Source organism: Pinus tabuliformis, chromosome 4_2 (genome assembly GCF_031772625.1).
Source record: "Pinus tabuliformis cultivar Carrire ecotype Pingquan chromosome 4_2, CPIR1, whole genome shotgun sequence".
In the NCBI taxonomy this organism is placed as follows: Eukaryota; Viridiplantae; Streptophyta; class Pinopsida; order Pinales; family Pinaceae; genus Pinus; species Pinus tabuliformis.
Window position 1 is genome coordinate 836,710,839 of NC_142304.1, and position 144,179 is coordinate 836,855,017.

Genomic DNA, 144,179 nt, shown 5'->3' on the forward strand with positions numbered 1-144,179 from the left:
AAAAAGTAAGATACTTGTTTACTACTAAGTGCATCATTTCATCGTAGGAACCATGAATTCAAATCACTTTCATATGCATGCATGACACATTTGAGAAGGATACATTCTCATCATACCTTAGTACTTACCTTGCCATCAATATTGCAGCTGACACATAACTTTGGAACAATATACCATCCAAATACCTGTGCACCTTCTTATTTTACATAGGCAACTTGTAGCGCTTTGTCACATTTTCATCAAATGCCTCTTCCTGCACTAGCCATGATCCTCAAGAATGATCCACTTATCATATCTCATCAAGAGGTTAGAATCATCCAAATACTCAAATATATATGCAGAAAGCATAAGTAATAATCAAAACAATACTCATATCCATAAGTATAAACAAAACTGAAGACATGAATAAGCATCATAAATCGAAAAGTAGTTATCCTTAATGAGAGGTGATCATCTCCCTATTGAACCAGCCTTCAAGAGCCATCACTATCTATTGTCCATATGACAATATTTCCTTCACTATTTCAACCAATTTTATCAGCAACCAAGACTAATAGAAGCTATCCCTTCTAGGGCTTCATCAATTCTGACAAAAGTGCTTGAGCATCTTCACATTGACCTTTATAGGGCTTCTAGATTTCATATCTCAAATATTTTCCATAAACCATGGTTTCTCCCAAACCCTAGCCTCATAGTATCCATCAAACCCTAATACACAAATTACTTAGGGTTTCCTTCAAACATTATGTTAAATTTGGCAACTAGGGCCAAACATCACTTTAGACAGCTCTTATTAGGCAGCTGATATTTTTCTTGGATTCCTCTTTCAGAGAGGTGTAGGATTGATATAAATATCATCCCATTATGACATGTACAAATGAAGTTATAAATTTATTTTGATTATGGACAAATTGTCAAGGTCGGTCAGCCATCAAATTAGCAACCTCCAGCCTTCAATGTTGCATATAAATAAAAGGTGCCTCCTCCTCATTTTGGCATCTCATATCATCTTGCTTGGGTATATATTTTTGGGCCTCTCTCTCTCCACACATGTGAAAGGAAGATTGTCTTTTCTAGCTGCTGCATTGACCAGATTTTACCGAAATTTCAGGAGGTCGAAATTTCGGAAGACCAAAATTTTAGGAGGCTAACTTTAACCATCGTTGACCCTGTTTGACTTTGGTTTTGTGAGGGATACTTCTACTTGGTCAGACTGCTATTCTAGGCATAAAAACCGAGGCAGTTTTTCCCATGCGTTAACTAGCGTTGACTGCCCTAATTTAGGTTATTGCGTTGACTTTTGTTTACTAGATTTGACTGGTTATTTTTGGACTGCTTTGGGCTGCATTATCTTGTTGTTGGAGGCTGAGTTGACCAAGGTTGACCGAGCTATTTTGGAGGTCAATTTCAGTCGTGTTGACCAGCGTTGACTTTCTAGTTAAGGCTTTCTATTTCTAATATTTTGACTGATCAGTTTGGGCAAGTGAATATTGTAAATTGTACTCTCTCTAGCTAGAATTTTGAAGAATTATAAGAAGAATTGATCAAGGGTTTCCCCACATTGGGGTTTGTCCTTGGTTAGTGTCATATCTTGTGTCCTCTTGTGTTGGCTTGCCTTCTACTGTTATTGTTTATGTTCTATCTGCATTTTACTGTCATGTTGATGTGATTTCTATACTGGATATGATATTGGGCTAATAAAGAAAATTCAAGTAAAATTTCTCTAAGCATAGAACATACCATTATTATCCTAAAATTAACATGGGATCAAAGCTGAGGTGAAGACAAAGTCCAAGCAAGATTGAAGAGCAATCACTGATCAAGAACAAGTCGCAATGGCCTCCACATCCTACTTCAAGTTTGATGATAAGTCTAATTATCATGCATGGAAGATGTCTCTTGATTTGACTTTAAAAGAACAAGATGTCATGGATTATCTATAAGGAAAGATTCTAGAACCTCCTTCAAATGCACCAGCTGCTGCTACGACAAAGTACAAGAAGGATGAAGTCAAAGACAAGAATATCATCACGGATTCTATTCATAAGTACTTAGTTTCTTACATCTCTGATTTGAATACATCAAAGGAGATATATGATAGGTTGGTTGGCATGTTCAAATCTAGCAATGCATATCAAATTATTTTCCTAAAGAACAAGTTGAAGGATATAAAGAAGGGAAAAGGTGAGGATATTCAATCCTACTTCATGAGGATTACCAAGATAAAAAATTAAAAAATTAAAAATTAAAAAAAAAAAAAATATATTAAAAAATTAAATATATATATATATATATATATATATATATATATATATATATATATATATATATATATATATATATATATATATATATATATATAATAATAAAAAAAAAAAATGATCTTCTTTGGATTGGTGAAGCTATTGCTAACAGGGAGCTCATTTTCATTGCCCTCAGAGGTCTTCCTCCTGAATGGCATGTCCTCAACACTACTATTATCAATAACGACAGAATTCCAGGTTTTGAATAATTGTTGACTAGATGTTCTCAAGAAGAAACAAGGATTGTGGAATTGGAGATGCCTTCGAATAGGAATAATCCTACCACATTCTCTACTCATACCAAGAGGAAGAACAATGAAATTTAAAAGAAGAAAAGTCAAGGAAGTCCAGGATTCAAAAATGGAAGGAAGGGAAGATGCTTCATTTGCAACAAGTTTGGTCACTATGCTAGGGAGTGTCCAAATAAAAGGGACACATCTCATGATGATGATCACAATCATTCCAATGGAAATAACAACAATCAAAGGAATGGTAGGTTCAACAACAAAGGGAAAAGGAATGCTTCCGCTACTCAACTTGGAAATGATCGAGCTTCTAAAAGAACAAGAGACTCCAGGCATGATGAGTCTAATGTTGTAAATTCTAAGCAAAAGGAATTTTATATTATATATGCCCTCTCTACTGCCTCTCCTCTGGATACTTTGGGAAATTGGTTGATTGATAGTGGTGCCTCAAGGCACTTCACCGGGTGTTAGCGCTTGAAATTTCACCTCAGGCTGAGAAAGGTAAACCTCAAGGCTACATCAAACCATTTAGCCTCGTAGCTAGCCCTACGGGGCAGGAGAAGGCTCTCTCCGGTCAATCTCGGCAGACCTTCAATGGGATGAGATGACCAACAAGGTAACACTAATATTAGGCTAGTAAACTTATTTAAAAGGTTGATTTGGGGTTTTTTTTTGGGTTTCTGGTGGCAATTTGAGGAATTGCAATTTTGGGTGCAGGGATTTGACACAGTTTCTGCAGGGGGTTCCTTGGGGCGAGGTAGGAGACCGTATTGATTCCTTTGATTGAGATGGATGATCAGGAATGAAAGATGAGGAGCTAAAGAGAGCAAACAATGACTTTCAATTCCCTTTAGACAGTAGAAAACATTGAAATTAAACAAATTTAAAAGCAGAGCATGGCTAGCATGAATTCATACTTTAACACTTCATTTGTTTAATGTGCAGCAGTAAAGAAAGGAAATGAATCACATAACAAAGCTTACAAGAACATTGAGAAAACACACCATCAACACATGAGTCCACAAGAATCCCAAATATGATTGCAAAACCCTGGTCTTCCTTAGCCAAAAATTGCAGAGATACAGTGAAAATATACAATGATAGCTTCTCCCTCAAGAGTCCAACCTTCCAACCCCTGAAAATGATTAAGAAAATACATAATATAGGCAAGCCAACCTCTTCCCTTGCCTCTAGGGGTCGAGCTCATCCTTCTAGGAGCTGTTTCAACTAATTCTAAACTGAGCACTAAAATCTAGGCAGTCAAAACAACTTGCCTCTATAAGCTAGGAAACCAATCCATTCATTAAATATTTACCCTTGACATGAATGAATCTTCTAGAAGTGTTAAACAAGAGTAAAAGTGTCTTAGAGTTACAAAAATCACATCAAATATAATCATCTTCAACCCCAAAAAGTCAAACCAAGTGAAATTGTGCTTTTTCGAGCTGTACAGTGAAATCTGGCAAAGTCTGCTCAACGGGTCGCGCCCCCTTGCTCAACGGGTCGCGCCCCCTTGCTCAACGGGTCGCGCACCTTTGGAGCTTTGTTTGAGGCACTTGCAGGTGTCAGAATTGGGTGCAGGATAGCTTGTTGGAAAGACCTGTGAGTCTACTTTCCAACCCAGCTGGAAGTTTTGGATTTGGAGGTCATTTTCCCTATAAAAACGTAATTCTCCCAAGACTGGTTTCTGCAACTCAAAAAAGGGGCAGAAAGTCAAATTTTGCATGTATTTTGACCTTTTGGAGGCCCAAAACTCCATAAAAACTCAAGTCCATCCATAGGCATATGTAAATTTGCATGAAAAATCTAGAAATGCTGAGTTTTTGCAAAAAGGAGCTGCCCGTTGAGGAGCCAAAACCTGTAAATTTCCAAAAATTGCCAAAATTACCCAAAATTCTCAAAATTTTTTGGGATTTGAGCTGTGGCTAGGCTATTGAGTTCCATGATCCTTGAATGAAGCCTCAGCCAAGATACGGAGGGGATTTGGCTTCTTTCTCCGTTTTTGTGCCTTGGCCAACCGCCTTGGATCCGGCGATTGTAATTTTGACATTTCTCAAAAACCATGACACCTGTGCAAAAAGTGAAGGCGGTTTTTCTTCTTTGGCATGTTGTGGACAAAAACCTCTCTTAGTTTTCCAAAATTCATCTTTTATTTCTCTGGAACATCATTTGAGTGCGACTTGTCCCGATGTGTGAAATAAGGAATTTTGTCGAAATGGAGCGAAATGAAGGGGATAGGGGGATTCTAAATTCTTGGGGAAATTTTTGGGAGTGGGGAGGGATGTTAGGAAGCAGGGGAAAGTGGAATCTCAGAGATTGAGTAAGGGGAAGGGGTCAAAAAGGGAAAAACACAGGCCAAACCTAGAAAATTGCCAGATTGTAGCTAGAAACTAGGGTTTGTGCAAAAATGAGGAATTTGGTGGATCTAAGGGATGGGAAGCATTTGATAAGGTACTTTAAGGATATGGGAAGGTGTATGAACATCTGGAAACAAGTTTTGCTGATGATTTGACCGTCCAAGAGAAATTGCCTTCAAAACCCTAGGAGAGGGAAATGACCTTGCCAAGGCACAACTGAAGCATGAACAAGATGTAAAATGACTCATTAGACACTGACATGACAATGAAAACCCTATGAATGATGATAGACTCAGCTGAATGATGACATGGACTGATATTTGGGCAAACCCTAGACCTAATGCCTAGTGACCAAATTTTGCTTGAAGACTCACTGAAATGACAAAATTTGACCTTGACACTTCAAAATCACTTTGTAAGAGCATATTTGATCACTGGAGGAAGGTTGGAAAGACTGAAACTAACATCGGGTACAAGGAAGCTCTTTCAAAACTGATAGAAAAGGATACAAATTTGGAAATTACCCTTGGAGACAATGCCACCTATCCTCTGAAGGGAGTTGGGAATGTTACCCTTCAATTGAATTAAGGTAACACCGTTCATCTTCAAGAAGTATTATAGGTAATTGATCTAAAGAAGAATCTAGTGTCTATCTCGGTGATGGAAGACAAAAGATTCAAGGTGGCATTCATCAATGGAAAGGTATGTGTGTGGAAACGAAATTTCAAAGAAGCATTTACTCTTGGATTCAGGGTTGACATTTTATATCAAGTTGGAGGAATTCCACTGGGAGCCATGTCTTGCGACACATCTCTTAAATCCAATCTATGGCACCAGAGGTTTTCTCATCTTCACTATAAGTCTCTACCTAATTCAAGGAACATGGTTACAAGTATTCCCGAATTCAAAATAGAGCATGAAGATGTATGTCAGGGATGTGCCGTGGGAAAACATACAAGGGGACCATTACCCTCAACTAATAGCAAGACCATAGCCATTTTGAAATTGGTTCATTCTGATCTATCTGGTATGTTGCATGTGACATCATTAGGAGGATATTTATATTATGTTGTCTTTTTGGATGACTTCTCTCACAAAACTTGGATATATTTCTTGAAGAAGAAGGATGAAATATTATCATGGTTCTATGCCTTCAAAGCCTTGGTGGAAAATCAAACAGGGAAGAAGATCAATATATCGAGGACCAATAATGGAACTGAGTATTAGTCAAATGAATTCAATGACTATTGCAGGGAAGCTGGCATTAAGAGGGAGACTACTATTGCATATACTCCTAAGCAAAATTGTGTTTTTGAAAGGAAGAATCGTTCCATTATAGAAGTCACTCATGCCATGCTTCATGATCAAGGACTTCCAAAGTTCCTATGGGGAGAAGCTGCACTGATGTGTACGTTCAAAATCGATGCCCTCGTCAAACATTGGACTCCAAAACTCCCGAAGAAGTTTTCACTAGTAAGAAACCTGGTGTTTCTCATTTTAGAATTTTGGTAGTCCTATGTACTTTCATGTGCCGAAAGAAAAGAGAAGTAAATTGGAGGCATCTAGGAAGAAAGGAACTTTTGTGGGCTACAATGAAACTTCTAAGGTATATAGAATCTATGTGCCTGGTCAAAGAGAAGTAGAGTTGAGTCATGATGTCACCTTCGACGAGGATGTTTCCCTAAGGAAGATAAGTAACCTTCCTATTCCATGGAAGGACAAAGAATAAAATGAAAGAAATCATGGAGATTCGTAGGATGAGCCGATGCCCGATGTTGAAGATGTTGGAAATATTAAGAGGGGGTTGAATCAGTGTTCCTTTTCAATTTTTATTTTTATCAGTGAAATAATTTATATTTAGAGCACAAAAATAAATAACAGGAATAAATGCTTTTATTAATATAATCTTTGCAACAAATCTAGTACAATGTATATAGGGCTTCAACTAGTTGCCAAGCTCCAACTTGGACATTTTGTGAGGCTCCAACCTCCAGAGCACCAACCATTTCTTGTCTAGGCACCAACCTTGAATTTAGGAGCACCAACTCTCAGGACACCAGTCCTTCAAGTTCTGAGGCACCAACCCCAAGGGCTCCAACCCTCTGCTGTAAATTGTCTAGATATATTTGGTAGTAATTCTCTGCTCCCAACCCTGCTGGACCTATGACTTACTTCTGTCCTCCTGCTTCTTCCACGTCTGCCAGACCTTCGGCTTCCTCTATTTCTTACAGTACACACCTGTAAACTTTCCTTGTTCTCTGTTATAGATGCCCGATATGCCCTGACCTTTGGCTTCCTTTTAGCTTGTTTGATCTTGGGCTTCTTTCTCTTCGAATTCCTATGTCTCTTTGAGTTGACCAATACTCAACAAACACGTTCAATCAGAAGAGAGGCCGAATTACAAAAGTGTTGCATATATCAGAGAGCCATTTTTAATATTTATACAATAGAATCAATATCTACAGAGGATTTCATAGGAGAGGCTATACCAATAGGGAGGTCCCACATGCCACGTCACTACCTCAATTCGCAATTGCAGCTTTCAGAAACTCCCACAATCGCAACCCTTTGGCTTCACGATATAACATTGCCGATGCCCCTATTTCTGATGGATGCGATATTCCAATAAGCTTCTTTTGATAACTCAATCGGGTCCACAACTTATATCGCAATCGACGGTCGGGTTCACAAGACTTATCGCAATCGACAGTCTGGCAGTGTCAACTCTTTTGAACTTTGCGATTCAACAGATGCGATATTTAGTTAAGCCATGCTATAATGGTGTAGCAGGTCCGCAATGTTATCGCAAACGCAGTTTTCAAGTGGCATTCCTTTGTGTTACATGCATATGTGATATACTATTAAATCATGTTATAATGGTCTAGCGGGTCCACAATAATATCACAATCATAGTTATTAATGTGACATCCATTTATGAATTGCGATATGAAAGTTCCAATGGGCAGATGCGATATTGTATTAGGGTTGTTACAATAAAATGTTCAGGTTTGTGTATTATATTGCAATTGAGTATTTTAGTGTAACAACAAATTCAATACTTGCGATGCGATATTAATTTAAGATGTATTATAATGGCGTGGCGGGTCCATAGTGTTATCTCAATCAACGGTTTGCGGGACTTCGACTGGCACAAGGATTAAGAACCAACCTTAACCCCCATAGTTGACCGTGATCTAAGGGTTGACTTATGAGATCGATGGCTAGGATTGAGTGTGGGACTTCAATCGTACTTTCCTACCCCCGCTCTTCTGATAGATGTTGCTCCTGTTGGCTCTTTATTCCTATGAATTCCGATACTGCTTAGATAGCTCTCCTCTGCTCTGATAGCTTTGCTCTGCTCTGATATTCTCTGCTCTGATATTCTTTGCTCTGATAGCTATGCTTTGCTTTGATATTCTCTACTCTGATATTCTTTGATATTTCATGTTAGCTCCTCCATTAACATTGTTTATGCACCTCCGCCGATGTGTTCCTCTTTGCTTCTCATGGCTTCCAATGGCTTCCCTGATGGCTTTGCTCCTTAGCTTCTTGCTCCTGTTTCTTCACAGATCTACTCTGCTTCTTCTTGGCTTCATATCATCATTTAATATCCTAGAATATTTCCATATTGACATTAATGACAATCTAGATCAACGATCTCCCCCTTTGTCATTGATGGCAATATTCTTCTTCTCTCCCCCTTTGACATCAGTGGCAAAGGAGTGCAAAAGAAATCCCCCTGTCGAACTGCTCCCCCTGTCATGCAACATCTTTATGAATCAACTTAAAGTGATGCTAAAGAAATAACCCCCATCTTTTGACGAAGATGTTCAAATGCTTCTCGCGGAAGAGGTTTTATGAAAATATCAGCTATCTGCTCCTTAGTATTGATATATTTCAAGATGATGTTTTGTTCAACTACTTGTTCATGAAGGAAATGATACTTGATTGGTATATGTTTGGTCTTTGAGTGCATCACTGGATTTTTGCTAACGCTGATAGCACTTGTGTTATCACAATAGATGGTGATTGGTTTATTTGTACCTATGTTGACATCTTTCATAACTTCCTTCATCTAGAATATTTGAGTACAACAATTTGCGGCAGCTATATACTCAGTTTCAGATGTAGATAGTGGTATGGATGTCTATTTTTTGTTGAGCCAAGATACTAGACAGTCTCCTTGGAAGAATACATTTCCACTAGTACTTTTTCGATCATCGACACTTCTGGCCCAATCAACATCAGTGTATGCAGTCACAGTAAGAGTTGAGCTCTTAGGGTACCAAAGACCGAAATCAGGAGTTCCTTCAAGTATCTGAGAATTCTTTTTACAACCTGTTAGCGCTCGAATTTGCCTCAGGCCGAGGAAGGCGAAACTCAAGGCAACATCAAACCAAGCTCACCCTCGTAGCTAGCCCTACGAGGACAGGAGAGGGCTCTCTCCGGGTCTATCTCGGCAAGAGGTCTTCAAAGGGGCTGAAATGACCGATATGAATACTGATTTTAGGCTAGTAAATTGATAAGATAGTTTGATTTAAGATTTTTAGGGTTTTGTTGGAAAACAGGGAAAGGCAATTTTGGGTGCGGGGATGTGACACAGTTTTTGCAGAGGTCTTTTTGGGGCAAGGTAGGCAATCATCCTAATGTCTTTAAAGGAATTGAATGGATAGAAATGACTGGTGAGGAGATAAGGAGAGCGAGAAAATTTCAGGAGTTCTCCTTAAACAGATGAAAACATAGATATTAAACAAACTTAAAGGCAAAGCATACAAGATTATGAATTCTACGTTAACACTTCATTTGTTTAATTTGCAGAAGAGAATAGTAGGAAAATGATACACATAACAAACTTACAAGTACATGAGAGAAACACACCATCAACACAAATAACCACAGGAATCCCAAATAGTGCTGCAAAACCCTGGTCTTTCCTTTGCCAAAATTGCTGAGATACAATGTGTAATACAGTCTAAGCTTATCCCCCAAGAGTTCCAACCATGAAAATGACTAAGAAAGTACATAATATAGGCAAGCTAACACATTTCCTTGCCTCTAGGGGTCGAGATCATCATCCTAGGAGCTGTTTCAACCAATTCTAAACTGAGCACTACAATCTAGGCAGTCAAAACAACTTGCCTCTATAAGTTAGGAAACCAATTCATTCATTAATTTTTTTCTTTTTTATGAATGAATCTTCTAGAATAGGTAAAAAAAGTGTCATTTCATCATTAAAACACATTAGTTACATCAAAGAGGGTGAAAAATCCCATGGAAAGTCAAAACTAGTCAAAAGTTGCATTGTCCTGAGCTATAGATGAAAAACTGGCAAATTTCCCTGATGCGTAGCGCGCCATTTCTCTACGTGTAGCGCACCTTTGAGCCCACTTTTTGGAAACTTTCCAGCATCCAAATGAGGCTCAAGTGGGCTTGTTGGAAAGTTCTGGATGTCTACTCTCCAGACCAAGTGGAATTTCTCAATTTGGTGCCCATTTGCCCCTCCAAAAATGCAATCTCCCAAGACTGCTTCATGTGTGTCCAAAAAGTGGCAGAAGGTCATTTTTTGCTTTTTTTTGACCTTTTGGGGGCCCAAACCTCAATGAAATGTCTTGGTAGTGGCTGAGAAAGTGTAATTTGTCATGAAAAATCCAAAAATGCAGAGTTTTTGTGAAATGGACCTCCCCATCTTCAGGCATTGAGGGTAAAAACCTGTTTTTAGCAAAAAAAAATTCAAAATTGACCAAAATTGCTCCAAATTTTCTGAATTTTGAGCTGGGGTTGTATCATTGAGCACCATGCTCCTTCAAGGAGGCTTCGGCCAAAATCTGAAGTGGATCAGGCCTTTTCCTCCGTTTTAGTGCCTTGGCCAATCGTCCTTTGAGTACCTTCATTTTCACTTTGCACACATGCATGCGGGCCCAATAATGATTCTTCATGTGGCGGAGCATATCTTTGTCCCTGTTTGCCTTGGCTAGAAACTTCTCTAAATGAGTGTTCACCTGGATGAGCATAGACCCTTGCTCAATAGGTGTCAAATCACTGGGTCTCTTGCGGGCCAAGTTTCGGTCTTCTCAGATTCGTCGCAACTCATCAAAAGTGTGTTCATCTTCTAGCTGCTTGTTACGCTTCTCCAAGTAGTTGATTGTCCAATTGGCCATTTCCAATTTCTGTTGCAACAAGTGATTTTCAGCCTTCTGTTGCTGAATGATCTCCTTTAGCTCCGAGCTAGGAGAACTGATGTCAAGGTCAATAATTTCTATGTCCAGATCACCTGATGGTCCCTCATCAATCATGGGCTACTTGCCTCTCTCCTGTACCTGTGCTGCTGTCGAAAGCGAGGCCCCTTCCACCTGATGTGGAGATAACACTCGCTGTGCTGATGAAGAAGGCGAGACCCCTTCCACCCTAGGTGGAGATAATACTCGCCGTGCAGATGCAAATAAGGCCCTGTGGCCTCTCTGATATGTAACATATGAAGGAGTGCTGACATGCTCAGGCTCTGGAATGTGAAACTGATGTGAAGGCCCTCCCTCATCATGGACAATCTCAGGGGGTGGTTGTGGCACCGTGAAGAAGTCATGAGAGATGAAATCCTCCCAAGCAATACCCTGCTGTGCCAACTGATGCATCACTATGATCTCGATCAGTGCATAATGATATATACTCTTGTGTTGCTGTGCGGGGTTCTCCCTTTGCACTAAGGGCACCATCCTCTCTATATTTCGGCACATGAAAAATGGAATGTTCATCATTCGTACCCGGGTGAAATGCATCAACAGACAGATATGGTACGAATATAAACGTGAAAATCTGCCCTCACAAGTGAAATAGCGCATAATGAGCCTCATCAAGGGTGAATACTCATCCCTTAGGAATCTGAAGGGAAAAACAGCAGTTAGGTGTCTCATACACCTAGGTTTGATATATGGTTCATAATGAAATATGTCTAGTTGCTGGCGCTTGTTCCACTCCTCCCCAACATTTGGTATACCGGTGGCTTGAGCAACAATTTCAGGTGATAGGGTGAAGTCCACTCCTGCAAGGTTCACCTGACCATTGTGCAAATGTAGGAAAAACAAGCGGACTAGTTCTCCGATGTTGAATTTGCGAGATCCGCTCACAATATCCAAAGCATGATTGATACTGAAAACATGTCATTGCAAGTGGACAAGCTTGCAACTGAGCCAAAGAAGTGGGCTCCTCCCTGACATGCCGACCACCTTTACCTCCCTTATGATGCCTCCTTGGCACTTCTATCTCCGATGTCGAATCAATGTCATAACTCTGCTCATAATCTGATTCGGTTTCTGACATGGCTTTGAAGGCAAGATGGCTTAAATGTATTGCTGACTTTGCACCCAATTAACTGTTGTTTGACTTTTTCAAATTCTGTCACCAAGGGGACATAAATACAAGGGGATTGTTAGGGAAAGGGGAACATGAGGGAATTAGGGACAATAAACATAAATAAGGAATTTAGGGAAGGCAACATGGGAAATCATAATATTGTGGGATTTTAAGGTGAAGTAGGGTTTGGGAATTTAGTAGGTTTTAGGGATTTTAGAGAGGAAGATTATAAAATTTTATGGGAAAATTTGAAGGAGAATGTTGGTGAAGATGAGGGAAAAGAGGGATCAAAAATGGGCAACCTTGGATAGCAAAATACTTTGAAACCCTAGCACAACTAAGTCTTTAAATTTTCCACAGTAATGTAGGGTTTTAACTTCTCATTTTCATGGCATTTTTAACATATTAATTTCTCATTCATCTTGCAAAACCAAAACTAGCCATGGAGGAGAGGCCTACCTGAAATTTGCTTGAGAGAAAAGAGGATTTGGTAGCTTGCTGGTAGTTTATTGGGCGAAAAACCCAACGCGTAGCGCACCTTGCCCAACGCGTAGTGCCCCTCTGGTGCGTAGCGCCTGAGTAAAAATGCACTGGAAAAGTCACGCTGATGCGTAGCGCGCCCTGGGTGCGTAGCGCGCCTCAGCTGATGCGTAGCGCGCCCCTGAAACTGCCCAATTTGCTCAATGACTCTTGAAATCGCCTTTGCAAGGATTCACTTGGCTTGTGAGAGGCAAATGAGTTGCTAGTGAAGAGTGATGTGCTTTTATAGGCTCCTTTTTTATTTTTATTTGCCCAAAACCCACTTTATAATGTTTGAGTGTTGACACTTTTTGAATTAATTGGCTCTGACTTCTGGTTTCCTTTTTTTGAAAAAAAATTGGTTGAAATGATGATTTCTTCTGAAAATTTTTGCAGGGATGGCTTCTGAGATGCTTTGGCAAAGGAGACCAAGGCTGCGCTTCAACATTTTGAGAATTTGAAATTTTGACAATTTTTTACAAAAACGAGATAATGACCTTTGTTTTTCAAAAACAGAGTTTTGAAAACAAGGTGAAAATTTAGTTGTACAATAATGAGAATTATTGAAATGATGTTTTATGAAGGACATCCCTCTGGCCTGATGGTCCTTTATGACCTCTCAAGACAAAAATTGACTCAACCCTAGACCTAAGACCTCGAAATTTAAAACAAGATGAATGACCCTTTGAAGATTTTATTTACTTAAACAAACCTGAACCAGCAGTGCCAAACAGGAGGGGAATAAAAGACACAAACTCCTCCACCAGAGTTATGGCATGCCTAACAGAATGCAACTGATCACACTGATGGGACACCTAACCATGAAAGGCAAAGAGCTTTGATCTCTGGTGAAGGGCTAGTAGACCGACTCTAACACAACCAACAAATGGGATTGTTTAGGAGCTGATTGAAATCTTCCCACCATTCCTACTGCTTGCATAATGTCGGGTGTCGTAGCAGTTAAGTATAGAAGGGCTCCAATTGTTGACCTATAATGAGTTGCATCTACCAGAGGAGAGTCATCATCTTTTCTTAATTTTCCATCTGTGGTCATAAGTGTGCTCATGGGTGTACAATCTTCCATTCCATATCTTTTAAGCATGTCTTTAAGATATTTGGCTTGAGATATCAACATGACTGTCGTGGTTTGAAATACTTGTAGTCCAAGGAAGAAATATAACTCTCCTATCATCGACATCTCGAACTCTTTTGACATATTTTGAGCAAACTCATGGCTCATCTCATCATTATTACTAGCAAAAATCAAATCATCAACATATACTAGTGTGACTAGTAACTTATCCTCATTCGTCTTTATGTAGAGATTATTTCCTGCCACCCCCTTCTTGAAGCCTTGTCGCTGTAGATAGTGATCCAATCTTGCATACCAAGCTCTAGGAGCTTGTTTCAACCCATATAATGCCTTTTTCAACTTACAAACAAAGTCTTTTCCTTCTGCTAGATTAAACCCTTCTGGTTGCTCCATGTAGACTTCTTCCTTGAGTTCCCCATTCAGAAATGTTTATTTTACGTCCATTTGATAGATTTTAAATCCTTTTGAGCAAGAAAATACCAAGAACATCCTGATAGCTTCCACACGAGCTACTGGTGCAAAGGTTTCTTCAAAGTCAATTGCTTAAATTTGTGAATAGCCTTTACAAACAAGCCTTGCCTTATTTCTAATGATTTTTCCATCGTCATTCATTTTGTTTTTGAACACCCACTTGGTTGCAATTATATTTTTATCCTTTGGATGAGGTACCAACTCCCATGTCTTATTCTTCTCGATTTGAGACAATTATTCTTCCATGACCTTTACCCAATGAGGATCCTTACTTGCTTGAGTAAATGTTTCTAGTTCTATCATGGATAGAAGAGCAACATCATTTTTCTTTGGTGTAGTTTTCATCCTTCTTCAGGTTTGCATCCCTTCATCTATATTGCCAATAATATGCTCTTATGGGTGATATTTTTGGAGAAACTTCATCTTTGAAGGGGTTTGAGATGGTTCTTTTTCCTTGTGTTTTTCTTGATCTTTTTCTTCTTTTTCAGGTTCTTCTTCAATGAGAGGGTCAACTTCATGTTCTTCAATTTCTTTTTCTGGAAGGTTTTCATCAATATTCACATCAATGCTTTCCATTATTTTCTGTAGTCAATTATTGTAGCATTTGTAGGCTTTCCTCCTTGTAGAATATCCAAGGAATATCCCTTCATCAACCCGAGAATCAAATTTTCCTGGTGAGCCATCATTGATTTTTATGAAGCACTTGCTTCCAAAAATCTTGAAGTATTTTACTAAAGCAGGTCTTCCTTTCCATAATTCATAAGGAGTCTTCTCATTATTTGGTCTTAGTTGAGTTCGATTCAAGGTATAGACAGTTATCCCGACTACTTCTCTCCAGAATTTTGGCTACAAGTCAGTTGCTTTTAACATTGTTCTTGCCATTTCTTGAACTATTCAATTTCTTCTTTCAACTACCCCATTTTGCTTGAGTGTTCTGGCAGCAAAGAGTTCTCTTTCGATTCCATGTACTTTACAAAATTCATCAAATTCTTTTGATGTGAATTCTCCCCCTCTATCTGTTCTGAGACATTTAATCTTAGAGTTCTTTTCATTTTCTACAAGAGCTTTAAGATTCTTAAAACACTCAAATGCTTCAGATTTATATTTTATGAAATATACCTACATCATTCTAGTATAGTCATCAACAAATAAAGCAAAGTACCTTTCTCCTTGTAGTGCCGAAGTTCTAGTTGGTCCACATAAATCAGCATGGATGATCTCCAAAGGCTTTGATGTAGAAAACACCTTGGTCTTGTGGCTGGTTCTAGTTTTCTTTCCATGTTGACATGGACCACATACTCCTTGATTTGGCTTGAATAACTTTGGGATGTCACGTACTGCATTAATCTTGCTGATATTGATCAAGTTATCAAATCTTGTATCTCCAAGTCGCTTGTGCCACATCCAACTTTCATATGTTTGACTTAAGTAACATTTATCTTCTTGAATTTTGTTCAGAATGTAGATGTTGTCTAGTGTTCTAACCCCTTTCGCCACAAGTTCCCTTGAGGAAGAGTTCCTTATTTCACAATCTTTAGTGTTAAAGACAACATTATTTCCTTGATCACAGATTTGGCTAACACTCAATAGATTATGTTTGAGCCCATCTACTAGCAAAGAATTTTGATCCTTTCCTTTTCCATTAATAAGGGTAACAGTTCCTTTTCCAACAATTTTGGCAGATCCACTTCCAAAGGATACATTTCCTTCCTTTTTGTTCAATGAGACAAACTTCCTTTTGTCCCCCGTCATGTGTCTAGAGCACCCATTATCCACAAACCAATGATTTTCATCACTGTGAGCTCATAGAGCTAGGCCACATTTATTCGTATTGGGATTCTCAATTTTTCTTTTCTTCTTTTGAGGGGGAAATTTTGTTCATTGTGTCTATTATCATTACATAATGAGCAAATCAAATCAAATTTGGCCAAGGGATCAAAAGAGTTGTAGGTCTTGATTTGTCTTTGCCCTTTGGGACCGTATGGTTTATTTGTTTGATCCTTCAATTTTTGTGTTTCATTCTTACGGGCCATCCAATGTCTAGCTTGGTGACCAAAATTTTTACAATAAAAACAATGCCCAAAAAAATTAGTTTTGTACCTGTTGTAATAGCCATGATTTGAATTAACATTATTCCTTGGAGTTACTCTCTCTTCATTATTTGGATTTGAGATGGGCCTTTGATGAAATAATCTTTCTTCTTTTGGGTTGTTGGAAAGTACATCGGCATAACTTTTCGCATTATTCTTAGTACTTGATGATTCTCCTTTAAAACCTATTCCAGATTTGTCATGTTGAGGTTTTTGATTATTTAGGATAGTGTCAAGTATTTGAGATCTTTCCCAACCCCTTTTGACTTGCTCCAATTCCTTCCTCAGAGATACTATTTCAGCTTCACATTCTTGACAAGCTTCTTCTTTTTCTTTTAGCTTATCTTTCAAGTGGTCTTCCCTTATTTTTGTTTCCTTGTTTTCTACCTTGAGAGAGATGATTTTATTTCGTAGTTTCTCATTTTCTTCAATGGCACTCATTAACAATTCATCTAAATTTCCTTCTAGCCATGAATCATCATCATTTGTGAAAGCTATGAATAATACTTCGTAGCTTCCAGCATCGTTATTTTCTTCATCTGATCCTTCATTACCTCCTTTGCGGTGAGGGAACTGATTAGTTGATTTCTTTTTTATGACTGCAAATTCATCTTCATCAGACTCATCTTGCTTAGAGAATAAATTCTTCTTATTGAACCCTTTCTTTTTGTATACCATCCTTTTAGAATTTTCCTCACCATGACTATCATGCTTATGAGGACATTTTGCAGCATAATGACCTATTTTTCCACATTTGAAACAAATAAGAGGGTACTTACTTTTTAGCTTAGATCCTTTCTTTAGTCTTTGTACAAATTGTGCCAATTCGGATTCAAAATCGGAGTTATCACTACTAGTATTCCATTCTTTCCCCTTTTTTGATTTTGAGGCCTTGAATGTTGCATCTTTGGAACTTGGGAATCCTTTTCTCATCTCATAGGCAATGAGGATTCCATGAAGTTCATCCATCTTGAGAGTATCTAGATCCTTCATTTCTTCTATAGCACTTACTTTGGAGTCAAATTTTTCTGGGAGAGATCTTACGACCTTTTGAACAATAGTGCTTTCTTCAATGTTTTAGTCCAATCCTTTAGAGAGTTGACCACTTTAGCTACTCGGAGAAAGTATGATGCAATATCTTCTTCATCATCCATTTTCAGACTTTCAAATTGCCTTCTATGAGTTTGAAGCTTTGCCTTCTTAACTTTGGAGTCCCCATCATATAAGATAATTATCTTATCCCATACTTCTTTGGCCAAGTTACAATTCATGACTTTTGTAAATTCAGAATCAGTGATTCCACTAGTGATGGAGTTTAAAGCTTTTGCATTTGCAATGTAAGCTTTCCTTTAATCTTGATCCAAGTGTATATTGTTGGCCACTTGCCAATTCCACTTGGACCCCCACCATTGCTTCTTTCAGTTTTTCAGTTTCCTTAATTGCAGCACAGTTTACTATTTTTAGCAGTTTTTCAGGTCCTAAACTTCCGGAGCCATTTTGAGGCCCTAAACAACGTTTTTTTGGAAATTTACCACCAGCAAATTTTGGTCTAAAATCGTCTTTTTCGTCGTAGTCCTCAGAGAGATCTTTCCAACAAGTTATCATGCGCGTCAAACGGAGATAATATGACCAAGTCGCGACCCCAGGAAGTTGGTTGTCCAACTCACCCCAATGGGGCCCATAAACTCTTGGTGTTACATCTCCTCGGGTTAGGGTTTTGGTTGTTTAGGGTTTTCTCTTATTTTTCAATAATAGAAATTCCCTTGAGCCTCATTTTAAGGAAGTTCAAAGGCATGTAACCGCCACATCTCTTCTCAGAGATAAGCTACCATGGCCCTAGCTGGTTTATTTCCATTTCTGTTTGTAAGCATATTTCACTATTTTACATTAATGAAATGAAGTATTATTTCCACTGCATCTTTGTGTTTATGGTTATCTCTATAATTTGTTGCGTTCCTATTTAAATTGGGATCACATCTTGATCTGTTGGAAGAGTGGAAGGAATTGTGTACTAATTTAAAACCGAATGCCAAACTTCAGGTCCAAGGGACATTAAGTAGTAGGACATTCCTTTTTTCCAAAAACCAAAATTTGTGCCATCGAATAGAGGAGGTCTTCCTGACACTTCTTGATTTCTCATCATGACTAAGAATCCTTCTTCTAGCTGTTAGGCTCATATGAAGAAGTTGGCTCTGATACCAATTGTTGGAAATACTAAGAGGGAGGGTGAATCAGTGTTTCTTTTCAATTGTTATTTTTATCAGTTAAATCATTTATATTTAGAGCACAAAAATAAATAACAAGAATAAATTCTTTTATTAATATAATCTTTGCAACATATCAAGTACAATGTATATAGGGCTTCAACCAGTTTCCAAGCTCCAACTTGGACTTTTTGTGAGGCTCCAACCTCCAGAGCACCAACCTTGTCTTGTCCAGGCACCAACTCTCAAGACACCAATCCTTACAGTTCTAAGGCACCAACCCCAAGGGCTTCAACCCTTTGTCGTAAATTGTCTAGATATATTTGGTAGTAATTCTCTGCTCCCAACCCTGCTGGACCTACAACTTACTTATGTCCTCCTGCTTCTTCCATGTCTGCCAAACCTTCAGCTTCCTCTGTTTCTTACAGTACGAACCTGTAAACTTTCCTTCTTCTCTGTTATAGATGCCCGATATGCCCTAACCTTTGTCTTCCTTTTCGCTCGCTTGATCTTTTGCTTCCCGCTCTTTGGCTTCCTCTGTCTCTTCGAGTTCACCAATGCTCAACAGACACGTTCATTCAGAAGAGAGGTCGAATTACAAAAATTTTGCATATATCAGAGAGGCCATTTTTAATATTTATACAATAGACTCAATATTTATGGAGGATTTCATATGAGAGGCTATACCAATAGGGAGGTCCCACATGCCACATCACTACCTCAATTCACAATCACAACATTTGGAAACTCTCGTAATCGCAACCTTTTGGCTTCACAATATAACATTGTCGATGCCCCTATTTCCAACGGATGTGATATTCAAATAAGATTCTTTTGATAACTCATTCGGGTCCACAGCTTGTATTGCAATCGGCAGTCAAGTTCACAAGACTTATTGCAATCGGCAGTCTGGCGGTGTCAACTCTTTTGAACTTTGTGACTCAACGGATGCGATATTTAGTTAAGTCATGCTATAATGGTGTAGCGGGTCCGCAATTCTATTACAATCATAGTTTTCAAGTGGAATTCCTTTGTGATACATGTGGATGCGATATACTATTAAATCGTGTTATAATGGTGTAGCGGGTCCACAATAATATTGCAATCGCAGTTATTAATGTGACATCCATTTATGAATTGCAATATGAAAGTTCCAATGGGCGGATGCGATATTGTATTAGGGTTGTTACCATAAACTGTTTGAGTCCGTGTATTATATCGCAATTGGGGATTTCAGTGTAACAACAGCTTCAATACTTGCAATGTGATATTAATTTAAGATGTATTATAATGGGACAATGGTTCCACAGTGTTACCTCAATCAACGGTTTGCGGGATTGTCTAGTCAATTTAATGTCTTAAATTGCTCTACATAAATTATCAATCCGGGTATCGTAAACTGATGAAGTGTGGTGCACTATATGTGCTTAGTTAACCTTTCTCTTACTTCGTTGTTTTATAGTTTATGTTTTTTTGGGGGTTTTGTTCTTACATGCAATAATCAAATAATGAAAGAATGACTATGAGACCCAGTATCCTTGTTGCTGCAGCAAAAGGACAAGATGATTCTATCACGTCATTAGTTCATTAGAAGGCTATGTGCATCATTAATCTACAATCAACTTGAAGGCATGCAATAATTCAAACTGTACATTAAACTTGCAAAGAAAGAGCTTGAAAGAAATAACTTGAAATGAAACTGAAAGCAAAGCATAAAAACCACTTTCTAATGGCACTAGTCACTACTCATGCTGCTGCAAAAAAAAATAATAAAAACTACTTTAAAGACCAGTTATAATGTTCAACTCTTCTTAACTCTCTGCTTCCAACATATGGGATTATGTGAAACACGATTAAGAAGTAGTTAGAAATAAGTCTAAAAAGTAATCAAAATAAGAAAAATCCACTTTAAAGACCAGTTATAATGTTCAACTCTTCCTAACTCTTTGCTTCCAACATATGGGATTATGTGAAACACGATTAAGAAGTAGTTAGAGATTAGTCTAAAAAGTACTCAAAGCAAGCTGTAATTTATTAATATTCTGATCTCTTAAAGATGAACAACTTATGATAAAGAGACCATCAATATGTTAGCATACAACTTGAGAAACTAAACTAGAAATCAAGCTAGAAAAATAAAATAAAGGCAGCAACTTATGAATATGACAACTAAAAATACCATTAGAGATAAAGCAAATACAACAAAGACACACAATCCCGGGAGAAAATAACTTGCATAAATTAAAATTGCATGAATGAAAATCTAATCTACCTTACATTCTACAAAGCAATATTTACAAAATGAAATCTAATCTACTTACATCCTAATATGCTCCATGACATCTACTTCACATCTCCTTCCATGTTGAGAACATCAAAGCTTTATTCAATTTCTTCAAAAGTGCAAAGTACAACAAAGCTCTCCAAAGCTTTCAAAAGCCATGGGACTAACAAACTAAAGGACTAAGAAAAGACTAAAGGAAAGACTAGCAAATGAAGGAGAGAGATCTCCTATTTATACAAAAAGATGAGAGCCATCTCATTAATGATAGTCCATGAATCTCTCCCTCTACCTATAGAGTCCTAATCAAAATAGGAACTGATAAGACACATGTCTTTTTAGAGTTACAATACAATTAGGAGATGTGACACATATCCTCATGATCCCATGATTCTTTCCAACCAAATTCGAATTTGGCCTTAGAGTGCCACATAAGGGTCTTCTAGAAGCCTCCTTTCAACCTACACATGTCAACAATCTCAACCCATTTGTTAGGTATAAGCATATGCACATTATTTTCTAATGTTTAACCACAAATTCACTTAAAAGGCTTAGAAATAATAAAGATTGGAAAAACATAAAGGTGGCCCAATGATAATGAAAGTGGGATGAATGTGGTGACATAGTAGTGAAATGGAGGTGAAATGGAGGTGATATAATGGACATAATAGTGAAAGTGTAATGCAAATGAATGACATTTTCAAGACTCAACAGGGACTTCGACTTACACAAGGATTAATAACCGACCTTAACCCCCGCAGTTGACCGTGATCTAAGGATTGACTTATGAGATTGATGGCTAGGATTGAGTGCGTGACTTCAGCCATACTTTCCTACCCCCGCTCTTCCAATAGTTGTTGGCTTGTTGGGGCCTGATCCAGTTTCAGAAGTGATTTAGCCAAACAAATCCTGAAACTACCAGCCCTTTCAGCAAAAACCCCCGGTGTACAGACTGAGGTCTCACCCGAGGTAGTATGGGAGGGTGCTAAAAATAGGTTTCCACACCCTAGGGACGTCTTGATGAGGTCTGGGAAGTTTGCAAACCGATCCTGCGCACTTGTGCTACTTCGCGCAGTCATTTGTCCTTCGCAACTTATGCAACTGCTTCCGTGTGGCTATGTTACTAGCGTGAAGAGGTGTTGTCTAGATCCTTTATCCTTACTATGTTTTTATTATAGATCTTAACTTAATCGCATATACCTAATATTCTTATTAATCATTCAACATTCATAAAAAGTGTGCACAATCATAAATAGTAAAGAGATGCATAAAGGTACCAGAAGCATAGACACAGAATATTCCACAAGTAACTTATCTTTTATTAATCCTCTGTTCCGATACAATTCCAACTCTGCCCTGCGCACTTAGCTACAAGGGTCCGTGCACACAACTGCGGACTCTACCAGGCCTCTATGCACATAGCTAAAAAGCCTCTTCCTACTACTACAACCCAAGACTCGGACTTACAGACTCAAAGCGAATTCTTTATCCCAAAACCATATTAATTTTCAAATATAAGACTAAAAACTGACTTCTACACTTAGAACCTCGCTCTATTTATACATTCCCATGGTCCGCAGACCATGGGTAGGCCGACACATTCTATATTAAATTACATTATTTTAGGGCGAATAGCCCTAGACTCTCGTGCTTTGCACCCGCATTTTGCGGGGTCTTTACATTACATTGACCAAAACTCAGGCTTTAAGCCCAAAAAACTCGCTATGGGGGGATCCGCTACCCAACAGGCCCCCAACACAATCATCGTGACTCGTCGCGAGTTACTCTATTGGTGTGGTGATCTTCGTGCAGATTCCATCCAGCAACTTCTACGCTTCGCTTACGTCCGCAGTACATTCTTCTATTGTCCGCTGTATCAGTTGTGCGCAACTCTCCGATGCATCGTTGTCAGAGGCACCTTCTTGCCTTAGTGCATATGTATCCTGCATCTATGCCAGCTTTCCCTCGATCGTGGCGGTGACCATGAATGCTTCCTTGAGCTAAGGTTGGATGCGCGCTTTAAGCACTGCTTCTTTCTAGTGCACGACGTCCACCTGTTCCTTTAGAGCCTAGGCCTCCTTCATCTTGTCAAGTCGCTGAGTAAGGGTGATCGTTTGTGCGGTCCCCCTGATATTGTCATATGCCTGCTGTAATTGCCATGCTTCTGTCTCCAGGCATTATATGCTTGGATCTTCCTGCAGTGAGGTGAGCGTGAGGAGGGACTGATCCAACAATCCCGTGTAGTCTTGTACAGCATGATCTATTGCTTCCAACCCCAATTGAATGGTGTGGTGGTGCTGCTCCCTAAATTCCGGGGGTGTAGAGGGCTGTGCCTTCAGTCACAGCTCCGCGATCTGCAAGTTCAGCTGCAACTAAACCTTTGCAACCTCCTCCTGGGCCTTGCGGACTCTAGTCGCTAGTTGGTGAATCTTTTCTATTGTTGGGAGTACCACCGGCATGACCAACTCTGATATGCTGCTACAGGCCTCCTCCATGGCTTGTTCCAATCCCTGGGTTTGTGCGACCAGGTTGTCGCGCTGCAGGCTAAGCTGTTCTAAATTTAACTTCTGCTCGCTCAAGACTTGGAGGGCGCGGCCCTCCTTAGCGCGAAGCTTAGCAGTTACCCCATCCTGCAACTGGTATAGGGTTTCCCTGGGGAGGGTGGCCAAATTCAACCCCCAGCCCCTCACGTCACCCTCGGCTACTGCTAAGACCACGCCTTCCGGTAACACAAAAGTGTTTGTTGTGTGGGCGCGCAACATCTGCTCGGCTTCGAATGTACCTTCCGCAAGGTGTGGGGTCATCATTCCTGGGTGTCACACCTGTAATGCCTGCAACTGCGCTCTGAGTGCCCCCAACACAATTGTTTGCTCCGTCATCAATTCTTCAAATGCATCCTTGGTGGTATTGCAAACTGGTTCACCAATGTTAACAAGGTCCCCCTTGGAAGTCTTTGTTGCCTTTGTATTTTTCTGCGCAGTTGGCTTCTCATGGACGCGCAGCCTCTTGAGTTGGGTCGATTTTAGTGCAAGGTTCATGTGTTCCTCTGTCTCAGCCTCCCCCAATATGTGTTGCTCCGTGGACATTTCCTAGCCTTCCTCGGTCTCTTTGGTGGGTGCAGTTGTGGTCCCTACCGTCTGTGTTGTCGCTGCTTCCTTATCCACCTTCTGTCATGTGGCTGCTTCTTGTTCTTGGCACGTCCTCTCAGCCAGCTATGCAAGGCACAGCTTGGTATCCTTCTTTCGTTGATGCACTGCGATCTTCTCTAGTTCAACCAAATCCGGAGCGTGCCACCTCAAAGACCATGACGCCATCACATCAAATATTGCATCATCTGTTGCAATGAACGGAAGCTTCACCCACATTCGAGCTGGATCCTTGCACGCCCGGATATACAGGTTATGCATATCCTCCTTCAACTCTGTCGTGCTTTGCAAGCTGTTATATACTGTAGGGGACAAGTGCGGCCTACGGTTGATCCATGTTCGTATGCTTGCCTCTACGAACACCCAAAACACCTTTATCTCGTGAATCCTTGTCGCGTCTTTCATTGCCTAGAGTGAGGTGTACCTCGTGGCTTCAGGTAGGTCACCCTCAACAGTGGGAAACTGGTTGTCCTCCGGCAGCTCTCCTGCAACCAACAGGATGGATAAAAGCAACCACGCATAGTGGAAGGTCTTACCTTACTCCTGGGCCTCCCTACAATTTTTCAAAAACTCGTCGCAAAGAAACTGCACCCAGTTGAACTCGAACCTCTCTGCGCATTGCTCTGCCAACGCAATTACAGACGCTGGAACTTCATTTGCATGGCATTTCTTCATTAGCTTGCCTGCCAACAGCTGGGTGGCTACGCACACCCCTTTGTCCTTGATGCTCGCTATTACATACCCTTGCTTCCTCTTCTCTAGCTTATATTTGGCCCTCATAGCTTCTACAAGGGCCAAGTCACTGCTCTTTCCTGTTATAGTTGTGGGGTTGTTTCCTTTGATGGGAAACTGGGAAATCCAGTGAATTAAATTGGCCGTGATGGGAATCAGATCCTCTAGCCAGAGATACCCATCATGTACTAGGCACAACAGCTGTCGGATGACAAAAATTATGATGGGCGTGCGGTCGTAGTGGGGTATCCATCGCAGATGGAGTAACCCAGCCCCCTCCACACTGCGTAACCATTTTTGCTTCAGTAACTTCTCCGCGGCCAACTGTGGGAACTTCTCGCTGTCCACGAGGTCCCAATCTTCGAACTTCATATTAGGTACCCGTCCCAACAGCGGACCTTCAAACCTTATTTCGTCAGGAAGGAGTGGGGTCTGGAGCGCACTCTTCGTGACCTCCAGGTCATTCGATATCTTGGTTTTCCCCTTCCACGGGGGGTTGTTTCGAGGTAAATTTATCGCCGAAGGCACTTTGGAGACATTTTCCACCTCATCATCTTGTGCTTCAATCTGGGCAATCAGGGTTTGCAAATCTTCCTCCTCCTCTATTTCCAAGGTGACAGCTTTGCCCTTCTCTGCCATTGACAATTTACTAAACCGTGGGTTCTGTGGTGATACATGAACTAGTCCCATTGTTTTCTTGTCTTTCTATGGTCATGGTGTGCGTGGTGACTTTGGAACTTCTGGTGTAGCTGCTACCTCTCCAAGCTCCTCCTGGACCATACGGGGCTTCGGGGTAACTTCTACGAATCGCACTCTTGTTCTCGTAGCCGTCATCATGTTTTCAGTTGAGGATGGTAAGAGTACATGACACTCAGTGCTCTGTACCTACTCAATTCTCAAACAACCAAAAGTTTCCCTGTAGCTAGCCCTGATGGTTTTATAGCATCTTTCGAATTTGAATTTGACCCTTCCCCCCACTTCTGAGTCATTAATGCCTTTTTGGCGGCAGATCGTCCCAAATCTTGCTCTTAATTCGTATCTTAATTGCCCTTCGCCTGCACCTTTTTTCCTTAAATTGGACCTCTTATCATGAATAGTGACACCTGTTAGTGTCAATCTTTCTAGCCTTCCTACAGTGATCAAATGTGCTCTTACAAAGTGATTTTGAAGTGTCAAGGTCAAATTTTGTCATTTCAGTGAGTCTTCAAGCAAAATTTGGTCATTAGGCATTAGGTCTAGGGTTTGCCCAAATTTCAGTCCATGTCATCATTCAGCTGAGCCTATCATCATTCATAGGGTTTTCATTATCATGTCAGTGTCGAATGAGTCATTTTACACCGTGTTCATGCTTCAGTTGTGCCTTGGCAAGGTCATTTCCCTCTCCTAGGGTTTTGAAGCTAATTTCTCTTGGATGGTCAAATCACCGGAAAAACTTGTTTCCTGATGTTCATACACCTTCCCCTATCCTTAAAATACCTTATCAAACACTTCCCATCCCTTAGATCCGCCAAATTCCTCATTTTTCCACAAACCCTAGTTTCTAGCTACAACCTGGCAATTTTCTAGGTTGGGCCTGTGTTTTGCCCTTTTCGACCCCTTCCCCTCACTCAATCACTGAGATTCCACTTTCCCCTGTTTCCTAACATCCCTCCCTACTTCCAAAAATTTCCCCAAGAATTTAGAAGCCCCCTATCCCTTTCATTTCGCTCCATTTCGACAAAATTCCTTGTTTCACACATCGGGACAAGTAGAGCAATAAAATATGAATTTTGGAAAACTGAGAGAGGTTTTTGTCCATAACATGCCAAAGAAGAAAAACCTCCTTCACTTTTTTCACAGGTGTCATGGTTTGAGAAAAATGTCAAAAATACCGGCGAGAACGAAGGTGCTCCAAGGACGGTTGGCCAAAGCACAAAAACGAAAAAAAACGCCCGATCCACTCTAAATTTTGGCCAAATCCTCTTTGACTGAGCATGGTACTTGATTGGGGACTCCCAGCCCAAATTTCAAGAAATTTGGAGAAAATTTTGTCATTTGTGAATTTTTTGGGAAATTGACAGGTTTTGGCCTTTTAACGGGTAGCGCCCCGTGCGCTACCCTACATGGGGGCAACTCAGAACGGGGAAAACTCAGCATTTTTGGAATTTTCATGCAAATTTACACCTACCTATGGATGGACTTCAGTTTTTATGGAGATTTGGGCCTCCAAAAGGTCAAAACACACGCAAATTTTGACTTTCTGCCCCTATTTTGAGTTGCAGAAAGATGTCTTGGGAGAATTGAGTTTTGAGGGGTCAAATGAACTCAAAATTCAAAAATTCCAGTGGGATTGGAAAATAGACTCATATACCTTTCCAATGAGCTATCTTGCACCTGATTTGGACACCGGGAAGGCCCTCAAACAGGCCTCTCAATGTGCGCTACCCGTCAGGCACATGTGCGCTACATGTCAGGGAATTTTGCCTATTTTGACCAGTTCGGCCAGAAAAACACTGTTTCCACTTGGTTTAATGTTTTGGACATGTAAATGATGGATTTTTGTGTAATTTCATGGCTCTAAGATACTTTTACTCTCCTTTATCACTTCTAGAAGTTTCTTGAATGTAAATGGTAAATATTTAATGCATGGATAGGTTTCCTAAGTTTTAGAGGCAAGTTGTTTTGACTGCCTAGGTTTTAGGGCTCAGTTTAGAATTGGTTGAAACAGCTCCTAGAAGGATGAGCTCGACCCCTAGAGGCAAGGGAAGAGGTTGGCTTGCCTATATTATGTATTTTCTCAATCATTTTCAGGGTTGGAGAGGTTGGACTCTTGAGGGAGAAGCTCCTATTGTATATTTTACTTGTATCTCTGCAATTTGAGGAAAAGGAAGACCAGGGTTTTGCAGACATCATTGGGATTCTTGTGGACTACTGTGTTGATGGTATGTTCTCTTATTGTAATTGTAAGTGTGTTTATGTGTTCCATCTCTTTCTTTACTGCAGCTTATTAAACAAATGAAGTGATAAAGTTTGAATTCATGCTTGCCATGCTCAGCTTTCAAATTTGCTTAATGTTTATGTTTTCCACTGTCTAGAGAGGATTCAAAGTCATTGTTTGCCCTCTTTAGCTTCTCCTTTTTCTTCCTTGATCATCCATCTCAGCTAAAGGCATCAGCACAAACTCCTACCTTGCCCCAAAGACCCACCTGCAGAAACTGTGTCAAGTCCCCGACCCTAAAATTGCAGATCCTCAATTAGCCACCAAAAAACCCCAAAAACCCCCAAATCAACCTTTTAATTAGTTTACTAGCCTAATATCAGTGTTACCTTTTATTTGGTCATCTCATCCCATTGAAAATTTGCCGAGATAGACCGGAGAGAGCCTTCTCATACCTCGTAGGGCTAGCTACGAGGTGAAATGGTTTGATGTTGCCTTGAAGGTTTACCTTCCTCAGCCTAGGGTGAAATCTCAAGCGCTAACATACTGGCGACCATACTGGGGAGAACAAAGTGATTGTTTGCTTATTGGTATGTTTAATTCATAAGCTTAGACGGAGTCTGAAGGTACGCCAGGTAGCCTTCAAAAACGCTCTTGTTTTACATCAGCGTAAGTAGATAAATGCTCCTTCGGTCGACCTCCGTGAGCTAGTGAATGTAACATGGCAATTTGCATTTTTACCCCAGTACATGTATCAAGTTCAGATCTGATTGTTGATGGTGAACAACGATCAGACACTTGAAAGGCTGAAATCATTCACTGGCGACTCCTTTCACTGAAGAATCCAGCAATCAGTGCTTCATGGTGACTTCACTGCAGAGAGATCAGTAGCTGTGAGATTTTCAAGATGGATCAGATTGCAAGAAGGTATGCTCCCTTGAGCCGAGATCACATTCCAGGTTTTCCGAATAAAATTTCGAAGGTAGATTGGTCAAGGAATTTGCCTACATTTAATGATGATGGTAAGAAGGATGCTGCTTTACATCTAGTCAGATTTCATATGCATATTCGCAAATTCAAGATCGATTTTCCTGAGGATTGCTTGATGAAGATATTCTTGGCCACTCTGGAAGGTAAAGCCCAATCATGGTATGAAAGTTTGCCGCCTGCTTGTATTTACTGTTTAAAGGATTTTCATGCTATGTACATTAAAAGATATAAGGACTCTTATCCATCATTGAATTTAGTTCAAGACTGTTGCCAGCATGCATATAGTTTTATTGAAAGCCTCGAGAAATATTATGAAGATGATAATTTCATGGATGTTGAGATCATGGAAGCCCTATATGAAAATCCGTTTCAGCAGCACACAGAAATTCTAGAGGATACTTGCCAAGATCAGCAGGCTGAAGACTTCAATGTGGTTGAAAATGAGGAAAGAGCAAATGTTGTTTCAGATCTGCCCACAGAAGACAGCAGCATGCAACCCATCAAAGAGAGCTCTACTGTTAAGATCATAGACAGAGTTTTGGATTCAGATGTTCATGAACAGCAAGGTGAGATCTTTGTGCAAGTAAGTGATGAATCTCCTTTCAATAACTCGGTAATAAATGATAGTTTGAATGCCTTGTCATATGAGGATAATTATTGTTTAAGCAGAAGAAAACAAAAGGCATTCTCTCCTTTGTCTGAAGAGGAGATAGATCAGCTTTTGAAAGGTCTTGTTACAGCCCAAGCTACAGCAGATTTGCAGTGCACACATAGTCAGGAAAGTGTTGGAGAAACTTCTTCCTCTCTTGAAAAAGATGACTGTCTTATAATCAGTTTTGTAGACCAGCAAAAAGATAATGTTTTCCTTCACAAAGATGATAATTCGGCTGTCATATCATATGAAGATCACTTACCATATTGTCTGACTACCGAAGATCAGAGCATACAGGATTCCCTTTCAGATTCTTCATATGTTTCATGTGCTGAAGTGTTTTTCCAAGAAGAGATCTGCTCATCCATTTGTTCGGAATTTTTTGAAGCCCATGAGCATACTTTTACCGAAGCACATGATGAAGGCAGATCAGAATTTGAAACAAAGGACACCTTGATCTTTCAGCAGGAGGTGGCAGTGGCAAATCTTTATGTTTTTCATGATCCTCTAGCAAGTTTGTTGCAGCCAGCAGTGATAGTGTTTATTGCAGTGTTCAGTGATGAAGGAGATCATGGTCAGCTATGTTTTTGGATGCCCAGTTACCACTATCTATTGTTGATCATGAGATCTGATCAGGAGAATCAATCAAGAAGGCATCTGCTTGATTGGTTGCATTGGCATTTTGATATAGTTTGATGTATATAGTCTTGTAAGAAACACCGGTGATTGTCATCATGATTTCACATCTTGATGGACTGCTGCCCTTCTCTTGTTTTAGTTAAGTCAATCATGAGTCATTTGTGTTTGGTCTATTGAGTGAGTTTTTTCAAGTTATTTCAGTTTGCCATCGAGTCGGTTTGAGTCAAGCTTCAGTTAAGTTTCAGTCAGTTTTCAGTCAAGTTTTCATTCAATAAATGTGTCAAAGTTTTGTGTCAAAGGTGTAAATAATGACTCCATCGCCTAATGGTTGCAAGCACTGGTCTGCTCTCCCAGAGGTCTAAGGTTCTTGGCACCTCCAAGGAGCTACCATCCCCATTGGAGCCAATGTTAGTGTCAGTCTTTCCAACCTTCCTACAGTGATCAAATGTGCTCTTACAAAGTGATTTTGAAGTGTCAAGGTCAAATTTTGTCATTTCAGTGAGTCTTCAAGCAAAATTTGGTCATTAGGCATTAGGTCTAGGGTTTTCCCAAATGTCAGTCCATGTCATCATTCAGCTGAGCCTATCATCATTCAGAGGGTTTTCATTATCATGTCAGTGTCGAATGAGTCATTTTACACCGTGTTCATGCTTCAGTTGTGCCTTGGCAAGGTCATTTCCCTCTCCTAGGGTTTTGAAGCTAATTTCTCTTGGATGGTCAAATCACCGGAAAAACTTGTTTCCTGATGTTCATACACCTTCCCCTATCCTTAAAATACCTTATCAAACACTTCCCATCCCTTAGATCCACCAAATTCCTCATTTTTCCACAAACCCTAGTTTCTAGCTACAACCTGGCAATTTTCTAGGTTGGGCCTGTGTTTTTCCCTTTTCGACCCCTTCCCCTCACTCAATCACTGAGATTCCACTTTCCCCTGCTTCCTAACATCCCTCCCTACTTCCAAAAAATTTCCCCAAGAATTTAGAAGCCCCCTATCCCTTTCACTTCGCTCCATTTCGACAAAATTCCTTGTTTCACACATCGGGACAAGTGGCACTCAAATGATGTTCTAGAGCAATAAAAGATGAATTTTGGAAAAATGAGAGAGGTTTTTGTCCATAACATTCCAAAGAAGAAAAACCTCCTTCACTTTTTTCACAGATGTCATGGTTTGAGAAAAATGTCAAAAATACCAGCGAGAACGAAGGTGCTCCAAGGACGGTTGGCCAAAGCACAAAAACGAAAAAAAAACGCCCGATCCACTCTAAATTTTGGCCAAAGCCTTTTTGACTGAGCATGGTACTTTATTGGGGACTCCCAGCCCAAATTTCAAGAAATTTGGAGAAAATTTTGTCATTTGTGAATTTTTTGGGAAATTGACAGGTTTTGGCCTTTTAACGGGTAGCGCCCCGTGCGCTACCCTACATGGGGGCAACTCAGAACGGGGAAAACTCAGCATTTTTGGAAGTTTCATGCAAATTTACACCTACCTATGGATGGACTTCATTTTTTATGGAGATTTGGGCCTCCAAAAGGTCAAAACACACGCAAATTTTGACTTTCTGCCCCTATTTTGAGTTGCAGAAAGATGTCTTGGGAGAATTGAGTTTTGAGGGGTCAAATGAACTCCAAATTCAAAAATTCCAGTGGTATTGGAAAATAGACTCATATACCTTTCCAATGAGCTATCTTGCACCTGATTTGGACACCGGGAAGGCCCTCAAACAGGCCTCTCAATGTGCGCTACCCGTCAGGCACATGTGCGCTACATGTCAGGGAATTTTGCCTATTTTGACCAGTTCGGCCAGAAAAACACTGTTTTCACTTGGTTTAATGTTTTGGACATGTAAATGATGGATTTTTGTGTAACTTTCATGGCTCTAAGATACTTTTACTCTCCTTTATCACTTCTAGAAGTTTCTTGAATGTAAATGGTAAATATTTAATGCATGGATAGGTTTCCTAAGTTTTAGAGGCAAGTTGTTTTGACTGCCTAAGTTTTAGGGCTCAGTTTAGAATTGGTTGAAACAGCTCCTAGAAGGATGAGCTCGACCCCTAGAGGCAAGGGAAGAGGTTGGCTTGCCTATATTATGTATTTTCTCAATCATTTTTCAGGGTTGGAGAGGTTGGACTCTTGAGGGAGAAGCTCCTATTGTATATTTTACTTGTATCTCTGCAATTTGAGGAAAAGGAAGACCAGGGTTTTGCAGACATCATTGGGATTCTTGTGGACTATTGTGTTGATGGTGTGTTCTCTTATTTTAATTGTAAGTGTGTTTATGTGTTCCATCTCTTTCTTTACTGCAGCTTATTAAACAAATGAAGTGATAAAGTTTGAATTCATGCTTGCCATGCTCAGCTTTCAAATTTGTTTAATGTTTATGTTTTCCACTCTCTAGAGAGGATTCAAAGTCATTGTTTGCCCTCTTTAGCTTCTCCTTTTTCTTCCTTGATCATCCATCTCAGCTAAAGGCATCAGCACAAACTCCTACCTTGCCCCAAAGACCCACCTGCAGAAACTGTGTCAAGTCCCCGAACCCTAAAATTGCAGATCCTCAATTAGCCACCAAAAAACCCCAAAAACCCCCAAATCAACCTTTTAATCAGTTTACTAGCCTAATATCAGTGTTACCTTTTATTTGGTCATCTCATCCCATTGAAAATTTTCCGAGATAGACCGGAGAGAGCCTTCTCATACCCCGTAGGGCTAGCTACGAGGTGAAATGGTTTGATGTTGCCTTGAAGGTTTACCTTCCTCATCCTAGGGTGAAATCTCAAGCGCTAACAACACCAACAGTCACTTCCTAGCCTATTCGTGCAGCAACATGGCTCCCTTTGCACGGCCACGACCCCTGTGACATACCGATCCTTCGCGCGACCTCTTTGTCGCGCAGCTCCAATACAAACTCTTTTATAGTCCCGTGCTCTCTTTCAACTACTTGGAATGTTGAGACTATGCTTCCTACACATAGTCAGGTGGTCGCACTACTGGTGCGAGGCTTCAAGTCACCTTCCAACCCAGTCTGCGGGCCTTCCTTAGTTACCCTTGCGCCAGTCAATGCCTCGCGTTCTTCCTTATGCGGTGTGCTTCCTTGGTTGCTTTGCTTGATAAGGTGCGGTCGTAGCCATGGTAGTATAGCCAAAAACTTCTGGCGACAATCTTCTAGTGCGGTGGTAGGGTTGCCCATATGTGGCCCCGTCCTTCTGTCGACACGTAATGCTTGCGAGATTTTGGTTTCTAGTTTTCTGATATCCTCGTCCATTAATATGCTTTTCTGCTTCAGTGGTACCTGATCTTCTTCGAGTTCGCGAAGCTCAAGGTTCCCTCACTGAATGGCTTCTTGAATCTGCATATGTTCATCCTCGCGTGCTACATAATCTTTTCACTCTGGTCCTCGCGTGCTGTCACAATTATGGGAGAGATTGCGTGAGGATTCTTTCCAAAAACTACGTACTCGACTCTGCTCGTCATATTTGGAATCATTTCCATGCTCAGATTCTTGCACATGGCTGTTATCCGGAAATCTAGTGTCCACTCGGAGCTGCTAGTCCCACTAAGACTGGTAGCTATCTTAGAAACAAACAAACTAAAACTACTTTCGTTTTCCTTTATGAGAAGTAGATAAGAGTGGAATGAAGGACACCAACCTCAGTCTTGCACTTGGTTCCTTGCTTGATTCCTCTCCTTTCTGACAGATCCTTGCCGCTTCTCCTTCGTCTACCCAGCTTCAGAGAGCACCTGTGGAATCAAAGCAGCATAATACTATCGAAGAACAGAGATCTACAATCATAAACAATATAGGAGCAGATGTATATTGACCACACAAATGCATATATCATCAAACATACAAGAATGTGGAGGAAAAATTGAATAGCTTTATTAATATCAAGAGTAAGAAAAGAGGATTACAACCAATTGTTCTGACCCAACGTGACCCTCCAGCATGAAAGCCCTTCTTTCACCTCATGAAAAGCTTAGATCACCCAACACTATGATATTCCAACAAGAAACCAACAGCACTTCCTTACAAGATACAAAATTCCAGCCTTTGGATCTCTGGGATGAGGGATCCATATATAAATGATTGCAGGGGGGTGAGTCAGCTTCTGGGATTCTGATTAGTGTCCTCTCTCTGATAGTTCTTGATTCCACTTGGAGATTGATGATCTCTTACTCATCCCTGGGTGAATTCAGAGAGGCAAGTGTCACAGGAGAAGTTTCTGGAATATTCCATGATCATCCACCTTGCAAATTGTCTCTGCCATTTGTCCACTCTCGCAAATCGCACCCCATAGAAGGGATTTTCATTATGCATCACACCTCCCGTGTGCATTAGGTGGGATGCATCACACTTTGACCATGGAGCAAGTGAGATGGTCCAGTTTTGACCAGTTCTGAGCAGTTTTTCATGGAGAACTTCTGGGAGATGATGTAATTAGTTGACCTTGTTCTTTTAGGGTATGGAACAACACTTTTAGGGACTTAGGAGCCCTCGGTTCATGGACATGTTTGATTGGGGTTATAGCGCCCAAAAATGTCTATAATAGTTGCCCCCTAAAGCATGAGGTCGTTAATCTTTTGATGTCGGGTGAAATGCTTTATCATGAGGATCTGAAGTTTTTTCGAGCTGGAAGGCGACCTGTAATAAGATACCATACAATACATTATCTTCATAATATTTTTCATGATCTAGATGAGGCGGGCATTCCCATGCTCAGCTTTATAAATTCATTTCCATGTACATAAGACAGACAACCGTCTGTGCAGGAGACTGATGATTCTAATAGAGTCATCATCCTTTGATTCGAATGATCATATGTGCAGCAACAATGTACATTTGATGTCTTTATTTTCCTGAATATATCGCGGCCTAGATGGATGAAACTAGATCTGGGGTCTTCAAACTCGTTCAATCTTCACTCGGAGTACAAGTTGATACATGTGAAAGATGTTCTGGAGTCGAACATGGAAAGACATCGCCTGATTACCAACCAATGATGTAAGCTGTTAACAGGCGCGAGAGGAATCGCCAATAATGATGATGACCCTCAAGGTACTACAGTACAATTCGCGTGGTGTGAATAAGGGACTTGGAGTCAAACACAGCACAAAATCTTTCGGTCGAAGGCCATTGATGTAAACCTATCCCAGGAAGTGAGAAACTTGCCATTGAGGCATGCAAGCTTCAAAGTACTGAAAGGATTGTTCCTAAGTCGACTTCTTGGATAATAAGCTGATGTCGACAAGAAGCAACCCACCGTAGGAGGGCCTTAATGAATCCCACATCTATGACATAGAACAGAGTAAATGATTTTTGAGGTGAAAATGATCTGATGATACAGGGTTCAGGGTGGCGGTCATGAAAGAATGGAGCGTGAATGTATTGCAATGGATGAGACATAGGTGAATTCTCTGAGTGACTTCTCTTGAACATACTGGCGACACTGACATGATGGATTGGTAGCATTAATCCCAGATGTGGATGGTGTGATGGACCAATGGTGATATGACCAATGAACGGGACAACCCAACCCGACTCAGACGCGGAGTGAAAGTGTCATGTTCAAGAGCAACTTGCTGCCAATAAAGTTTCTTCAAGTTTTCTTCCCAATTTTTCCCCGGTCATTGCTGACCAGTACCTCCTTATTTTTGTCAAGCTTGAGGAGGATAACATATGCTTGTTCTATAATTTTCCTTTCGGGCAAACCCGTCGCTATATTTTAACGAGCCTAGCGACAGTGAAACTCGTTCTTGTTTGTATGGACAAGTTTGTCACTATTTGATTTTAACGAGTTTAACGACAAAGATAACTCGGTCCTTTTCAATTTTAGAGAGTCTAAAAGGGACATAAAGGAAACTCCAATAATCCTTTGTCGTCATATAATCCCTTAATTCCGAAAAAGTATAAAATAATACGAAAGGGATGAATTTTCGGTAATTTTAACGAGCCGAACAAGACAAGCGCTCGATCTTTTTGTGTAATAATCCCTCAAGTCCAAAAAGATTAAAATCTAGAGGAGGGATAGCACTTCCAGTTACTTTAACGAGCTGGAGAGGCCAATCCCTCGGAATTCTTTTCATATTTTACGAGTCAGGTGAAAAGAGCTTAAAGGAGACTCGTTTTTTTAGGAACGAGTGATAATATCGGGTAGCAACTGATTCCAAGTAAGGTTTTTAATTTTCCAATCATGACAGTGTCACAGGGATGGCTAACAGGATCACTCTGCGCAGTTGTTCCTCAAAAGTGGTAAACAATCAAATGGAGGTGAATGATCGGCTAAAACAGAGTGGAGGTGATGATGAGAACACGACCAGGGCTCAAAAGTTGATGATAATGCATTCACAATGGTTATTTACCGGAAATTGGTTCATTTTTTAATGAGCTTAAACTCTGGGGGAACGTTTTCTCATTGATTATGTTTAATTTTTAACGAGCTTGAACTCCACATAAAAACTACTCGTACCAGTCGTATAATAAGGATATCTCATCTAAGATGCCATTTTTTATGGAGCTTGCACCTTACAAAGCTTTGCCCCGGATCCTTTCTTTATGCAAGTTAGGAACGACCAATCCTACGAGTTTAAAGGGTTTGAGAATCTACAAACTAAGAAAATAAATGGTCGCTCTTCACTTGCATGCAAAAAGGTTTGCATGCCCCCAGGTATAGTGAAAAATTTCCAGGTTACCATATAGAAGTTCCTGCTTTCACAAGATAGTTTCCATCCACACCGCAGATAGAAACACTTCCTGGCTTAGTCCATCTGGACTAGGGTGGTTCTAAATCCCAACCTCCTAACCTTGACGAAGGAATCTTATTCCAGTCTAATCCCATTTTCCTAAATGGACGGGTGTGTCAGACTAGTCATATATCCTCCGCGGAAACCTACCCTATACCCAAGGTTTTCCTGTCGAAACAGACCAGGGTGCATGCCCCCTGGGATTCAGTCATGTCCTCCCGAATCACTCGCGCTCATCAGGTGGACGGACTGGAGATTGATGAGACATTCCTTGCGTGAAAAGACCATTTAGGGATGGTATTTGACTATTAGCTACATGTGAGCTGGAAGATGATAGCTGGTCTACGAGCTTGACCACTGTGCCTTCATGCAGAAAACACATTACTCTAAAGAGTCAGGAGACAATGGCTCCCATGATATAAATATAGTCACGTCCAAGGAGTAGATTATAATCTAGAGGTCCTCAGACTACCATTACGTTCATGTAAACGATTTTCCTTCTCAACGTTATGGGCACATTGGGAAGGATCCCTAACGGTCGACTGGTTCCTTTGTCGAAGCCTGTCAGATTTCTCATCTCAGGCAGAAGCGATGGCGAACCAAGCGCTTCCCAAGAAATTGAGGAAAGGATACTCACAGAAGCCCCTTCATCTATGATGGTACCGACCATGATCATTTTGTAAGCTTGTACAATGATTCAGAATGGTACATTGGCCGGTACCCGGGGTCTGCCTAGTAGATTCCAATCGAAAGAAACGACTAGGTTGCTTGGAGGTGGGACCGAATAGATGGTCGGATATGACTCTGACGAACTTCCTTCCTGCGGTAAAGGAACGGGTAGACTGCCCCCATGTTCATCGGAGTCTGTGTTTACGAAAAGAATTTGGACGGTGTTGTTCTCATTCTCTTCGGTGATTGTGTCATCTGAAGATGGACCTTCCGAAGACAAGACCAGGTCAACTGCCGCCTCAACCTTTTGACTTTCGTCTGGTATGGGTTCAGCGGGTTTATCTTCAATGATAGATGCTTTGACTGACCACAATGGCGTGTCAGTCGGATTTTCAACTAGTGACGGACTCGGCGAGAGTTTATTATATACAGGAGGAAGCCGTAACAGTGAAGCTGGACGGTCATCCAAAACTCTTTTAGCTTCGTCTGGGAAGGGACAACGGTGGACGGCGTGATCGCCTTCACACAGTTTACAAGGAAATTTGCATTTCCTTTTTTGTCCAAATTCTTTACTTTCACTAGTTGATGGTGTACTTTCAACATGGTCTTCAGAGGTTGATGACACTGGGTTGAGAAAACGAGGAGACCAGTCCCTTAAGATCTGAGGGATGCAAGGAAAATCTCGATGATAGTGGTCTCCTTTGCAAATGACACATGGAGATTTAGGCCTGGACGGTGCAGTGTGTGGATTTTCGCTAGACGATGCATGGTTTCCCTTTTTCACCTTTGGCTCCTTCTTCTTCTTCTCTTTCTTCTTCTTCTCCTTCTTCTTCTTAGTTACTTGGTTTTTATCTTTACCAGCGTCATCAAGCAAAGAGGAAGGAGGAGAGGGAGAAATGGACGAAGTGGAAGGCTGGGGGGTAACTCTAGTATCATCTAGTTGCTGACTTGATTGTTCAGGAATCGCAGTATTCTGAACGACGGAGGTCGAGAAGAGCCATATGGGCAAGCCGATTGTCAATCCTGGAAGCGACAATGTGGCCATATGGGGTGCACCAACATCTCCCCAAGAGGAGAAAGGACTAGGATTTCCTCTAAGGGGAAATCCTTGGTTGGTGGACTCCATTTTCTCAACCTAAGACCAACGCGGGAATGGATTAAAATAAATTTTAGATGCTTTGACACAACTTGTTTTTTCAATTTTTAAGAGTAGAGAGAAAACCAAAGATGACTCTAGTCACCTTCAATTTTTAATGAGCCTGAAGTGACAAGTGCTCAGATGGACCTTTTCCTTTAAGGAGTCTAAAAAGGAATGAAAGAGACTACTCTGGAAATCTAAACAGAGGGATTACCAAACCAATTGCAAAACTGCAGAATTCTTTTTACGGTACGGCAGTCAATCTTCCTGAATGTTGTGTTCAGTGCATTGCGATCGATAGGGCGGCAGACACAACTTCCTATGGATAAAGGATATAGCCTATTGTGGTCTCCCAATATATACTCGATGGTACGTGGGAGCACAAGTCTGTACTGGCACTTGTCATCTCAAAGAGGAGGAATCAGCCAACCAACAGTGAAAGCGATAGTTACCAGGCTTTACGACGCCGGAATATGTCTCTAGCCTAGACTTCTAAATGTTGTGCGTTAGGTTCCAAAGCGTTTTTAGGTTCATTAAATTTATTTTACAGTTGATCTTTCTTAATAAGTTTGCCTTTTAGGTTCACTGCATGATGTAGATGTACAATTCCTAAAATGCAATCTAAGATGATAAACAATCGTTTAATCTTCTTTTTGCAATGAAAATCCTAGCTACTAAAGAAAGAGAGACGGTATTCTTTCAACATAGAGCAGAGAGCACACACTAGATGCACTGTCCTAAATCAAACCAACAAGCAGTCTAAATGCAAATGCACATGCATGTATTTTTTTCAGCTTTCTTAATGTTTGAATGACAAGAAGAATGCTAAGTACAAATCTGAATTATCTTTTCAAAGCGACAGTACTAACAGATTTCCCTTCAAGAACGAAAGGAAGATAATGACGACACTTTAATATTTTGAATTGAAAACTGCTTTCGACACTTGAAAAACTACTAATTCAAATCAAATACAAGAGTAACTGTATAATCGACCATCAAGAACAATAGAATTCTTTTCTTTGACTGAAAACGACACTTGCGACACTTTCAAATCAAAAGAAAACAGTATGACTATGCTACTACTTTGCAAAAGAGAACTGAAAATGGCGGAAAATACATAAAAACATTCACAGTTCTTTGCACAATGGAGGCAGAATGATGGAAAGGAAGGGGGTTTCCACAGTGGTATACTGATCACAGACAGCAAAACTCTAGAATCGAGCTGAAAAGAGTGAAGAAAAACCAAGACCTAGAGGAAAAATTAGCCTTTTCTAATCATCGCACCTATAACACAGGGAAACAGGGATGCATCCCACCTACTGCACACGGGAGGTGTGATGCATACTGGTTTCCTTGAAGAGAGGGTGCGATAGTACCAGGACGAAACTTTACTTAGCTCTTGGTCACAGTTTGCAGCTCAGTTCAGGGATTTAAGCCAAGCAAATGATGTACAGTAAATAGAAATCATGGGGGCTGATCTAATGAGGTTACTAGAGCCACCACTAGGACAATTAGAATGTTTGTAAATTGATTGTTCAGTTTATAAACAAAACCCAGAGATAGAGTGAAGCAACATTGATCTACTTTGCACTTGCATAGCAAATGCAGTTCGAAGGCTAGCTGGCTTGACTTCAGGCTTCGTCTGTAAGTTTATAAAAAAAACAAATATAGACAAACAAACAATCTATTCGCTCCCCAGTGGAGTCGCCATTTTGTTATCAGGAAATCTAGTTTCCACTCGAAGCTGCTAGTCCCACTAAGACTGGTAGCTATCTTAGAAACAAACAAACTAAAACTACTTTTGTTTTCCTTTATGAGAAGTAGATAAGAGTGGAACGAAGGACACCAACCTCAGTCTTGTGCTTGGTTCCTTCCTTGATTCCTCTCCTTTCTGACAGATCCTTGCCGCATCTCCTTCGTCTACCCAGCTTCAGAGAGCACCTGTGGAATCAAAGCGGCATAATACTATCGAAGAACAGAGATCTACAATCATAAAAAATATAGGACCAGATGTATATTGACCACACAAATGCATATATCATCAAACATACAAGAATGTGGAGGAAAACTTGAATAGCTTTATTAATATCAAGAGTAAGCAAAGAGGATTACAACCAATTGTTCTGATCTAGCGTCACCCTCTAGCATGAAAGCCCTTCTTTCACCTCATGAAAAGCTTAGATCATCCAACACTATGATATTCCAACAAGAAACCAACAACACTTCCTTACAAGATACAAAATTCCAACCTTTGGATCTCTGGGATGAGGGATCCATATATAAATGATTTCAGGGGGGTGAGTCAGCTTCTGGGATTCTGATTAGTGTCCTCTCTCTGATAGTTTTTTATTCCACTTGGAGATTGATGATCTCTTACTCATCCCTGGGCAAATTCAGAGAGGCAAGTGTCACAGGAGGTTCTAGAAGATTCCATGATCATCCACCTTGCAAACTGTCTTTGCCATTTGTCTACTCTCACACATCACACCCCATAGAAGGGATTTTCAGTATGCATCGCACCTCCCATGTGCATTAGGTGGGATGCATCGCACTTTGACCATGGAGCAGGTGAGATGGTCCAGTTTTGACCAGTTCTGAGCAGTTTTTCATGGAGAACTTCTGGGAGATGATGTAATCAGTTGACCTTGTTCTTTTAGGGTATGGAACAACACTTTTAGGGACTTAGGAGCCCTTGATTCATGGACATGTTTGATTGGGGTTGCAGTGCCCAAAAATGTCTATAACAATGGCCATATAGTCCCATCATACTGCTGGCACATGCAGGTCCCAATCAATTCATCCCGCCTGTTAAACTCTGTTCATGATTCTGCATAGCTTTGTGAATGCTCCGATGTGGAGTATTTGTGGTGTGCATCACTTTCCCTGCTTCCGCGTCGGGTTCTGATTTTCAATCCTTAGTCTGGGATGTGCTTGCACAGCACACGTCTGCACCCATCAACATAGGTGGGCGTGCAAACTACTTCATCTTGGTTGCCCGACTCGCATTTGATGCTGGGGACTTCCAAACCGTAAGCACATCCATCTTCTACATTCACACCAGTTCCCCATAGTCTTCTAATGTGTACTCCACCATCGTGCATATGTCATGCGCAATGCCCATTCCAGCGCATCGTACCGTTGTTGTTCTAATACTGCACTTTCAAATTTGTCTAAGAATTCATCCACCGTTATTACCCCATCATATGTTGGCGATTCCCTTGCTTCTGTCGTTATGAACCGCAGTGATCTAATCATCATGTTGCAATTTAGCGTTGTTACTTCGTGAAACCGGTTCTGCCATCGTTCTACTTCTTCATCTGAATCCAAAGTACAGGAACTATCACGCTCCTACAAGATTCTCCCATCTACAGTTGGGTTCACCCGATCCTGGTCCTGCACCATTATCTTGTAAATGCAATCTAGCTCATTGTCGCTGTCATCGTCACGCACAAGTTCAGTGTAGCACACTCCTTCAGCTGGATTTAGCGTAATTACTATGCATAGAGACTTTTCTCGAATATCATCTTCCACTTCTTCAGATTAATGACGCCATTCATATCAGTGGCCCAGTCTATTCCTAGCAACGCAGGATAAGGGTTGTTGTCATCCATAATATCTATCACTTCAAAGTCCGTCTGTGTGCTCGTGCCTTCGATATCAACTGCTACCCCTTGCAATCTCCCCATGGGAAAAATCTTCTGTTGGTTCGCCATTCCCAATTGAATAGGGGACCACTACAACGTGGGCCTGGCCATGCATTCCCATGTCTGCTTTGGTAACACATTCGCATTTGAACTCAGGTCTAGGATCACCTTATCCATTTCATATTTGCCAATCTGTGTCGTTAATCTCATTTCCCTCCCAGTGCGCAATGTATGCTTTCCCAGTTTCCAAACTATGCACGGTTCGCCCGACCCTGCGCACTTGGTGATCAGCTCTTGTAGTCCATTAACTGCCCTATTATTGCGCAGCAACTTCATGCATGTCTCTAAGAAGGTAGTAAGCATAGAAGGATTTATTCCTGGCTCTGGTTGATCCTTACTACCTAAAGTAGAGGCATCCACAAAGCTCTTCTTAGCTTCCATAACCATCTCCTTTGCGCGTTCCAAGTCAAACTCGAGTTCCTTTGTAGGAGCCTTGTGAACCCATGATACTTCCTCGTGCTGCTTCCCCTTATCTTCCCCTATGGTCATGCCACTTCTGAGCATCATGTTCACGTTTGGGTCTTCTTCATGCAGTTCAGACCTCATCATTTTGATATTCTGAGTCGAAGTAGGCTATAGTACTCCTTTCTCGCGCATCTGTGTGATCAACGTAGGAAAATCTACCATTTCATAAAATCAAACTGAGAACAATACGAACAAGATATTCTCATTGGGTTGGTACAATCATGAGCATAGTGCCCTGGTCCTCTGCAATTGTAACAAATTAACTGTTCACGGCCCCTTCCTAGTCCCATTCCTCCTCATCCTCGACCTCGTCCCTGAAATCCAGTGTGCACCATCCCCGTGGCTGGGTCGAGGCCTCATGTTTCCATCTGAATTCTATATGCTGGGGTCCACTCCATCATTAACTCATAGTTGTGACAAGTACGCTCGTCATGGCCTACCGACCTACAGAAATTACAAAACAGCTGCTGCGAGGTCTGTGTATACTTCTGCAACAGATGAAAATTGTTCTTCGTGTGTTTTCCTCCTATCTGACAGATCTCGCACCATAACGTGGGTGTCATACTCATCCCTGCCTGTGCTTCTGGTCTCAATGGCATCGGCCCCCCTCCTGCCAAGTAGTTCACAAATACTGGGCAGTGGTCTTTATCATGGCCCTGGCCTTTGCATTTTATGCACCATACTTCTTCGCGTGCCTCTAGTCGTGGCGCCCTATCCTGCTTCAAACTCTGCATCTCCAAGCATAGATTTTGTAGTTGTGCGTGGATTTATTGGACTCCCAATCCCGGATCCTGTATCGGTGTTTCATGCAACCTCATTGCCATTTCCAATGCTTCGACCTAGGTTGAAAGCTTCTGCTGTGACAACGCCATCCTCAGGTGGGGTGTCAAAGACGCCACAAACCATGTGTGGTGTTGTGTGTCTATTAGCGTCATATTAGCCTCGTGGATCGTACTCTTCAACCTCTGATCCAGATCGCAAAGGGTCTCGCCTAGAAGCATCGAGATTTCTTTAAATCTGATGATTGACTGTGTCTCTGATTTCGGCCGGCTAAATTCTCTATTCAGTGCATTTTGGATCTCCGTTATTCCTACATTTGGGTGATCATTAGAGTGCTTGATATACCATGTTAGCATGCGATCCTATGGCGCGCTCACCAATTTGGCCTTCTTAATGTTGTCGTTTGTGACTCCTTGTGCTTCCCACACTGCTCTTACCACGAACCAAAACTGGTTTGGATGCTCATTCCCTACTCCTCTGAATATGGGTAGCTTGATTGCGCTCGCCATGCTGAACTGCGGGTTTGGTGGAGGTGGGGTGGGTGAAGATGGAGGTGAAGTAGGTGAAGTGGGTGAAGGTGTAAGTGGAGGTGATAATTGCAGAATGCACTGCCTTATCAAACTGACTGCACTTCTCGGAGAAACCCGAGCACGCTCTTCCTCATTCTCTCATGGAGGTGAAATTAAGGGACTATTCCCTAATCCCTCGGTACCTTTGTAGATCTTTCTGCTCCGCGTTGTTCCAAGAATTAATGTATTCGCATCACCCGTTTTTCACATAACAGCATCTTAATCCAGGTATTTAGGGATTTAATGTACCTACCCTGCGGTCCCTTGAGAAAACATCGTTCTACTTCACTATAGCTCATGGTTGTGTCTACCGCGAACTTAGTGATGAACCCCCCTATTATCCAGTCGAGCCAATGGTCCACAACTCGCGCGATCTTATCTTTTGATGCCTCTAGTCTACGCACTAACTATGGAGTCCACAATATCGGTTGATCGAGCTTGTACCTTCCCTGGCTGTCGACTAACCTCACGATCCACTCATACAATTCAGATGAGAAGGATGTGAAGAAGATCCCGTGGATTTCCATATATATGTATCGATCCAGCCACCTCTTCTCAGATATCTATGGAGTTCTATTTTCCTATGTCACGAACTCATGAAGCTTCTTGTCCAACCACTCTTCAATTTCCTTCTTTGTTGGGTTCCAATGGCATGACATCAGACATCCCTTAGGCAGATCTCAGTCCTGGCAACAAAACCATTTGTTGGCTTGTTGGGGCCTGACCTAGGTTCAGAAGTGATTTAGCCAAACAAATCCCGAAACTACCGGCCCTTTCGGCAACATTCCATGGTGTGCGGACTGAGGTCTCACCCGAGGTAGTATGGGAGGGTGCTAGAACCAGGTTTCCGCACCCTAGGGATCTCTTGATGAGGTCTGGGAAGTTCGCAAACCGATTTTGCGCTACTTTTCGCAGTCGTCAATCCTTCGCAACTTATGCAACTGCTTCCATGTGGCTCTGTAACTAGCGTGAAGAGGCGTCGTCTAGATCCTTTATCCTTAGTGTGTTTTTATTATAGGTCTTAACTTAATTGCATATACCCAATATTCTTATTAATCATTCAGCATTCATAAAAAGTGCGCACAATCATGAATAGTAAAGAGATGCATAAAGATACCAGAAGCATAGAAACAGAATATTCCACAAGTAACTTATATTTTATTAATCCTCTGTTCCGATACAATTCCAACTCCGCCCTGTGCAATCAGTTGCAGGGGTCCGCACACACAGTTGCGGACTCTACCAGGCCTCTGCGCACACAGCTGCAGAGCCTCTTCCTACTATTACAACCCAAGGCTTGAACTTACAGACTCTGTTAGGGTCCCACCCTAACCCCCTTATTTATGTAATGGGATCACGTCATAGTCAAGAGTCAATAAAGCCCATATTAATAATTGTAAGTGGTTAATTCACAATTAATGACGGAAGCACAGTTAGTTGCAAATGGGTCGTAGTATTAGATAGATGGTATTAATAAAACCCACGGTATTGGTCCGTGGTATTGCATGTATGAGTCATATATAAAGGATAGAGACTCCCTGTGAGGAGCATCGTGTCTTATTTTGTAATCAAGCTCTGCTCTATTGGAGGTTGTCCCCTCGAAGAGGCAAGTGAACATTACTCTCTGAATAAAATCATTGCTATTCTGTGTTCTGGGTATCTTTTCTTCGCATATTCTGTATTTGGGTATCATTTTTCAGGTTAAGATCATAACAAGTGGTATCAGAGCACTTTCCAGGGCCGGTGGGATCTCCATTTCTTAGCAAAAAAAAATTTGGCTAGAGACGTGATCCGGTGTCTTTAAACCATGGGATCTGTCATTGAGCGCATAAACCTGCAGATTTGGGGAGGCATGCACGCAGGAAATACAAGAGGTGGTCACGTCTGTTGGACTCCCTTGTAACCCCTATGGGTACCCCTTCGAGTAGTAGCGCATTAGACAGAACCGCGCACGGACTGTCTTCCACGTACCCTCTGGGTATATCGGAAGCCCCCTAGGCTCCCTTGAAACCTCGCCATAGATAAACCGTCGGCCGTCTTGCGGCTATAGTACACCGAGAACAGCACTCGGAGAGATTACTCGTCCGTACGATAGGGTTGTCGGGTTGTACGGCTAAGGGTACGGTCGATCCTCCTTAGTTAGAGCCCTGAAACATTGGGCCGAGTACTATTGCCAAACCCTTATATATATTGCGATCTGTAGCACCTAACACTCCTCAAGACTATAGTTCCCTTTTCTATCGGGGGATCACACATCATCTCTTCCAGATTCGCTTGTACAAAGGGGTGCAGCAGCAGCAGACATCAGTCCCGCAGTCTCGAGTTCGCAGATCAGCCATTCTGATCTATTAGATCCATTAGATCCGCAGAAGTAGTCTGTTTCGCCGCCCAGAGCTATCAGATCTTTCGGGGCGCTTATTGGTGATCTAGCCCATTAGAATCAGGACGACGAGCTGAGCACGGTGGTACCATTCACTTCTTAGTGGAAATTTTTTTTAGGCGGTCCCAATTTTCAAAAAATCAGGTTGGTGTATGGTAGAAACTAGAGCTCAAGCAATGGCCAATGAAAGGATGGACAAACTTGAAGAAACAGTGCAAACCCTCCACATTCAGCTTAGCAGACTATGTAGCATGGTCGAGAAAATAATCCCAAAGGGCAAGGAGAAAGCCCACAAGGAGGAGTATAATGGAAATGGACACAATGAGGGTGAGTCTAGCCACTCTCCTCACGTCTGGCACACCCACCAACAACCCAGTCACTGACCTCCCAAGTTGGATATGCATAAATTTGATGGTTCTCACCCATTGGCATGGATAACACAAATGTAGCAGTGTTTCAAACTGAATCACATCTTAGATGATGAGACTCGGCTTATGTTGGGGAGCATGTACTTGTACAATGAAAGGTGGCAATGGTGGGAATGGAAGCAATGTTGCACTGGACCTTTTAGGACTTGGACCAAATTCACCAAATCTCTTCAAGACCGCTTTGACCAGGAATCATCTTTTTTGGGTCATCTTACTAAGCTCCGACAGACTGGTACAGTGGATGAATATATTACAGCTTTTGAAGCCTTAGCCTTCCGCACTTGGGGTCTCTCAGATGTGTTCTACACGGAATGTTTTATCAACGGTCTTAAGGAAGCCATCAAAGCTCAAGTCCTACTGCATCACCCTCCCACATGGACGGAGGCTTGCAAGGTAGCTCGTAATGTGGAACGTGCATTAGCATCCCAATATAGTCGCCCAAATTTCTCCGCTAAACGTCGCCCCCCACAGGTTCACAACACGACTCAAACACTTAAGGTCCAAAAGGTGTCCCCTGCGAAAATGGCCAACAGAAGAAAGCAAGGACTATGTTACTACTGTGATGAAAAATACTCCCCAGGTCATAAATGCAAGGAGCCAAAAATTTTTCAAATTGATGCCACTGACTACAGCTCAACCAAGGAAGATCCACCACTTGAGGAACATGAGCCGCTAGAAGAAGACAACCAAAAGGACAATGTCTCTGACGAACCAGTTATTTCGTTGCATGCTTTGGCAGGGATTTCTTCTCCTCAAACTCTCAAAATCAGAGGTTTTATTAAACATCGCCCTATAGTACTCTTGATTGATAGTGGAAGTACACATAATTTCATCCATCAAAAAGTCGCAGAAGCAGTGCATTGTTTTGTACGAGTAATTTCTAACTTCCAAGTTCAAATTGCGGATGGAGGCACAATGAAATGTGAAGGCCACTGTGAAAATGTCAAACTTCAATTGGGGGATTATCAGTTGAAAACCCACATGTTTGCCATACACATGGGGGGTTGCAACATTGTCCTCGGCGCTGAATGGCTCCGCACTCTTGGGCCAATCACAATGGATTTCCAGGAGTTATATATGAGTTTTAAGCAGAACAACTACACACATACCCTCCATGGACTCCAGGCGGGAGCCCCCTCTATCATCAACTCGCATAGGATGGAAAAATTGTTAAAAAAGGGCAATCATGGAGTTGTAGCTCAATTTAATGCCATCGAGGCAGTCGAAACCAAGCCTCTGCCAATTCATCCTGAGATGCAACAGATTTTAAATAACCATCTGCCGGTTTTTGACAAGCCTCAGAGCATAAAAGACTCAGAGCGAATTCTTTATCCCAAAACCATATTACTTCTCAAAGCTAAGACTAAAAACTGACTTCTACACTTAGAGCCTCGCTCTATTTATACATTCCCATGGTCCACGAACCATGGGTAGGCTGACACATTCTATATTAAATTACATTATTTTAGGGCGGACAGCCCTAGACTCTCGCGCTCTACACCCGCATTTTTGCGAGGTATTTACATTACATTGACCGAAACTCGAGCTTTAAGCCCCAAAAACCTGCTATGGGGGGATCCGCTGCCCAACAATAGTTGTTTCTCTTGTTGGCTCTTTATTCCTATGACTTCTGATACTACTCTGATAGCTCTTCTTTGCTCTGATATTCTCTGCTCTGATAGCTCTGCTCTACTCTGATATTCTCTGCTCTAATAGCTCTTCTTTGCTCTAATATTCTCTGATATTTCATGTTAGCTCCTTCATTAACACTGTTTATGCACCTCCGCCGATGTGTTCCTCTTTTCTTCTCATGTCTTCCAATGGCTTCCTTGATGGCTTTTCTCCTTAGCTTCTTTCTCCTGTTTCTTCACGGATCAACCCTGCTTCTTCTTGGCTTCATATCATCATTTCGTATCCTATAATATTGTCATACTGACATTAATGAAAATCTAGATCAACAGAAGAACCGATGGATCCCATTGATCCTCCTCCTCATGAGCCCTCCTCTTCCAAAAGGAGACCCTCATGGCTGAGGAAAACTCTCGAAGATGTCGAGATACTTTGTGGTTCAGTAGAGGAGAGTAATGCCAAATAGCTTGAAGCTTCTACAACTGTTCTTCTTGTTTGTACACCTGCTTCTTTCTGCCCCATAATCTGAGATTCTGGATGATTCTTCTGAACATATCTGGATGGAGTCTTTTCTTCTATTCTTGTCTGCTCCTCTGGTTCTTCTTCTTCATCATTCTGTCTTTGAGGGTAGCCTTCATCTTCTTCGATGTCTTCATGATGTACTTGCCTAGGAATGTATCCCTTCTCATCAACCACTACATCAATGCTGTCAACAATTCTGCCAAGTATTTTATTGTAGCATTTGTATGCTTTGTTATGTGGAGAGTAACCAAGAAGAATGCCTTCATCTGCTCTAGGTTCAAGTTTGCCAAGCTGCTCATCAGTATTCTTGATATAGCATTTGCTCCCAAAGATTTTGAAGTGCTTTACGGAAGGAGTCTTACCACTCCAGAGCTCATGAGGAGTTTGAGTGCTGTTCACCCGGACATTTGTTTTGTTGAGAATAACAACCGCAGCATGTGCAGCTTCACCCCAGAAAGTTGCGGGAGTTCCTGATTCATCAAGCATAGCACGAGCCATTTGTTGGACTGTTCTGTTCATTCTTTCCACAACTCCATTTTGCTGAGGAGTTCTAGCTGTAGAGAATTCTCTTCTTATCCCATGTTCTTCACAGAAATCGAAAAATTCATTTGAGGTAAACTCCCCACCTCTGTCAGATCTGAGGCACTTAATTTTGTGACCTGATTCATTTTCAACCAAGGCTTTGAAGGATTTGAATTTTTCGAATGCTTCATCTTTGTGCTTCATAAGTCCTAGCCAGAAAAACCTGGAGAAATCGTCAATGAATAATATCAAGTATTCTTCTCCTCTAGTTTTTCTTTTCCTGAATGGACCGCATGTATCTGTATGAACTAGATCAAGAGGCATGCTAGCTGATCCTTCCTTCTCTGGAAATTTAGTTCTGGTTTGTTTTCCAAACTGACATGATTTGCATATGGTGTTGTCAGGAATTTTGATATCTGGAAGATCACGAACTGTCTGATATTTGCATGCTTTCCTTATTTGTGAAAAGCTTAGATGCCCCAACCTCCGATGCCATAACCAGTGCTCATCATCCTTGCTCAGATAGCATTGTTGTTGTCCTTCTTCAAATATGTACAGATTATTTGGAGTTCTTTTGCCTTTGATCATTGTTTTACCTGTATCAAGATCACGAACAAGACATCCATTTGATCTCAATATAACCTCGGTTCTTTGATCACACATCTGGCTGACACTTAGAAGATTATGCTTCAATCCATCAACATACAAAACATTTCCAGCCTTGACCTTTTCTTTTAACTGAGCAATGCCCTTTCCTTTTATAGTTGCAGGAGTATCATTTCCAAAAGAGACTTTCTTTCCCTTTTCTAGAGCAGAATAAGACTCAAGTTTTTCTTTATCACCTGTCATATGCTTCGAACATCCACTGTCAATGTACCATAGATTTTCCTGTCCCTCTGCATAAAATGCTATCCCACATCTTTCTGTTTGTGGTTCCTTTATTCTCCATGTTTTGGTGCTTGAGGCTTGTTCTTTTTTCTGCTGAAATCTGCTCTTGCATTCAGAGTCTTCATGACCAAAGTTATTGCAAATAGAACATTCAACTTCATTTTCAAGAACCGAAAAGTTGTTATAGGTCCATTTTGTAATCCCGGTCATACTTCTTTGTTTTTGAGCTTCCCTAGTCATGATTGTTTTATATGCAACACATTGAGCTGCTTTGTGACCAAAGTTATGGCAAGAAAAGCATTGTCCATTGAAGAAACTTCTGCGGTTATCAAATCTACCGGCCAAATGATTGTAATTTCTATTGTCATCCATTCTTGAACCAAATTGAGAAGATTTTACCTGTGGCTGGTTGTAGCTTTTGTTTACCCTTAAGATGGATTGCCCCTGATAGTTTCTGTTTGTAATTCGTCCCTGCTTTACCTGATGATCTTCATTTTGCTTTTGCTCATTTCTTCTTGCTGCATCAAGATAACTTTTTGAGGTGGATGCTTGAGAAGTTTCTCCATTATAGCCCAGACCTGTCTTGTTTAGTGGAGACCGCTGCACATTGATAATCTCATCCAAAGTTTCAGATCCTTTGACAAACTTGAGATTAATAGCTTTTGTTTTCTCAATCTCTTTTCTAAGACCAACAATTTCACCTTCTAATTTTTCAAGATGTTTTTCCTTTTCATCAATTTGAAATTGTAGAGTATCAATGATCATGTTCTTTTCTTCTATACATCTCTTGAGTCTAGTAATTTCATTATAAAGGTTATCCACATCTATAGCATCCATATAATCATCATCTTCAAATGCCATTAACAACTTATATTCATTACCTTGTTCATCTTCATCACTGTTTGATAGACCATCACTATCTTCATGAGTGTAGTAGCTTTTCTTATTTGCATTCTGTTTCTTGTTCCATCTAGCAGGTTCCTTTCCTTTATCCTTATAAGGACATTTTGTAGCATAATGACCTACTCTTCCACAAGCAAAGCATTTAAAAGGTAACTTACCTCTGAACCTTCCAGAACCCCTTTGAAGATTTCTGACAAAATTTGATTCTTCTTCCTCTTCCTCTGGGACGTGGCTTGCTTCATAATAATCTCCTTTGCCTGATGCCTTGAAAGCAGCTTCTCTTCTGTCTGATGGACCTCCCTTTCTCATTTCATAAGCAGTTAGAATTCCATGTAGCTGAGACATAGTAAGAATTCGTAGATTTTCCTTTTCTTCTATTGCAGATACTTTAGATTCAAACTTGGGGGACAATGATCTTAGAACCTTTTCAACCACAATAGCCTCTTTTATTTCTTCACCCAAATTTTTCATACAATTAACAACCTCATCTACCCGAAGAAAATAGTTAGCCACACTTTCATCATTATACATTTTGAGAGTCTCATACTGAATTCTGAGAGTTTGAAGTTTAGCACGCTTTACCTGTTCATCTCCTTCATAGCTCGTGACAATTTTGTCCCATATCTCTTTTGCGGATTTATAGTGCATTACCTTCATGAATTCTGATTGAGATATACATCCTAATAGAGTACTGACTGCTTTCGCATTTGTTTCATACTTCTTTTTCTCGGCTGCATCTGTAGGAGTAGCTGAAGGAAAAGCGTAGCCTGTCTCTACTATGTCCCAAACTTATGTACCAAGAGATTGAAGATAGGCAGTAACTCTTACCTTCCAATAATTGAAGTTTGTCCCATCAAAAACTGGTGGCCTGATTGATGCTTCTCTCTCGTAGTTGCTCATGATGAACGATCTACCTTCAAGCGATCAAGCTTCTTTGAAGGACCTGCTCTGATACCAATTGTTGAAAATAATACTGAGAGGGGGGGTGAATCAGTATTATCTAATTTTTTTAATAAATCTTCCTTATTTGTTCTTTGAATTATTTTTGCATGTCAGTACCATAAAATAATGAGCATGAACAAAGAAAACAGATAGTCACACCAAAGAACACAAGATGTAAGGTGGAAACCCAATGTGGGTGAAAACCACCTGCTGCAATATGTCTCTATCTTCTTTCAAATTAGAAACTCCTTTTACAATGGTTTTGTACTGGTGCAGTCCTTTACCAGTACGCAGGCTGCAACCTGCAGAGAGCTACAACTCTCTCTCTCTCTCGTTTTCCAGTCTCTCCTGGAAGGGAGCTACAACCCCCTACTTCTTTTCATAAAGCATCAAATGATCATTAAGTACATAAAAGTACAGTCCACTACAGTTATCAGATCAGCAATAACAGAACTAACCCAGAACACCTTATCAACAGAAAAATTCAGTCAACAGAACATTTTAAGATAGATACGCAGTTTTCCCTTCTGTGGCCTGCGTCGCTACGCAGTTCACCTTCTGCTTTCCTGCGTATACTCGCAGGGATCCTTCTGCCGAACTGCGTGCCCACGCACTGTTCCTTGAACCGCGCTGCGTACTATTACTGCAAGGACGCACCCAGAGACATTATCGCGCCGCGTACTATTCCTGCAGGTACGCACCCATAAATACTATCGCGCCGCGTACTTTTACTATGCGTACGCACCTGAACCTTAGTCGCTCTGCGTACCCATGTAGTTCTCCTTCTTCTGCTCTGCGTACCGTCGCAGGTCTCCTGTTTCTGCTCTGCGTCCCCACGCAGATCTCCTGTTTCTGCACTGCGTACCCACGCAGATCTACTGCTTCTGCACTGCGTACCCACGCAGCTCTTCTGTTAAACACCTGCGTCCTTCTGATTAGGGTCGAATAGGCAATCCACCAGAGTGGCACAATTGCTCAGATCTGATCATGTGCTCAAGAGATCACCCTTCACAGATTCGCCTTCAACTTCCCTTTCATATAGATCAAGCTTTTAAGACCATAACCCAATATTTCAGATCTAAAGATATTCAATTTCAAAAGATGCTTAGCCAAGTGATCTCCTTTGCTTTATATAGGCAAGCTCCTCCTAAAATCATGGAACAATACCACGAGCCGACACCATAATAACCCAATACCGTCGGCTAAATACCAAGAGTAACACATAAGAAAACCCCACATGTGAATTTCTTTGCCTTGAAATGTGTGCACTGGGGGTACGCACCTCCTGAACGGCTGGCCTGCGTATCTGGACGCGGACCCTGCATGGTGTACCTGCGGGTACGCACCTTCTGAACTGATTTCCTGCGTACTTCTTAATTTTCAACAGATTGAGAGCCTTGCCACGGGAGTTGCCATCAAGTACAACATCTGTAACATATAGCCATACCAGAAACATCTGTAACATAATGCCAACAATCTCCCCCTTTGGACTTGATGGCAACCTCACAAACTTCAGCTTCATTCTCCCCCTTTGACATCAAGGGCAAAGGGGTATGCTCCCCCTAAGATCATGCTCCCCCTGAAAATGAACCAGATCTGCAACAAAGAACCATAATCCACCATGAAAGAGATAGAGACATATTGCAGCTATTTCCAAGATCTCCTTCTGACCATCCTCCATAATGCCAACAATGCATTATATGCTCCCCCTGAACCTGTACCATCAATCAGAAAAGTTTCAACAATAAGATGATGCATCAACAACCCCCAGCTTTTGCCTGAGGTATTCAAAAGTGTCCCTGGGCAATGGTTTGGTGAGAATATCAGCAACTTGTTCCTTAGAAGGAACATACTCCAACTTGACCTTCTGTTCAAGTACTTGTTCCCGGAGAAAATGGTACTTGATTGGTATGTGCTTGGTTTTTGAATGCATAACCGGATTCTTTGAGATGCTGATTGCACTTGTGTTATCACATAAGATGGGGATAGGTGGTGTACAAGTGATTTGAAAATCCTGCAAAGTCTGCATCATCCAAAGGAGTTGAGTGCAACAAGATGCAGCAGCAACATATTCCGCTTCAGCTGTAGACAAGGCAATCGAACTCTGTTTCTTGCTGAACCAAGATACCAGTCTGGAACCCATAAAGAACGCACCACCACTTGTGCTTTTCCTGTCATCCACGCTTCCGGCCCAATCTGCATCTGTATAAGCATGAAGTGTAAGATCTGTATCTCTAGGATACCATAAGCCATAATTTTGAGTCCCTTGAAGATATTTGAAAATTCTCTTCACTGCCTGAAGATGAGTCTCCTTCGGATTTGCCTGAAATCTTCCAACTATTCCAACTGCATGCATGATGTCTGGTCGGGTACCTGTCAAATAAAGTAAACTTCCAATCATAGATCTGTAGGTTGGTTGATGTACTGCTGCAGATTCATCATTTGCACTGAGGCTACATCCTGTGACCATGGGTGTACATACTGGTTTTGCATCTTCCATACCATATTTCTTCAAAATCTGTTTGAGATACTTGGTTTGAGATAAAAAGATTCCTCCTTCTTTTTGTTGGATTTGCAAACCAAGGAAATATGTCAGTTCTCCTAGCAAAGACATTTCAAATTCTTTCTGCATGACCGAGGCAAAGCTTTGACTCATAGCTTCTTCATTGCTCCCAAAAATAATGTCATCTACATACACAACAAGTATTAGCAATTTGTCATTTTCAACTTTTATATAAAGATTGCTATCTGCTGATCCTTTTGAAAAACCTTGTTGATGAAGATATTTGTCCAAACGGTAGTACCAAGCCCTTGGAGCTTGTTTGAGACCATAGAGAGCCTTTTTCAATCTGCATACAAGATTTGGATCATTTCCAAGAATGAACCCATCTGGCTGTTCAATGTATACTTCTTCTTCCAGTCTCCATTCAGAAAGGCTGATTTCACGTCCATTTGAAATACTTTGAAGTTTTGAAAACTTGAGAGAGCAAGGAACATTCGGATGGCCTCAAGTCTTGCAACAGGAGCAAAGTTTTCTTCAAAGTCTATTCCTTCTTGCTGCGCATACCCTTTACAAACAAGTCTGGCTTTGTTTCTAATTACTTCTCCATTTTCATTCAATTTGTTTTTGAAGACCCATTTTTTCCGATAACATTCTTATCCTTTGGTCTAGGAACCAGCTCCCAAGTGTTGTTCTTTTCGATTTGCTCAAGTTCTTCATCCATTGCTTTCACCCAACATTCATCTTTGCATGCCTCTTTCACATTTTGTGGTTCAGTAGAGGAGAGTAATGCCAAATAGCTTGAAGCTTCTGCAACTGTTCTTCTTGTTTGTACACCTGCTTCTTTCTGCCCCATAATCTGAGATTCTGGATGATTCTTCTGAACATATCTGGATGGAGTCTTTTCTTCTATTCTTGTCTGCTCCTCTGGTTCTTCTTGAGGTTCTTCTTCTTCATCATTCTGTCTTTGAGGGTAGCCTTCATCTTCTTCGATGTCTTCATGATGTACTTGCCTAGGAATGTATCCCTTCTCATCAACCACTACATCAATGCTGTCAACAATTCTGCCAAGTCTTTTATTGTAGCATTTGTATGCTTTGCTATGTGGAGAGTAACCAAGAAGAATGCCTTCATCTGCTCTAGGTTCAAGTTTGCCAAGCTGCTCATCAGTATTCTTGATATAGCATTTGCTCCCAAAGATTTTGAAGTGCTTTACCGAAGGAGTCTTACCACTCCAGAGCTCATGAGGAGTTTGAGTGCTGTTCACCCGGACATTTGTTTTGTTGAGAATAACAACCGCAGCATGTGCAGCTTCACCCCAGAAAGTTGCGGGAGTTCCTGATTCATCAAGCATAGCACGAGCCATTTGTTGGACTGTTCTGTTCATTCTTTCCACAACTCCATTTTGCTGAGGAGTTCTAGCTGTAGAGAATTCTCTTCTTATCCCATGTTCTTCACAGAAATCGAAAAATTCATTTGAGGTAAACTCCCCACCTCTGTCGGATCTGAGGCACTTAATTTTGTGACCTGATTCATTTTCAACCAAGGCTTTGAAGGATTTGAATTTTTCGAATGCTTCATCTTTGTGCTTCATAAGTCCTAGCCAGACAAACCTGGAGAAATCGTCAATGAATAATATCAAGTATTCTTCTCCTCTAGGTGTTCTTTTCCTGAATGGACCGCATGTATCTGTATGTACTAGCTCAAGAGGCATGCTAGCTGATCCTTCCTTCTCTGGAAAGTTAGTTCTGGTTTGTTTTCCAAACTGACATGATTTGCATATGGTGTTGTCAGGAATTTTGATATCTGGAAGATCGCGAACTGCCTGATATTTGCATGCTTTCCTTATTTGTGAAAAGCTTAGATGCCCAACCTCCGATGCCATAACCAGTGCTCATCATCCTTGCTCAGATAGCATTGTTGTTGTCCTTCTTCAAATATGTACAGATTATTTGGAGTTCTTTTGCCTTTGATCACTGTTTTACCTGTATCAAGATCACGAACAAGACATCCATTTGATCTGAATATAACCTCGGTTCTTTGATCACACATCTGGCTGACACTTAGAAGATTATGCTTCAATCCATCAACATACAAAACATTTCCAGCCTTGACCTTTTCTTTTAACTGAGCAATGCCCTTTCCTTTTATAGTTGCAGGAGTATCATTTCCAAAAGAGACTTTCTTTCCCTTTTCTAGAGCAGAATAAGACTCAAGTTTTTCTTTATCACCTGTCATATGCTTCGAACATCCACTGTCAATGTACCATAGATTTTCCTGTCCCTCTGCATAAAATGCTATCCCACATCTTTTTGTTTGTGGTTCCTTTATTCTCCATGTTTTGGTGCTTGAGGCTTGTTCTTTTTTCTGCTGAAATCTGCTCCTGCATTCAGAGTCTTCATGACCAAAGTTATTGCAAATAGAACATTCAACTTCATTTTCAAGAACCGAAAAGTTGTTATAGGTCCTTTTTGTAATCCCGGTCATACTTCTTTGTTTTTGAGCTTCCCTAGTCATGATTGTTTTATATGCAACACATTGAGCTGCTTTGTGACCAAAGTTATGGCAAGAAAAGCATTGTCCATTGAAGAAACTTCTGCGGTTATCAAATCTACCAGCCAAATGATTGTAATTTCTATTGTCATCCATTCTTGAACCAAATTGAGAAGATTTTACCTGTGGCTGGTTGTAGCTTTTGTTCACCCTTAAGATGGATTGCCCCTGATAGTTTCTGTTTGTAATTCGTCCCTGCTTTACCTGATGATCTTCATTTTGCTTTTGCTCATTTCTTCTTGCTGCATCAAGATAACTTTTTGAGGTGGATGCTTGAGAAGTTTCTCCATTATAGCCCAGACCTGTCTTGTTTAGTGGAGACCGCTGCACATTGATAATCTCATCCAAAGTTTCAGATCCTTTGACAAACTTGAGATTAATAGCTTTTGTTTTCTCAATCTCTTTTCTAAGACCAACAATTTCACCTTCTAATTTTTCAAGATGTTTTTCCTTTTCATCAATTTGAAATTGTAGAGTATCAATGATCATGTTCTTTTCTTCTATACATCTCTTGAGTCTAGTAATTTCATCATAAAGGTTATCCACATCTATAGCATCCATATAATCATCATCTTCAAATGCCATTAACAACTTATATTCATTACCTTGTTCATCTTCATCACTGTTTGATAGACCATCACTATCTTCATGAGTGTAGTAGCTTTTCTTATTTGCATTCTGTTTCTTGTTCCATCTAGCAGGTTCCTTTCCTTTATCCTTATAAGGACATTTTGCAGCATAATGACCTACTCTTCCACAAGCAAAGCATTTAAAAGGTAACTTACCTCTGAACCTTCCAGAACCCCTTTGAAGATTTCTGACAAAATTTGATTCTTCTTCCTCTTCTTCTGGGACGTGGCTTGCTTCATAATAATCTCCTTTGCCTGATGCCTTGAAAGCAGCTTCTCTTCTGTCTGATGGACCTCCCTTTCTCATTTCATAAGCAGTTAGAATTCCATGTAGCTGAGACATAGTAAGAATTCGTAGATTTTCCTTTTCTTCTATTGCAGATACTTTAGATTCAAACTTGGGGGACAATGATCTTAGAACCTTTTCAACCACAATAGCCTCTTTTATTTCTTCACCCAAATTTTTCATACAATTAACAACCTCATCTACCCGAAGAAAATAGTTAGCCACACTTTCATCATTATACATTTTGAGAGTCTCATACTGAATTCTGAGAGTTTGAAGTTTAGCACGTTTTACCTGTTCATCTCCTTCATAGCTCGTGACATTTTGTCCCATATCTCTTTTGCGGATTTATAGTGCATTACCTTCATGAATTCTGATTGAGATATACATCCTAATAGAGTACTGACTGCTTTCACATTTGTTTCATACTTCTTTTTCTCGGCTGCATCTGTAGGAGTAGCTGAAGGAAAAGCGTAGCCTGTCTCTACTATGTCCCAAACTTCTGTACCAAGAGATTGAAGATAGGCAGTAACTCTTACCTTCCAATAATTGAAGTTTGTCCCATCAAAAACTGGTGGCCTGATTGATGCTTCTCTCTCGTAGTTGCTCATGATGAACGATCTACCTTCAAGCGATCAAGCTTCTCTGAAGGACCTGCTCTGATACCAATTGTTGAAAATAATACTGAGAGGGGGGGTGAATCAGTATTATCTAATTCTTTTAATAAATCTTCCTTATTTGTTCTTTGAATTAGTTTTGCATGTCAGTACCATAAAATAATGAGCATGAACAAAGAAAACAGATAGTCACACCAAAGAACACAAGATGTAAGGTGGAAACCCAATGTGGGTGAAAACCACCTGCTGCAATATGTCTCTATCTTCTTTCAAATTAGAAACTCCTTTTACAATGGTTTTGTACTGGTGCAGTCCTTTACCAGTATGCAGGCTGCAACCTGCAGAGAGCTACAACTCTCTCTCTCTCTCGTTTTCCAGTCTCTCCTGGAAGGGAGCTACAACCCCCTACTTCTTTTCATAAAGCATCAAATGATCATTAAGTACATAAAAATTACAGTCCACTACAGTTATCAGATCAGCAATAACAGAACTAACCCAGAACACCTTATCAACAGAAAAATTCAGTCAACAGAAAATTTTAAGACAGATATGCAGTTTTCCCTTCTGTGGCCTGCGTCGCTACGCAGTTCACCTTCTGCTTTCCTGCGTATACCCGCAGGGATCCTTCTGCCGAACTGCATGCCCACGCACTGTTCCTTGAACCGCGCTGCGTACTATTACTGCAGGGACGCACCCAGAGACATTATCGCGCCGCGTACTGTTCCTGCAGGTATGCACCCAGAAATACTATCGCGCCGCATACTTTTACTATGCGTACGCACCTAAACCTTAGTCGCTCTGCATACCCACGTAGTTCTCCTTCTTCTGCTCTGCGTACCGTCGCAAGTCTCCTGTTTCTGCTCTGCGTCCCCACACAGATCTCCTGTTTCTGCACTGCGTACCCACGCAGATCTCCTGCTTCTGCACTGCGTACCCACGCAGCTCTTTTGTTAAACACCTGCGTCCTTCTGATTAGGGCCGAATAGGCAGTCCACCAGAGTGGCACAATCTGATCATGCGCTCAAGAGATCACCCTTCACAGATTCGCCTTCAACTTCCCTTTCATATAGATCAAGCTTTTAAGACCATAACCCAATATTTCAGATCTAATGATATTCAATTTCAAAAGATGCTTAGCCAAGTGATCTCCTTTGCTTTATATAGGCAAGCTCCTCCTAAAATCATGGAACAATACCACGAGCCGACACCATAATAACCCAATACCGTCGGCTAAATACCAAGAGTAACACATAAGAAAACCCCACATGTGAATTTATTTGCCTTGAAATGTGTGCACTGGGGGTACGCACCTCCTGAACGGCTGGCCTACGTATCTGGACGCGGACCCTGCATGGTGTACCTGCGGGTACGCACCTTATGAACTGATTTCCTCCGTACTTCTTAATTTTCAACAAATTGAGAGCCTTGCCACGGGAGTTGCCATCAAGTACAACATCTGTAACATATAGCCATACCAGAAACATTTGTAACATAATGCCAACATGATCCAAGCTCGTTTTCATTGGCTTGTACTGCGCAATCCTCATTGGCAATCTCAATCATTGATTGTGCAAATCTCATGCACAACTATAGTCACAACTGATAGTAGTCTCCACCTCTAACACCTGTCTCCACTGAACTGTCCATGCACTGAGTTAACTGATGTATTCTTTAGTTGCTTTATGAGTTAATAATTAGTGAATTAATTAATAATTAATTCACATCACTCATCACTAGTGTATTTGCAGTTAGACTAAATACAACTAGTTCAACTAAGTCAAACTGAACACAACTCCATCAACTCCTCAATCAACTCCACCGAACTCAATCACTTGAGTTCTAATTGAAGTCCATCATGCAATAGCTCAACTGACCCATAAGAAAATCGTATTTCCTTCTGGCAGTTGCATGTGCCACATCCGTGGCTCGAACTGAAGTGCTCCAAGAGGATAAGATAATGTTTATAGTCCAAATATTATTAAGAGCTAATAATATTCGACTGTTCTATTTTTAGCCTGGCAGTCTAAAAATAGACTCCACCCATATGTCTAAAAATAGAAGTCCATCTATTTTTACCAACATGACCAATCATCCACAAATAGAATCGTGCAACTCATAGACCATGATCCATATGTCTAAAAATAGACTTTGCGCCAAAAATAGCCTGCGGGCCCACTTAGTGAAGGCGACTTCTTTTCACTAAGCTCCATCATCTTGTTGCATTATCAACACTGTGATCTTTTGTGACAACCAGAGTGGGATTCATATTTTTAAGAATCTTGTGTTTAATGATCGCTCTAAGCATATTGATATCTAGTACCATATTTTCTGGGATATGGTACAATGGGGAGCAATAATTCTCCGTCATATTAGGACCAATGAGTAGGTCATCAATATTCTTACGAAGCCTCTCAGGAAGGTCAAATTCTTAACCTTCCGTGAATGACTTGGAGTTGTGGAGATACCCTCTTATGAGGGTCCTGTATGAGATGGATAGTGAGCTCTAGGAGCTCCATGGGGGCTTGGGGTACTTCTTGGAGCGATGAGTGACCATAGGGTGACTCACCCTCCCCTAATGGTGTGTTGTGTACAGGGTGAATGGTTCACCTTCCCTTGTGATACCCCATGGTGGAAAACGCATAAACTGAGTGGCTCACCCTCCCCTATGGCATATGATAAGGGTTTGTCCCTAACTGGTGCCATATATTGTGTCTTCCTGTGTTGGCTTGTCTTCTACTGTTATTGTTTATGTTCTATCTGCATTTTACTATTATGTTGATGTGATTTCTATACTGGATATGATATTGGGCTAATAAAGAAAATTGATGTAAAATTTCTCTAAGCATAGAACATACCATTGTTATCCTAAAATTAACACTCTATAATTATTTTAGGTCTCCTCCATCCCCTCTTGCTTCCATCATTGGTGTCATCATATGGGTGATCTCCATGACTTTTCTTCAACCCAACTTTGAAACCATGTTAATTTTTCTTAGGGCTATATTGTTCTTTGCTTTAATGATTGCATTTCTTCATTAGCACATTAAGCTCACCCCATAACATCGTAACATTAGTCATTATTCAACAGCATATGAAACTATATAAAAAGAACAATATCATCATCATCAATGCAATAGAACATAAGGAATAATAGAAGAAAATCATTCACACATAGATACAACAGAATTGGTTGGAGACCAGGGAAAAACCCACTATGGGGAAAACCCTTTCAAAATATTATTCTTATTAGATTGTCATCGAATGATTTAGAAAAAGAGAGTACAATTATCCATATCTTCATCCATACAACTATCCAACAATAACAACTACACACTATCCATGAAATAAACCCAACAATGCTTATATTCAAAATTATGATTGTCAATCTTGTAATGAATTGTCACTATCTACGGTCAACTATCGAATATTGTGGTCACTGAGCGAAATCTTCGGAAAACTAAAATTCCATCATTTAGGTCTTGGTCACATGGAGGAGGAGTCGTGTGTGTGACTGGGAAGCTTTCAGTCACTGTCTGGAGCCTACAAGCGAGCAACTACAGTCTACAACTGAAATTCTGAAACCCCAAATGTTGGTTGCATAGGCGACAAGCTGTGCGTTCGAATGAGATGCTTCGATCACATGGATTAGCCTCATAGCGAGTGATTGTAGTCAATATCTCTTTGTCATGTGCCTACGACTGAGGTCCAAAACCCTAAAACAAAAATGCAAGCTTCAGACCCTGCAATTTCATCTTCGAGCGAATTTGTTCCTCTGCGGACGAGCCTCAAACTTGTGCGAGCCAAAATAAATCCAAGATAGAAGAGTGTCTCATGATGATGTCAAATTGACGTTGAAGTTACTTGTATTTATAGCCTTCCAAGGGTGTCCAATTTTCTTTAGGGCTGAGCTTATCAAATATGCACATGTGGACTTTTCTTCATAACTACACTTTCCCTTATCCGTTTGAGTGATCTTTAGGTCGATTTTGGTCCTCTAGAAAAGATGGATTAAATGAAATCATTATCTCCATAAAATGAGTTTTCCAAAATGGAATTTGACCACAATTGCATATTTTAACAGTGGGAACCATAACACACCCTTTCCCAACACAAACCCAATTGTTGCCTTTTTTCCTTGGAGTTGCGTACCCTATAATCTTTCCATGGAGTGGGCTCCACAACTAATCCGAATTATTAATCATAAAAATATGTAAAATTTACAAAATTTACATCGTGGCTTTCCTAACCACCCAGCCAAGATGGACATCGAAACATCTGGGCTACTAGCCCCAAAAACTATCTAATGTCAATACACGGGCACACAAGCCACATAGTAAAACATCTTGCTCGCCAACCTAATAGTAAAAATACTCAGGTCACCAGGTTAATGTCACAAGTACATATATTTACATTATTAAAGAAGTAGGGATATTACATTCCTCACCCCCTTATTTTATGTATTGTCCTAATTGCATCATATATACAAATGTATAGATATATACAGTATATCAACCTAAAAGGAGAGGATATTTTTCCCTTATGACTTCCTCTTTCTCCCAGGTTGCATCTTCAGGATTAGGCACAATCCATTGCACCTTTACCATTCCTATGGATTGATTCCAGAGCACCTTGACCTTGTTGTCTAAGATCCAAACTGGTTGTACTTGAAAGTCTCCCTCGAGTTCTACCTAAATCATTTTCCAATCAATGACATGATTAGTGCCAAGGACATATTTCTTAAGCAATGAAACATGAAACTCATCATGAATATTCAAATATGTGGGTAATGCAAGCTAATATGCAATGGGGCCAATCCTCTTTAGGATATCAAATGGCCCACAATATCTAGCTACGAACTTGGCACAATTGCCCAATTTTATTGAGCTCTTCTTTGCTTTTACTTTTAGAAATATGTGCTCCTCAAATTTAAATTCCCTGCTTGTCTTGTTCTTCTTGGAATAACCTTTTTTCATATCCTAGGAAACTTTCAAATTCTATTTAATTTTAAGTATCTGCTCCTTGATTAATTCAAGACCGGCCATAATTCTATCAACTTGGTTACTCCAACTCACGGGAGTATTACATTTTCTTCCATACAAAGATTCAAATGGGCTCATTTTTTATGATTCCTAGTACCCTTTATTATATGAAAATTCTACCAAATGAAGGTAATCCTCTAATTTTTATGGTTTATCGCTCACATACATCCTCACATATCTTCAATAATATGATTTACCCGCTCTGTCTATCCATCAGACTCGGGATGATACACCGTGCTAAAATTTAAATTGGTACCCAACCCTTTAAATAACCCAGTCCAAAAGTTGGATGTGAATTTTGGATCTCTAACTGAAATTATTTCCTTAGGAAACTGTTGAGGCCTCGAAAATCGCTGCCACAACAAAGGGGATACCACCCGGTCCGGACCTTAATGCAGCTCCTTTTCCGTTTGGAATAGTGGTTCCGACTGGGGATAATGGGACCAGTTTCCCAAGAAGTATAAGTGAATGGGATGGATGAATGACTTATGAGATAAGATGGTAATGAGCGGACAGCTAAACTATAAACAAAATGTAATAACTATAATCCAACCCGGGACTTATTACTAGGCAAAGCGTAGCGTTTGATGATCTGTGCTTTAAGGCAGGCATATAAATGACTCTTACACTTTAAGCATAGACGTTGAACCATTTAAACATTGCTCTGCATAATTAGTTATGCAGAGCGATTAGAGCGAATTACTACGCTTAATCATTCATATTATTGATACATGCATGAGTGAAAGAGATAACAAATCAACACAAACATTCAATAGTGAAGCGAAATGACGATTCGCTGTTATATCGCATACATGCATTCAACAATAGCAAAGATAATAACACAACAATTCATATAATCAGAAAGAACACAGATACAGATAATAGTACCATGTAAGCTTATCGATCAATCCAGTACATCAATCACTATGTCGCAGTCCTTCCTTCCAATCGGAAAGCATTCCAAACAACAGACAGTCGTGCGCAATTGTATAAAACAGCCTTCTAATCAAAATTCAGAACCATTGGTCGAGTTTCACAAAAAGAATATAGACTGAAGCACAATAGTGCAAACTTCAGCCTTTAAGTCTTATTACAAAATTTTACGACCCTTTCCAAAACAATGAAAGGGTCTATAAATACTATACTAATCTAAATATCTAAACAACTGAAAAGCTATTAAATTGGCATCAATAAATGTTTGTTCCATCTTTTTTGGCAATCTGGCAGTTGGCGGCAATGCTTCATTCGATGGGTTCTTTGCCTTTACTCCTTAGCTGACATATCGCCAGCATTGGCTCTACTTCTGGTGGAGTGTTGAGACGCGAAGTTAGCTGAGCATCATATGTAGCATCTTGAATGTCGAGGATCAGGTATCCGAGGGCATCTGTTAAACACTTGAGAGCAGACCTTTGAGTATGTGGCTTGATTAGAAAGAGCCAATATGCATCAGAGGTTAAAGTATTTACTCCGGTAATTAATTTCCTCTGTTCCTCCAAGTCAGGATAACTTGATTCTTCAAGCATACCTGCTGTTGTTATGCTTCCAGGTGTGCACTTGGAGATCATGTTCGCCAAATAAAGTGTATCATTGACTAGGTTGATCATATTGCTGGCAATTATTTTACACCTGGAAGCCGCCCTTTCTGCTTTCATTACCTGAGTGTTCCATTCCGTGAAGAGGATGTCTTTGTACGTTTCATGGATTCGGGACAAATTCGCTGCTTTCCCTTCTGGAGTGTCTTGCCACTCAACGTATTCAGATATGGCTTCTTCGGTCTGATCTAGCTCATTCCTGGCCTTCTCTATTTGCTCACACACTGTTGTAGATATTTCGCATAATTGCTCAGCCTTAGCAAGTTTTTGACATAAAAGTCTGATCTGAGACAGTAACGCGCCATTTATTTGAGTTGCCTCTGCTCTGAAGACTTTCACATTCTGTGTGCTCTTGATACCTTCGAGTTGTGTTGATAGTTGAGCTATTCGCTCATCTTTTGATTTCATCATCAGCTCATTTGATGCTTCCAACTGTGACAATGCCTCCGACAATTCTTTTGCCTTCTGAGTTTCACTTTGGTCTATCCTTTGTCTTTCAATTTGCAGTTGCTGGGTTAACAAATTGTTCTCTTGCTGTTGAGCCAGCAACTGCTCTTCCACCTGTGCTGCTTTGTTTTTCACCTCAATTATCTCCGCCTGTAATGCATATATTTCATGGTCCTTAGTCTTCAACAGAAGACTTACCTCTGATGCTTTGTCGATAGTTGCTGCAGAATAAGCTCCCGCGAATTGCGACAGCTTTGTTAGATCATCGGAGGGATCCAAATCCTCCTTCCAGACCATATTTCCCGTGACTGTTTGCTCAGGAAAGATAGAAGGTTGATCAAGCCTTCGTCTTTTCTTAGAGCGCTTGATAACGGCTCTATGCTTTGGGCTATAGAAAATATCCAGGGGAGGAATTTCTTCCACCTGGAGAACAATTTGATCGGAAGGGTCTTTATTGATCACCTCGACATCCTGTGAAATGGGTGGGCCGCTGGTTCCTCCTAGAACCTGAGAAGAAGTGATATCGGGCGCATTGCTTGTTTTAGAGGAGCCTGTGTCTTTGGAGCCTTCCTTACCACTGATAATGGAATCGAATTGATTCCATTGTTTAATCAATTCAGGATCAATGGAAGATTGCTTATGGGCTTTGCTCCGTTCTTTCTCTTGTTCTAACTTCTGTTGTTCTTCAAGTGATTTTCGCTGCTGCTCCTCTTGCGTTTTCCGTTGCTGCTCCTCCAATTCCTTTTTCTGCCTATCTGCTATTCTTTCTTTAATCTTTCTTCTTCCTTCTTCTTCCTCTGCTCTTCTTCCCTCTGTGCCTTTTGCTGCCTTTCTATCTACTCCTTTTTCTGCCTCTCTGCTTGCTCTTTTTTCTGCTTCTCAGCCTGCAGCTTTTTCAGTCTTTCCTCCTGTTGTTTATCCTGTTCTTTAGTTGTAACAGGAGGTGAATGTATCTGTTGCCGACCAGGCTCGCTTGAGGAAGACGCTGGGGTTGTGGATAATAACTCTAGGGGCAGAGTTTGCAACCTCTGCTCCCTAAGTTTATTAAACTCAGTCAACGCCTCATCGTTGTATTTCATTATGGCAAGCTGTTTGACTTGGCTTATTGTCTCGGCACCTACGAACAAGTCATCAAATATATCCTCTTGATGATCAACTTTTGTTAATTTTGCTTGTTCTAGGGCAATGTAGGCAGTTTTCTTTGGATCATAGAGTCTGCTTGGGAGAGTGGCCAGGGATAAAGCTTGGATTTTTGCTGCTTCTTTTTCTGCGTGCTTGTAATTAAGCAGAGTAAAAACCCCAATTCTTAAAGGAAAAGAGGGCCAACCTTTCTTCTTCTCTTCTTTGAGAGTTTGTGTGACACTGTCGGCCATAATCTGGTAGCAGATTTCCCGGGCTAACAGCTTGTCTAGGATATACAAAGGGAGGACATGTGGCCTAGCCTTGCTCCCAAAAACTCTGATATAGGAGAAATACTCTTCCCCAAACCAACTCACTACGGCAGGTAAGTCAAAGGAGGCTTCATAAGAAATTCTGGAAATGGGTCTGTCAAAAATAGAATAGTAAATGGGCGCCATGAAACCATTACAAATTTGATACAAGTGGTCCTTGTAAGAGGACTTCCACAATTTCTGATGGTATAAATGAATGGATGTTGGATCCTGGGTGGTCCATCTCCAACCGAGGACAGGAAACTCAGAATTAAGACACAGGGTATCCATAATGTAAGCAGAATAATAGAATGGAGGGATTTTCCTTTCGGAGACTATAGTTTTGTTTCTGAATTCACGAACAGCTACGACCAATTTATCGGAAAGAATAGTGGCCCAGTCCATGATTATAGAATTGATAGTCGCTTCCATTAGGGGAACCATGTCAATATTGATATTAACAGAGTCATGTAATCCCCACAATCTACACATCATAATCCCCGCATAGCAATAGGGAGAAGCCAGAGAAACGTTGGAGTACTTACCCGAACTTTCATGCTTGTGCTTGGCTGGGTTCTGCCTCCAATCTCGAAGGGGTTCGGATGGTGATTCATTTTCTTTTGCGAATTTCTCCACGAAGGTTCTGTTGTAGACTAGCTCTGGTTCAGGCAGATGATACATTCGCCTCAGGTCATCAAGCTTGAATGACCCGAAAATCCTTCCGTCTCTTGTATGGAAAGTTCTATCAGTGATGGGGATTTCTTCGATTGCCCAGCGCACCACGTCTGTGTAAGGGAGAACCTGCTCTCTGGCCGCTATTCTGTGTAAAAAGGAGTCGGCCAAGTCTTTGAGTGTTGCATCAGACTTCCTTAATACATCTACACTAGCCGTTCTCACTGTCACTTTTGGTTGCTCGGCCTCCAACAGATTATATGTGCCTTGCCATGTGGTCCTATGAAGACCAGCGCACGTAGTGTCCGAGATTAAGCCTTTCTTTGAAATTGGAGCAGCTTGACCTGCAACAGATGTTGTAGTAGAACCAGAACTCCTCTTATTTTTCTTCCCCATCATGTTTAGGCTTTCTTCAACAAATGAACTCTACACAAGTGCGAGAGAAATCGTAACACGAGGAATAATGAAGACAAAGCATAATTGGAAAGGTATATATCACTTGAAGCGTGGCGCTATTAATCTTCAAAAAGTGGCTGCGGATCCAATCACTGGTAAGAGATTGCATATGCATTAATGGTGATTTTAAGGCTTGCTACCCATTAAATGACCATTTACGTTGTTATTTAGTTGAATGACCACCCAACGCGTGCAACAGATATGATATGCCTTAGACGCAAGTATTCGTTAATCGAAGGGGCAAGGTTATTAAATACGCATGCATTACCTTATCCCTGCATTTAACGGCATTTTGAAATTTGCGCCTTATCAACCGGATTTAAACAATCACTTGTTGAAAATGCCGATTACCGATGAACAATGTCGCATCGCATGGGGGGAGAGTGTTACATTATCGTTTGAAAGTAGCCCTGGCGAACGCCGATTGCGATATCGCATTGGACTAGCATATGAACACATTACCAGATACAATTAAAGTGATTTGCCGAACTCCGATAGCGAATTCGCATCGCATCGGGGAAAGAGGTGAGCGCCTTATGAAAATGCATGGGATACCGCCGACGGCCGATAGCGATATCGCATCGGGTTGGGGTTTATAATTTAACGCGTTTTCTCATAAGAGGCAGTGCCGATAGCCGATCGCCGATATAGCGTCGCATCGGGGTGTGAGATATGTGCTCTTTTTGTGTATGCCATGAATACCGCCGATTGCCGATAACGATATCGCATCGGCAAAGGCCAAAGTGCCGTTTAAGTGTGTCTCTCTTGTCATTGCGATATGCGATCTTGCGATCGCTTTATCGCAATAACAAAAGACAGTTTTATTTTGGTAACATTGTTATTCGAAAAAGGCTTCATTTTACATACTTATTTGATTATCATGGCTTTTTCGAACAAATTCATTAATACCAATTAATTTCTAAAAGGGACCCATTTCATACGTTGATTATTTGTAAATACAGATGATATGAAATGGGGGGTTGTTGTAGGACACAACAATTGGCGATTCGTTGGTAGAACCAGTTATCTCTGAAATTAACATAAACATTCAAGTCTTTTATAAATAGAAACTCAATCAGAAGGAGAAATTTCTAATATAACTAGATATTCATGTGTTCTGACAAAAGGGAATTCTATTTTGTTAACTTTGTCCCATTAAGTTTAAAGAAACCAAATACATAAAAAGTTTCTAAAATAAGTCTTTATTGGTTCATAATGATAAAAATAGAAAACTTTCCCATATCAGCTTTTATAATTAACTCCTTTGTCATAGGTAGAGCCTCTGTTGCCAGCAGACATTTATAGTCTCGACAGGGATACCTTTTAACCATAATATTGTCTACTTTTCCATTCACATAAGAGTGTGATTAACAGAATGAATCCATAAAATGTTTTCATATTTCACTTCTTCATCTGTTTTTCTTTGTAATAAATAAGATAAAAAGCCATTGTCCTGGCTTGGTAGCCAGCTTATGACAATGCCATTCACTGGTAATAAGTTAACTGATCAAGCCGGCTCGTGATGAGACCCCTTGTCTTGAAATTTCAAGCCATTACCCTGTTTTGGTAGGCAGTATTGGTAATGTCAGTTAAGCTATTTCCCTATGAACATGGTAAGCGGGCTTATGATAAGACCTCTTATCTTTAATCTTTTATATTTTAGAATTACACTCTGAATAATCACATCCTTTAGTGAATGGGGTGAACAATTTTCTCCTTAAGAGCCGATGGATGACAAGTGAAGAGTTGAAGATACTGAAAAATGGTTTAGCCTCTATTTCTTTTAACAGATAACCTTTGGAGACTATTTTGGAAACAGAAAATGATTCAGAACTTTTACCTCCTGAGAGGAGTCTTCAAAATTTAGATTAAAATTTCAGAACACAAGGATATCTAATTTCCTAGAAACTATTTCTTTTGAGTGAGGATTCTATTATCTAGAAACAAGTATTTATATTATTTCTGTGAGACAGCTTTCTTAAACACAACAAAAGGTCAATGTAGGTACTCTACAGTTTTATTTCCTACTAATCCTACAAACTACGCAAATCTAAAAAAGGAGAAGGGGTTACCTTCTTAGTTAAAGAATTTCTTCAGGACCAGGCCATTGACGGGGAGAGAATCTCTCAACCCTGATAAGCTTTGCAATATAAACGTTGAATGGCCTATCTTTTCACAGATCTGAAATGGTCCAAGCCACATTTTCTGAAATTTGGTATGCTTGCCTTTATCCTCATGGGCCTTGTCCCATTTGAGAACTAAGTCACCAACTTGAAGTTGTTTGGAAGAGGATGATGCTGAGTCAAAAGATGCTTTGATGATTTGTTGATGCTTGGCATGAGTGATTCTGGCCTTTTCCCTTTCTTCTTCTAATTTGAGAATTTGATCATGTCTAAGTTGGATAGAAGAAGACGGAGTCTCTTGAATAAACTGCACTAGGGCTAAAGATGGAAGAACAAGATTTGTAGGCAACATGGCTTCTTTTCCATATACCAGATTGAAAGGAGAGGTCCCTATTGAAGCCTTTTGTGTTATTCTATCAGCCCATAATGCAAAGACCAAAGATTTATGCCAGTTTCTATGATTCTGTTCAACAGTTCGCTTAATGATTTTGATGAGGTTTTTATTAGTAGATTCGGCCAAACCGTTTCCCTGGGGATAGTAATTGGAAGAATATTTCAGTTTAAACCCCCTTTTAATAGCAAAATCATATATAGCGTTTCCTGAGAAATAAGAAGCATTATCGAAAACAAGAGCGTTTGGAACACCGAACCTGGTAATGATGAATTGGTCGATGAACTCGATGATTGCCTCTGCATTTGCTGCCTTCAAAGGAATAGCCTCTACCCATTTAGTAAAATAATCAGTAGCGGTAAGGATATACCTATGTTGTTTGGAAGATGGTGGAGTAATTTCCCCGATGATATCTAATCCCCATTGTTCGAATGGCTGTTCAATGTTGACAGGTTGCAAAGGGAAAGCGGGTTTTCGTTGTCTTCCACCAGATGTTTGGCAATTAAGGCATTTTCTTACATGCTCATGGCAATCTCTAAATAGAGTAGGCCAATAATATCCAGCATGAATAATCTTATGAGCTGTTGTGTCGGCTCCAAAATGTCCTCCAGCTGGTCCATCATGAAGCTCCTGCAGAACCTTTAGTGCTTCAGTTTTCTCAAGAAATCTTAGCAGGATAGAATCATAATTTTGTTTAAACAACACATCATCAATGAGAGTGAAGTTATTAGCTTTCAACCTAATGGCCCTTTTATTTTTGTAAGATAAATTTGGAGGAGCATAACCGTTCTTCAAATAAAATATCAAATCAGCATATTGAGATTCAGAATCAGTGACACTTATCTGATTGATGGATTTAATCTGATCTTCATCGCTTGATTTGTGAATGTTTGATGCTCCTGCCAATATCCTGCAAAAACCTTGGCCCCTAACAATCTTTGCTGGCTTTATTTCTAAGTCATACTCTTGAAGCGTTGTAACCCAATTGGCTCTTTTTTCACCCAATTCTTTCTGAATTAATAGTTGTCTTACCGCTGGGAAAGGAACTATAACTTTCGTATGGGTTTTCAAAAGGAAGGGTCTATAATGTTTGACTGCTTTGAACACAGCAAAGGCTTGTTTCTCCACATCTGAATAATTTAATTCGGCACCTTGAAGATTTGAACTGAAAAATGATATGGGTGCTTCTAGGTTGTTATCATTCAGTTGTGTAAGTACTGCATCATATGAAGTGTTGGATGCAATAGTATATAGTGTAAAATGATTAGAAAAATTCGGGGTATTCAAAGCTGGGGCATTGATTATTGACTGTTTGATAACATCAAAAGCTTGCTTTTCTTCTGATCCCCATTTGAAGACTGAATTCTTCTTGATCATTGTCTGAAGTGGTAATACAATCTGTGAAAAATCTGGAACAAATCGTTTGACAAAATTAATCTGACCTAAAAATGACTGCATCGATTTTTTGTTGTGTGGGAAAGGGATTTCAGAAATTTCATTAATTTGTTCAGGATCAATATAAATACCATCTTTGGATACTATAAACCCTAAGAGTTTTCCTTGATCTAGAGCAAAGAAGGACTTTTTTGGGTTTAGAGAAATACCATATCTTTTGCATCTCTGAAAGATCTGATTTAAGTCATGCAAATGACTATCTCTCTTTTTATAATACACATTAATATCGTCTAGGTAGACGACTACTGATCGATTAATTAACCCTCTGAAGGCCATGTCCATAGCTCTCTGAAATGTCGCTCCGACGTTTATAAGACCAAAAGGCATTTTCTGATATGCATAGGTTCCCCATTTTGTCCTGAATGTAGTTTTGAGCTGGTCATCGGGATGTACCAGAACTTGATTGTACCCTGAAAAACCATCTAGAAAAGACATCAATTCAGAACCTGCCACCGATTGGAGAATTTGCTCCATAGTGGGCAATGGGAAGTTGTCTTTTAAGCTCGATTTGTTTAAATTCCTGAAATCAATACGAATTCGAATGTCGCCATTTTTCTTCCTGACTGGCACCATGTTAGAGACCCAGTTTGAATGTCGGACTGAAAAAATAATTTTGGCTTTTAAAAGCTTATTAAGCTCCGACTTAATCTGGCTCTCCAAATTTGGGTGTATTTTTCTTAATTTTTGCTGAATTGGTTTTTTATCAGGAAGCATAGGAATGGTATGCTGGATAATAGATGTATCGTATGTCTTTAAGTCATCATATTTCCAAGCAAAAACCTGTTTGTTCTTTCTCAACAATTTAATAAATGCTTCCTTTTCGTTCTGAGATAGTCCTGTTCCTAAATTGATGTTTTGAGGAGACTCGTTGGTTCCTAGATTTATTAATTCAAACCTAAGGGTAGAACTTTGAAGCTTTGTGTTAATTACAGGTTTGAACCTGTCTTTAATATCATAAAGGTCTTCTAATTTTACCACTGGTTTGGGGATCGAATTTTCTTTGGGCACTCCTTTCATCTGGGAATCATGATCATCTTCCTCAATAACTTTCTTATCATAAGAATTCTCAGAAGTTAAAAACTGCAAAATATCGTCGTCATGATTAAATACTCTCCAATTAGTGACATTGTCGGGAATTGAAGGTCTGAAAAGTAATTCTACGGAAAATCTATCAAGGCTGTAGTCTTCAGAAGGTAGAAGCTTTGAAGCTACATTGGCTAGCAAATCTGCGGCTGCATTTTGAGATCGAGGTATAGAAGAAATGTTGAATGCAAGAAAGTGTGAGGTAAGTTCTTGAACGAGCGATTGGTAATGTTTAAGGTGAGTCGAAAGGCAATGAATTGCATTTCTAACCTGTTTGACAATGATTTCCGAATCGCCGAAAACCTTTAGATATCGTACCTCCAGACCGATTGCTTTATATAATCCTTGGATTAAAGCCTCATATTCGGCTGTATTATTAGTACACTCAAACTCTAACCTACAAGACAACATTGTCTTTTCTCCTTGCGGACTAACCAATATACATCCAGCTCCTGATCCTTCAGGGGACTTAGAGCCATCAAAATACAGAGACCAAAATAAAGGAATATTAACAAAAGTATCTACATTTTTCTCAGCATCATTATAACATCTGGACCTATCAGTTTGTGAAAAAATTTCTATTTGAGATGTAAAATGATTGACTGAAAAAGGAGATGGTTGGGCAACAAAGTTGCCAAAGAATGATTCTGCCGAATAATTCCCCAAAATGTTATTGTTGAATACCACATGTTAGTTTTCTTGCTCGAATTCAGTAACTGTGTGGGTCATATGTTTCTCACGATCGATCCTTATCTGATTTGGCTTTCCCTTGTAGGGAAGCCACATATGTGACCAATCTGTGGAAATATACCCATGTAGTTTTTCGGACCAATCTCTGCTTAAAATCAAACCATAAAATTCGGGTATGTCAGCGATTAAGATGTCAATTCTCTGGACAATTCTGGGGTCGGCTGACAACCTGATGGTTACAGAATTAATTTCTCCCACCACCTGCACTTTAGTTCTATCCAACTGTACAATATGAATTGCAGATTTCTGGGGTTCAATGTTCAACTTAGAACAAACTGAAGCTGGCATTATATTAGATGAGGCCCCTGAATCTATTAAACAGTTGTGTAGGTTTCTATTATAAATCTCATAAGTAAGCAGGAAGGGTGGAGTGTGAGAATTTGATTTATCTCCGATCAAGACTGAATCGGTAATTTCAACCATGCCTGCAGGAGGCTGGCCTGAATTGGTGGCAGCTCTTGCACTGGGAAGGGGAATAGAGGGAACAGCATTTAACTCTTTAAGAAGTAGCTTTTGCTGATGCTTCAGTTTACTGAGTTCAAACATGGTTATATTTGCCTTGGTTTTCTTCATATCATCAACAATGTTATATTCCATGGAATCAGATACTACTAGAGTCTTGGATGTTGAAGGAGAACTAGAATTTGAAGGCTGATTTGAAGGAACTACCACAGGTGACTTCTTTAGGGGAACTTTTTCTTTTGTTGTAGTAGCGCCTGCGCTCCTCTTCTTTGAAGTTGCCTGGGGGAGTTCAGAAGCAATTTTACTTCTAGTAGTAACCGGGAAGGCTTCTTCTTCATTCTCAGTATCAGAGTTTGGGAGTATAAAATCCCACATTCCGTGACATTCAGCCACTTCTTCATCATCATCGGTCTGTGGAGGTGTTTCCTCTTCGTCTTCTTCTTGGTCTGAATCGGCATTAGATATAACATTAGGTGGCTTTGATTCGGATTTCTTAAAAGTCCTAAATGGTCTTTTGCTTGAAGTTTCGGCCACTTGCTTTTTAATCTCAACCATTTCATTAGACAATGTTTTAAGGACCTTCTGTAAACCTTCCATGTCATATGGGTCCTTGGGGGTTTTCTTCTTGGAATCTTCTTTAAACGAGACTTTTTTAGCTTTTCTATCTTCTAGAGCAGCTTTCTTTTCAAGAGCATTGATGCGCTTTTCAACTGCAAGTGCTTCTTTCATATTTTCAGCTAGGGTAGGTTTGCCAGCCCTGTCCACAAAGATAGCTATGTTGGCGGGTAGGGCAGTGATGTACCATTCGCTTCGGATTTGCTCACTACGTTTAGAAGCGGTAGGGATTTTATTCAATAGTTTATTAAATCTGGCATTAAATTCTTTTATTGGTTCCCTGTGCTCTATTCTCAAATTGGAGAGGTCATTTATTAAAGTTGCTAGGGACCGGTCGTCTCCATACTTGGTGAGAAACTGCTCTTGGCATGTAACCCAACTGGTAATCGAACCAGAGGGTAAGGAAAAATACCAGGATCCTGTTGATCCTTGTAAAGTATAAGGGAACAGTCTTACTACGACATCTTGCTCTGTCACTCCTTTTAGATTAACTGCTAACATGAAGTTGTTGATGTGTTCTTCGGCTTGGGTTCCATTGTCTGGATTAAATTTAGGCAGCCATTTTTCGGGAGCATCTGGTAGATCATGTAATGGTCCAGGCATGTTGACAGCACCCGGTCTAGTCCATGGATCTGCCATTATGCTAGCGAAAGTGGTTGTCACTACTATCGGGGTTCCAGATGTTTGGTGAGGTATTGAAGAGTGAATAGGTTGGGATATTGAGGCTCCTGTTCCCTAATGAACAACAACTTGTAATGGAGGGGTGGGTGGTTGACTTTGCAGATGAGGAGATGAAATGGATGATATGGAAGAAAAATCCCCACTGTCAGATCCTTCAGTGTTTTTCTTTGGCTTTTTCCTTTTGGGTAAAGGAAACTCAGTAGGTTCAATACCAAGTTTTTCGCTCTGAAGTCTGGTAAGAGGATGAGTGAGGTTGAACTACGAAGTCGCACTGCTTTCTGATATCTCAAATTTCTGTGGTGAGATCGAGAAGCTCTGAAGTTTATGGATTAGAGACTGAACTTCAGGAGATTCAAGACTTAGTTGTTCTGGGATATGATGGGATTGAGGAGTGGTGATAGATTCCTCTTCTTCTTGATTATAGGCTGGCGAACCAGTATGTAATTGAGAAGAACGAGGAGATTTGGAGGGAGAATTACTCTTAGAATGACTTACCGATTTGGGTCGGCTTGCCATTCACAGTTGGCCCTCTTTCTAGCGCCAATTTTGTTGAGGCCTCGAAAATCGCTGCCACAACAAAGGGGATACCACCCGGTCCGGACCTTAATGCAGCTCCTTTTCCGTTTGGAATAGTGGTTCCGACTGGGGATAATGGGACCAGTTTCCCAAGAAGTATAAGTGAATGGGATGGATGAATGACTTATGAGATAAGATGGTAATGAGCGGACAGCTAAACTATAAACAAAATGTAATAACTATAATCGGATCCCGGGACTTATTACTAGGCAAAGCGTAGCGTTTGATGATCTGTGCTTTAAGGCAGGCATATAAATGACTCTAACACTTTAAGCATAGACGTTGAACCATTTAAACATTGCTCTGCATAATTAGTTATGCAGAGCGATTAGAGCGAATTACTACGCTTAATCATTCATATTATTGATACATGCATGAGTGAAAGAGATAACAAATCAACACAAACATTCAATAATGAAGCGAAATGACGATTCGCTGTTATATCGCATACATGCATTCAACAATAGCAAAGATAATAACACAGCAATTCATATAATCAGAAAGAACACAGATACAGATAATAGTACCATGTAAGCTGATCGATCAATCCAGTACATCAATCACTATGTCGCAGTCCTTCCTTCCAATCGGAAAGCATTCCAAACAACAGACAGTCGTGCGCAATTGTATAAAACAGCCTTCTAATCAAAATTCAGAACCATTGGTCGAGTTTCACAAAAAGAATATAGACTGAAGCACAATAGTGCAAACTTCAGCCTTTAAGTCTTATTACAAAATTTTACGACCCTTTCCAAAACAATGAAAGGGTCTATAAATACTATACTAATCTAAATATCTAAACAACTGAAAAGCTATTAAATTGGCATCAATAAATGTTTGTTCCATCTTTTTTGGCAATCTGGCAGTTGGCGGCAATGCTTCATTCGATGGGTTCTTTGCCTTTACTCCTTAGCTGACATATCGCCAGCATTGGCTCTACTTCTGGTGGAGTGCTGAGACGCGAAGTTAGCTGAGCATCATATGTAGCATCTTGAATGTCGAGGATCAGGTATCCGAGGGCATCTGTTAAACACTTGAGAGCAGACCTTTGAGTATGTGACTTGATTAGAAAGAGCCAATATGCATCAGAGGTTAAAGTATTTACTCCGGTAATTAATTTCCTCTGTTCCTCCAAGTCAGGATAACTTGATTCTTCAAGCATACCTGCTGTTGTTATGCTTCCAGGTGTGCACTTGGAGATCATGTTCGCCAAATAAAGTGTATCATTGACTAGGTTGATCATATTGCTGGCAATTATTTTACACCTGGAAGCCGCCCTTTATGCTTTCATTACCTGAGTGTTCCATTCCGTGAAGAGGATGTCTTTGTACGTTTCATGGATTCGGGACAAATTCGCCGCTTTCCCTTCTGGAGTGTCTTGCCACTCAACGTATTCAGATATGGCTTCTTCGGTCTGATCTAGCTCATTCCTGGCCTTCTCTATTTGCTCACACACTGTTGTAGATATTTCGCCTAATTGCTCAGCCTTAGCAAGTTTTTGACATAAAAGTCTGATCTGAGACAGTAACGCGCCATTTATTTGAGTTGCCTCTGCTCTGAAGACTTTCACATTCTGTGTGCTCTTGATACCTTCGAGCTGTGTTGATAGTTGAGCTATTCGCTCATCTTTTGATTTCATCATCAGCTCATTTGATGCTTCCAACTGTGACAATGCCTCCGACAATTCTTTTGCCTTCTGAGTTTCACTTTGGTCTATCCTTTGTCTTTCAATTTGCAGTTGCTGGGTTAACAAATTGTTCTCTTGCTGTTGAGCCAGCAACTGCTCTTCCACCTGTGCTGCTTTGTTTTTCGCCTCAATTATCTCCGCCTGTAATGCATATATTTCATGGTCCTTAGTCTTCAACAGAAGACTTACCTCTGATGCTTTGTCGATGGTTGCTGCAGAATAAGCTCCCGCGAATTGCGACAGCTTTGTTAGATCATCAGAGGGATCCAAATCCTCCTTCCAGACCATATTGCCCGTGACTGTTTGCTCAGGAAAGATAGAAGGTTGATCAAGCCTTCGTCTTTTCTTAGAGCGCTTGATAACGGCTCTATGCTTTGGGCTATAGAAAATATCCAGGGGAGGAATTTCTTCCACCTGGAGAACAATTTGATCGGAAGGGTCTTTATTGATCACCTCGACATCCTGTGAAATGGGTGGGCCGCTGGTTCCTCCTAGAACCTGAGAAGAAGTGATATCGGGCGCATTGCTTTTTTTAGAGGAGCCTGTGTCTTTGGAGCCTTCCTTACCACTGATAATGGAATCGAATTGATTCCATTGTTTAATCAATTCAGGATCAATGGAAGATTGCTTATGGGCTTTGCTCCGTTCTTTCTCTTGTTCTAACTTCTATTGTTCTTCAAGTGATTTTCGCTGCTGCTCCTCTTGCGTTTTCCGCTGCTGCTCCTCCAATTCCTTTTTCTGCCTATCTGCTAGTTCTTTCTTTAATCTTTCTTCTTCCTTCTTCTTCCTCTGCTCTTCTTCCCTCTGTGCCTTTTGCTGCCTTTCTATCTGCTCCTTTTTCTGCCTCTCTGCTTGCTCTTTTTTCTGCTTCTCAGCCTGCAGCTTTTTCTGTCTTTCCTCCTGTTGTTTATCCTGTTCTTTAGTTGTAACAGGAGGTGAATGTATCTGTTGCCGACCAGGCTCGCTTGAGGAAGACGCTGGGGTTGTGGATTATAACTCTAGGGGCAGAGTTTGCAACCTCTGCTCCCTAAGTTTATTAAACTCAGTCAACGCCTCATCGTTGTATTTCATTATGGCAAGCTGTTTGACTTGGCTTATTGTCTTGGCACCTACGAACAAGTCATCAAATATATCCTCTTGATGATCAACTTTTGTTAATTTTGCTTGTTCTAGGGCAATGTAGGCAGTTTTCTTTGGATCATAGAGTCTGCTTGGGAGAGTGGCCAGGGATAAAGCTTGGATTTTTGCTGCTTCTTTTTCTGCGTGCTTATAATTAAGCAGAGTAAAAACCCCAATTCTTAAAGGAAAAGAGGGCCAACCTTTCTTCTTCTCTTCTTTGAGAGTTTGTGTGACACTGTCGGCCATAATCTGGTAGCAGATTTCCCGGGCTAACAGCTTGTCTGGGATATACAAAGGGAGGACATGTGGCCTAGCCTTGCTCCCAAAAACTCTGATATAGGAGAAATACTCTTCCCCAAACCAACTCGCTACGGCAGGTAAGTCAAAGGAGGCTTCATAAGAAATTCTGGAAATGGGTCTGTCAAAAATAGAATAGTAAATGGGCGCCATGAAACCATTACAAATTTGATACAAGTGGTCCTTGTAAGAGGACTTCCACAATTTCTGATGGTATAAATGAATGGGTGTTGGATCCTGGGTGGTCCATCTCCAACCGAGGACAGGAAACTCAGAATTAAGACACAGGGTATCCATAATGTAAGCAGAATAATAGAATGGAGGGATTTTCCTTTCGGAGACTATAGTTTTGTTTCTGAATTCACGAACAGCTACGACCAATTTATCGGAAAGAATAGTGGCCCAGTCCATGATTATAGAATTGATAGCCGCTTCCATTAGGGGAACCATGTCAATATTGATATTAACAGAGTCATGTAATCCCCACAATCTACACATCATAATCCCCGCATAGCAATAGGGAGAAGCCAGAGAAACGTTGGAGTACTTACCCGAACTTTCATGCTTGTGCTTGGCTGGGTTCTGCCTCCAATCTCGGAGGGGTTCGGATGGTGATTCATTTTCTTTTGCGAATTTCTCCACGAAGGTTCTGTTGTAGACTAGCTCCGGTTCAGGCAGATGATACATTCGCCTCAGGTCATCAGGCTTGAATGACCCGAAAATCCTTCCGTCTCTTGTATGGAAAGTTCTATCAGTGATGGGGATTTATTCGATTGCCCAGCGCACCACGTCTGTGTAAGGGAGAACCTGCTCTCTGGCCGCTATTCTGTGTAAAAAGGAGTCGGCCAAGTCTTTGAGTGTTGCATCAGACTTCCTTAATACATCTACACTAGCCGTTCTCACTGTCACTTTTGGTTGCTCGGCCTCCAACAGATTATATGTGCCTTGCCATGTGGTCCTATGAAGACCAGCGCACGTAGTGTCCGAGATTAAGCCTTTCTTTGAAATTGGAGCAGCTTGACCTGCAACAGATGTTGTAGTAGAACCAGAACTCCTCTTATTTTTCTTCCCCATCATGTTCAGGCTTTCTTCAACAAACGAACTCTACACAAGTGCGAGAGAAATCGTAACACGAGGAATAATGAAGACAAAGCATAATTGGAAAGGTATATATCACTTGAAGCGTGGCGCTATTAATCTTCAAAAAGTGGCTGCGGATCCAATCACTGGTAAGAGATTGCATATGCATTAATGGTGATTTTAAGGCTTGCTACCCATTAAATGACCATTTACGTTGTTATTTAGTTGAATGACCACCCAACGCGTGCAACAGATATGATATGCCTTAGACGCAAGTATTCGTTAATCGAAGGGGCAAGGTTATTAAATACGCATGCATTACCTTATCCCTGCATTTAACGGCATTTTGAAATCTGCGCCTTATCAACCGGATTTAAACAATCACTTGTTGAAAATGCCGATTACCGATGAACAATGTCGCATCGCATGGGGGGAGAGTGTTACATTATCGTTTGAAAGTAGCCCTGGCGAACGCCGATTGCAATATCGCATTGGACTAGCATATGAACACATTACCAGATACAATTTAAGTGATTTGCCGAACTCCGATAGCGAATTCGCATCGCATCGGGGAAAGAGGTGGGCGCCTTATAAAAATGCATGGGATACCGCCGACGGCCGATAGCGATATCGCATCGGGTCGGGGTTTATAATTTAACGCGTTTTCTCATAAGAGGCAGTGCCGATAGCCGATCGCCGATATAGCGTCGCATCGGGGTGTGAGATATGTGCTCTTTTTGTGTATGCCATGAATACCGCCGATTGCCGATAACGATATCGCATCGGCAAAGGCCAAAGTGCCGTTTAAGTGCGTCTCTCTTGTCATTGCGATATGCGATCTTGCGATCGCTTTATCGCAATAACAAAAGACAGTTTTATTTTGGTAACATTGTTATTCGAAAAAGGATTCATTTTACATACTTATTTGATTATCATGGCTTTTTCGAACAAATTCATTAATACCAATTAATTTCTAAAAGGGACCCATTTCATACGTTGATTATTTGTAAATACAGATGATATGAAATGGGGGGTTGTTGTAGGACACAACAGAAACCCATGAAGCCTGGAAATTTCCCGCATATAAATATCTGCAATATTCACTACCTTATGCATTAATTTCACTGGAATAAAATGAATGGACTTTGTAATCTTCTCCACTATTATTAAAATTATGCCACTGCGGTCAAATTCCACTTTGGATAGCTCATATGCTAAAGATAATAATTGCAATAGATTCCTCTTTTAGAGACAAACAAAATCGACCTAAAGATAACCTTATTTAGAGAAGCAGAAGTTGGTTTTTGAATTTATTTATTTACTCATGTATATTGGTTTAGGTCAGCCCTAAGTTCATGTTCAATTGGATAGGTCGACCTCAACATCAAGTGGGCCCTCATGAAAGTCTATAAATAGAAGATACCTCAAGCTAATTTGGAAACAACAATGAAGCACTCTCTTCTCTCTTCTATTGTTTGGTTCACACAGGTTTGAAAAAGTAAAGCTCGCGCAAAGGGTTTGAAACTATAGGGTCGAAGCTCGCACATGTCTAGGGTTTCTGAGTTATGGATGCTCGTGTATAACTAAGTGTTTTCATCCCTAGACATTGGCACAGTATGGTCCTGAGAGCATTTGGGAAGTCTCAAACACTTGCACACAGTGTCTAAGGGAGTGTTTGGGAGGACAGGGCGTCCGTAGTTCTGTTTGGGCCCCAGACACTCACATCCAGTTCTCCAGAGAGCGTCTAGATTAGGCTTGGATGCATGCATAGCGTGTTTAAGAGAGTGTTCGAGAGGCTTGGGTTTTCGCAGTGTTGTTGGACCCTGGACGCCCGTAGCCAGTTCTCATGAGAATGTCCAGATCAGTCCCAGACGCACTCATCCATTTCTCCAGAGGGCATCTAGATTTGCCTTAGATGCTTGCACACAATATCTATGCATGTGTCTGGGACCAAAATATGAGTTATCAATATCCAACAGTGTTCAACAGTGTGACAGCAATATCCAACAGTTAACTAGAGTCAAAGGTAGTGCATTACAATCCTCAGAATCAGGATCTTTGAGTATAAGCATGTTTAAGGACATATTATGTTCTAGTTGTTTTGTTGCATATATGAAGATATGGATCATTGTACTCTCTTTTGTTGAATCATTTGATGACGATCTAAGAAGAAGAAGAATTTTCAAGGGTTTTCCACGTAGTGGGTTTTTCCCTGGTCTCCGACCAATCCTGGTGTCCCTATGTGTGCATGTTTTTCTTCTATTGTTCCTTTATTTTCCGTCACATTGATGATGATGATGTTGTTCTTTCTACACAATTTCATATGTTGATGAATAATGTTGTAAATATGAATAATTAAATGATGATATGAGGTGAACTTAATGTGTTAATAATGAAATGCAATTATAAAGCAAAGAATAAGGTAGCCCCATGTAAAGTGAGCATGGTTTTTAAAGCTGGGTTGAAGAGAGGCCATGGAGATCACTCTGATGATGACACCATTGATGGAAGCAAGAAGAGGATGGTGGAGACCTAAAATAACTCTAGGCTTTATAACCTAGGAAACTTTAGTATTAGGGTTTGATGGATTCTATGAGGTTAGGGTTGGAAAAGAAAACATTGGTTTATGGAAAAGACATGAGATATAGCATGGTCAATGTGAAGATGCTCAAGCACTTGTGAAATATTTAGATGGGATAATCCCTAGTAGGCATGGTGGGTTGATTAAAGGTAACATTGGTGTACAGACTATGGATGGTTATAGCTGGTTCAAGAGAGAGAGGATCGCCTCTCATTGAGGATAAGTATTTCTTGACTTACGATGCCTCTTAATTTTTTTTAGACTTATGGATCTTATTATTATATTGTTTATACTTCCTGCATATGTATTTGAGTATATGGATGTTTCTAACCTCCTAGTTGAGATGTGCTGAGTGGATCCTTCTTAAGGATCGTCTAAAATGCAAGAAATATGGCTAGAGCTGGAAAAGGTTAAGAGGCACTATATGAAAGGATGACAAAGTGCTTCAATTTTACCATCTCTAATGAAAATGTGCACAAGTATTTGAATACCATAAGGTATGCATGGTATGTTGTATTTCAGCTGTAACATTGATGGCTAGGTAAGCCCTAAGGTATGATGAGAGTGTCTCTTTCTTTAATGGATCATACATGCATATGAAAGTGACTTGGATCTATGTTTCCCATGATGAAATGATGCACCTGGTGTTGAAAATTTTGATCTCCTTGAATTCTATGAGGTTATCTAATGTTGATACATTGATATGCTCGGTGTTTGGCTAACATCTATCTATTGGATGTCTTGATTCTATAAAGAAGGCTGGAATCTTGACTCTAGTAGATGATACTCTTGATACTTGACGATGGATTTCACATAGACAATTAACTCATTAATTTTTATATAAGATACTTTTGAGAATGCTTGTGATAAGCATGATAATGGAAAGAGAGATTGACACTCTTGTTGTTTTGGTAAAAGTTTTATTGTATGACCTAACTTGATCCTATTGATCATGATAAGCATGGTAACCTTAATGTTAGAAGTATAACTATGAGATTTATATTCTAGATCTCTTACTACCTGTGGTCATGGACTGATGGCATATGGTTAAACTGAATGCTCTAACTTGATGGATTTTCTTGATAGAAAGTGTTGTTGTGCTCATATGATGTCATGCCTGTCTGCTGCCCTAATCTTTCTACCTTGATGAAATGTTGATGACCATGATAGATATATGGTTATGATCTCACAGATCTGCTATTGCATGAATGTAGTAGAGATAAGTTGGTGACATGAATGAAGATGAATGAAGTAGATTCCCAGTCAGAGGGAGAATCTCTTCTCAAGATTCTTACTCATATTACTATTTACATTTTGTACTATTGAAGTATGATTTATGTGCATCTGAACTGCAACAAGTCACAGATCTGAAGCCCATACAAAAATTAGGGTTTCTGAGGCAGACCAGATAGTATTGGTCCTTGGACGCTCGCATAGAGTGGTCAAGGGAGTGTTAGCGTAGGCACAGTAACTGGAAGAGAGTGTTTGGGGGTTTGGAGCGGTTCTGGGTAATTTTCACCTCAAACACAAGCATAAAGTCTTACTGGGAGCGTCCGGGTCCATGGAAAATTTTAGGGGCAAATTTTCGCCCTTGGGCGAAATTAAGGGGTTTTATATTTTAATTGGGCGAATATTTTGTATCACAGTACATTGTTACAAATAGCCTCAAATTTATTTTAAGGGAGAGTAAAAAAAGTAAATTTAGCCCTTAAAATTAGGAGTTACAACCTTCCATTCACCCTAATTTTCAAGAATAGTATTTATGATAGCTATTATTCCCTCCACATTCGGTGTAAAAAAGGTTTTTTTCTTTCATTTTCCCGTATTTCATGTTATTGGGGTTAATTTCGAGAAAATGGCCTTATTTTTTCAGAACAAATGGTCACAAAAGAATAATTCATTTTATTTAAAAATTAAAGTCTCTTATTTTCATGTTTATTTAAAGATTGAATAATGTTCTTGCCAAATTCCAAGTTTGCATATGTTTAGTCATAATCATATAAAGAATAATGGAAAAAAAAAAAATTTATATTTACTCCATAAATCACCTTATATTTACGTGTAAATAAATAAAAATATAAATAAAGTGGAGTATGGTAAATAAATAAAACCTCTTTTTATACTTACTCCAAAGGTATGGTAAATAAATATAAATATAAATAAACTAGAGGTATGGTAAATAAATAAAACCTCTTTTTATATTTAGTCCATAACCCTCTTTCTATTTAAGGTATGGTAAATTAATAAAAATATAAATAAACGAGAGGTATGGTAAATAAATAAAACATTTTTTATATTTACTCCAGAAGTCACATTATATTTAAGAACACTCAAAAAATGTGTTATATTTAGGTGAAGCCTATGGACCAAATACTATGGGCCAAATTATTATTAATATCATGCAAAAAAACATTATTAACCCATTATTAATCCTAATATTAGTATTAATAAAAAAAAGATGGCACATGGTATTGACCTATGGTATTCACGTGGAATGTAGGCTATTTAAAGGGGGAATTAAACCAGCATTGATCCATCTTTACTCTGGATTTACTAAGCCCCGGGAGGGATCAAATATCGTGATATGCAAACTAGCATAGAGTGAAAAAATATTTGATCCTCGAGCTTGGTAGATCAAGGGTAAAAATGGATCTTGTAATTTAATGTCACTTAAACATTTTAATTTGGTTAAAATAAAAAAATAAAATAAAAATCAATTATTAATTTTATTAATTTTTATAAATTAAAGCTCCAGGTTTATGATAACCCATGGTATTGACCCATGGTAATATCATGGTATTCATGTGAGCATAGACTATTTAAAGGGGAAATTCTATCAGCTTAGATCCATCTTAATTCAGGGTCTACCAAGTGCTGAGAGGCATAAATAGATTTCATCCCTCCAAGAGTGGTAGAAGTGGAGTTAAGATGGACATAGGTTGGTTTTTATGATAATGAAGATATTAAATAGACTTAGGAAATTATATTGTAAAAAAACATCTTAAGGTGAATGGTTAAAGCTACATTTATTCACTTCACAAAATTTAGTAAAAATTACCAATATCTCCATTAATATTGGTTTTCCTGATTTAAAAAATAAAAAATTAATAAATTAAAAAATTAAAAAAAAAAAAAAAAAAAAACAGTGAAATCTTATCACTCTTTCCACATCACCTTAGCAGAAGAGAGATAGTCAGTGCCCATATTTCCCACCATTTTTCAAACGTTTTCAATATGATATCTTCATGAAAAAGTTAAGGTACCGATGTTGGATTAGTTGTTTGAAAAATATGTTGGTTTGTACAACCTTTCATCTTCTTTGTTATTCTTAATTTGTCGTAATGATCTGTAGGGGTTGGGCCAGTGCTTGAAAAATATGTTGGTTTGTACAACCTTTCATCTTCTCTATTTTTCTTAATTTGTCGTAATGATCTGTAGGGGTTGGGCCAATGCACCATATGGGGTTGGGCCAGTCCACCATATTGTCCTAAAAGGCAGAGATTGTGCACCAAAAAGGAAATTAATCCACATGTTACAACGTTGTTAAAAAATGCAAAACGTATGAAGGTAGTGAATTATGCTAATGAGCAATTTAGATTGGGAGAGACGTAATTAAATTTTATTATTTAATTGAATATTTCCAATTAGAATAATAATAAATCTATATGTCTATATTAATATATTGATCGGAAGGCTTGTGACAACGGTCACTTCTTTCCTTTAGATCTCCTTCAGGCCTTTGGGATACCTACTACTTTCTTATATTATATAGTTGGGGCTTGCTACTTGTTGGCGTGTTGGGGTAAACAAAATGTGTTTTTTTTTAATCTCGCAGTTGGAGTCTATGGAATAAGAAAGAAATTTGATAGCTTGACAAAAGTGGTAGAGAAAAGATTAATCTCTCCTACCTTGATAGAACTGGTGGTCAAGATCAACACCTACAAGAACTTTGTTATGGAATATTATCAAAACTAATAGAAGGATATGAAAGAGTGTACAGTGAGAACCTTGACAAACATGGCCACTGAAACTTGTAACATTGTTTGTAGGAAGAGAAAATTATGTTTCTTTTTCCAAACATGTATGTTAGTATATTACAATTTAATGAATATGTTTTCCTATTATCATATATGGTTTCATACTTTAACAAAACATTCGCCAAGACTTCACTTTTTATTATTCAGTGAAAGATTTTCCAAGATATTACAATATTTTATAATTCATTGATAGATTCACCGTGACTTTACAAGATAATATAATCTGGTGAGAGATTTGCCAAAAAAATTATATATACATATTATATTATTGATAAAATCGCCCCCCATTTATCCTATGTATCATGGCGATTCGCCCATTTATTATACATATAAATTTAGGGTGGTTCTTAAAATTTTTCCTATCCGGGTCAGACACAGACGCCCTCACATAGTGTCTTAGAGAGCATCCAAGATGCTAAAGACGCTCCCATGCTAACCTGACGGGAGCGTCTAGGGTTTTGACTACAGTTGACCATCATCCAAAGTTTTCTAAATCTATCTAAACTCTGGATTAAGGTGTCTTTGACATATTCTGCCATTGTAAACTGATTTCTGAAGTTGTTGGGTTAAATTGTTGATCACAATGAAGTATTGTGCATGAAATCAGATGTTCACCTAAATATGTCGGTACTATAGATGTGTTGCAGATAATAGTAAGATCTGGAAGCATGAAAGCTTGAATGTTTGTCATGGAGACTGAACTTGTGTTTGCGGGTGACCGAGACATACATATAGATATGTCATTATGTTTGAGGTTTGTACTACAAGATTTTTTCATGATTTGGCTTATTGATATAGATGAGAAGTGTTTGCAGTTTTGACATGATGCTTGACAATGTCTTGGAACTTTGAATTGATGATTGAGATATGATTTGGTCTATAGATCTCTCTACGATAGAAAATTTGGACTTCACCTGATGACTAATGATTTCATATGACGATTGTTAATTTTCCCTAATATCAATGCTATGTGGGCATAGGAATGACTTATGTGAGCATTCCAAAAAATGGTTTTGTATTGGCCTCCTTGTTCCTAGCACAATGGTTGAAGTATTGATAGTTGTGATTCAGTATGAAGATGGAACCTACATGACTTATCCTTGGTGTATGCATTTGCACCTAGTGGAAGAAATGACTTATATTATGATAATGAGAATGACTTAATGAAGTTTTGGATTGATATTGCATGATAGATGACAGACTTGTTGGCATGATAATAAAAAAAGTCAAGACTTGATATATGCTCTACTTTTCACCTAGTTGAGAGAATTGATACTGTGATATTGATGACTCTGATAATAGCTTTGGTCTAACTTCTAAATTTTGATGAGATGACTTTGTTGATGTGATGGTATAACATTTATTTATGTAAGGTTGATTGTGTGGGATTAGTAAGGCATTATGCTTGCAGAGAGCATTGCATGAAGCAAGCTCCCTGATCCAGATATGCCCATATTTGGCAGTTATTTAATGAAGTCGGGATGATGAGTTCCAAGGTATGGTTGTTATTTTAATTATGGTTTTGGTTTTACATATTGATGGTCTACTCTTGACATGTGATGAGCCTCTGATGACCTAAGTAAGAAGGAGATGGCCTTTGAAGCTCGAAATGATGTATCATGGCATGTTGAATCGATTCCTGGAATTTGAAAAAGAAATTCTACATTACAAGGTTGTTGAAAAATGTTTTTGAATAATGGAAATGCAAATCCTTGGATACTTCGATTGAGTTACAAGATGTTAAACTTGACTTGGAAACCATCAATTGATTGAAGCATTGATGTTTCGTCTTTGAACATCCATTCATATGTGTGTGTGTGTGTACATATAGATACTTGATGTGCATAGAACCTGAATAAATTCATGACTGAGCCGCATCATTCACATAGAGTTTCCACTGAACATCCTATAAAATGTTTGCATGAGTTGTTCTATTTTTGAGGTTGAGATGTTTCTCCTATCATATGTGACTACATGGAAGTATTCTTTTTAATAAATATTATTTTTGATAAGAACATATGAGTGCTACCTTAATATGAGATATGTGATGATATTATTGATGACAGGTCCATAACTTTACACTCAATCGAGATTGAGTATGATGTTGCTAGCATGGCTAGCTGCGAGGCAAGATGTAGAAGCTCCTTAGATATCCATCTGATCAGGAACTGAATATGACATTGATACATAAAGATAACATAGAATCGCTTATATATAGTTGAGACTGAGATACTTCCATATGTTGAGATAGGACAAATATTTGAGACAAGCTTAGGCTTGTGATTGGCACATTCTTAAGAGGGAGGATGATTATGGTATCCTTTTGTGATTTATATGATTATTTATGATCTAAAATTATTTGATATCATGTATGAATAGGGAAGCAAATGCTATTGAGGTAAGCAGATACAATATTTGAGTATGATGAGAGCAGTGTAGATTGAGGACACTAAGCCAACTCATCCTCCCTATCTAAGCTCCTAGGGTGAGGAATTGAGATAGGGGGCTCCTGCGATTGAGGGAACTATGGAAAGTATGGTATGACCCCTATCTGTTACCCATAAGGTTGGATATGTTTCTCCCCTATCTTCATAGGGTTGGAGAATGTTTCTCCCATGTCTGGTCTTTGCAGAGTATACCCCAGTTGGCATCATACCCACAAGCAGGGCTTGTCGGTAATATCACTCCTCCTTTGACCAACGAGTTGAGAGTCTACTTGGGGTGTACAACTCAAGTCGATTATGATGCAAGTGTTCTACCAAATGACTATCCAGGGCCATCAATGGGAAGATTAGTAGGAAATAGGATGGTTGAGATAACCCTATGCAATTTTGGGTTGATATTGAGCTCCCTGATGAGATCCCGGGGTCGAGACATGCTCCCTGTGTTTGGATATCCTATTACTCCATATGGGGTTGTATATGTCCCCATGAGACTCTGGGCATATATGTTCTCCCCGATGTGGTTACAGGTTGAGATGTTCTCCTTGATGATATGCTCTCTCATGATGATTGATGATGATATTCCAGGTAGTAGCCCATTGACAAAGATTCGGGTATTAGCCTAATGGATAGAGGGTGGTAGCTTAAGCTCCCCATCGGTAACATATTCTTCTTCTTATAGATTCGAGAATTTTCAACATACGAGCATAAACAATCAAGAGATAAGCAGGAATAAGCAAGGGTTAGATCGAGATGTACATTAATGATTTGTGATGATGAGATACTTGAGATGGTCATGGCATGACAATTACATGACAGAGATGATCAATGATGATGCATGATGACACTTGAAGATACCAGAATGGCATATTGATCGATGGATAGATATTGGCAAGTGGAATTCTCCCTAGTTGAGGGGGAGTGTGTTATAGACATATTTGGGCACTGCAGCCCCAAACTAATATGTCCATAAACCAAGGGCTCTTTAACCCCTAAAAGTTTTGTTTCATACCCTAAAGGATCATGGTCAACTGATTACTCATTTCCCAAAAGTTGCACCTGACAAACCACTCAGAACTGGCCAAAACTGGACCATACTGACTGCTCCATGGTCAAGGTGCAATGCATACTGGCTGCTACACTAGCCAGGTGCAATGCATACTAAAAAGGCCTTCTGTAGGGTGCGATGAGTGAGAATGGAAAAGTGGTAGAGATAGTTTGCTAACCGGAAACTCATGGAATCTTCTAGAAACTTCTCCCATGACACTTGCCTCTCTGAATTCGCCTAGGGATGAGTAAGAGATCAATGAAATCTCCAAGTGGAACCAAGAACTGTCAGTACAATGACACTAATTAAAAACCCAAAGCTGACTCACACCCTTAATAGACATCTATAAATGGATCCCTCATCTCAGAGATCTAGAGGCTAAAATTTTGTCTTTTGTAAGGAATTGTTGTTGGTTTATCTAGGAGAAGAGACATTGTATTGTTGGGTGATCTTGCTTTTCATGAGGTGAAGAGGGCTTTGACGCTGGGAGGATGATGCTAGATCAGACAGCTGGGTCGTAATCTTCTCTTCTACTATTAATAAAGTTCTTTGAGTTTTCCTCAATATAATCATGTATTTGTGAATCTTGTTATTTGTGAATGCAATTGTATGGTCAATGTCTTTCTGATTCTGCATTGTTTATGATATCATAGATCGAGATGATTTGATGGTGTTTTAATACTTTGGCTCTACAAAGATTCTCTTAAGTAGGAAAAGTAGGAGAGAAGTGGCAAGCTCTATCAAGGGAGAGAGAAATCAAGCAAGGAGCCAAGCGGAAGATCCAGGTTGGTCCCCTTTTCTTCTCTCTTATCTATCATATCTAAAGGAAATCACAAATTACTTTGATTGTTTGTTTCTAAGATAGCTACCCATCTTAGTGGGACTAGCAGATCGAATAGACACTAGTTTTCCCGGAACCAAAATGGCGACTCCACATGGGAGCGAATAGTTTGTTTGTTTGTTATTGTTGTTTGCTTTATAAACTACAGACGGAGCTTGAAGTTAGCGAGATAGCCTTCGAACTGCCTTTGCTATGCAATTGCGAAGTAGATGAATGTTGCTTCAGTCAATCTCCGGGTTGGTTTATGAACTGAACATCTGACTTACAAGCATTCTAAGTGCCCTTATGGTAGCTCAATAACCTCATAAGATCATACCCCTGTACTTTTTTCTTTACTGTTCATAATATCTCAACCTTAATCCCTGAACTCAACGACAAATTTGACCAAAAACCCAACTCAGTTTCGTTCCCTGGCCCATCGCACTTTCTGTGAGTGGAAACCAGCATGCATCGCACCTCCTGTGTGTAGCAGGTGAGATGCATCCCTGTTTCTCTGAAGGATAGGTGCGATTACTGAATGATCTCATTTCTCTCTTTGAAATTTTGTTTTTTGTCCTTGTTTTCAGCTCTGTTTGATTGTGTTGCTGCTTATGATCAGTATCTCATTGTTGAAGCCTCTTTACGTTACATGTTTCAGCCTCCCTTGATTAGGATTTGTAAATGTTTTTATGTATTTGTCAATCATTTACAGTCCTCCTTTGTCAAAAGTAGCTTAATCGAACTGTCGTTTTGATGCAAAAAGGTGTCGTAACTATCATCTTGAGTCAAAAAGAAGAGTGTCGTAAAGTCTTCCTCCTCTAGATAGTCGATTGTACTTTTGTCATTGTATTTGATTTGAATTGTTAATATTTGAAGTGTCGAAAGCAGTTTTCTATTCGAAATCGAAAAGTGTCGTTTTAGTCTTCCTTTCGTTTATTGAAAAGAAATTGTCGAAATGTCGCTTTGAAGAAAAATAGTTTAGATCTATACTTAGTTTTCCTTTTTGGCATTCTCACATTAAGGAAACGAAAAAAAAAATACATGCATTTGCATTTGCATTTAGACTGTGTGCGAAAATGATTTAGGAAAAGTGCATTTAGTGTGTGCTCTTTTCTCTCTATTGAAAGAATCATAATCTTCTTTCCTTATGTTGAAGCCCCGAAAATCGGGTCGACAACAAGGGGGATACCCACCCGGTAAGGACCTTGGTTGGCAGCTCCTTATCCGTTTGGTATAGCGGGTCCGACTGGGGATGATGGGACCAGTTTCCCAATCTAAGGGTGTGTGTGTGCAGAGTTTGATTATGCTGATCTAAGAGTTCTGATCTAAGCTACTTTAATCTAACTCTATGCTATTGTAATCTAATAAAAAAACAGCACATCTAATCTATGCTAACCCGGGGTGTATTTCTTCTATTATGTGATCTAAAGAAATTTCAAACAATAACTGGTAATAAAGATCATTCAGCTATCATAAGAATAGAAATCAATTAAGATGAACCACTTCGCATAAAAAGTTAGGCAAAACAGTTGTGAACAGCATATCGCATAATAAGTTATTCATATATCAAACATAAATAAATGACTCCAATGTACAAAAGTGCCAAATGGTAACTCACACATTCATGCAATAACATATAAACAACTGAAAAATGTATATCACTTCAAGAATAGAAGCAGAAATGGCCAAGAGATAAAAGTACCATTTATGACTGGTCCTACTCATAAGCTTCAAGTAATAATGATTTATCTCGCCTTGTTCTGATATCTACTAAGAGTACAAAAGTGCAACATCAGTAGCAGACATCAAATGCAAAAATTAATAAACCTTGATCCATTCATTCATCAAAACCTCCTCTGAGGGTGCAGAAGTGCATGTTCTGAGGACAAGTTTTTGACAAATTTCTGGACCCTTCTCCAAATGCATGAGAAGGGTTTAAATACTGCTAACTAAGTAACTTAATTACATAAATTTCGGATACGGTTCAAAATGACCGCCCTTTATCTAAGTAAACTTATTTCTAAAAATTGGATCTAATTTCTAACTATTTCTGCATTTACTCCTTAGTGCTGTGAGTATGCAACATTTGCCTGGGAAGAGTCGGCTGGTCATCTTCTGCTTTTGTTTGAGCTACGAAAATAGAAATGACAAGTGCTGGCACCTCTTTTTAGTAAACTGGAAGATCTTTTTGAGAATTATCTCCTAGTTGAGCGAATTTACTGCATGTATGCTTGGTAACAACCCAGATTCCTCCTAGCTACCTCTGCTTTTGCTATCTAGGCTTCCGGACTCGTGGATGACTAAGCAAGTTAGGGACTTTTCTTTCTGAACAATTTTCTTAGCGATGCGCGAAAAACTGCCTCCGTTCTTTGATCCAGGCCTTTCTAGTGCGTTTTCCGCCTTTAGTGCTTTTTCCTTTACCGGGCATGAGCTTCAGAATTTTGTAAACATGCTACTTTTGTGAGTTTCTTGACCTTGAGTGTCAAATCGTCTGTTGATATCAGTATCTGTTTAGTAACACTCTGAAATCTGCGTTTCTATTGTATGCGGCATCCGTGTATGAGAGCATCTCTTCCCTGTTCTCCGAGAATTGGCGCTTTCCCCTTTTTCTTTAGATGTTTCCTGCAGTTCACGCAAAGGAAAAAGTAATGATAATAAATTTCGACATGAAAACTTCAAGTTCTACGAATGTGTAAAATCATGACACCCACAGTGAACTAACTCTTTGAAAAACACAAAACTGTCCTTCATGAATACCTTGACGTACATTCATTAATTTTCTTTAAGCTGTGCGCTCAATTTTTGGTTTAGGGACAGCTTTTCTTGGGTGCTGGGCTGAGGAAAATTTGTGCTGGGTGATTTCTGTGACTCGCATAGATCGCAGATTGCATATATCGCATATCGCAATTTTGCGGCATCGCAGTTATCGCATAGATCGCAGTATTTCCGCATCTCAGGTCGAGGCATCGTAGATCGCAGATATCGCAGCAATTCGTCAAGTTATTCGTGTGTTGCTTATGCGATGTTGCGGTATGCGATATCGCATATCGGCCATCGGAGATTTTCTTAAGATTAGTCATTTATGGGCGCTTCTCAATGTATGCGATGTGATGAATTTCGCGCCGCTTCTTCGCAGTTGTTTTAATGTGCTCATAAAGGGAATGCTTGACTCTTCTTCATGCGATGCATTTTTTAGGAGTATAATACAAAAAATTTATAAAATCTTTTTGGATTTTCCATTACTAAGGGTCCCCACTTCTTTAGCGTTATTGCTAATACTAAAAAGAAGTAGGGGGGTTGTTGGTGGCCACAACAATGGCTATTCACTTGGAAGAACCAGTTATCTCTTCTTTTCTATTGAATTATTTAAACTTCCAAAACAGAAAAATTTTCATAAATCTAAACTTTGCTATGGACAGACAGAGTACATTATGCCTTATTCTATCAATGATATTTTGTTTCAACTTCTTTCTTTTCTAATTGTTTGCTTCCTCAGTCTTGTCCTTGTATCTACATTAGCCATTACTTGTTCATGTAAAGAAAAAAAAAAAAAGTTTTCTCTGTGTGCTAGCCTTAAAATATGCTCGTTTTCCGTAGGTAGAGCCTCTGCGCCAGCAGGCGTCCATAGCCTCGACAGGGTTACCTGTTACCCAGCAATAATCCTTTATCCCATTTAAGGTTACATACAACCCTCAAAGAAAAATCCATTTTGACACTTTTTCCTTTTTTATTCTTAAAGAACAATGTCTTGGTTTGGTAGCCAAATTATGACACAGTCATTCACTTGATTTACACTTTTGCTGAACAAGTTGGCTCGTGATGAGACCCCTTGTCTTTTGATTTCAATAATCTTGAGTCATTGCCCTGTTTTGATGGACAGTGTTTGGCAAAGTTAGAAAAGTTATAATATCTATGATCATGATAAGCCGGATCGTGATGAGACCTCTTATTCTTTGAGATATAGTGTTTCTTGGATTGTCCCTCTGAATGCTGCGATTTTCTTTAACAGGGAGGATATCATTGTTTTCCTTAAGAAAGCTCTGGACGAAAACAATAGAGTTTTCAAATAGCAGTTTTACAGAGAATCTTTATTTTGTTATTGATACCTTTCATTGTGCTGATATAAAACAATTCCTTCGCTAAAGGTTGCTTTCATCAAATATTTTTTTTTTGAAGTTGAAACTAATATCATATCTAGGCTAAAGTTTTCAACTGTGTCTGTCAATAATAAAGATCAGATTTTTAAAAAAAATTATGTTTATACAAGCGAAAAGCTCAAAATCTGAAAGAGAATTGGTGCCTTTTTTGCGAATACCGATAGTAACCATTAACAGCCGGTTTTATTATGAAAGAAAGAAAAAGAAAAAGAAAAAGAAACTATTCTACAAAATAGAAGAATAATCTTCTATGGAAAATATATTTTAAGGACTTGACCATTCACAGGCAAAGAATCCCTTCTACCTGCTAGATCCTGTAAGACAAACGTTGATGGACCTATGACTTCAACAATCTGAAAAGGACCAAGCCACATCTTTTGAAATTTTGTATGTTTGCCCTTTTCTTCATGAGCTTTATCCCATTTTAAAACTAAATCTCCCATCTGAAAAAAAATTCTGGTCATTTTGTTTGAATCAAAAGAGGATTTTATTAGCGCTTGATGATGAGCATGGGTTCTTTTAGCTTGTTCTCGCTGTTCTTCTAATTTGATTATTTCCATTTGTCTTAGCTGTATGGAGGAAGTAGGTACTTCATCAATGTACTGTATTAAAGACAAAGAGGGAATGATTAAGTGAGTTGGAAGAACCGCTTCTTTCCCATAAACTAAATTAAAGGGGGAAGTGCCGATTGAAGCTTTTTTTGTTATTCTATGTGCCCATAAAGCGTTTATCAAAGCTTTATGCTAATTCTTTTGGTTCTGGTCAACTGTTCTTTTAATAATCCTGATTAGGTTTTTATTTGTTGACTCAGTTAACCCATTACCTTGCGGATAGTAATTGGCCGAATATTTTAGTTTGAATCCCCTTTTAAGTGCGAACTCAGTCATTGCATTTCCAGAAAAGTATGATGCATTATCAAATATTAAAGTTGTTGGCAATCCAAACCTAGTGATTATAAATTGATCTATGAATTCAATAATATTTTCAGAATTAGCTGTCTTGAGAGGAACTGCCTCTACCCATTTAGTAAAATAATCTGTTGCTATGAGGATGTACCTATGCTACTTAGAAGAGTTAGGAACGATCTCACCTATTATGTCCAAACCCCACTGGCTGAATGGTTGCTCAATGTTTACCGGTTGTAGTGGCAGGGATGGCTTCTTTTGTTTTCCAGCAGTAGTTTGGCAGACTTCACATTTCCTCACGTAACTGTGTGAATCTTTGAACAGCGTAGGCCAGTAATATCCTGCACGTAAAATTTTATGTGCAGTAGCATCTCCAGCATAGTGTCCGCCTGCTGGTCCATCGTGGAGTTCCTGCAAAAATTTTTCGGCTTCAGTTTTTTCAAGACATCTAAGAAGAACAGAATCATAATTCTTTCTAAAGAGAATATCATTTATGAGCTGATATTGTTTAGCTTTCAATCTCAGAGATCTTTTCTTAGTGTGATCCAGGTGTGATGGAGCATACCCGTTCTTAAGATAATAAATGATATCAGCGTACAATGATTCTGCATCGTTCAGGCTTACCTCATACATTTGTACCTCTTCGGATGGCATTTCAGGGATTTGCGATGCTCCAGCTAACATCTTGTAGAAGCCTTGACCTCTTACAATGTTTGCTAGTTTGATCTCAAGATCATATTCCTGTAAAGCAGTGATCCAATTCGCTCTTTTCTCGCCCATATCCTTCTGTACTAGAAGATTTCTTACCGCTGGAAACGGTACTATGATCTTAATATGGGTTTTGAGTAAGAAAGGTCTGAAATATTTAACCGCTTTGAAAATAGCATAGGCATGTTTCTCTACGTCTGAATAACTGAGTTCAGCACCTTGTAGATTTGAGCTAAAAAACGCAATTGGAGCTTCTGTTTTTTCTTGATTGGCTTGGGTTAGAATCGCAACATATGATTTTTCTGAGGCAAATGTGTATAAAACAAAAGATTCTGAAAAATTCGGGGTTGCTAAAGATGGAGCATTAATAATAGCTTGTTTGATCAGGTTGAATGCTTCATGTTCATCTTGACCCCATTTGAAAGTTGAATTCTTTTTAATCATGGTTTGCAAAGGAGACACAATTCGTGAAAAATCTGGGACAAATCCTTTTACAAAATTGATTTGACCAAGGAAAGATTGCATGGCTTTTTTATTATGAGGTAGGGATATTTCTGAGATTTCTTTGATTCTGTCAGGATCAATGTGAATACCAGACTTTGACACTATGAATCCTAGAAGTTTTCCTTCACTTAATGCGAAAAAAGATTTCTTCGGGTTAAGTGAAATCCCATACCTTAAACATCGTTGAAAATTTTGATTTAAATCTCTGAGATGGTCGCTTCGCTTCTTGGAATACACTGTTATATCATCCAAATAAATCACTACAGATTTGTTGACTAAACCCTTAAATGTGATGTCCATGGCTCTTTGAAATGTAGCGCCGGCATTAATCAAACCAAATGGCATCTTCCGATATGCGTATGTGCCCCATTTAGTTCTGAATGTGGTTTTCAACTGATCATTGGGATGCACCAGCACTTGATTATATCCTGAAAATCCATCCAAGAAAGACATTAGTTCTGAGCCTACTACTGCCTGTAATATCTGTTCCATAGGTGGAAGAGGAAAATTGTCCTTTTGACAGGCTTTGTTAAGATTCCGAAAATCGATACAAATTCTAATATCTCAGTTTTTCTTTCTAACGGGTACCATATTGGAGACCCATTTGGAATGTCTAATGGGGAAAATTATTCTGGCTTTTAATAACTTATTTAGCTCAGTCTTTATCTGATTTTCTAAATTGGGGTGGATCTTTCTCAATTTCTGTTGGACAGGTTTTTCGGCTTCAATCATAGGAATAGTGTGTTGAATGATAGAAGTGTCGTATGTCTTCAACTCATCATAATTCCAGGCAAAAACATTTTTATATTGTCTCAAAAGAGGAATATACGCTAGTTTTTCTTGAGGGGCCAGGCCTATGCCTAGATTAATGTTTTGTGGTTTATCATCGGTTCCTAGGTTTACTAATTCGTAGTTTAGATTTGAACTGTAGAGATTTGAATTGGTAGACCTTTTAAACCGATTTTTCAAATCGTACAAGTCTTCTAACTTAACCACCGATTTAGGTATAGCATTATCAGTGCTATTTTGTTGTGTTTGTCGATCATGATGGTCTTCGTCAATTATCTGATTGGAGTAGGATCCTTCAGAAGTGAGGAAATTTACAATATCAGGATCATCATTGAATACTCTCCAATTTGTAATGTTGTCAGGGATGGATGGTCTAAAGATCAATTCTATTGAGAATCTATTTGGACTAAAATCTTCGGAGGGAATAAGCTTAGAGGCTACGTTAGCCAAAAGGTCTGCACTCGCGTTTTGGAGTCTCGGGATTGAAGAGATATTAAATGCTATGAAATGCTCAGTCAGATCTTGTACTAAAGATTGATAGTGTTTTAAATGACCTGATAGGAAATGTATAGTGTTACGTACCTGTTTGACGATAATCTCAGAGTCTCCAAAGACCTGAAGATACTTGACGTTTAACCCGATTTCTTTGTATAGGCCTTGCACCAAGGCCTCATATTCTGTTGTGTTGTTTGTGCAATTGAATTCGAGTCTGCATGTAAGCATGGTCTTGTTTCCTTCTGGACTAATCAGAACGCATCCTGCTCCTGCTCCTTCATTAAATTTAGAGCCATCGAAATATAATTTCCAAAACAAAGATGTATTTACAGGTTCATCTACAAAATTAACACACTTTGAATTATCAGTCTGGGAAAAATTTTCGACTTGGGACAAAACTGAATTTTCTAAGTAAGGTGATGGGTGAGCATTGAAATTACCGAGAAAAGAATCTACCGAGTAATTGCCTATGATACTGTTGTTATACGATACTGCTTCATTTTCTCCCTCTAATTTTGTTACTATGTACTTCTGGTGTAATTCTCGTTCAACCTTTATCTGATTCGGTTTACCATTATATGGTAACCACATGTGCGACCAGTCGGTTGCAAAGTATCCATGGAGTTTCTCGGACCAATCCCTGCTAAGAATTAATCCCTAGAATTCTGGGATATCGGCCACTAGAATGTCAATAACCTGACATACCTTCGGGTTAGATGACAATCTTATGGTTACTTGATTAATTTCACCAATCACTTCGACTTGAGATTGATCAAGCTGAACTATACGCACTACGGATTTTTGTGGTTGAACATTTAGCTTAGCACATATTGATCTGGGTAAAATATTCGAAGAAGCACCGGAATCTACCAAACAATTGTGCACATTTTTGTTGAAAATCTCATAAGTGAGAAGAAACGGGGGAGTGTGTGATCTTGATCTTCCTCCAATTAAGGCGATATCATTTGGATCAGTCTTATTGATCGCATTAGTTGGAGGTCTTCCCATGTTATGGGAAGCTTGAGAGAGTACAGCGGCAGGCAAAGGTACAATAGGCACAGCATGTAATTCTTTCATCATTATCTTCTGTTGATGCTTCAATTTGCTCAATTCATAAAGGGTAATATTAGCCCTAGTCTTTTTCATGTCATCAACAATATTGTACTCCATTTCATCCGACACTATCAGTGTTTTTGATGGAGTTGTTTGATCTGCTCGGACTGGGCTAAACTGAGTCGCTTTAGTTGTTGCTTTCTTTGTTGCGACTTTATCTTTTGTTGTAGGGCTTGCGCCCTTCTGCTTAGGGGTAGTTTGGGGAGGATCAAGTTGATTTTTGCTTCGTGTGCTAACTGGAAATATTTCTTGATCCTCTTCTTGTGGGAGGATGAAATCCCACATTCCTTGTAATTCCACAACTTCTTCGTCATCAGTTTTCCCTTCAGTGGCACTTTCTTCTTCTTCCTCTTCCTCAGTTTCAGCATTGGAGATGCCATTGGGTGGTTTTGTATCTGCTGAAGGACCTCTTTTAAAAGTTCTGTAGGGCTTTTTTAAAGAAGTTTCTGCTACTTGTTTTTTTATGTCAATCATCTCATTAGACATGGTCTTTAATACTTTCTGCAATCCTTCCAAATCGAAAGGGCCTTTTGTTTGTTTCTTCTTGGGGTCTTCCTTGAAGGTGACTTTTTTAGACTTTCGTTCCTCTATCGCAGATCTCTTTTCCAGGGCTATTACGCATTTCTCTACTGTTATCGCCTCTGTCATATTTTCAACTAAAGTTGTTTTATTTGCTCTATCCACGAAGATTGCTATGTTTGATGGTAAAGCAGTAATATACCATTCACATCGTACTTCTTCGCTGGGTTGGGAAGCAGTAGGAATTTTGTTGAGAATTTTATTGAACCGTAAATCGAAATCTTTGATAGGTTCTTTAGCTTGGGCCTTGAGATTGGATAGGTCATTGATTAATGTTGTTGTTGATCTGTCATCACCAAACTTGATAAGGAATTGATTGTGAAAGATATCCCAACTTGTGATAGACCCAGAAGGTAATGAAAAATACCATGACCCGGCTGTTCCTTGCAGAGTGTATGGGAAAAGCCGAACAACAGCATCTTCATTAGTAACTCCGTTGAGATTGATAGAAAGCATGAAATTGTTTATGTGTTCTTCTGCTAGCATGCCTGCTTCTAGATTGAATTTAGGCAGCCATTTCTCAGGATGGGCCGGTATTGGGCTCAAGGGTGCAGGCATCAAGACTGCCCCAGGGTTGTTCCATGGAGATTGGGCCATCGTTGAGCTGCTAGTAGAGAAAAGTGCAGGAGATGATCTCTGCGGTTGGGAAGATGAGGATACTATGATCGTGGATGATTGAAGAGGGATTGTGGTAGACGGATGAATGATGGTTTGGAATGGAGGTGTGGGTGGTTGACTTTGCAGTGAGGTAGTTGAAATGGGTGATGTAGATGAAATAATCTCACTGTCAGACTCTTGTGGTGATTTCCTCACTCTTTTCCTGGTGGGAAGAGGCAACTCAGTCGGCTGGATGCCAAATTTTTCACTTTTCAATCTGGTTAGGCGATGAGCAAGATTGTACTGCGAAGTCACATTGCTTTGAGATTTATCAAACCTCTGAGGAGAAATGGAAAATCCCTCAAGTTTGTGAATCAGAGATTCGACTTCAGGAGGTTTAAAGGCAAATTGATCTAAAATATCAAGGTGTGCAGCAGCGATTGATGCTCGAGCGACTTCCGACTCTGGATTTAAATATACTGGAGAAGTCAGGGGAGATGATAAGGGATATTTACTCTCAGAATGGTATTTAGATTTTGATTTAAGTGCCATTTATAGTTCAGGCCCTCCTTCTAGCGCCAAATATGTTGAAGCCCCGAAAATCGGGTCGACAACAAGGGGGATACCCACCCGGTCCGGACCTTGGTTGGCAGCTCCTTATCCGTTTGGTATAGCGGGTCTGACTAGGGATGATGGGACCAGTTTCCCAATCTAAGGGTGTGTGTGTGCAGAATTTGATTATGCTGATCTAAGAGTTCTGATCTAAGCTACTTTAATCTAATTCTATGCTATTGTAATCTAATAAAAAACAGCACATCTAATCTATGCTAACCCGGGGTGTATTTCTTCTATTATGCGATCTAAAGATATTTCAAACAATAACTGTTAATAAAGATCATTCAGCTATCATAAGAATAGAAATCAATTAAGATGAACCACTTTGCATAAAAAGTTAGGCAAAACAGTTTTGAACAGCATATCGCATAATAAGTTATTCATATATCAAACATAAATAAATGACTCCACCGTACAAAAAGTGCCAAATGGTAACTCACACATTCATGCAATAACATATAAACAACTGAAAACTGTATATCACTTCAAGAATATAAGCAGAAATGGCCAAGAGATAAAAGTACCATTTATGACTGGTCCTACTCATAAGCTTCAAGTAATAATGATTTATCTCTCCTTGTTCTGATATCTACTAAGAGTAAAAAAGTGCAACATCAGTAGCAGACATCAAATGTAAAAATTAATAAACCTTGATCCATTCATTCATCAAAATCTCCTCTGAGGGTACAGAAGTGCATGTTTTGAGGACAAGTTTTTGACAAATTTCCGGACCCTTCTCCAAATGCATGAGAAGGGTTTAAATACTGCTAACTAAGTAACTTAATTACATAAATTTCGGATACGGTTCAAAATGACCGCCCTTTATCTAAGCAAACTTATTTCTAAATATTGAATCTAATTTCTAACTATTTCTGCATTTGCTCCTTAGTGTTGTGAGTATGCAACATTTGCCTGGGAAGAGTCGGTTGGTCGTCTTCTACTTTTGCTTGAGCTACGAAAATAGAAATGACAAGTGTTGGCACCTCTTTTTAGTAAACTTGAAGATATTTTTGAGAATTATCTCCTGGTTGAGTGAATTTACTGTGTGTATGCTTGGTAACAACCCAGATTCCTCCTAGCTACCTCTGCTTTTGCTATCTAGGCTTCCGGACTCGTGGATGACTAAGCAAGTTAGGGACTTTGCTTTCTGAACAATTTTCTTAGCAATGCGCGATTAGCGCTAGGCGCTAATCGCGCATCAAAAATTGCCTTCGTTCTTTGATCCGGGCCTTTCTGGTGCGTTTTTCGCCTTTAGCGCTTTTTCCTTTACCGGGCATGAGCTTCAGAATTTTGTAAACATGCTACTTTTGTGAGTTTCTTGACCTTGAGTGTCGAATCACCTATTGATATCAGTATCTGTTTAGTAACACTCTGAAATCTGCGTTTCTGTTGTATGCGGCATCCGTGTATGAGAGCATCTCTTCCCTATTCTCCGAGCATTGGCGCTTTCCCCTTTTTCTTTAGATGTTTCCTGCAGTTCACGCAAAGGAAAAAGTAATGATAATAAATTTCGACATGAAAACTTCAAGTTCTACGAATGTGTAAAATCATGACACCCACAGTGAACTAACTCTTTGAAAAACAAAAAACTGTCCTTCATGAATACCTTGACGTACATTCATTAATTTTCTTTAAGCTGTGCGCTCAATTTTTGGTTTAGGGACAGCTTTTCTTGGGTGCTGGGCCGAGGAAAATTTGTGATGGGTGATTTCTGTGACTCGCATAGATCGTAGATCGCATAGATCGCAGATCGCATAGATCGCAGATCGCATAGATCGCAGATCGCATAGATCGCAGATCGCATAGATCGCAGATCGCATATCGCAGTTTTGCGGCACTGCAGTTATCGCATAGATCGCAGTATTGCGGCATCGCAGATCGCAAATATCACAGCAATTCGTCAAGTTATTCGTCTGCAGCTTATGCGATGTTGCGATATGCGATATCGCATATCGGCCATCGGAGATTTTCTTAAGATTAGTCATTTATGGGCACTTCTCAATCGCGCCGCTTCTTCGCAGTTGTTTGAATGTGCTCATAAAGGGAATGCTTGACTCTTCTTCGTGCGATGCATTTTTTAGGAGTATAACACAAAAATTTTATAAAATCTTTTTGGATTTTCTATTACTAAGGGTCCCCACTTCTTTAGCGTTATTGCTAATACTAAAAAGAACTAGGGGGGTTGTTGGTGGCCACAACACCTTAGTAGCTAGGATTTTCATTGCTAAAACAAAATAAACGACTGTTTATAATTTTAGATTGCATATTTAGGAATTTTACATCTACATCACATAGTGAACCTTGAAAGACAAACTTCTAAACAAGATCAACTCTAAAATAAATCTCAATGAACATAAAAACGCTTTGGAACCTAACGCAACACATCTAGAAGTCTAGGCTAGAGATGTGTTTCAGAGTTGTAAAACCTGGTAACTATCATTTTCATTGAAGGTTGGGTGATTCCTCCTCTTTGATACAACAAGTGCTAGTACTGACTTGTGCTCCATGTACCGTCGAGTATATATTGGGAGAAGACAATAGGCTGATATCCTTTATCCATAGGACGTTGTGTCTGCCGCCCTATCAATCGCAATGCACTGAACACAACATTCAGGAAGATTGACTGTCGTAAATAAGTCCTTGGTAATTTCTCTTTAATTTATTACCAAGGTGTATTTTGCAATTTTGCGATTGGTTTGGTAATCCCTCTGTCTAGATTTCCAGAGTAGTCACTTTCATTCCTTTTCGACTCCTTAAAAGAAAAGGTCCATCTGAGCACTTGTCACTTCAATATCATTAAAAATTGAAGGCGACTAGAGTCATCTTTAGCTTTTTCTCGACTCTTAAAAATTGAAAAAGCAAAGTTGTGTCAAAGCGTCATTTAAAATTTATTTAAATCGGAATAACATCCCTGTTCCTTCGTTGATCTTAGGTTGAGATAATGGAGTCCACCAATCAAGGAACCCCTCTTGGGGGGAATCCTAGTCCTTTCTCTTCTTGGGGAGATATTGGTGCTCCGTATATGGCTACATTGTCCCTTCCAGGAATCATAATTGGCTTGCCAGTATGGCTATTCTCAACCTCTGTCGTTCAAAATACCATGATTCCTCAACAATCAAATCAATGAACAAATGATACTGAAGTTGCCCCTTCACCTTCTACTTCGCTTGTTTCTCCCTCCCCTTCTTCCTCTTCGCTTGGTGAAACTAGTGATACTAAAAACCAAGTAGTTGATAAGAAGAAGAAAGGAAAGGAAAAGAAGAAGAAGAAGTTAGTTAAACAAGGGGGCAACCATGCATCGTCCGGTGAAAATCCGCACACCAAACTTTTAAAGCATAGATCTCCATGCATAAATTGCAAGGGATACCACCTTCATCGAGATTGTCCTTAAATTCCGTGGATCTTGAGAGAATGGTCTCCCCGTTTGCAACATCCGGTGTCATCAACCTCTGGCAATCAAGTTGATAACACACCATCAACTAGTGAAAATGAAGTCAATGGACAGAAAGGAAAGGTCAGATTTCCATATAGGTTATGTGAAGGTAATCATGCTCTTCATCGTTGTCCTTTTATGGACGAAGCAAAAAGTGTCTTGGATAACCGTCCTGCTTCACCGCAGCGACTTCCACCTGGATACAAGAAACTCTCACCAAGTCCGTCGCTAGTTGAAAACCCGACTGGCATAACTCAATTGTCGGTCAAAACACCTATCATTGAAAGTGAACCTTCTGAATCCATACCAAACCAAAGTCAACAAGTCGAGATGGCAGTCCATCTAGCCTTGCCTTCAGAAGGTCCACCTTCAGATGATACAATTTCCAAAGAAAATGAGAACGACACTGTTCAAATTCGTTTTTTCAATACAGAGTCTGATGAACTTGGGGGAAATCCATCCATTCCTTTAAACAGGAAGAAAACCCCCCAGTTCATGAGGTTTATCCAGTCGTTTATCCAGTATCTCCTCTGAGCAGTTTAGTCGTTTCCTTTGATTGGAATCAACTAGCAAGACCCCGCCTGCCATCTAATGTACCATTCCAGATCATAGTACAAGTTTACAAAATGATCGTGTTTGGCACTATTATAGATGAAGGGGCTTCAGTGAGTATCCTTTCCTCAACTGCTTGGAAAGTGCTTGGTTCGCCTTCACTTTTGCCTGAGACACAAAATTTTTCAGGCTTTAACAAAGGAACCAGTCGACCATTAGGGATCCTTCCGAAGTTACCAATAACTTTGAAAAGGAAAACCATTTACTTGAACGTGATGGTAGTCCAAGGGCCATTAGATTACAATCTACTCCTTGGGCGTGACTATGTTTATAGTATGGAAGCTATTGTTTCCACACTTTTTCGAGTGATGTGTTTCCCACATGAAGGCCAAATGGTGCAACTTATCAACCATCTTTCATTTCCCAGTTCAAACACAACTATGAGTCAAACATCATCCCTAATTGGTCTATGTGCATCAAGAAATTCTCTTCAACCTTCATTTCATCCACCTAATTATCGCGAGTAGTTCGGTGAATGTAACGAAGATCAGGGGGCATGCACCCTGGTTTGCTTTGGTAGGCAAACCCAACTGAAAGATAGGTTTCGCGACAGGTTATGTGATTCGAAGCTCACACCATTCACCTTCATCTATTTCGATGGACAAAGCCAAGGAAGTGTTTTTTGTCTACCACTGACAGAAACAATCCTGCCTAATCGTAGAAACTTCCATATGGTGACCTGGAAACTCTCCTTTTATTAATACCTGAGGGCATGCAAACCTTAGTATGCAAGTGAAAAACAGCCAATTTCATTTTTTAGCTTTTTAACGTTTTTTAGATTTTTAGCTTGTTAGTTCAACTTCTTAGGTTAGGTGATTGGTCTAATCCACCATTCACCTTTTTCTGCATCGTGCAGACGAAGCAAAGGAAGTGTTTTGCCTCGAAGGAGGACAAAACCATCCTACCTAACCTCAGTAGTTCCCTAGCTTTAGTGTAGTTAGCTTCGTAGTTTGGTCGTTTCTAGCTTACATAAAAAGGAAATGAGCACATGTTATTGTAGAGTTCAAGCTCACTAAAAAATAAACCTACCAATGAGAGACATCTTTAAACGACTGGTATGAGCAATGTTTCTGCAAGGTTCAAGCTCGTTAAAAAATAAACCCGCCTATGAGCATAGTTTCTCCCAGCTCAAGCTCATTAAAAAATGAATCCACACTCAGTAAATAACCTTTGTGATTGCCCTACTGTCAGCCTTTTCAACCTTGGTCATGTTTCTACTGTCACCTCCATTATTTTGGCTGATCATATGCTTCCACTTGATTATTTACCCTTTTGAGGAACAGCGGCGACGATTGGTCCTGTTAGCCACCCTCTTCACACTGCCATGTTTCGAGAAGTTCCAAACTTACCTGGAACCAGTTACTACCCGAAAACACCACTTGTTCCTCAAAAACAAGTCTCTTATAAACTCTTTTTAGACTCATTAAATATAAAAATATTGTCGAGCTATTGGCCTTTCCAGCTCGTTAAAGTAAGGGGAAGTGCCATCCCTCCTATATATTTTAATCTTTTTGGACCTGAGGGATTATTTAAAAAAAAAGATCGATCGCTTGTCTTTTTCGGCTCACTAAAGTGATCGAAAAGTCATGTCTTTCATATTATTTTATACTTTTTTGGACTTAAGGGATTATGCTAGGAAAAAGGATAACTGGAGTTTCCTTTTCATCCCTTTTCAAACTCTCTAAACATGAAAAGGACTGAGTTATATTTTTCGTTAAACTCATTAAAATAATAGCGAAAAACTTGTCCATCGAGACAAGAACAAGTTTCATTGTCGCTAGGCTGGCTAAAATATAGCAACAGGTTTGCCCAAAGGGAAAATTATAGAACAAGCATATGTTATCCTCCTCAAGCTCGAAAAAAATAAATAGGTACTGGTCAGCAATGACTGGGGAAAAAGGGGAAGAAAACTTGAAGAATTTTATTGGTAGCAGATCGCTCTTGAACATGACACTTTCACTCCATCACCATGATTGAATCGAGTTGGGTTATTCCATTCACCAATCATATCACCATTGGTCCTCCATACCATCCATCTTTTGGGGTTAACACTACTAATCCATCTCAGTGTCGCTGACATGTTCAAGAGAAGTCATTCAGAGAATTTACCATCCAGCTAACGTCTCATCCGCTGCAATACCTTCACCCTTCATTTTTCATGACCACCATTCCTGAACTTTGTATCATCAAATCGTTTTCACCTCCAGAAAAATCATTTGCTTCATTTTGTGTCGTAGATGTGGGATACATCAAGGCCCTCCTACGACGGGTCACTTCTTGTCGACATCAACTCATTATCCAAGAATTTGACTAAGAAACAACCCTTTCAGTACTTTGAAGCTTGCATGCCTCAATGGCAAGTTTCTCACTTCCGACTACAGGTTTACATCAATGACCTTCGACCGAAAGATTTTGCATGGTGTTCGACATCGGCTCATATATTCACACTACGTGAATTGTATTGTAGTACCTTGAGGGTCATTATCATTATCGGTGACTCCTCTCACACCTGTTAACAACTTACATTATTGGCTAGTAATCAGGCGATGTCTTTCCATGTTCGAGTTCAGAACATCCTTTCACATGGATCGACTTGTACATCGGGCGAAGATTGAACGAGTTTGAAGACCCCGGATCTAGTTTCATCCATCCAGGCTACGATATATTCAAGAACATAAAGACATCAAATGTACACAGAAGCTGCACAGAGAGTCATCTAAACCAGGGAAGATGACTCTTCATGCGAAGAATCACCAGTCTGCAACAGCGTATGATTTTCTGTCCTATGTACATGAAAATGAATTTATAAAGCTGAGCATGGGAATGCCTGCCTCAACTAGATCATGAAAATAATATGATGATGATGTATTGTATTGTATCTTATACAGGTCACCTTCTAGTTCGAATGCCTTGGATCCTCATGATAAAGCATTTCACCCGACATCAAAATATTTACGACCTCATGCTTTAGGGGGCAACTGTTATAAACATATTTGGGCACTGCAACCCCAAACTCATATGTCCATAAACCAAGGGCTCTTTAACCCCTAAAAGTGTTGTTTCGTACCCTAAAGGATCATGGTAAACTGATTACATCATTTCCCGGAAGTTCCACGTGAAAAACCACTCAAAATTGGCCAAAACTGGACCATACTGACTACTCCATGGTCAAGGTTCGATGCATACTGGTTGCCACACTAGCCAGGTGCGATGCATACTGAAAAGGCCTTCTGTAGGGTGCAATAAGTGAGAATGGAAAAATGGCAGAGACATTTTGCTAAGTGGAAACTCATGGAATCTTCTAGAAACTTCTCCCATGACACTTGTCTCTCTGAATTCGCCCAAGGATGAGTAAGAGATCAATGAAATCTCCAAGTGGTACCAAGAACTATCAGTGGAATGACACTAATCAAAAACCCAGAGCTGACTCACACCCTTGCAAGACATCTATAAATGGATCCCTCATCTAAGAGATCTAGAGGCTGAAATTTTGTATTTTGTAAGGAAGTGCTATTGTTTTATCTGTGAGAAGAGACATTGTATTGTTGGGTGATCTTGCTTTTCATGAAGGGAATAGGGCTTTGATGGTGGGATAATGATGCTGGATCAGACAGCTGGGTCGTAATCCTCTCTTCTACTATTAATAAATTTCTTTGAGTTTCCGCCATATAATCGTGTATTTGTAAATCTTGTTATTTGCGAATGCAATTGTATGGTCAATGTATTTCTAATGATGCATTGTTTATGATATCATAGATCGAGATGCTTTGATGGTGTTTTTTTACTTTGGCTCTATAGGGATTCTCTGAAGTGAGACAAGTAGGAGAGGAGTGGCAAGCTCTATCAAGGGAGAGGGAAATCAAGCAAGGAGCCATGCGGAAGATCTAGGTTGGTCCCCTTTGCTTCTCTCTTATCTATCATATCTAAAGGAAATCGCAAATTGCTTTGATTGTTTGTTTCTAAGATAGCTACCCGTCTTAGTGGGACTAGCAGATCGAATAGACACTAGTTTTCCCGGAAACAGAGTGTTAAAATTATTCAACTGCGGTAAAATTCCACTTTGGACATCTCGTATGATGAAGATACTAATTGCAATAGGTTCCTCTTTTCTAGAGGACCAAAATCGACATAAATATCACCTTATTTGGACAAGCATGAGTTGGTTTTCGAATTTATTTATTTACTCATGTATATTGGTTTAGGTCGGCCCTAAGCTCATGTTCAATTGGACAGGTCGGCCTCAACATCAAGTGGACCCTCATGAAAGTCTATAAATAGAAGAGACCTCAAGCTCATTTGGACACAAGAATGAAGCACTCTCTTCTCTTTTCTATTGTTTGGCTCTCATAGGTCTAACAGAGGAAAGCTTACACAAAGGTTCTGAAACTAAACAGTCGAAACTCGCATGTGTTTAGGGTTTCTGAGTCACAGACACTTGCATGTAACTAATTTTTTTTTTCCTTGAATGTTATCATGATATGGTCTTGAGAGCATCCGAGAAGTCTCATATGCTTGCACACAGTGTCTATGGGAGCGTCCAAGAGGCTAGGGCTTCCACAGTTCTGTTTTGGCCTAAGATGCTTGCATCCAGTTCCCTAAAGAGCGTCTAGATCAGGATCGGAAGCGCACACAAGGTGTTTAAGAGAGCGTCAGGGAGGCCAGGGTTTCCACAGTGTTGTTGGATCCTAGGCACCCGCAAGAAATTCTCCTGAGAGCATCCAGATTGGTCCCAGACGCACTCATCCAGTCATCTAGAGAGCATCCATAACTTCCTTAGATGCTCACTCATAATAACTATGCATGCGCCCGAGACCAAAATATGAGTTATCAGTATGCAGCAGTTTTCAGAATAGTGACAATAATATCCAGCGGTAAACTACAATCAATGATAGTGCATTACAGTCCTCAGAATCAAGATCTTTGAGTATAAGCATGTTTAAGAACATATTATGGATTTTCTATTTGTTTTGTTGCATAAATGAAGATATGGATCATTTTACTCTCCTTTTTTGAATCATTTGATGACGATATAAGAAGAAGAATAATTTCAAATGGTTTTCCCCATAGTGGGTTTTTCCCTGGTCTCTGACCAATCCTGGTGTCTCTATGTGCTCATGCTTTTCTTCTATTGTTCCTTTATGTTCCGCCGCATTGATGATGATGATGTTTTTATTTCTACATAATTGCATATGTTGATGAATAATGTTGTAGATATGAATAATGTAATGATGATATGGGGTGAACTTAATGTGTTAATAAAAAAATGCAATTTAAAGAAAAAAATAATGTAGCCCTATGGAAAATTAACAACTACTACAATTATAGAATTGTGCTTGTTAACACCAAAAAATCGTACACGTGTTATTACAATCCAGAAGGCATTAAAAGTGTCCAGCAAAATGCACAGGTAGACATTTTTTCAGTGGAATACATTATGAGGATTTAAAAATCAAAAGTTCTCCTAAGGTCCAAAGTTGACGTAGGACGCTGATGAAAACAAGGTGGTAGTCTTAAAACTAGACTATTGGTTACTTTATAACCAATCAAATGTGTTATAGCGGATTTCATACGTGGCTTACTTTACACTGAGGGTCCTACTTTTCCCTTAAATACGTCGGTCCCACGTTGACTTCCCTTTAGAAATAGCACTTCACTCTACATTGTTAATCTCTTCTCTCTAGATCTAACAGTCATCACTAACCCCGATAAACAAAACACTCCATTGATCCTCCACCATTGATCAAAGTGTGCTGGATCCAATGGTTCACAACGATATCAGCCAAGGAACTTGTGCGACGCTTAACTGCCCTCACGGAGCCGATAAGGATTATAAATCCTCGATCTATAATTGTTCAGGTCCATTTTTGGAATTAATGCCCAATCACTTTATGACCTGATATCTGTTGGATAACAGAGACCATCGAATCCTAAGGATTGCAGTTCTTCAACTAGCACATGGGTTAAAAACAGACCTAACCCCCGCCATTGACTATGATCTAAGAGTTTGAAATTGCGATCAATGACTAGGAGTGAATGCAGGTCTCCAACCACGATCAAGAATTTCCGTGCTCTCCTACCCTCGCCATTAATACCAAATGGTCGTGATTAACACATAAACACTACGATTTACAATTTAAAGTGGGAAAACAGGGAAAATACCCCGTTAAGTTTCAGAATGTAGATTCACAGAGGTAAACGAGAGTCTTCGCCAGAATTAACACACAGTTGCACACTGAATCAATTTCTTCAATATAATAGCAGTTACAGTGCCTTGGCCCTCTCGGCTCAATTATAGCAATTTATCATACCTCTATTTCAATCTCAAAACCCTATCTATCACTCAACTCTCACCTTTCACTCAATTCTCAATCATCTCAGCTAATCCCTTTTCATTACTTTTTTTTCTCTTTTATGAGTCAAATCCTATTCTAACTGTACTAACAACGCGATCTCTATTTTAATCAATCTAACAATCAAATCTCTCTTTTTAAGCTCTATTACGCACCTATGCTAACAACTTATCCCTTAGTCTAAAATAAGACAATTTTCAAATTATTACAATAATGAAGTAAAGATCATTTTCGAGAGATCCAACCCTCTATACCAAAACTAATTTTTGACCACTCAGGTCAATGAAATTCAACTCATTTAGCCACAACATGTGAACAAACCATCACATTGTTGGCTAAGTCCAGATGCTCCTGCATCAAAAGTTTATAAAGGAAATTAATTAAGGTCACGCATATATTTCTTTGATAAATGTGTGCACGGCATAACCTCAAAAAGCCACACGGTTGCAAAAAAGGGTGACTCAATAGTCCGGGACCACTCTACAGACTTGGAGCCGATTTTCTAACATGAGATCGGCCTAGTACAACCGAATTCGAGTCGCCTTGGACAATTTCAGCCCTTAATTGAATCCTCTTGTCCTACTCATGTATCTTTATCATACATGTACCAAGAGAGAGAAGAGGGATTCAAAAAACTCTATATAAACAAGCCATGGGAGAGCTAAAACAAGAGACATTGTTATGTTGACCAAATTGTTGTTTTAGAAAACCACCATTCCATTGTTGAAACCAAGGAAGTGAAGAGCACTAGCATGTTGGCCAAATTTATTCTAAGCAACCCAACATCTTAGTGACTGAAGAGGAATCCACCCTTTGGAAAGTCTTCACACTGCTTTGAGAGAGAGGATAAACTTGCAAAGAGATTAAAGGAAAAGAAACCCCCTTATTGAGGATTTTTGAGCTCCCTAGCTCAAAGAATTCTCTTCAAGTGTTTGAGATTCTAATTGCATTCGACCTCTACCACCAAAAATCAATAAAGGTATATTTCTCCATATATTATTGATGTGTTTGCTCCATTTGATATTTTTTTGTTTATGTACCTCTTTGTTTAAGTTTATGTTTATGTATGCATTGCTTCCACTGTATACAATGTTGTGTTTATTTAAGTATGTCCATTAAAAACACGAGTGTTTTTTGGTACACTTGTGCTCCAAAAACACCACAGCAATGATGGCGACCATATTGATCTCTTTTTATTAATTTAGAGATTGTTTCCAGGACCTCCTCTTTGCACAACCATCCTTCAAGGTGCTCTTCACATCACTGGATTTTTTACAGTCCCCCAGGATCTGTTATGAGCCCGTGGAAGTGAAAAAATTTCAATTTTTTCTCACCCACTTGCTTTTTTCTCTGACAGACACGGAGCACGCATATGTTTCTGCAAAACCCACACGATAGATAGAAAGCGAAGAACAACCTTGTATTTTTCAATTTTCTCAGGTGATTGGCATTCTTTAGTGAATTTCCTTTACCTCTGCATTCTATGTTTTATGTTCAGTACCTATGATTGCTTGAATGAACCTTAATTCATCAAGAAATTAGATTTTTTTTATTTGAAACAAATACCCATAAAGCTTAATTAGGGAGGAAAGTAAGTGGCCAAAATCCACATATGTTTTCAAACTATTTTTGCTTAAATTTTCTACAAATCACATAACTTAATTAGTGAAGGAGTAAGTGGCCCATTATCCACAAATCTTACTACTAACCAAAGCATTTTCAGGACTAGGAGAAAATGTTACTAGAGAAAGTAAGTAATCTCTTCTTCCCTTGCGTCTCTTAGACGAACTTGGGATTGCATATGAAAAACTTCTTGAAAAAATTTGAATTTCCATCTCCCTTATCAAAATCCACATAGTTTAATATGAAAAAATTAAGTGGCCCATAATCCACAAATATATTTCTTTTTTCCATGCAAGGAACAACCAACACTTAGTGTAATTAGAAGGATACTGAAAAGGATCATCATATATCCACATCTTATCACACTTTGTATGCTCACTTGCATCACACACTAAGCCTTCATACACTTTATACTCAAGGATCATCCAGCTTTTGGGTCTTTGGTTACTTAGTCTATTTTGGCTTACAAAGTCACTCCATAAGTGAATTAAGCCTCTTTAAAAACAACCATAACTTGAACAAATTACCCACCAAAAAATGTATACTTCAAGTTAGGACCATTGGGGTTAGGCATCCCATAAGCCGCCATGGTCATGTTACACCATTGAAACATAGTTTTTGACTTTTTAGGGAGCTTAAAATTGTGCAATCATCCCATGGAAAAGAAAACCCGAGCATGGCAGAGACTCGATTTAGAGGGGGTTCGGCTTAGATCTAGTGCGTGCGGTACTCTTTGGGGCTACCTGAACCATCTAGTGCTCAGTATTGGTAACTGAATACCAAAAATATAAATACTTGAATGCCCACGTGGGATGAAGGTACTTAGTGACGAAATCTAGGGAATCCTTTCCCTATGAGTGACAATGCAGGCAACACTTGAGCCTCATTATGATTACCTTGGTTGATTCCTCAGCTACTAGAAGGTGTTTCTAGTTGTTTCAGGATGTTGCCCCAAGACCCATCAGAGGATATGTACGCAAGACCCATTTACTTTTAGAGTGGAAAGGACAACTAGGTCTCCATAAGATTTTTTTTCATACGCAACAAAAAAAACCCTTTTTTTATTACATAGTTTAATTACTAAAGAAAAATAAACCATTTATATTTTTGCTTTGTTTTATGTATGTGATCCTATTGCATTGATATTTATCTCCTTCCCTTGCCATACGCAAAGTAGCACACACTCTAAATTGACGCAATAGGGGACCCCAAGGCTCCTCGTCAATCTGGACATTTTCTAGACCTCCCTCCATTACCGGGAGGTGTGTCAGGACTACCACCATTTAGGCGTCGAGGATTACACTATGCCACCATTATCGGAACTTCCTTTATTGGTGCATCTTTGCTTGGAACTCCTCCTCCGCAAAGTACAACTTTTACCACTCCAGAAAGTTCCCCACGTGCTACCCCCTTTGGGAGCGTACACACCTCTCCTCCAAACAGTCCTCGAGATACCCATCAGGGTAGTTCTCCTGAGACATCCCCACAAAGGAATCCATTACATATAGCTGTCCAGAATCATTTTTCAATGGTAGGTAATACATAGATCTCATTCTCAACTTCGTCAAATATCACAAATTTAGGCAAGATAACCAATGACCCGATCACACATAGCCGAAATTGTCCAGTTATGCCCACAAATATCCCTTCGAATATTCCAAATTTCGAGGGAAAGCAAGGCAAAGACCCATGGAACCATGTCATGACATTTCACTTGTGTTGTTCGTCTAATAGTATCACAGAAGATACTATTAGATTATGACTATTTGAATGCACGCTAACAGGCACCGCCATGAAATGGTATATAGACTAGCGCTCTATGTCTCACGGAACCATAGCTCATTAGCTACTACTTTCCTTAATTTCTTCCAACTCTTAGTCTGCCACGATTTGGGTTTGGAACTCATAACCAACTTCAAACAAACACAAGCTACGCACATTTCAAATCATATCCATGAATGGCAGAAACGTCATAGCCTGTGAAAAATTGCCTTCGAAGATAAAGTCCTCCTGGACATTTTCTTGAGATCCCTCACCTCTAAAATCTCTAAAGACGTGGCTAAAACATTCCTATAAACCAAGGAATAAGCCATTAGTAAAGCCCAACAACTGGAGCTTATCAATAACGAGTCTGGGTACATTTATTATGTGCTCCCAGATGCCCCATGCCTGCAATTTTATCAAGAAATCGCAAGTGCATCCAATATTGTTGACGAACTAATTAGGGCCCTATCCTAAATACATCACATCAATAATTATCAATACCCTGCGTATCTATTTAACGGCCCATCATATGATGCTAAACCACCATTGCAAAATACAGGGTATTATAATTGTCAACCCACACCTATGCAGAATATAGTCAATAGGTTAACCAATACCATCCCCCGCAAGGAGGCTCATATCATCCCCCTCAGGGAAATCAATACCCCTCTTGGAGTACAGATAAGACATCTGCTCCCTCGAATTAGTACGTTAACTAGGGACAAGAGAACCAATATTCTACTTTCCCAGCACCGCAACAAAATATCCCGCCAATAAAAAATAATGCACAAGTGAATCTAGTGCAACCTTCTCTCACTTCACCGCAACAACCAGAAGAATAATCGAATTCGGTTAATCCTTCTAAAAATGCTGGGAAAAAACCTAAAAATAAGCCAAAGGGAGAACCCGAGTAGGGAGGCAACAATCATCAGTAACCCCCAAGGGCACTGGGAAGGGATAACCCCAACCGAAACCAAAACCAAGGTACAACCAACAATAACTCGCAAAAACAAGGCAAGAACACTAGTCTCTGGACTAATCATGCATGCATTATATGCAGGGAGTACGACCATTATACCCATCATTGTCCTCAACTTCCTGATTTAAAAATGATACAAGATAGTATGGGTAAGGTAGCCAACAAACTGCAGTCATGGAGGACCCCTTCCCCCATCAAGGAATTTTTAACACACAACAAAAAACTCCCTAAACTCACTCATTTGGAGGGAACCTCAATAATGGTTCTAACCATTATATCTTCATGACACGAGAGGACATCCTCTTACAAATGAGGAATCGAACTTATGAGACTCCCCCAGAGCCCAATATGTCCACCTCGGCTACGACCATACCTACTGGATCGTTGACCATCACGCGACCTTCCATAGATGCCATGCCTAAAATGGTCAAAGGACCCTTACGGTGCACAGGGCACAATTCAAAAGTTTCCCATAGTTACAGCATAGTCGATGACTTAGCTCAATCACCATCAGCTATGTCAGTGCTTGAAGTCCTGCAGACGTGCCCAACCCAACGGAAAGCCCTACTTTCCGCTCTAGGCGCAATCAATCCATCTGATTCCTACCTCATGATCTTTGACTTGGACAAAGCTACTCCAAAACTACCCTCAGTCATCGCTTTCCAAATCCCTGTCTCAGTCCAGAATATCAACATCCATCATTGCATCGTCGATAAAGGGGCTTCCACATACATCATGTCCAAATCCGTTTGGAAAAAAATAGGATCCCCTGAATTTAAGCCTTTCGACATAATTCTCAAAGCATATGACGGATGCCCTTCAGCCCCAGTCATTTTATACCCTACCATGCCATTTAAGTTGGCTAGAAACGTTGTGTTAATAGACATTGAAGTACTCGACGCACAGTTGGATTACAACATCCTACTAGGTCGAAGCTATATGTACGAAATGCTCGTAGTCACCTCATTGATGTTCAAAACAGTGATGTTGCCCCATGATGGGAAGGTCATTACCATTGATCAACTCACATACTATGAAAAGGCAACTTCACCCACACTAGATGGTGTGTTTCCCTTAGTATCATCCTCCCATGAGGTGGTCACTACTTACACTGAGCTCAACCCAAACCAGTTTGAGCCATCAACGCTCCTATGAACATTCCCAAGAGACCCTTCAGTAAAACAAGAGCTTGTCCCAAATACCGAAACACCGGTGTGCATGATGACTTCATCAAACACCACCCCAAACCCAAAACTAGTTCTGAATACCACACCCCCGACAACTGATAAAGTCATTACCTTACCTCCCGCTATTACACAAACCACCTTTTTAAACCCCATCCCAACACTAGATGCATTCAAGGAGGGGAACATGTTAAATATCTCACCTACAATTAAGGTTGATATTTCAATCAAACCAGACACTTTTGAGGAGATCTCGTTGGTGGAAGCATGCTCCCCAAAAGAGGTAACCTCATACGAAGCCCTGTCTCTAGAATATAGGGACATTTCTGCATGGTCATATTCTTAGATGCCTGGTATCAACCCTTCGATCATGGAGCACCACACCAACACGTGGCATGATGCTTACCTAGTTAGGAAAAATCAACATCATCTTCACTCATTCAGAGAACCCATAAGGTGCACCTTCCTATGTTTTTGGTACATACTTCTTTCTAGTTTGCATATTTTGATAGATGGATGTTTTCACTTGGGGTATTGGATTTCAAAGTTGTAGGATATCAACACCTTCATAGCAATCTCATTCCCCCGGTGGAAATCAATAGTTAAGGTATCATCCCCCACTCAACATGATAGGCTTCCTCCACCGTCTTGCATATCCTGCCATCACACCTCTAACATTAACCATAGAGTTCACCATATTGACCACGCTTACCATCACCTTCTACCTGCACATGGTAAGCATCCACGTCGGTCGATAGTGCCCCACTTGCATGGATCACGCTAGTCCATAGTTCCCTTCACACTATTGGTATCCATGTTCATCGCCCCAGGCCTGGGAGTCATTTTACACAAGTGTATCGAAGATCAACCTCATACTTCTCTTCTTTGCACCTTTCTTTCCTCCTCTACACTTGGGTCACCTTCCTTGATCACACATGGATTGAACCGCATGCACCACCTCATGCTACATTGGGCCTACCATCCACCCATATCACATAGCCCATGTGTATAACATCTTCTACCTCACCCACCCGACACGAAGACCAACCAATGGCACCTCGCCCTCAGAAGATACACCACACCTTTACATCGGATACTATCATAATGGGGCACCTGTCTCTATGTCTGTACATCCAAACCATCCCCTATTCTTTTGGAAAGTGTAAAAATATTTTTTCAAAAAAAAAACTTCTTTCCACATTTGATTTTTACAATTCAGGCCTTTGCCAGCCGACAGTCTCTAATCACCTTTGGTCACAGCTCACCAGAAAATCACCTCCCATTTTACATGTCCGTCAAAAATCACTTACACCCGTCCTGAAATCCTACCAACTCTAGGATCATCAGAAAGCATGTTTTGACCACCGCCATTTTCATATCAAGCTCTGACCTCAGTATAGCCATTTGTATCCCCCAATATAGATAGCCCTCGCTATCATGCCTATCTAACCCAAGTTATTACAATATGTTCATATCTCACATTGATTTCCCAACCCACCATGTCAAGCAATTGGCACCCCTTTCCTATTGACTTCAACAAATGTATTCAAGGAAAGTGGTAGTACCTTGGATACTCCCCCCCCCCAACAGGGATATCCTCGGGTGGCACATTGGGAACCATTATTTCCTAGTGATGTCATCGGTCCCCTTGACATTCAACATCAACTCAATCATTCATGTTAATGTGGTGTTGTACTTAGTTACTGTTGCAGTTCATTCATTTAGTTGAATATCCCCACATCACTAACCACCTCATTCAATAGTGCTTGCATTATGATACAGGGGTGGTACCCACAGCCGAAGACCTATGCATACTGCAACACCCATCAATAGTTCTTCACTTGGGATATGCATAGGGGAAACATACTTTTCCTATTTAACCAGAAATGGCCCTTGAGGGCGTCAGCAATTATCATCATCATCTATCAGCACGTCAACAACCACCACGTTGACTAGACAACAATTAGTCTTTGTCTGATTGTAATCAGTTCCGACTAGCCATCATAACAAGCATGGGACATGCCTGCCTCATATAGACACACTATTTTTTGTAGTATTTCTCCAGAGCATGGGTATCATTGATACTCAGTCAAGGGGTTTTTCTCTACTCATCTCTACAACAAGTTATCTTCTCTCTCGAAAAGTTAATCAGACTCTCCAAAGGAAATGAAAACATGATGTATTTCGGCTATACATTTTCTCCTAACCTCATACATCAGGGGGAAATTGTTAACATCGAAAAATCATACACATGTTAGTACAATCCATAAGACATTAAAAGTATCCAGCAGAATGCACAAGTGGACAGTTTTCTAGCCGAATGCATTATGAGGATTTAAAAATCAAAAGTTCTCCTAATGTCCAAAGTTTATAAATGAAATTAATTAAGGTCGCACTTATATTTCTTCAATAAACATGCACGCACGGTATAACCTCCAAAATTTGTGCAGTTGCAAAAAAGGATGACTCGGCAGTCTGGGACCACTCTACACACTTAGAGCCAATTTTCTGACATGAGATCAACCTAGTATAGCTGAATTCAAGTCACCTGGGAGAAGTAAATCCATCAATGGAATCCTCTTTTCCTACTCATGTTTCTTTATCACATATGTACCAATAGAGGGAAAAGGGATTCAAAAAACTCTATATAAACAGGCCATGGGAGAGCCAAAACAAGATACATTGTTATGTTGGCAAAATTGTTGTTTGAGCAACCACCATTCCATTATTGAAACCAAGGAAGTGAAGAGCACTAGCATGTTGGCCAATTGCTTCTAAGCAACCCAACATCTTAGTGAGTGAAGAGGAATCCACCCTTTGGAAATTCTTCACACTTCTTTGAGAGAGAGGAGAAACTTGCAAAGAGATTGAGGAAAAGAAACCCCCTTGCTGAGGATTTTTGAGCTCCCTAGCTCAAAGGGTTCTCTTCAAGTCTTTGAGATTCTAATTGTATTCAACCTCTACCACCAACAATCAATAAAGGGATATTTTTTGATATATTACTGATGTGTTTGCTCCATTTGAGCACTGTTTTGTTTATTTACCTATTTTTTTAAGTTTATATTTATGTATGTATTGTTTCCACTATTTACAATGTTGTATTTATTTAAGTCTGTCCACTAACAACACCAATTTTCACTGTGATCCTTTGCAGGTAGCAATCCATTGCTAAGGGGTGTTTTTTGGTACATTTGTGCTCCAGAAACACCACAACAGTGCCCCCTTGCGGTCCTAGGTAGCTTAGTAATAAAATCAACTAACACCACTTCCCACTTCCATTCAAGGATGGGGATTGGCTGAAGCAAACTAGCTAGGTGTTTATGCTCAACTTTAACCCATTGGCATTATGTACATCCTATTATATAATTAGGCACTTCCATTTTTAATGTTGACCAATAAAACTGCCTTTTTACTACTATCAAATTTTCTAGTATTTGGGATGACCAACATATGGCACCCAATGCATCTCCTTTAAAATTATATCTTTCATCGTTGGTACATTTGGCACATAGATTCTACCTTTATATAAAATAATGCCTTCTACACCCATATCATAATATTGATATTTTTGTTGTGTTGTACCCTGTTGTAGAGTATTTTTAATTTCCAAAGATTGTTGGTCTAAATTTCTAGCCTATAAAATTCTGCTTGCCAAGTCTATTTCATAATTGTTAATTGACATGGCATGCATAACATGTACACTCCAATTGAGTGCATCGACCACTCAATTTTCCTTTCCCTTAATATATTTAATTTCAAAATCGTATTCTGCTAATAATTCCATCCATCCCACTTGCCATGCATTCAATTTTGGTTGCTCAAATAAATGTTGCAACCCACAATGATCTATCTAATTCAATTTTTTGGCCCATAAGATAGTGCCTTCACACTTTAAGTGTGTGGATAATGTAGAATTTTCTCTAAAAATCAGCTACCTCACTAATATCATGTAGAAATTTCACCTGCATATCAAACTGATATATGCAATGTACTAAAGCATAATGCTAGATCTACATCTACCATAAACTTTGTGGAAGCTTAATCAACCACGAGAAACATCAAGCATGAACACATATAATTGAGAAGAAGGAATAAATCACACATAACACAAAGAATTTATCCAAGAAAAGCACCAGCCTAAAACCCCATCTTTGTATTATCAATCAAGTGGAAATCCTCAACAACATACAAAAAGAATCATCTCAAAAGCTATCCTGCTCTCTCTATACTCTGATAATATAGCTCATGGACTACCTAGGCCTGTATATATAGGCTACACAAGTCCTCCAAGCTCCTATTTCCTTGCGCAGTTTTGATTGGGGTCCAATTACATAACATGTGTGAATTGGCCCAAATCATACCTGTTGTCACCTCAAGTCCAACTACACAGTACTAGAAGGTATAATATTCCTTCCTCATGCAAGGAATATTCACTAGGAATATCCTAACAACTAATAGTACACTATCTCTCATTTGATCTCAATTGGGTCTCTATCTGAACTGCCATGCATCAGTTATCCATGAGTGAATACTCAGTTATCTGAAAATACCAGTTGTCACATGCATGCAAGCATTAACAAACTGAATCTCATTAATTTAACAAACTTTTAAATTAATCTAACTGGACTTAACTAAGTTAAACTAAGTCAATTGATCCTCTCAATATAGAACTCATCCTTAATTCCTCAATCAGTGGAGCAAATCAAGGACACATTCCCCAACCAGTGGAGAAATTATTGCATGTTCTCACAAAGACTTCAAGTTTGATTTTCCTTAACTAATTAACTCAAACTAAATTAATTAATTAATATTCAAACTACTGGTAAGACCAAATTCAAATTTTACTTCCTATTTCTAGTCCAGGGACTGACTAAAATAGGAATCCACACTGCATTGCTAAAAATAGAACTTCTATTTTTAGCACTTCCATTTTTCATTCCCTGTTGCCCAATCCAGCACTAATACCCAAACTGCTATTTTTAGAACTTCTATTTTTAGTAATTTCTTGTTGCCAATTTTCAACACTCCCTCTCAACAAGAAAGGCTTCCTCTCGAACCCGTGGAATGTTCTGCATGCAACACATCTACCAAGTGTGGTTGCTCCAGTAACTCTCAGAACAAAAAAACTCCCAAATGACCTATCTATTGGGCTAGAAACATACTCTGATGTTGAAGCTCTACCTATTGCTGACAAGTGCTCCCTCTCTGACCTCTTTGCTACTACAACATCTCCATGCATCTCGCACCGTTGCACCCTTCTCTGTGCTACCCTGCTTTGTGAAACACACTTGTGCCTCTCTCATTGCTACAGCCTACATGCTCTGCGTTGTCTTGGGATTCCCTGCACTGTAGCTCTCTCTGTCGCTCCATCTGCATCTGTCTCTACCCAATCAGTCATTTATGATACTCCTCATCAGGGCTCTCGTAGCAAAGTCGAGAGGTTGGGTACCTCAAGGATCCTACCCCTCCTCCTTGGGACGATCACTCTACATCGCCCCACCTCCTACCTGGAGGTATGGCTGCATGTGATCCCTCAGACCACCTGGCTCAAAGTTTCGCCCTACTATAGGTCTCTGCATGAGTAGATGTCTCTACTAAATCTCCTCTCAGCTTCCCTGGTTGTGGCTGCTCCACAACCTCCTGCAGCTACTGCACCAATCGTGGCTCTTCCACAATCGTTTGACACTGATTTTGGCGCTGCATGTTCAGAGGTAATATACTCTCCCTCTCAACCACCAAGTCTCCATCAGTTGCCTTGCTGCTCAAGGCTTTGCATGCATCTTGAACCTCAAGAGCATACAGGCTCTTGACCCGTGAACCAATCTGCTTCACTTGTCTAGTGATGATGTGTCTAAGGAAAACCTTTCCCTTACTGAAGACTACATCATAGCCTCTGTCTTCTAGCATCGTGATCGACACCAAGTTTCTCTTCAGTCCTGGTACATACTTGACATTAGTCAAGGTAAGGCGATATCCATGCTCCCTCTGAAAAATAACCATGCCTACACCTAAGACACTACACTTTTCATCATTACCCATCGTTATGAGTATCTCGAGATCTTTCTCCTCCAAAGTATTGAACAAACTCTTGTTGCCAGTCATGTGGAAAGAAGCTCCACTATCAAGAAACCAACCACTTCCCACCATGGATGAAACCATGCATGCGAAGAGTGTGAAATCCAACTCGAATTGTGAAGCAAGTGCCTCACCTTCAGATCCTTCCCCGGATCCCTTCTTGGATTTCCTCAGTGGACAATTTGTAACAAAATGGCCCACCTCATGACAACGAAAGCATCATACTTTTGATTTGTCAACCTTCTTCCCACCATGGGAAGAACTGGATTCGGGAAGAGAAACCTTCTCCTTCCCCTTCTTTGCCTTACTCGCTAAGGCATAGTTCTCTTCATCCTCCATGGATGAAAAACTGTCTCTAGTACTTCGTCTGATCTCCTCCTACATCAAATTACACCATAGTCGTTCCCAATCTGGCAGTTTCTCTCTTCCATTAACCGATTCATGGTGGCTATGCCAGCTCTTAGGAAGTTCGAGGAGTGCAAAACTCACCATGTCATCATCAGCTGTCATGACCCCTACACTTGCAAGCTCATCCCTACATGTGGTGAGCTTGGTTAGATGCATAGAGATCGTGTCGCCCTTTTCACACTTGATCTTTCAAAGTTTGTCCTTCAGTGCCAGCTTCCTCTAATCATTGTTGTTTTGATAAAGATCTTTCAATTTTTTCCACATCGAAAACGAAGTCTCCTTCCCATGGAGGCTCGAGACTATGTGATCTCGAACTCCCTCCAGGATGATTCTCCTAGCTCTAGCCAACACTTCCTCCCTCCCACCAACTCTTGGGCATTAGATCCTGAGGGCTTGGGGACTTCTTTATCAATGAAGTCCTTCACCCCGTTATCCTCTAATACTATCTCCATGCGATCCTTCCAGGATATATAGTTTGAGATGCCATCCAGTGCATACTCAAGCCTCAAACCATAGAACACCATCGGTGAAATAGATGTGATAAGAACTCAATTCAATATTCAGAAACCACAAACTTCTTCCTTCTTGTATATTGTTCTTCCTTGATCACCTGTGCTCTGATACCATGTAGAATTTTCTCTACAAATCAGCTAGCTCACTGATATCATGTAGAAATTTCACCTGTAGATCAAACTGATACATGCAATGTACTAAAGCATAATACTAGATCTACATCTACCATAAACTTTGCGGAAGCTTAATCAACCATGAGAAACATCAAGCATGAACACATATAACTAATAAGAAGGAATCAATCACAAATAACATAGAAGAATTTATCCGGGAAAAGCACCAGCCTAAAACCCCATCTCTGTATTATCAATCAAGTGGAAATCCTCAACAACATACAAAAAGAATCAGCTCAAAAGCTATCCTGCTCTCTCTGTACTCTGATGATATAGCTCATGGACTACCTAGGCCTATATATATAGGCTGCATAAGTCCTCCAAGCTCCTATTTCCTTGCACAGTTTTGATTGGGGTCCAATTACATAACATGTGTGAATTGGCCCAAATCATACCTGCTGTCACCTCAGGTCCAACTACGCAGTACTAGAAGGAATAATATTCCTTCCTCATGCAAGGAATATTCACTAGGAATATCCTAGAAACTGATAGTACATTTTCCCTCATCTGATCTCAACTAGGTCTCTATCTGAACGTCCATGCATCAGTGATCCATGAATGAATACTCAGTTATCTGAAAATACCAATTGTCACATGCGTGCAAGCATCACCAAACTGAATCTCATTAATTTAACAAACTATTAAATTAATCTAATTGGACTTGACTAAGTTAAACTAAGTCAATTGATCCTATCAATATAGAACTCATCCTTAATTCCTCAATCAGTGGAGCAAATCAAAGACACATTCCCCAATCAGTGGAGAAATTGTTGCATGTTCTCACAAAGACTTCAAGTTTGATTTTCCTTAACTAATTAACTCAAATTGAATTAATTAATTAATATTCAAACTGCTGGTAAGACCAAATTCGAATTTTACTTCCTATTTCTAGTCCAGGGACTAACTAAAATAGGAATCCACACTGAACTGCTAAAAATAGAACTTCTGTTTTTAGCACTTCCATTTATCATTCCCTGTTGCCTAATCCAGCACTAATGCCCAAACTGCTATTTTTAGCAATTTCTTATTGCCAATTTTCAACAGATAATAGTTGCAAGCTCCAAATCGTGAGTGGCATAATACTTCTCATGCTCCTTTAATTTTATGGATTCATAACAAATTACTTGTCCATTTTGCATGAGCACTCCACCCAAACCCTATTTGCATGCATCTGTGCATACTATAAAATATTCATTTGAAATGACAATTTTTAATACCAAGGATTTGGTTAGTAAAGCTTTTAATTGTTGAAAATCTGCTTCACATTGAGATGTTCACTGAAATTTCACACCATTTTTCTACAAAGATGTATTGGGGTATGTTGTTTTAGATAATCCTTTGATCAATCTATTGTAATATCTAGCCATTCCCATAAGAGACCAACCTTCTATAACATTTCTCAGTGTTGATTATTCATGGATAACCTTAATTTTCTTTGGATCCACAACTATTCCTTCTGAAATGATGTGACCCAAATAATGGATCTGACTTTGGTAAAAAGAACATTCACTTAGCTTAGAATATAGTTGATTCTCTTTGAGTATTTTCATAATTAATCTCAAATGTTTTTGATGTTCTTCTTCAAACTTGGAGTAAATCAAAATATCATCAAGAAAAATAATAACAAATTTGTTCAAATACATCCTGAAGACTCCATTCATTAGACACATAAAAACCCCTGGTGCATTGGATAAACCAAATGGCACCACAACAAACTCATAATTCCCATTACAAAATTGAAATATGGTTTTACTGATATCTGCCTCTTTGATCCGCGACTAGTGATATCTAGATCTTAAATCAATTCTAGAAAATATTTTTGCACCAGGGATCGGATCGAATAGATCATCAATTCTCAGCAATGGGCATTTGTTTTTAATGGTTACTTTATTCAATTGCTAGAAGTCAATACATAATTGTAGATTTCTATCCTTTTTCTTAACAAAAAGAATCGGTGCACTCCATGATGATACACTGGGGCGTATATATCCATTTTTCAGTAATTATTTCTACTGCATTTGCAACTCCCTAAGCTCTTGAGTACTCATTCTATATGGTGTCTTAGATACTATAATCGATCCCAACACCATTCTATATGGTGTCTTAAATACTAGAACTTCTCCCAACACTAGATCAATAGTAAAGTCAATATCCCTTCTTGATGGAATTTTGAGTATCTCTGCAAATACATCAGTGAATTCTTGAAGTACAGGGTGGTTTTTCAAACTAAATTGTTGATCCATGTTTGTCTCTTCCAAATGAGCTGCAAGGATTTGACATCCTCTCCTTGAATCCCTCTTTAGCAGCATAGATGATATTTCCCTGATGGATATTGGCCTGGGAATCCCTTGGACCTTTCTTTGTTGTCCATTATCATCCATGCACATAAAACTTTTGTTGTAGTAGTCAAGGATTGTTTGGTGCTTTTCCAGCCAATCCATGCCAAGCAAACAATCATACCAATTTAATGAAATTTTATTCATACCCTCTGTGGTTTTCATCCCATTTAGTTCAATTGGGTATATTCTCTGATTAACTCTGTGATTTGTCTCTTCATACTTGTATCTAGTTGTACTAACCAAGGCTTCAAATGCTTACATTTATTCAAATTAAAATTTTCGACCAGATTCATATTAATATAATTGTGGTTGGTTCCAAAATAAATTAAAATAGTAATAAAGTGATTTTTAATCTGTTGGGTCCCTATAATACTAGTGATTACCCCATTACTATTGTAGTTTCATCCCTTATTAATATTGTTGTGCCCCTATTATCCCCATATTTTTATTATTGTGCCCCATAGAATCCCTCTATTGTTATTTTTGTGGCTTTATATTATTATTGTTAGGTCGGCTGGGTTATATTGTGACTCCTTAGACTCCTATATATAGAAAGGAGGTTTTGTCATTTGAATCATCCAAGAATTGTTCATTTATGTAATGTAAAGGAGGTTGCGCCCTCAAAGAGACTAAATTCTAAGGCATTGATCTATCTTTTCTATCTTTTTGTGAGCTGGTTTCATAACATCTGGTATCAGAGCTTTGGATTCTAGGGTTTCGCTGCTCCAAATAGGTCATCATGGCATTTTCGCTATAACTTCTTTTCTAAGACGTTTCAGAAGCTGAAAAAAACCCATGTGAGAAGAAATCATGCTGAACCTCGGGTCTGAATTTCAGAGCTTTTCGCGCTATATTTACGGAGATATGATTTGAGGAAGTTGGTCTTTTTGCAGACTCCTGAATTACATTCCAAACAGGTGACCTGGGGAAAATCGTCATAACTTTCTCTTTGAGCATTGGATTGAAATTTCATAAGAAGGTACAGAAAGAAGACGGACTGTAGTTTCTTATATATATATTTTTAGAGTCAAAGGTCGAAACAGTGACTCGTGGCACGTCATACAAGTTCGCTCTACTAAACTAGTCTATAATCAGGTCACTGTGGGAGATTTCACATAACTCTTCCTTGGAGAATCCAATTTGGATCAGACTAGTGGCATTGGAAAGAGAAAACAGAGGGCTACTACAGATCTCAATTTCAAAACTGGATGATCTGAAAGTACAGAGATACATCAGAGGCAATATCGAGCTCCTACAAAGTGAAAAAAGGTGTGTAGATTCTTTTAAATTTTTGCTTAAGATTGGTTTGAAAATTTATTTTGAAGGAATTCAAAGGGCATACTAGAGCATTGCTATCGGTAACTGATGCCCCGAGGAAAGAAAATGCAAACACCTAGTAAGCAACCTGAAAGCTCTAGCATGACTCATGAAGAAGAGGAAGAAATGCTACATGATATATCAAAATTACAAGAACAAGTGCAACAAATGTCACTCTCACAAAAGCTAACAAAAGCTAAGATAAATGGCGTGGAATCTAAGATAAAGGGAGTGGAAGCTAAGATGGATGATTTGAAGATAGATTTGAAGACATATTTGAAGAGAGACATGGCAGATTTGAAGACAGATTTGACAAATTTTCTACAAGAAATACTTACTAATGGTGAAAAGGTAGTAAAGGAAACTCATGATGAGAACAAAAGAAATGTTAATCATGATTTCTTAGACTCTAATGTGGGATCGAAGACCCACCATATTCCAAAAATCAATATGAGGAAGTTTGATGGCAAGGATCTCGCAACATGGATATTACAGATGGAGCAATTTTTCGATCTCAATAATGTGCAAAACACACAAAAGGTACGTATTGCAACTTTATATTTGGAACCAAACCAGTTTGTATGGTATCAATGGCTTTTCTCTCGTAAATAAATTATCACTTGGGCAATTTTTATGGAAGAATTGACAGCACATTATGAGGATACAAAAAGAAACACTTTTTTTAGCCAATTGATAAGTCTCAAACAAAATGGTTCAATAATGGAGCAAATTAAGGAGTTCCAAAAATTGAACATAAGGGTAAAAAATATTCCAGAGGAGCATAGGATTGATGTGTTCATAAGGACTTTAAAGGATAATATCCAACATGATGTTTTCCTTTGGGAACTTGATTCATTAGAGAAGGCATTCAGGTTAGTAAGAAAAATGGAAAGAAAAATTATGGCAACCAAGAAGCATACCACTCACAACTATAAAGATGGAAGTGTTGTTGCCCTTAGTCTTCCACAACCTATAAGGTTGACACCACAACAATTGGAAGAAAAAAGAGCAAAAGGGCTTTGTTACAGTGGTGATAGCAAATACACTAAAGGTCATAAGTGTGTTGAGAAGAAATTATTCTACATAGATTGCGAAGAGGAAGAAGAAAAGGAGCAAGAAAGGTCAAAAGAAGAGGATATACTCCAGGAACAAAGCCTAGATAAAGAATAAATGAATCCGACCATATCTTGTAATGCATTGGTGGGAATTACCACTCCTCAAACCATCAAGATAGAAGGATAAATCAAGAAGAAAAAGGTAATAGTGTTGATTGATTCAGGAAGTACCCACAATTTTACTCATTGTAAGGTAGCAAAAGAATTGAATTGCTTCTTATATCCAGCATCAAAGTGTCAAGTGATGGTTGCAAATGGAGGAACAATAAATTGCTCTAGAAAGTGCCATAATATCAAGCTATTGATGGGAGAATATGTATTTACTAACCCAATGCTTTCCATTCCAATGGGAGGTGCTGATGTTGTACTAGGAGTCCAATGGCTACAATCCTTGGGTAAAATAGCTTTTAATTTTCAAGAAATTTTGATGAAATTTTCTATGGAAGGAAAGGAAGTTGAATTAAGGGGTATTGCAGGGAAACCGGGAAAGATAATCAGCTCTAACAACATTATTGAAGAAAGATGCATTTTCATGGACTCCAGAAGCAACAAAGGCCTTAGAACATCTTAAAGAGGAAATGTGCCAAGCACCGGTCTTAGCTACACCGGACTTCACAAAAACCTTTATTGTGTAATGTGATGCTTCAGGAATTGGTGTTGTTTTAATGCAAGATGAAAGACCCATTGCTTTTGAAAGTCGTCCAATCAAGGGAAAGTTCTTACACAAAGCTATTTATGAGAAGGAAATGTTGGAAATACTCCATGCACTTAAGAAATGGCAACCCTACCTAATGGGAAGACACTTCAAGGTAAAAACGGATCATGATAGCCTTAAATACTTTTTAGAACAAAGATTATCCTCTGAAGAGAAACAAAAGTGGGTCACAAATATGTTGGGTTATGACTTTGAAATCATCTACAAAAAAAGGAAGCAAAATGTGGTGGCAGATGCACTCTCAAGAAAGGATGAGGATGTGGAAGCACTGTTGTGTGCCATTTCTATTATCCAACCAAATTGGATAAACGAAGCAAGGGAGGAATGGAAGAATGACGAAGAAGTGTGGGCACTTATTCGAAAGTTACAACAAGATTCTAGTATGCCTAATACATTTAACTGGCAAATTGATTCTTTATGGTACAAAGATCGCTTATACCTCTGTAAGAATTCCCAACTAAAACAAAATATTCTTATGGAATTGCACACTTCTCCCTTAGGAGGGCACTCATGATTTTTAAAAACTTACCACAGGGTTAAGAATGAATTGTTTTGGGATGGCCTTAAATTGGATATTCAAAAATTTGTGGCGGAATTTCTGGTTTTCCAACAAAATAAAGTTGAAACAATTAAGACACTGGTTCTATTACAACCTTTATCCATTCCAAGCCAACATTGGGAGTGTAAGGACTTTGGACACCACATATCTCCACAATGGTATGATATTTTCCACTTTGGGCCTAAGCCCTCATGGATTTGTTTTTGGGCTTTACCCCAAAAGGCCTCATACCAATGGAGATATTTGTCCATCCTTATATACCCACGATCCTTCCCACTTCTAGTCAATGTGGGACTTTGGTCATATACCTAACAATCCTCCCCTCGAACAAAGGACCATCGAGCCTCCCCTCAAACGATTATCCATCCGTCCACTCTCTACCAACCAAGATTCTCTACTCCAATGCGTTGGAAGCACACACCTTACATGGAAGCACCACCTGCCTCGAGAGCTTGCTCTATCATAGGTCAACTCCTCTTCACCGTGTTGGGACCAGGACACATCCATGAAGAATCCGGAGCACACTGCCTATTTAACCAAGCTCATCCACGGATCCCATTGTGATATTACCGAGGCTCACCACCTTCGTTCGGCATTCCGAGGATTCATCCACTTGGCTAACTTCGAACCTTGGCTCTGATACCACTTGTAAGGACTCTGGACACCACATATCTCCACAATGGTATGATATTGTCCATTTTGGGCCTAAGCCCTCATGGATTTGTTTTTGGGATTTACCCCAAAAGGCCTCATACCAATGGAGATATTTGTCCATCCTTATATACCCATGATCCTTCCCACTTCTAGTCAATGTGGGACTTTGGTCGTATACCTAACAGGGAGGAGGTTTCAATGGATTTTATCACAGGTTTACCCAAGTCTGAGGGAAAGAGTGTCATCATGGTGGTAGTTGACATACTTACCAAGTATGCACACTTTTGTGCATTATCACATCCATCTAAAGCCGGTACAGTTTCTACTGCATTTATGGAAACAATTCAAAAGCTACATGGAAACCCAAAGATTATTGTAAGTGACAGAGATCCCATTTTCACTAGAAATTTTTGGATAGAATTGTTTTCTTGTCTTGGTACTCAGTTAGCTCATAGCTCATCTTATCATCCTCAATATGATGGGAAAACTGAGATAGTAAACAAATGTTTGGAAGGATATCTTCGTTTCTTTGTATCTGATAAACAGACACAATGGGTCAAATGGTTGCCTCTGGCTTAATGGTGGTATAACACTTCCTTCCATACAGCAACAAAAATAACCCCATTTATGGCACTTTATGGATATCAGCCACCATCCATCACATCATATTTAAGAGAAAATTCTAAGGTTCAAGCAGTGGAACATCACATCGAACATCAACAACAAGTCCTCCAACTCTTAAACGATAACCTCGTGTTGACACAGAATAGAATGAAATAACAAGTAGATCAACATCGTAGCAAAAGAAGTTTTGATGTAGGTGATTGGGTATTCCTATGGCTACAACCATATAAGCAAATGTCCCTCAAGCAAGCTAAGAAGGATAATAAATTATCACCAAATTATTATGGTTCGTACAAGGTGTTGCAAAAGATTGGTACTATGGCATACAAATTGGAGCTTCCTGCAACTTCTCGATTGCACCCAGTTTTCCATGTTTCATGTTTAAAGAAGGTTATAGGCAACAAGCTCCCAGTTCAAACAATATTGCCAGAACTTGACGAGGAAGGAAAAATTATATTGGAACCAGAAGTAGTCACAGAAACAAGAACTTGACAGCTATGAAATCGATCAATTTCAGAGTATCTTATCAAGTGGAAGAACTTATCCGCTGAAGATTCCACATGGGAGGATGAGAATTTTATACAGAAGCATCCAGAACTACTCAAGCATTGAGGACAACACTTTTTTGAAGGAGAGGAGCATGTTGGGTCCCTATAATACTAGTGATTACCCCATTACTATTGTAGTTTCATCCCTTATTAATATTGTTGTGCCCCTATTATCCCCATATTGTTATCACTGTGCCCCATAGAATCCCTCTATTGTTATTTTTGTGCCTTTATATTATTATTGTTAGGTCAGTTGGGTTATATTGTGACTCCTTAGACTCCTATATATAGAAAGGATGTTTTGTCATTTGAATCATCCAAGAATTGTTCATTTATGTAATGTAAAGGAGGTTGACCTCTTGAAGAGGTTGAATTCTAAGGCATTGATCTATCTCTTCTATCTTTTTGTGAGCTGGTTTCATAACATAATCTTACCTTTCATCTCTATCATATGTACTTGATCTTTTTCTTGTCGATTATCCAAAGCTGCATAGACTTGGGGCATGCCCTTGCCCACATCTTCCAAGGTAGATTTTGTTTGTATGTTTTGCAAAAATCTCATTTTCTCTGCTCTGGGTGGACAATCCCTATAACTGTGATCTCCTTGGAAATCCGAACATTTAATTGGTGGAATTTGAGTTTTTGTTTGAAAAATTCCCCCCTTTTGGATGGTTAGGATATGATGTTGCATGTTGGCTTGCCTGTGAATTATTCTTGAATTTTGAAGGTTTGAACCCCCTTTTCCTTTTCTCTATAAAAATATTTTTCTTTGTACCCATAGTTTTATGCCAAACTGGCTTATTTTTGCTTTGCTCATAAAATTGTTATGCTTTCCTCATAGCTTCCTCAAAAGTTTTAGGCTCGTCATATTTCAAATTGTCTGTGTAAAAAGAGGACAGTCCACTGATATACCTTTGTATTTTGACTTTTTCATATTTAATAAACTTGACATACCTTAGGAGTTCAATAAGTTTCTGACCATACTACTTCATGGTCATACGTCCCAACATTTTGTTGTGATCTTATGGAGAAATAGAGATTTTAGGCAAGGCCTTGCTATGTGACAAGGAGATAGGTTACCAATCCGACTCTTCTTATGAGATGTATTCAGTCTAAGAATTTCCATGTACCATTTATGAATAACTCCCTAGTTAAGAGGGAGTGTTGAAAAATGTGTAACTAGGTTCGGTCTTCATAATTATGAAATGTGCTTTTGATTCTTGTATATTGTAAAATGAAAGAAAAAATATTATTATTATTTTTGTAGCATGGGTTTCATACTCAAGGTGTTTTATTTAGAGGTCAAGCACCCATTGAGTGCTTCTAGGGTTTTTCCTAGGGTCAAGAAGTCAAAAGAGTCATTGTAATATGAAGCAGACCCCATCGGGCACATTGTAACTTGAAAAAATATTTGTCTTTGTATTTAAAAGTGTCAAAATACCCTCCAATACCAAGTCAACCTAGAAGCTAAGAAGTCAACCTCAATTAGGGCATTTCCTCCACCTTGGAAGCTTATATATAGGATGTAACTCAACCTCCTATGGACATCAATCATTCTCTCATCATTCAAGCAAAGAAGAAGAATAATTCTAGCGTAGAAGGAATAAGGAAAAAGGACAAATGTTTGGGTTATTTCTCTCTCTCTTTTCACATGTGCGAAGGGAGGAGGCTAGGGGTTTGTTGCTGCAAGATCAAACTTGGATTAATTGCAGAAGGAAGGTCAAAGGAAGGTCTATTAGGGCATCCTCAAGCCCTATAAGAAAATGTCAAAGGAAGCATTGGAATCCATAGATTTTATCACACGTGTGAAGGAAACAACTATTGCAGGGACCAAAAATTTCAGACCTACAGAATAGGCTGAAATTCTATAGCTGGGAGTCAAAGTTGTGTAATGGGAAGGTATTTGACTAGGTTTGACTTGGACAAACGAAGCACATCATCAAGAAAGTTGGACTTGGTCTTGGAAGGGCATTGATCTTGGTATAGAGGTCTTGGAATTCATAATTTGAAGAATCTATAAGAAGAGAAGATATTTGTGGGTTTTCCTCTCAAGTGGAGAGGTTTTGGCCCTAACTTGCAACCTATATCGTGTGTTCTTGTGTACTGTTGATCTTATTTTTTTCACAATTGTTTGATGATAAGAATAACATAATAATAAGAGAAGAATATAATAAGAAAGAAAAAGTAAAAATACATCATAAGCAGTTATCAAGTTTAAGAGAAATCATCCTAACTATAGCCCTATATATTTCTCAACATGGTTTCAAAAATAAGGTTGGCTAAGGGCATGATGAAGATCACTACATACTTGAAGAAGTCTTTGAAGCATTGTTCCATGGTAACAAGTCATCTCAAGTAAGGAATCAAGGCATTATGGAACATCGTATTATACATCAATAATAGTATGACCAATACTTCTACAAAGGACAAAGGGTTATTATATTTACTCGCACATTTGAAGATGAGAATATTTGGGTAATTGATATTGGAGAATCAAGACATATGACAAGTGAGCACAAGAAACTAAATACCTTATCCAGAGGAAAATATTCCTACTATGTTGAGCTTGGTGACAAGAAGAGCTATCCTATAAGAGGAATTTTATCAACCTCACTAGAGCTAGAGAATGGAGGAAATATCCATCTCAACAACATCGTATTTGTTCCAGTTTTGCAAAAGAATCTACTTTCTATTTCATGTTTAGAAGATAAGAGGGATAGAGTCACTTTTATATATGGAAAGGTAGTAGTATGGGATAAAAAATATAGTATATAAAATGCAAATATCATTGGGATTCATGAAGGAAGGCTCCAAATATTCTTGAATTCTCCCTCTCAAGATTTGGTTCACATTGAAGTATGTCCATGTGAACTTTGGCATGGAAGGTTTGGTCACCTTCACTACAAAATCTTACCAACTCTAAATTCGATGGTGAATGGCATCCCTGAACTCAAGGAGGATCATGAAGGAGTATGCAAGGGATGTGCATTAAGTAAAAATGTTAAGAGACCATTTGCAAGTAGTGCTTCAAGGTCAAAATAAATCCTAGATCTCATTCATTATGATGTCTGTGGTCCTATGTCTACAAAGTCTCTTGGATTTTATCTATATTATGTAACATTCATTGATGACCACTCAAGGAAAAATTGGATCTATTTGCTGAATTCCAAGGATGAAATATTCGACAAATTTCAAGAATTCAAAGTTTAAGTAGAAAACCATACAAAAAGGAAAACAAAGATAATAAGGTATGACAATGTAGGAGAATACACTTCAAAGGAACTCATAGATTTCTATAAGGATTCTAGGATTAAGAGAGAGCTAATAGTCCCATATAAACCTGAACAAAATGGAGTTTTTGAACGAAAGAATCAATCTATTGAAGAAAGTGTAAGAGCCATGTTACATGATCAAGACTTGCCAAAATTTTGTGGGGTGAAGCAACAAAGACTATTGTATATGTTCAAAATCAAAGTCCTCACAAATCACTAGAAAACATGACTCCTAAAGAAGCATTCACTGGGAAGAAACAAAGTGTGGATCATCTTCAAATATTTGGTTGTTGTTGGGTAATTTAATTGTCCTTAAATTACTTCATTAATTTTCAAACAAGATTCATGTACTTATGAAGTGTATGTGCACCATATATGCTAGGAATTCTATCTTTGGATGAAAACTGTTCTAATATGGATAAGTGTTAAATGAGATTAAGGATTTGTCACGCACATGTTCTTTCCATTAAAGATACATCAAAATCAAATGCCAAAGTGAATTGAAAATTAATCTATTACTTGAAATCTCAATTTATTCTAATTTAAAAACTGAAATCCTATCTCTAATTACAAAAATTAAATATTAATACTAGATAGCAGAAAAGAGATCTTAATGCTAATTGCATAATTGAAATTTTAACACTACTTTGCAAAAGGAAATCTTTAACACTATTTGCAAAAAAGGAAACTTAATTCTAAATTGTGGAAAAGTAAATTTAACTCTATTTGAAAAATAAATGCTAATGCTAATTGCTTGTAGAAGGAAAGTAAACAAAAACTTGTAACTTCAAGAGATTGTTAATGTGCGCTAATAGCTATGAAAAATCATCTCTTCATTATCCATGAATTTAAATGAGTTATAAAACTAAATTTCTTGAACGAAATGCATGCTAGAAATAAATATTTTTGGTATTTTCTTTTATGAGCGCTCTGGAAATGAAAGAACAGGTGATTAGAACACACCTAAACTGTAACTATTCAGAAAGAGAAAAATGCATGAAATTATGATGTGAATGCATGTTATCTATGAGAAATTGCAATTCAAACAAAAAGTAACTATCCTTACAACTCTACGGGGGGGCCCCCATGAGTGTAAGTTCTTCACTGATTAAATGATTTCTCAACCACACATTGGAGAACATAGCATTATATTAATCCACAGAAGTTTCTTAAACAAAGCTTGCAATACTGAAATAAACAATGACTAACTTAACTATGTTTTTGGTTTCGCCTCACAACTTTTATACAATTCTTTATCAAATGATTCTAAGAGTTTTGTGTCGATAGGAAATTAAACTAATCTTCCATCTAAGAAGTAAACTTAAATTAAAAATCTATCTCCTCATGATTTGCTACTAGAAGAGCAAATCATGAGGGATCCTTCTTAAACATTGCTTCTCAAATCGAACAATTCTTCTCCACGCTCGCTTGATCTCACCATGACCTTCTATCGCTCTTCGCTTGATTGTTGCATCGTCATAACTTGAGTTTGACTTTAGGTTTGAATCTTAGATATTTCGATCTTTATAACTTTCCTGATCATGCCGATAGGTGGAAATCCATGTGGGAAACATATGTCATCTACATGTACTTTTCATTTCCTCGTCGGTATATTGAAACCTGTTTAACCACGGAGATGGCTACATAATCCAATATTAGCTACGAAATGATCAAAATTATGTATTTGTAGAGATGTTTTCATTATAATGTTGAAAATAGAAACAATAAATGTTAAAAATAGAATCTAGAAATTCTAATTTAATTTGTCCTTGAATTAAATTGAGAATTAAATCAAATTTATATTCTCATAGCAACTTGTAATAGCTAATTAAGTTAAATTGACTTAATTGACTTAGGAAATTCGAGTTGGAAGTCTATCTAGAGTCGTGTAGAGTGATCCTTAAATTTTAGGGACCCAAGTTGAATTCTTATTGACTTGTAATTATTTAATTTAGTTTAACTGAGTTAAATTCGGTTAAACTAGTTCTAACTGTTGGAGGAACTAGTGAGTGGTCAAGTGAATTAAAATAGATTTAGTTCACATGCAGCGATCAATCCGATAACTGATAAATCACTCAAAATAACTCATTTCTGTCAGTTCAGAGGAATACCTAGTTGAGATTAGAGTTCAGGGACATTGTACTATCAGTTGTATAATTTTCCGAGTTGTACAGATGGTGCATGCAATTAGTGGAAGGCCTATGATGGATTACACAGTTATGGTGAGGGGTTTTCCCAATTAAATATAGGCTAATTATATCAGGAATTACAGAAGGAAGTGCTACACAGTAATTTGTCACCGACCCCACATTCCTTGATCCTGGACACTGTCAGTCCGTGTTATTTGACATCTGCCTTGTGTCATGTCGCAAATTATGTGTCAATGACTTCCTTGTCATCTCAGGAAGACTATCTCAGTTCATTACTCCTGGAGTAGACCCTTTTTTACCTATGTTTTTGGGTCATCGCGGGTCAGCAGTTGTTCCACCCGCAAATATGTCCAAGATTGAACTAGCCCTAGCGAAGTCGTCGCTTTGTCTCTGTGTTACACTCGCAACAAGCTACTTTTGGCAAGTTTTTTAAACAAACTGTCGAAGCTTCAAAGTATAACAGCTTCATGGGCGGTCCAAGGGTTGGTTGTTGGATCAGATGAGCTTGCCTCTCTCCTTTGGGATGGTCATTCCACCTTTTGTGCAACTTCTCAAAGGCATAAGCTCTTTCTCCCATCTCTTATGGAAGCTCCTCCTCCTATAAATACTTCCTCCATGGCTGAGATCAACTAGCTAGAGAGTTCAATAGTAAAAAGTAGAGAGTTTTGCTAGAGTGTGGAGGTAGCCTCTTATGTAAGTTAGCTTGGGATAGTTTTGAGTGGAGTTGGGTTGATTGTAAGAGTGTTCTAGCATCAGCCTTCTAGGTAGGAGAGGGAGTTATTCATCCTTTTGGGAGATAGTTCATGAGTGAATGCTTGCGGAGACATGCTGACAAGACCCTTCAGGGAGACTTATGACGTCAAGGCTTGGTTGTAAGTTTTACTTCAGTTTATATTAATATAAATCAATGGATTATTTCCTATATCTTGTGTCGAATTAGATATTGATAGCTCGAAGCTCCTTGACTCTTTAAGTAGATCGTTTTTGTCGTATTCTATTATGTTTGTGGTTGTTCTCCCTGTGTTGTTTTCAGGTACAAGTGATTAGAAGAATGAGAGTTGGAGCAATAAAACAGGGACTTCATCAAATGACGATTTGAAGGTAGGCCTTTGTGACATCAACTTTCTAAGGAAATTTGCTTTGGTATTGTCTTTGCTATGACTAGACCCACTCTAGGGCTAGAGGGGTTGTCTTTGTCCGTAGAGGGAACTTGCTTGCATCACAGGAAGTAGGGGCTTGGAAGGCTAGTAAATTGGCTAAGTGTTGGCAAGAGTCAACCTAGGAAGCAGAGAGTTAGATTGTACTAGTGCATGAATTGTTCAGGACAAACACGCATTGTATTTTCTTCTCAAATCTTCTGGTTAATGCAATATAGATAGTCAAGGTTTTGAGTAGTTGCTTTCCACAGAAAAATATTGTGTTATGTGTGATTGATATTCTTCCTTTTCTGCTTATTGTTTTCATCGATCAATTTTGGTTTCCGATAAAGAGTAGATTAGATTCTTGTCTTGTGTTTTAGCATATCACATAAGCTATTGAATCTACAAGTAAAAATCTGCATGGCATTGGAGCTGAACACATTACAGAAGAGTTTGTCCTTGCCGATTGATGGAGCTCTAGTTTAGGGAAGATCCAGAAGACCATATGTACAAACTTCTTAATGGATCAAGAAGGTTGTTAGTGGGAATATGAGTGAGCAAATTTTTAGCGACACAAAGAGGAGTTGTGATCATTGATATCGGTAGATCGAAGAGCATGAATTTTTTGGGTGGCAAGTTTGCATAGTAGATATGAATTTTTTTGTGAAAATTTTTCAAAAAACAAATAGCAGATCTAGATTCCTTGGGAAAAATACCCAAATTCAAAAAAAAATGGCCTAATCGGAGTTCGGATGATGGAGATATTGTTGACTTAAAATCAACTCTTTTTTCAAAACAAATTGTGACAATGGGACAGGTGAAATAGATTGGTGTGCAATTCAAGAACCTATACGCTCTCGAGGTTGAAGATGCATGCAAAGCTTTGAGGAGCAAGGTAAAGGTTAGAGACTTGGTGGTTGAGAGGGATCATGAATTACCTCTCAACATGCAACCCCAGAAGCAGCCTCAGAAGCAGTCTCAGAAAGTTGTGGAGCAGCCACAATTAGAGAAGCAGAGAGAAGATCGAGTGGAGAGATCCACTCAATCAGAGAAGAAGTAGCCTCAGATGCAACCACGGAAAATTATGGAGAAGCCACAATTGGAGAAGAAGAGAGGAGACCGAGTGGAGATATCCACTCAAGCAGAGACCTCCAGTAGGGGGAAATTTTGCACCAAGTGGGAAGAAGGAGCACATGCAACCATACCTCCAGGTGTGAGGTGGGGCGATATGGAACCTTAGTCCAAGGGAGCAGAAATTTGGGCAGGTTCCATTGAGAGGTTTTGTCTCATGGATTATTACCTTGCTACGGGAGCCCACAATACACAACAGTAGAATGGATCAGTGGTAGTTGATGCAGTCAGATGTCAGAGTGATATAGGCAGAGACTAGCAACAGTCAAATATTGGGGAGCACAGAGAAGAGTTGATAGCATTGCAGATGGCACAGAGGCAGAGTTAGTAGAAGTGCAGAGTTTTCAGTCGACAGAGGCAGAGCTAGTAGTAGTCAGAGACTTTGGTGACAGATTCATCATACTGATTCAACTTGGATGCTTTTTTGTTGAAGATGTTGCAGTAGCAACAACAACAATGACAAGAGTTGCATGCATAACATTCCAAAGGTGCCAGATCGGAATATAGTTGAATTCATTTCTTGTTGAGAGGGAGTGTCGAAAAAAACAACAAGAAATGTTAAAAATAGCATCTAGAAATTCTAATCTAATTTTTCCTTGAATTAAATTGAGAATTAAATCGAAATTATATTCTCATAGCAACTTCTAATAGTTAATTAAGTTAAATTGGCTTAATTGAATTAGGGAATTCAATTTGGAAGTCTATCTAAAGTCGTTTAGAGTGATCCCTAAATTTTAAGGGCCCAAGTTGAGTTCTTATTGAGTTGCAATTATTTAATTCAATTTAACTGAGTTAAATTCAGTTAAACTAGTTCTAACTATTGGAGGAACTAGTGATTGGTCAAGTGAATTAAGTTGGATTTAATTCACATGTAGTGATCAATCAGATAATTGATAAGTCACTCAAAATAACTCATGTGTGTTAGTTCATAGGAAGACCCAGTTGATATTAGAGTTTAGGGACATGTACTATCAGTTGTATAATTTTCCGAGTTGTACAGATGGTGCATGCAATCAGTAGAAGGCCTATGATGGATTGCGCAGTTATGGTGAGGGATTTTCCCAATTAAATATGGGCTAATTCTGTCAAGGATTGCGCAAGGAAGTAGGGGCTTGGAATGCTATTAAATTGGCTAAGTGTTGGCCAGAGTTAGCCTAGGAAGCAGAGGGTTAGATTGCACTAGTGCAAGAATTGTTCAGGACGAACAAGCATTGTATTTTCTTCTCAAGTCTTCTGGTTAATGCAATATATATAGTCAGTGTTTTGAGCAGTTTCTTTCCCCAGAAAAAATCTTGTGTTATATGTGATTGATATTATTCCTTTTCAGCGTATTATTTTCATCGATCAATTTTGGTTTCCACTGAAGAGCAGAGTAGATTCTTGTCTTGTGTTTTAGCATATCACATAAGTTCTTGAATCTACAAGTAAACATCTAAATATAATTCACAAAGAAATAATAGATTCTAAAACATGGATGATTTATACCTTTTATATGATTGAGGAAGTATGAGATGGCCTAGATTAGGCTGAAACTGCAATAAGATGGTCACAAAAAGATAAAGGAGAGGGAAAAAGGATACTAAAAAAGAGAACAATTTCGGACTTCAATGTTCCCCCACACCAAAGGTTTTGCATGTCCTCATGCATCAAAAATTCAAAATTGATTTCTTCTTCTTCTTCAGTGTATGATGTCAGAAGCTTGTGCAAGAACATAAATACTAGTGCTTTCCTTTCTCTTTTTGATGTGAAGATTGCCCTTGGTTTCTTCATCAGAATTTTACTCTGCAATCCCCTGATTTTGTTTTTGAGGAATATATTGTTTGTTTTGAGCTTTTTGTTTTTCTTGTACAAGTGACATAGATTCAAGAGTATATTATCATTATGAGTCCTTCATATTTCATTTTGTACCTTGGTTGCTTCTTGTTCATGTCTAAGGTGTTAAGGACTTCTAACTCACATATATCTTGCTTCGGAGCATCCTCAAGTCTATGTTCTTTTTCAGGAATATGGTATGTCAAAGGAGTTTCATTAAATGCATTCTCTTGATTTTGAGAGGAGCTTACCATTTTTTGCACTCTTTGTTCCAGATACTTCATACATACAATACCATGGGTCTTTCAATACCATACATCCAATATAATGGGCTTATCACATTATTCCCTAACTATTTGTGCTCCCTTGCATAATGTGGGTTAACCACTTTATTTATTAACTATGACCCATTTATTTATTATCCTTGCATCACATTATTACCTTAGGTACCTCAGTATGTACCCCATATTGTCCCCCCTAGGTATACTACAAGCCCTCAATGCCTATCCCACATCTCCTTGGCCTCCTTGAAGAATGTTATGTGACATTTTTTTCACCAAATTTTCAATGATAATTTTCTTCAAAAATTAACCTCAAAATACACCTACAACCTTTCAAAACAATCCTATTAGTGCTTCCTATTATGTTGAAGTTATATTATAGCAAGTATGTAAAAGTTATATGATATTTGAGCATATATCTATATATATATCTATATATAGAGAGAGAGAGAGAGAGAGAGATTATTGATATCAATATTAATATATATTAATAATATTATATATAATTATAATATTAATCTTATATTTATTATAAATAGTTAAGCTCAATGTAAAGTGTTCGTAAATTAGACATTGTCCAATAGAAAGAAGTCATGAATGGTGGACATGGCCATTGTACAACAATTCCTTGGAATTTGTTTGATATTGGACGAAACGTTGAATATTCAACGGTAAAGGAACTCCCGCCGGATATTTGGCAACCATCTACATTTAATGAAAAATAAAAAATAAAAATAAAAATACATTTAACTTCCAATGTTTTTTCCGGTTTTATCTCTTCCATCAAATTCCATGATCAGATTTTCCACCCATGTCTATTAGTGATTCAATCTAAGGGATTGAGTCTTCATTATTGGCTGGAAGTAATCAACTATGTAAATTACATAGTAAATTGTACTCCCACAAAGGATTTAAACTATAACATTAGAAGAAGCATGGATAAACATTAAGCTAGATTTAAACCACTTCAGTATCTTTGGTAATATAACACTGGCTCACATTCCCAAAGAGAAAAGGAAATCTTTACAACCTAAAAGTAATAAGTCTATTTTTTTTAAGATTCGAAAGATATAAAAGGTGATAGACTTATTCAACCTCACTCTAATGAAGTAATCATTAGAATGAATGTTAAATTTGATGAAAATATCTTGACCTGTGAGCCTAATTTGACCATTGTGTCCTCTTTGGCCTCAAAGCCATCTTCGATGTTTGTGCC